The sequence below is a fragment of the Dermochelys coriacea genome, chromosome 1, assembly GCF_009764565.3.
Source record: "Dermochelys coriacea isolate rDerCor1 chromosome 1, rDerCor1.pri.v4, whole genome shotgun sequence".
In the NCBI taxonomy this organism is placed as follows: Eukaryota; Metazoa; Chordata; order Testudines; family Dermochelyidae; genus Dermochelys; species Dermochelys coriacea.
The window spans coordinates 210,528,073-210,649,968 of record NC_050068.2 but is presented as its reverse complement, the minus strand read 5'-3'; the positions used below and the strand labels follow the sequence as shown (position 1 = coordinate 210,649,968).

Genomic DNA, 121,896 nt, shown 5'->3' with positions numbered 1-121,896 from the left:
GCATTGCTCCCCTTGCCTCCCGCTGGGAAGACCTGCCATCTGGGGCAATCTATCTAGCTCCATGGAAGTAGATCCCTTCCCCCATCAGCACTTAGTTCAAGTCATGTGCAAAGGCACAGATTCTGGAAGCCTCAAAGTGGAAATCTGTCCCCTTAAGACTCAAGGCCCTGGGGGAATAGTGAATGCTAGTAAGGAAAACCTGGGACTTTTACTGCCAAAGCAAAGCCTTTTCCTGGGAGAGCAATGTCCCAAGTACCCTAAAACGTGGTATGAAGCAGACCATTCCTTCAGATTTCACCAGCTGGTCCCTACTCTTCCTTCCTAGGTTCCATTATCCTGAATGGGGTGGCATCCATATCATCTCAGTCCCCTTCTCAGACTGGGCTTGGCATGAAGACAGTGTCAGGGGTGCTGATAAACAGCCTCCTAAGAGCCTCTGGTGTAGATGTACTACCCTCTTGCCTATGTGACTGAGCAGGGCTAGATTGATGGGAAACTGCTCTTTCTACCCAGGGATTCCCCTTGTCCACTGAGTCCTGCAAGGCTTAGTCTGGTTACTTTTCCTGTTTACCACGTCAGACTGCTGAGGTCAATGGTGAGATGTCAGACTACAGTGCCATCAACGTGCTGGTGGTGCTGTACTCTGCATCTACTTCTCAGCGAGGGCTGAACATTAATATAGTTATTCAGGCTAAGTTCTCTTCCATCCTAGTACCTGAGGAAAATAGACTCAAGATCCTAGGCAAACTAGAGAGGATGCTGCTCAGCTGGGTTGAACAGTCAGAGAAGCCAGCAGGAATTGTGACCCTCCAAAGAAGACAGGATCAGACATGCCAAACCCATGGAAAAAAATGCAGAAATTGGGCTTGTTTTTGGCTTAATTGGCTTGTGAGTTGCTTGTTGGCTATTTTTTTGGCTTGTAGCTTGTTGCTTCTTTTTTTTTTGATTGGCTCCTAGTGATCCGATGAAGTGAGCTGTAGCTCATGAAAGCTTATACTCAAATAAAAGCAGTAATGTTACAGCTTCAGGAATTAGGCTTGCTTTCTGGAAAGAAGTTTATTAAATGAAATTCTGACCATTTTGGAGCTTACACAGGCAGAATCTTCCGGTCTCTGGACGCAGAGTTAAAATCTCACACTACTCTGTCTTCACCAAACACACTTTACAATTATGTGTTCCTTCAATCATGTGTCTTAAAGGAGCTGCTCCCATTAATCAAAATGCAAACAGTAAAAATACAACAATAAAACAAATCTTAATGCAATATCAAGAATAACTTTTAAATACATTGATTTACAATATAAAATAACTTCAACAATTATTCCAGGGTCCTCAACCTACTTTTAAGAGCCTTATGTTCATCCTGTGCACGGAATGAGGAAGGGATCAGATAGAAAAAATAGCATGTGATCATGTAATTAAAGACTGTATCATAAAGCATATGTATAAAGGGACCCACACAACCTTTATTCTGGCATTTTCTAACTGAGAATGCTTGACTTTGCAATTTCTATGTTCTTTTAACATAGTTTTTTGTGTGTAATTTCCTAGATATCTTTTTAAGCAAACTGAAAAATGGAATTTCTATCACGTGGCATCATATTGACACCCACATGATTCACTGGCAAGGTCAGAACCTTTAGATCCACCATACAAACCTCTGCCACATGAGCTAATGATAGCGGTAGGTTGTCATCCTCTATATGGACCACACTAGAGAGGGATCAGACACACACTTTACTGGTAGGTTTCACAGATATTTGCTGACAGCAGAGGAATGGTGAGACTTGGGAATTTTCCAGGCTTGAGAGTGGAATGTGTGCTTGTGATCACAGATACTTCTGCCTGTCCTACCAAATCTTGAGCCTTTTTGCCTTGTCCCCTTCAACCTGTCCCTGTCTCTTTCTTATCCTAGTCCCAGTTCCTTGCCTACCCAGTCCCAGTCTCCAGGCTTCTCCTTGAATCCCAGTTTCCCCCCTTGCAGCTCCTAGTGGGTGCCACTACTCTCTCTCCCTTCTCTGTTGCCCCAGTAGTCTCCTCTCATGCCCCCACTTCCCCATTCTGCAGCACCTTCTACCAGCCTCCTTCCTGCCCCACTCCTTGTCACAGTCTTTGTCCAGCTCATCCCAGTTCTCCCACTGAACCCTAGCTCCTCACTAACTCTGTCTGCCCTCTACACCCTGTTACCCCTCTTGCTGGTTTCTAGTCCCAATCTCTCTAAGGGAGGTGGAGTACCCACGCCCATGGGAGAGGTTCTGCCGTCGGTGTAGACAGCATAGTCACTAAAGTGGGTGCCACTACAGTGCTGTAAGTGTAGACATGCCCTCAGACTCACAGACTTTAAGGCCATGTCTACGCTACAAAATTAAGTTGACCTAACTTACTTTGACATACAGCTGCCGTAGAATTATATTGCTTGTGCATGTCCACACTATGCTCCTTGTGTCTGTGATGCATGTCCTCACTAAGAGTGCTTGTGTCAATGTAGAGTGCAGTGCACCATGGATAGCTATCCCACTGTGCAACTCGTCCCGATCCAGTGCAGGGTGTTTGACTGGGAGTATGGGTTCAAATTCCCATAATGCAGTTTTCTGCACCCCATAATTGCAGCTGCACCCCATAATATTTCACACCTCTTTTCAAAATCCCACAAACCTCCATGTCCCTTTTCACTGTCCGCCATCTCTAACAGAAGCATGGAGTCCACAGAGTTCTGCTCCTTTGTGATGAGTATTACGAGCATGGGCAGCCTGATCCTGCAGTATTTGTAGAGCTGCAAGAAGAGCCTTGGGGACATGATGATTCCTTGGAGTCTTAGATTGCTGTGGCACATAGAAAGAAACAATTCAAGGTTGTTGGCAGCATTCATGGAGCAGCTACAGATGGTGAAGCACCAGTTCGAGGCACAAGAAACAAGCACTGACTGGGGAGACCATATTGTCATCCAGGTTTGGGATGATGAGCAGTTGCTGCAGAACTCTTGGATGTTCAAAGCCACATTCCTGGTTCTGTGTGCAGAGCTCACCCCAGTCTTCCAGCACAGACACACCAAAATGCAATCCACATGGACAATGGAGAAGCAAGTGGGAATCACTCTGTGGAAACTTGCAATGCCCGATTGCTACCGATCAGTCAGGAATCAATTTGGAGTTGGGAAATCCACCGCAGGGGCTGTTGTAATTCCTGTGTACAGGGCCATTAATCACCTCCTGCTGTGCAGTACTGTAACTCTGGGAAATGTGCAGGACATAGCAGATGGTTTTGCAGCAATGGGGTTCCCAAACTGGAGTGGGGCAAAAAATGGGACGCATATCCCCATTTTGGCACCAGACCACCTTGCCAGAGACAGGGCAAGTGCTGGTGGATCACCAAGGGCAGGGCCGGCTCCAGGCACCAGCAAAGGAAGCAGGTGCCTGGGGCAGCCAATAGAAAGGGGCAGCACTCCATCCTTGATTGGGGCGGCACGTCCGGGTCTTCGGCAGCAATCTGGCAGCGAGCCTTTCATTTCCTCCTTTCCTCTTTGGAGACACTTTGGCGGCAGCTCAGTTGGGTGTTTCTTTTTTTTTTCTTTTTTTCTTCGCCGCTTGGGGCGGTAAAAAAGCTGGAGCTGGTCCTGACCAAGGGACACTTTACTGACATCAGTGTGGGCTGGTCTGGGAAGGTGAATGACGAGCGCATCTTTAAGAACACAGGATGGTACAGAAAGCTGCAACCAGTGATTTTCTTTCCCAACCAGCAGATTATTTGGCTCAGGGAGACTGTGAAAGATCATTTTTATAGTGAGTCAGAGTAGTGTATGTTGCTGTAGTGTGCTCTATCTGGCCTTGCTCTTTTGCTGCCCTGTGTGAACCCTTTGGTGAGTGCTCTGTGTGTGTGTAGTAATATAACATTGCCAATGCACGTATTAATACTGTTTGTGAACGATGTCATCACCACCCAGCATATGTTGTGATATAATAAAGATGAATTATGTTTCCAAAACCAGTCCTTTATTCCATAACAATGCAAACAGTAAAACATTTACAACTTAATAAATTAAGGGAAAAGAACTTACAAAGGGGAAAGAACAGTTATTTCCATTTCAGATACACATATACCTTTCAAGTCTTTCAGGTCAATGTATGTGTGTCTGTGAAGGTTTTTAATGTCCCTAAGGGTAGAGTGGTAGGGGTAGTGCAGTGGCCTCTGATGCCACATGGAATGTTGATGGCAGGAGGTAAGGAGATCCTGATACACAGCTCTCAATGGGCTTCAGAGGGTGGTGAGCATGGGATTGTTGAACCTGCAGGTCCACCAGAATCTGCAGCATGTTTGTCTGTTTCCTTGTCCTGCGCCTTTCTCCTCTCTGCTCTATCTCCGTCCATGTTGTCTGCCAGAGTGATCCTCCAGGCCCTGTGCCCATTATTTGAAGCACTGAAGCCTTTCAGGATCTATAGGAACATGTCGTCCTCAGTCCTCTTCCTTCTTCTCCTTATCTGGCTCAGCTGTTCCAATGGTTTGGATGGAGAGACCCTCAAGGCCACATTTGCAGCTGCTGAAGATACAATACACAGAGGTACCATTGTCAGTGTATTATTGAGATAAATTGAAACTTAAGGATACTGAACTAACGCCCCTTGATCCACACAAGTTGTAAGCACGACATTCTCACTTCTTCTTGGGATCTATACAGCATGGCAGCAGTCATAGCACTAGCCATGGTGTGTATGGCTCTAGCGTGGAGGAAAATTGGGTAAATGAGGGGTGATAGTTTACGGGCATGAGTATATGTGCCTAGGGCAACTGAACTGAACACTGGCACCGTTTTCTAGAGGCCATGGTGATTTTAGCCAATATCTCACTTCTGAGGTTAACAGCAACTGAAAGGGAACAGCTCCTGCAGGCATCTGGCTGATGCCTGGAACCATAAGTTGCTAGGCTGTGTGCTGCAATGGTTCCTGCTGAAGTAATCACTGAGTGGTGTGGGAAACTGTCCTACACCATAGGCACTGACTCCGTGGGTGCTCCAGGGCTGGAAAAAACATAGTGGTTGCTTAGCACCCATCAGCAGCTCCCCTGACCCCCAGTCAGTGCCTCCTCCTCCCACACAGCGCCTCCAGCCTGCTGACAGCCCTGCCAATCAGCTCCTCCCCCTTCCTCTCAGCACTTCCCACCTGCTGCAATCAGCTGTTCCGCAGCATGCAGGAGGAGCGAGGGCAGGGTGTGCTCAGGTGAGGGGGCGGGAAGAAGCAGGGCAGGGGTGGAGCAGGGATGGGAAGAGGTGGGGCAGTGGTGGGGACTTGGGGAAAGGGGTGGAGTGGGAGCGGGGCCTGGGGCTGAGCAGGGGTCGATCACCCCCTAGCAACTAAGAAAGATGGCACCTATGGCTAGCACAGCCGAAGACATAAGGCAACCCTCCCCAGACACCGTCGGCAGAGGGCTGCAGACTACCTGCAGGAAAGTTTCATCGAGATTTCTACAAAGGATTCACGGGACATCCTGGTGCACATAAACAGAGTATTCTGCGGGGACCTGAGTTGCGAACCGAGTGAGCTGCAAACAGAGGAGAAGCAAACAGAGGGAGTTTGAGGAGCTACACTGAGTGCTGCATTAGCGGGGCTGTGACGTGAGCTGGTGGGTTGAATATCTGAGTGTCTGTCTGCTGCGATCATTTGTCTGACTGGTGCTAGTTGCAGGGACTGTTTGTTTGTTTGAAAAGTGTGAATTGGGAGTGCTTTGTTCCAGGTGGGTCTTGAGTGGTTGATTGGAGAGAAAGCTTGGAGCCGGGGCAACTGCTTCGAGCCAGCAGCCTTATAAAAAAGCAACCAGTTGCGAACTGAGTGATCTGCGAACAGAGGAGAAGCAAACAGAGGGCTTTGCCTGAAGGGAGTTCCCACAGAGTTTTTGCCTTTCAGGCTTCTGTGATCAGTAAATACAACATCTGAAGAGGCTCTTAGAAGGAAGACAATATGGAGAGTGAGCGACCAGCTGTTGTGACTTGCACAGGATGTGCCATGTTTGTCTTTCTCCCAGAGGATAAAAGCGACTTTGTCTGTACAAAGTGGAAGCTGGTCTCCATATTGGAAGAGAAGGTTATAGGACTAGAGACCCAAGTATCAAACCTGCGTTGCATTAGAGAAAATGACTTTCTGGATAGAAGTCAGTATTTGATACTGAAGGCAAAGCATGCTGAAGAACCAGAGAGGGCAGTGCAGAATGGGGAAGAAAATTGGCAGCATATGACCTCCAGAAGAAGAAAGAGGAGAACCTATGTACCCCCAGTGCAGATAGAGGTAAGAAACAGTTTTCAGGCTCTCTGCACAGGTACTACGACAGAGAATGGTTTGGAAGAGTCATCTGAGGGAAGGGATCAGAAGGAGACCCCATCGACCGGAAGGCATGGGATGCATTGTCCTGGGTGGGGAAGTCCATGACCACCACTCCCAAGAGGAGAAGATAGGAGGTGGTGGTCGGGGACTCCCTCCTAAGGGGGACAGAGTCATCCATCTGCCATCCAGACCAGGAAACTTGAGTGTGCTGCTTGCCTGGAGCTAGAATTCAGGATGTGACCGAGTGTCTGCCTAGACTGATCAAGCCCTTGGACCACCCCCTTCCTACTTCTCCATGTGGGCAGCAATGATATTGCCAAGAATGACCTTGAGCCCGTCACTGCAGACTATGTGGCTCTGGGAAGAAGGATAAAGGAGTCTGAGGCACAAGTCGTGTTCTCATCCATCATTCCTGTTGAAGGAAAAGGCCCAGGTAGGCACAGGCACCGACTCCATGGTGATCCAGGGCTGGAGCACCCACGGGGAAAACTTAGCAGGTACACCACACCCACTGGCAGCCAAGCTCCCCCTGCCTCAGTCTGCAGGTGCTGTCCCCCACAGCTCTCATTTGCCACAGTTCCCAGCCAATGGACTGGGAGCCATGAGTCAGCGCTCAGGGAGGGAGAGGGGATGCAGAGCTGCCTGGCTGCGCCTCCACCAGCAACAGCAGGGACAGGGAGCAGCTTGCGGAGAGCCACCCGTGATCACCCCCCATGGACCTCAAAATTTTTACTGTAGACACTTGTGTCTGTGTATGGACATGTTGCCGACCCCTGTGGAGGAGTATAAAAATATTGCTCGAGCATGCACGGATGCAATCAGGAAGGCCAAAGCACAATTGGAGTTGCAGCTAGCAAGGGATGGGAAGGGTAACAAGAAGGGTTTCTACAGATATGTTAGCAACAAGAAGGAGGTCAGGGAAAGTGGGACCCTTACTGAATGGGAGAGGCAACCTAGTGACAGATGATGTGGAAAAAGCTGAAGTGCTCAATGCTTTTTTTGCCTCAGTCTTCACAGACAAGGTCAGTTCCCAGACTGCTGAACTGAGCAGCACGGTATGGGGAGGAGTTGAGCAACCCTCAAAGAGCAGGTTAAGACTATTTAGAAAAGTTGAACATGCACAAGTCCATGGTGCCAGATGCAATGCAATCACATCAGCCAACTCCCTCAGTACCCTCGGATGTGAGTCACTGGCCGTTATCTTTGAAAACTCATGGTGATCAGGGAAGTCCCAGACGACTGGGAAAAGGAAAATATAGTGCCCAGCTTTAAAAAAGGGAAGAAGGAGAATCTGGGGAACTACAGACTGGTCAGCCTTACCTCTGTCCCCGGAAAAATCATGGAGCTGGTCCTCAAGGAAACCATTTTGAAGCACTTGGAGAAGATGAAGGTAGTCAGGAACAGTCAACATGGATTCACCAAGGGCAAGTCATGCCTGACCAACCTGATTGCCTTCTATGGTGAGATAACTAGCTCTGTGGATATGGGGAAATATATATGATATACCTTGACTTTAGCAAAGTTTTTGATGTGGTCTTCCACATTATTCTTGCCAGCAAATTAAAGAAGTATGGATTGATTGAATGAATGGACTATAAGGTGGACAGAAAGTTGTCTAGATCTTGGGGCTCAATGGATAGTAATCAACGGCTCAATGTCTAGTTGGCAGCTGGTATCAAGCAGTGTGCCCTAGGGGTCGGTCCTGGGACCTGTTTTGTTCAGCATCTTCATTAATGATCTGGATGATGGGATGGATTGCACCCTCAGCAAGTTCGCGGATGACACTAAGCTGGGGGGAGAGGTAGATACACTGGAGGGTAGGGATAGGGTCCAGAGTGACCTAGACAAATTGGAGGATTGGGCCAAAAGAAATCTGATGAGGTTCAACAAGGACAAGTGCAGAGTTCTGCACTTAGGAAGGAAGAATCCCATGCACTGCTACAGGCTGGGAACCAACTGGCTAAGTGGCAGTTCTGCAGAAAAGGACCTGGGGATTACAGTGGATGAGAAGCTGGATATAAGACAACAGTGTCCCCTTGTTGCTAAGAAGGCTAACAGCATATTGGGCTGCATTAGTAGGAGCATTGACAGCAGATCGAAGGAAGTGATTATTCCCCTCTATTTGGCACTGGTGAGGCCACATCTGGAGTATTGCATCCAGTTTTGCCCTCCCCTTCCCCCACCCCCCAAAAAAGGATGTGGACAAATGGGAGAGAGTCCAGGGGAGGGTAATGAAAATGATTAGGGGGCTGGGGCACATGACTTGTGAGGAAACGCTGAGGGAACTGGGCTTATTTATTCTTCAGAAGAGAAGAGTGAGAGGGGATTTGATAGCAGCCTTCAACTACCTGAAGGGGGTTCCAAAGAGGATGGAGCTAGGCTGTTCTCAGTAGTGGCAGATGACAGAACAAGGAGCAATGGTCTCAAGTTGCAGTGGGGGAGGTCTAGGTTGGATATTGGGAAACACTATTTCACTAGGAGGGTGGTGAAGCACTGGAATGGGTTACCTAGGGAGGTGGTGGAATCTCCATCCTTAGAGGTTTTTAAGGCTCAGCTTGACAAAGCCTTGGCTGGGATGATTTAGTTGGTGTTTGTCCTGCTTTGAGCCGGGGGTCGGACTAGATGACCTCCTGAGGTTTCTTCCAACCCTAATCTTACACAATTCTATGACCTCTGCCTAAATCTAGTGGGCAATGAGAAACAGATAGCAACTCCACCTCTGTTGGTTGTTTCACTGCCTCTTCTAGCATAAGTAAAAAAGAGTAAATAAATAGATGTGTCCTGCTACTTTGGCGGTTCCATCTCTGTAATATCAAAGCAAACAACGTACTTACCAGACGTTCCTTCCCCTGCATCAGGCTCACCCGTGCTGGACTGTAGGGATTGGTTGCACTGCCCTGGAGTCAAAAACATGTCCTGGCTTGCTGCACAGCTGGATCCCATGGTCACCTGTCCCCCATACTCCTCCTTCTCCTCTTCCTCGGCCTACACCTTCTCCTGGCTTTTCACAGCAGAGGCCTCCAACTCGGGATCCTCCATGGGGCTCTTAAGAGTGGTGGGATCTCAGCCGAGGATGGCATGCAGCCCTTTGTATAAGCAGCATGTCTGGGGATACACACCAGATTGTTAGTGTCCCTTACCTTCTGGTACGCCTACTGCAGCTCCTTGGCTTTCATGAGGTGCTGCTGCTGGTTTCTCTTGTAGTCCTTCTCCTCCATGTCCTGAGCAATCTGCTCGTAGATAACAAAAGGTATGTCTACACTACAAAATTAGGTTAGTATTATAGAAGTTGATTTTAGAAATTGATTTTATACAGTCGATTGCATATGTCCACACTAAGCGCATTAAGTTGGCAGAATGCGTCCTCACTAGCATCATCTTACGGAGCATTGCACTGTGAGTAGCTATCCCACAGTTCCCGCAGTCTCCGCCGCCCATTGGAATTCTGGGTTAAGCTCCCAATGCCTGATGGGGCAAAAACATTGTCGCAGGTGGTTTTGGGTACATGTCGTCAGTTGCCCCTACCTCTGTGAAAGCAACAGCAGACAATTGTTTCCCACCTTTTTTCCGTGCAGTTGCCATACTGCTTTCAGCAGACAGTGCAATAGGACTGCTAACCGTCATCATCCACCACTTCTGCTGCAACTTTGCTCTGCTGCTATTGTCTCAATAGTGAATTTCTCCATGTTGTCTGTCATGGGCTCCTGGGTACGTGTGTTCTTCCTCGGGAAATGTGCACGGTGCTAACCATTGTCCTCCACCGCTTCTGCTGCAACTTTGCTCTCCTACTCTCATGAATCCACTTCACAGGTCCTCTCATCATTCTCTATAAATATCTATTCTGGTGGCATCAGTCATCAGCCACCGCTTCCACTGCAACTCTGCTCTCCTGCAGACACCATACCATGGCAAGCATGGAGTCCGCTCAGATCAGCACGGCAGTTATGAGCATTGTAAACACCTTGCGCATTATCCTGCAGTATGTGCAGAACCAGATCCTGCAAAAGCAAGTAAGGAGGTGACAGCAGCACGGTGACAAGAGTGATGAGGACATGGACACAGACTTCTCTCAAAGTACGGGCCCCAGCAATTTGGACATCCACGGCATGAGAGGGATAAATACAGGAGAGGGAGAGGAATTATTTCAGCTCAGCACCAATGTGGACACAAGAACAAATGGGTATAAACTGGCCACCAGGAAGTTTAGACTTGAAATCAGACAAAGGTTTTTAACCATCAGAGGAGTGAAGTTTTGGAATAGCCTTCCAAGGGAAGCAGTGGGGGCAAAAGATCTATCTGGTTTTAAGATTCTACTCGATAAGTTTATGGAAGAGATAGTATGATGGGATAATGGGATTTTGGTAAGTAATTGATCTTTAAATATTCAGGGTAAATAGGCCAAATCCCCTGAGATGGGATATTAGATGGATGGGATCTGAGTTACCCAGGAAAGAATTTTCTGTAGTATCTGGCTGGTGAATCTTGCCCATATGCTCAGGGTTTAGCTGATTGCCATATTTGGGGTAGGGAAGGAATTTTCCTCCAGGGCAGATTGGAGAGGCCCTGGAGGTTTTTCGCCTTCCTCTGTAGCATGGGGCATGGTTGACTTGAGGGAGGCTTCTCTGCTCCTTGAAGTCTTTGAACCATGATTTAAGGACTTCAATAGCTCAGACATGGGTGAGGTTTTTCATAGGAGTGGGTGGGTGAGATTCTGTGGCCTGCGTTGTGCAGGAGGTCGGACTAGATAATCAGAATGGTCCCTTCTGACCTTAGTATCTATGAATCTATGAATCTATGAGCCTTCCCCATTGCCACCAGGAACACCGATTCTGGGCCCGGGAAAAAAGCACTGGTGGGACCACATAGTGTTGCAGGTCTGGGATGATTCCCAGTGTTTGCAAAACTTTCGCATGCGTAAGGGCACTTTCTTGGAACTTTGTGATTTGCTTTCCCCTGCCATGAAGCGCAAGAATACCAAGATGAGAGCAGCCCTCACAGTTCACAGGAGAGTGGCGATAGCCCTATGGAAGCTTGCAACTCCAGACAGCTACCAGTCAGTCGGGAATCAATTTGGAGTGGGCTAATCTACTGTGGGGGCTGCTGTGATCCAAGTAGCCAACGCAATCACTGAGCTGCTGCTATCAAGGGTAGTGACTCTGATTTGTGCAGGTCATAGTGGATGGCGTTGTTGCAATGGGATTCCCTAACTGTGGTGGGGCGATAGACAGAACGCATATCCCTATCTTGGGACCAGACCACCTTGGCAGCCAGTACGTAAACTGCAAGGGGTACTTTTCAATGATGCTGCAAGCACTGGTGGATCACAAGAGAAGTTTCACTGACATCAACGTGGGATGGCCAGGAAAGGTACATGACGCTCGCATCTTCAGGAACTCTGGTCTGTTTGAACACCTGCAGGAAGAGACTTACTTCCCAGACCAGAAAATAGCTGTTGGGGATGTTGAAATGCCTATAGTTATCCTTGGGGACCCAGCTTACTCCTTAATGCCATGGCTCATGAAGCCATACACAGGCACCCTGGACAGTAGTAAGGAGCTGTTCAACTTTACGCTCAGCAAATGCAGAATGGTGGTAGAATGTGCCTTTGGACATTTAAAAGTGCGCTGGCGCAGTTTACTGACTTGGTTAGACCTCAGCAAAACCAATATTCCCATTGTTATTGCTGCTTTCTGTGTGCTCCACAATATCTGTGAGAGTAAGGGGGAGATGTTTACAGCAGGGTGGGAGGTTGAGGCAAATCGTCTGGCTGCTGATTACGTGCAGCCAGACACCAGGGCAATTAGAAGAGTACATCAGGGCGCACTGCGCATCAGAGAAGCTTTGAAAAAAAGTTTCAGGACTGGCCAGGCTACAGTGTGACATTTCTGTTTTTCTCCTTGATGAAAACCCGCCCCCTTGGTTCACTCTACTGCCCCGTAAGACAACCACCCTCCCCCCTTCGATCACCGCTTGCAGAGGCAATAAATCATTGTTGTTTCAAAATCATGCATTCTTTATTAATTCATCACACAAGTAGGGGGATAACTGCCAAAATAGCCCGGGAGAGGTGGGGGAGGAGGGAAGCACTGGGTGGGGTGGTGGATCGGGGGGGAGGGAAGGACAAGGCCACGCTGCACTTCAGAACATATTGAATGCCAGGCTTCTGTTGCTTGGGCAGTCCCCTGGGGTGGAGTGGTTGGGTGCCCAGAGCACTCCCTCCCTCCCTGCATTCTTGGGTGTCTGGGTGAGGAGGCTATGGAACTTGGGGAGGAGGGTGGGCGGTTACATAGGGGCTGCAGTGACGGTCTCTGCTTCTGCTGCCTTTCTTGCAGCTCCACCAGACGCTGGAACTTATCAGTTTGATCCCCCAGTACCCTCAGCATTGCTTCCTGCCCCTCTCATCATGCTGCCACCACCTCTCCTCTTGCTCCCGCAACCTCTCATTTTGCTCATCCCTCCTGTCCTCGCGTTCATTTTCTGCTTTCCTGGACTCTGCCATTGTTTGCCTCCACACATTCTGCTGAGCTCTTTCAGTGAGGGAGGAATGCATGAGCTCAGAGAACATTTCATCACGAGTGCATTTTTTTCACCTTCTTATCTGCCCTATCCTCTGGGACAGAGATGATAGGGGGAGCGTTAGTAGCTGTGGGAGGAAAAAAAGGGAGAGTAGTATTTAAAAAGACACATTTTAGAGAACAATGGGTAGACTCTTTCATGGTGAATCAAGCTGTTAACATTACAGAGCACATGTGCTTTCTGTACAAGGTTGCATTTTGCCTCTTATATTGATGGCCCTTGCATGTGTCCACGGACAGGGGTGGGGTAGTGGTAGGGGCACCCCCTAGAATTGCATGCAGCTCATCATAGAATCGGCATATCTGGGGCTCTGACCTAGAGTGGCCATTTGCCTCTTTGGTTTTTTCGTAGGCTTGCCTGAGCTCTTTAATTTTCACCCGGCACTGCTGCAGATCCCTGTTATAGCCTCTGTCCATCATGCCCTTGGAGATTTTTTCAAATATTTTGGCATTTTGTCTTTTGGAATGGAGTTCTGATAGCACGGATTCGCCTCCCCATACAGCGATCAGATCCAGTACCTCCAGTTTGGTCCATGCTGGAGCTCTTTTGCAATTCTGGGACTGCATGGTGACCTCTGCTGATGAGCTTGCCACACTGGACAAACAGGAAATGAAATTCAAAAGTTCACGGGGCTTTTCCTATGTACCTGGCTAGTGCATCTGAGTTGAAAGTGCTATCCAGAGTGGTCACAATGGAGCACTCTGGGATAGCTCCTGGAGGCCAATACTGTAGAATTGCATCCACACTACCCCAAATTCGACCCAGCAATGTTGATTTCAGCGCTAATCCCCTCATCAGGGCGGAGTACAGAAATTTATTTTAAGAGCCCTTTAATTCAACAAAAATGGCTTAGTCTTGTGGACGGGTGCAGGGTTAAATCGATCTAACGCTGCTAAATTCGACCTCAACTCATAGTGTAGACCAGGGCAAAGTTTCTACAGCTGGATTGGAACTGAGCCTGCACAGCCTTTTCTCCCTACAGGCCCAGGCAATCCAACACTTCCTATGTATTTCAGGCAGGAGCACTTCTGCAGTGTTTAGCTGTTGTGGTCAGCTGGACAGCTGAGTGTGCTCTCGAGGTACTAGGTGTGCTCTCCAAGCCCAGCAACCAAGAAATGGAATTTCAAAAATTGGCAGGGCTTTAAAGGGGAGGGACGGTTCCCTGCCCAGATGGCTGCTGTGCCCCAGAGTTCACGATGGTGACCAGAACGGTCTGGGTGGGGCATTGTGAGACATCTCCTGGAGGCCAATAACAGTTGATGTAAGTAAGGTAATGTCTACACTGACGCTGCACTGACCTTCACTGTACGCTGCTCGTGGAGGTGGAGTTATTAAGTCATCATAGCAGGGCAGTTATGTCAAGGGGAATGAAATTTAAGTGTGTCGACACTTCCATAGTTAGGTTGACATAAGCTGCCTTGCGTCAACATAACTCTGTAGTGTAGACCAGACATAAGGCCAAAGGGCACGATCAAGATCATCAAGCCTGACCTGCACATCCAAGGCTACCGAACCTAAGGAAAGAAGGAAAGAAAATGTTTAGAAGCAGAGACATACTGACATGAATGGATAGTAAAGCTATATAGAAGCCAAGAAAGCAGATAGCAAGCATCTGAAAGGACTACAGTAACCCTGTAAAGAAGCACAAAAGCACTGACATGAGCAGAGACTAAATCTAAAGCAAAAACCCTATACAGAAATACAAGAATACTTATGTGAGCAGATAGTAAGACTGGAGTAATCTTTTCTAGCAGAAGCACAGTAATAAAGATGTGAGCAGATAGTAAACTTCTACTAAAGCTATAGTGACCCAGCAGACAGTACTTTCAACTATGCTGATGTGAGAAGACAAAATACTACAAGTAATAGCTAAATATAAGGGTTGCAGACCTTTTGTAAGAGGGCAGGGGTGCTGAGCAAGTTATCGATGTATTGCAGTCAGAACAAAGTGCACCCAATTATCAGTGGTAAGAAATGGGGTCTGTATCACACCTATGCAGGAGGAATGTATGGAATTTGTAGAAGATAAGCATATGATAAAGTGCTAGTAAGTCTAAACTATAACTTAGAGCTATCTAGAGCTTTTTTTGTGAAGAACATCACAATAAATTGAAATAAATTAATTAATCCATCCCAAAATCTTAGTGCCTTATAGAACTGATAAGGTTGAAATGTTATGGAGAAGGTGTGTATCAAATAAGCCATATCCCATCACTAAAAGGACAGAACCAAAAGGAAAGTCAGAGAGAAAGAAAAGGAGACAGAGAGCACAGAAAAAGAGAGACAGAGTGTGAAAGGGAGAGAGAGAGGGGAAAGGCAGAAAGAAAAGATATGAAGACAGAGGGAAAAGGGGATATAAACAGATGGATGATGAACAGTGATGTAGCCTGGCCAGTATCGGAGGGTTTAGTGCTTGGAGTCAGACTCAGCCACTTAGGAAATATCTGAGCTAAGCTGACAAGGGTTCGGCCCACGGGGTCAGGCCTCTGCTGCTGTTATTATGGGATAGCAAGACCTTCTGGGGGGAGGGGAAGGAGAGAGTATTATGGGATGGTGAGGCCTTCTGTGATGGGGGGAGGGACAGCAATGACTATTATGGGATAGCAAGGCCTTATGTGACCAGAGGGGGGCAGGTGGGTGGCAGGGAGTATCATGGGATGGCAAGTCCTTCTACAGCAGGGAGAGTATTATGGGATGATGATGCCCCGTAAGAAGGGGAAGTATTATGGGATGGCAAGGCCTTCTGCAGCTAATGAGGTATATGTGTGCGAGAGGGAGTAATATTATGGGATGGCACAATTCTCAATGCATGTGACACATGGGAGATTATTATGGGATGTCTCTCTGTACCTACTGCGGGTTGTCTCCCTTTGAAATATTATGGGATGTTGTGGACCGGAGGAGGGAAAGAATTATTATGGGATGTCAATGCAGATGGGCAGGCTATAGCCAGAGCCATGCTCCCTGGCTGTGCCTGTTGGGACCCTCTCTGAGCTGCTGCTGCCTGTCTCTCTCTTCCTGGTTTCATCCTTTCCCTGCCTCACCACTGTCCCTTTATTACAGCTGCCTGCTCCCATCCACCACAGGGCCCCTCTCCCCTGCTCTCCCTCCCGTTTCTCAACAGTCATAACCAATACAGCAGGCATGATATTACGGGATGGCTGCTCCACAGTGTGGGGGTGGGGGTGGTTGCTAAGGAACGTTTCCTGTGGGTGGCTATTATGGGATGCACTTGCCTTTGTGGACTATTATGGGATGTGCTTGGCTCTGCAGGGTGGAACTGCCCAGGAGAGTTGTTCAGGGACCTTAACAGTGCTTCTGGTAAGGGGGAGGGGAGAGAAATGGGAAAGAGAGGGAGACGTACATGCAAACACACTGACATATATTTGAGACACACACAGACAAGCAGATAGGCATAGAGAAAGAGACGGACAGTGTTGCCAGCTCAGCTGTTCAAAAATCACAGGTCAGGCCCCAAAAAGTCTGGAAACTAAAAAAAAAAAGATAATTTTTGAGAGGGGAGAGGGGTATTTGTCTTTTGTTTTTGAGGCTTTAGGATGCACTGGGGTTGTGTTTTCAAGCTTTTCTCCACAACCATGAGGGCTAGAAACTTACCTAACCAAAAAAACCCCAAACAAACAAAAAACTGAGATTCTCACAATTTGTACCTATTTCGATTATTCCAGAAGCTGAGGCTTTAAGAAAAATGTCAAATATAACAAGACTTGCGATAAAATTGAGAGATCTGGAAACACCGAAAGGCAGAACTCTGTGTGTGTGTGTGTGTGTGTGTGTGTGTGTGTGTGTATACACACACAAAGAGAGAGAGAGAAATATACACCCAAGGAGACACACAGGCAGGCTGTCTTTCCCCAAGTCTCATTTAGCAGCAGGACAAGTTCAGTTGCTTCAGTTTATGCCATGGAGCATGAGAGCTTTTTGATAGTAGCCAGTTCCTTACGTTTCAGTGAAGGGTGTTACCCCGCCATGTACCTGGTTTGTTATCACCGAAGGTGGGGCATGAGAAAACACCCTCCAGACACCACTGTCTGTTGGAAGCACTTACAAAACTCTGGCAGTTAGTGCCCTGACCTGTGATCTGGGGCTGGCTCATCAGGAACAGCAGAAATCACTCAGAGTGGGAATGTGTAACCAGCATGCTGGGATTAACCAAAATGACAGGGGACCTTTAGTGCCCGTGAGAGGTCAGGACTTCAGATTTACATCTCATCTAACAGACAGCACAGAGAAGTACTGGGGTCTGCAGCTCTGACTCTAATGGGAGCATACCCCCTACTGAGTCATCCACACCACTCCATGCAACAAACTGTCCCTATAGTTCAAGCTGGATGTAGATTTCTTCATTTCTTGTCTTAATTTGTTGTGTATTGTTATCGATTATTTGTATTATTGTAGCACCTAGTAGATCCAGTCATGAACCGGGATCCTATTGTGCTAGGCGCTGTATAACCACAAACTAAAAGACAGTGTCACTGTTAATCAGCTGTAAGAGGGGCTGCATTTCAATGTATGACCTCAGTTTAGTACAGGACACAGAGGCAGGTAACACAGAGGCACCATCCAAGTGGTTCAGACAAACAGGCAGCCTCTCTAACTCTGAGGTCACACTGCCTATACCACAACCAGATCCAACTGGTTCACGTCCTGGTGTGCATAACTGCTAGGTCTGCTAATGACATATTTCACTATTTGAAAATAGGACCTCATAATGGAAAGTGTTAAACAACCTTCACTATTGATCTTGCTGACAGCTTTGCTGATGATTACATACAATAAATTATGATAAAAAAATGTTAAGGTTGCAAAGTAGAGCGTTTTAAAGTTAGGAAAAAACAGAATTAAGCTTGCCTGTACAACTTTAATTCAGCCCCCTTGTGTATATACATTATGATGTAGTCTTAATTACATGATCAGGTACTATTTTTTCCACAGGACCCCAGCCTCATTCAATGCAGAATGGATAGTACTCACTGAACAGGTAGCTATTTGACAGATCCATATCATTCAATGTATGGCCCTCTGCGTTATTTATTGCCTACCATCCAAAACTTGAACTGAATACAGAATTAATTTCCTCAGTGGCTTTTTTATGGTGCTTATCACCGTAGTTTGAGAGTTCTTTACAAAATTAATGAATTTCTCTTCATAGCACCCATGTGAGGTAAAGTAGTAGTATAAAAAAATTCCATTTTACAGCTGAGGGAACAGGTACAGAGAGATTAAGGCCAAAATGGTCAAAAGCTTCTGTCAATGTTGGGTGTGGTAAATAAGATATAGGGCTACATATTTGTTTGGATTTTCACAAGGATGGCAAAAGATACCTCTGTGACCCCAAGGCAAGCTCCTTGCCAAATTTCAAATCTCTAGCTGCTAAAGCTTCCCAATGAAATGGTTGCAAGAATTTTTTAACTGGCAAAAAAAACATACTTTTCCTTAATCACATTTTCTGAAATGGCTGAATGGTGTTTGCTGAACTTTTCATATATACAAAAAGCTTAGCCTGAGATAGACACCAGGCATACAAAATTTCAGCCCACGTGGTCAAAGTTTGGCAAAGTTATAAGCAACTGAAAACAGTCTTATAAAGGAAAGTGTCTACCAATCTTAACTACAGGAGTTACTGCCAGCCATGCCTGTAATATATTTTATAATTATCAGTTAAACATATAACTCAACAAATAATTCATATGGAGTCAGAGGTTACCACTTCATTACCCACCAAGGGGTACAGTCTTTACCACTGTCCTTTTACTGCATATTAGCCCCATAGTCGTGCTGGCAAATAGTTTCACAGGGGATATTGTTTGAGTCACAGGATTCTCTGCTTTAACTAGCACATTCTTCCCAGCAATCTCTCCCTCCAAGGCACTCTCTGGTCCACAAGGTGGTTCTTGATTGTACCCTTCTATATTATGTACATGTCTCACTAGAGGTCTTAAGTATCTCTTGTTCTAATGGCATCTGTTTCCTGCAGGAAAAACCACTTGATATGACCTGAGGTGTTCACATCTTTTCTCCACAAGAGTAGGGAATTGTGTTAGTTGCCTCCATGCCCAATGTGAAACAAGGACATTACATAGTGTCAGAAATGCCTCCCTGAGAAAAGAAAGGGGAGGGGGCGGGGGGAGGGAGGAGAAGGGACAGGAAGACAGCCACAGAGAAACAAAGAAAATGGGTAATTTCAAATCCCTAGAACCCCTAGCCTAAGGTGGAAACATTGCAGAAAAATAGAAGAGGTGGTAGTAATGCTTCAAACTGTACTTGGCAGCATCTGGAGCAGAGGCAAAGCCCCAGAAAAAAGCAAGTAGCAATCCTTTTGCATAGTATTAGAGAAGGTGCCTTTGAGATATTGGGTATTTTTGTTTTCACTAGTGGTGAGGCCTAGAGAGCATAGCAAAATTTATAGAATACTGTAAAAATGTAGCAATGTTGTGTTCAAGAGAACACATGTTGTGTTCTGGGATTATAAACAAACAAAGGGAAAATTATAGAACATTTTCTTATTGATTTTAAAGTAAAAGAAAGAATCTGTGAGTTTGGCCCATAATGAGTTAAATGATCTAAGACAAAATTATCTTCTGTGTTACAAATGAAAGATGAAAAAAGACTCTGACCTCACATTTCAAAAAGAGGTGCTGCACAGCAGAAGCAACAAGAGTTTAACTCTAGGTCGTGACAAGAGCCAGTACAATAGTGAAGGAATTGCATGGTTACTGAGAAAATGCTCTGCAAAGGAGCAACCCAAGAAAGTTAGAAATCAAAACAGGCTTAGAAAGATTAAATTGGCTTGTGCAAATTTGTTCTATGGTGTGTCTGTGTGGACATCCCAGGAAGCTGCCCAGCATATTAAAAGGTTTTTCACAAGCATGGTAGTAAAAACCACTGTGCCAGATTAAGTGTAGGTTGAACCCAGTGCTAACAAAGGGGACAGAAAATACCTAGCCTGTGAACTGGATATGAGCAGTATATTCACAGGGATGGAGACCTGTTCCAACTCCAAGCAGGCCTGAACCTACCATGATGGATGATTTGTTACCTAATAATAAAGGATCTTCCTCTCAAGTCAAAATGGACACAGGAGCACAGGCCAATTAGTCCATTTAAGGAAATACCAGGGAACAAACAATTTGCTAAACCAAAGTATGGGTTTTGCATGGTGTCACTACAGGCCAGAGTTAAAGTTTCTGCTGAATGAGAAACTTTGATTTATGAAGAATAATGGGGGGAGAGAGAGAGGATTACCATTAATCATGAAAAATATATTCAAACAATGTCGGTGACAGAGCCTCCCTATCTGTTGCATAACTGGTTGGCCTGTGTTACACCATGGTGGTATATAGCCCTCCCGAGATCATAATCCTAAATGGGAAAGTAGAATACAGTATACAGAGACAGAACTTTGGTAATTGGCCTTCTAGAGATTCTGCGTGTGTTACCTTTAATCACTTGACCACATCTGTAAAGATGAGATTTTTATGGGATATATCTAGAATTTATACAGTAATAACAAACTGTATGTACGGTTTCAGAGTAGCAGCTGTGTTAGTCTGTATCCGCAAAAAGAAGAGGAGTACTTGTGGCACCTTAGAGACTAACTGTATGTAGACAGTTGACCTGTCTGTTTACCATAGAGCTTCACAGTTCTCCCCAACCAACCACAACCCTAACAGCATTATGGGATATCAGTGTGTAAAGAGGGAATGGAAAACTTTCTGGGATGTTTACATGTATAGTATGTGGGAGAGGGAGATTGGATATACATGTCTATAATGGGTGATAGAGAGTATTACAGTATATTCATGGATAGAATGGGGCTAGTATTAGTAGTAATAGTAAACATCACTTACTTCTTATGCAGCATTTTTAATCTATAAATCTCACATAAAGGAAGGACAGTATCATAAACCCCACTTTACAGAGGGGAAACTGAAGCAATGAGGTGAAGAAATATATTGTGAGTGTATGTACAGGTGGTGGAAAGTGATGGTGAGTAGTAAAATAGTATTTTAGGGTGGACAGTCTGGTTTGTATAGTAATGTAAATATTTGCATTGAATGTGGAGTATGGATAGTGTGTGTCCTGTAGATGGATAGTATTTTGGGATGCTGATGTGTACAATGAGAGAGTGAGTAGTATTATGGGATGTCCTCTCATATAGTGGAGAGAAATAGATAGCATTATGGGATGACTGTATTTAACAGGAGGAGGGGGAGTAGACAGTATTATAGGATGACTGTATAACAAAGACAAGATCATATTATGGGGTGGCTGTGTGTAATAAAGAGGCCTCAGTAGTATCATGAGATATCTGTTTGTAACAAGGGATGGATACTGTTGTGGGACGTTTGTGTATGTAATGAGAGGGGATGGATAACATTATAGGATGTCTATATATAATGGAAAATTGGTAGTATTATGTGATGTCCATGTGTCTACTGAGAGGGATGGACAGTGTAGGATGTCTGTCTTTATAACAGCGTGTTATAAAGTGATAGTGTTATGGAATGTCATGGTAAATTGGGATAGATGACATTATGAGTTGTCAATAAGTATGAGGATTGGAATATGTTATGGGCTGTCACTTTGTATAATGTGAGACTAAGTATTACTGGATGTGCGTATTATAATTGTGAATATGTATAATTGGGGTGTTTGTATTTTTATGAAATGCCCATGGTCAGTATAAAGTGATGATGAGTGTCACGAGATGCCTTGGTCATAATGAGGGATGTATAGTGCTATAAGATGACAATGTCTATAATGAAAAGAATGGATAGTAAGATGGGGAGTTTGTGTATAATTGGGGTATGGATAGTTTTATGGGTACCTGTAATGGAAGGGTGGATTCTGTTATGGTCTGTGTTTGCATATATAGGGATAGATACTATTTTGGGATTTACATGTTTATAGTAAGGGATTATTAGTTATTGTATTATGGGATGTCTGTATTTACAGCAAAGGGGAAGGACAATACTATGGGATATCCATGTGTATAAAGGGAGGGTTAAATACTATACTAATGTGTGTAATGGGATAGTATGGATATTATTATGGCATGCCCCTGTGCATAATAGAGGGGAAAGGATTGTAATATGGGATGTCTGTATATATAATGGTTTGAATAGTATTATGGGATATCCACATATACATACACACACAATGAGAAGGACATAATCATAGAATATCTGTGTATATAAGGAAGGATAAATACTATTGAGGGAAGTCCATGCATATAATGGAGGGGAAATAGATACTATTAAATTTATATCATGAAGATGTATAGCATTAAGGGATGGTCATGTCTATGATCTGGGTGAGGGGGTGGATAATATGTTTGACCTTGATAGGGATGTTTGAGTATCAAAGTTGTTCACATTGATTGCTCTTCTGTATTGTAAGATGCCATTCCTTAATGAGGGGTGTAACTGTATTATTGGATGTTTGATTCTCTTTTAAAAGCAGGGTGAGCATGGGATGTCTGTCTAGAGGTAGATTCTAGTGAATATTATGGGCTAACTGCCCGAGTGTGTGTTTGGGGGGGTGTTGATTTTTATGGGATACATTGAATCTGTATCATCTGGAGGAACAAAGAATCCTGGCAGTCTGTGCCAGAGTATTATGGGATGTGTCGCTGGCCCTGTGCCCCCAGTGATTATTATGGTCTGTGTAGATGGGATGTGGGGGTGGGGTGAATGGTGAGTGTGGATCATGAGTATTATTATGAGATTTTCTTAGGAGCGATTGGTAGGTAGTACTACAGGATGCTTGTCTCCATTCTTCAGTATTGTGGGCTATTCAGATGGCACCCTGTTCCTTCTGGTCTGTCTGGGTGGAGGGGGGGAAATACATGCATGTGATTATTATGGGCTGCCTGGCTGGAGTGGGGGAGCAGGCAGTCAGTGCAAGTATTGTGGGTTGTGGCTAAGAATTGCTGAGTATTATGGGATGCCTGACTGGACAGTGGCTCCTGGCAACTATTATGGGATGCCTGGCTGAGAGGGGAGGATGAGAAGGGTGACTATTATTATGGGATATATGTCTGGGGTACGACTATTATGGGATATTATGGGGGCTGTTATGGAATGTCTCAGTGGGGGAGTTGAAGAGGGAGTAGTGCTTATTATGGGATGCCAGATTGGGCAGTGAGTGTGTGGTATTATGGGATATTTTAACAAGGAAGGGGGATTATTGTAGGATGTCTGGGTGAGGGAGGGGGAATGGGGTGGGGAGGAGGGAGTATTATGGGATGCTTGGGGCTGAGAGTGGATGTCAGTGTGTGTGGGAGAATGCAATTATGGGATGTCTCAGTGAGGGAGGGTGATGGTGAGGGACTATTATGGCATGTTTTAGCAAAGGATTAGTATTATGGGATGTTTGAGTGAGGGGTGAGTGTGTGGGGAATATTATGGGATGTTTCTTAGAGGGAAGATTGTATTATGGGATGTTCCTGAAGGGAGGGGTGATTATTATGGGATGCTGGGCCGGCCAGTGAGTAGGGAGTTCTGAAGGGAGGGCAAGTATTATGGGATGTCTCAGTTGGGGGGTTGCCAGGGTGACGGGGGCGGACCCATTGCCGAGGTGTCGGGACATATTATGGGCTGGAAGCGGGAGTGGGGAGGGGCCTGGCCGGGTTTTTTCCCCTTTAAGAGGTGGTGCCGGAGCCGGGGCCATTTTCCCTTCAGCGGCGGCAGCGAGAGCGAGGAGCCGGGGGGCGAGCTGGGTGAGGAGAGGGGCAGGGACCGGGCACGACCCGCAAATTGCTTCAAAGGGCAGGACGCGGGGGCCGCAACCACTCATGGCGCCGCCCCCCACCCCCGTCCTGTCGTCTCCGCCGCCGAGCCGCCCCCGACCCCGGGAGCTGTCCTGTCCCGGGGGCGCCGACCTCGGCCCGGCCGCCGTGTGTCCCCGCTGGGCACGGGGCAGCCGCGGCGCTCGGGACCCTCCTGCCTCGGGGCCAGCGAGCGAGGGCCTCGCGTCCCCTCCCCCTGCCGCCCCCGAGGAACGGCCCCGCTCCTGGGGCCGCCCCGCCCGCCGGGACTGGCCGCGCGCCCCGAGCCGCAGCTGCGCCCGCCCCCAGCGAGGGGCACGGGTGGCCGCGTGCTACTGCTTGCCCCCCCCCCCCCGAGCGCGTGTGTGCGCGCGCGCGCGTGTGTGTGTGTGTGTGAGCGCGCGCGGGGGGGGGGGGCAGGCTCGCCGGGAGCCCGCGCGGTGCCTGCCACGGGCTCGCCGTGCCTTTGTTTTCTCTGCGTGAAATCGGGGGGCCTCTGTCAGCCTCCCGGGGGCGTGGTGGGGTTCCTTGAACGGGCATCTCTGTACATTGTCCCGTCCTGGCCTGCTGGCTCCGTGAGGGGAGTGGGACGTGAATCCTCCGGGTACAAAAAAGGCTTTTTTTTTGGTGGTGGTCCTAAAAGCACGTCTTGACTATGGGAAATGTGGGGGGGGGGGGCTGCGATGCGGGTCTCTCGCACCGCTAGGGGCTTGTCTTCGCTGGAGTTTTTACCTCATGAATTGGTCGGCAGCTCGAGGCAGCGAACACTTTCTTTGTAAAGGCGAGTTGGGCTGTTCCCCAAACACTTGTTCCATGCTGCACCCACTTGTCGCTCAGCCGCGGCTGGCTCCCTGGATGTAAACCACCAAAGTTTGGGGACCATCAAGAGTAGCTTTGACACAAGTGTTAACTACCTCGAATTAAATTGCGACCGACTGGCCGAAAGTCGCGAAACTCCACTGAGCCGTTCCCTACAGCACTGGTACCAGTCTGGCATCGTATTGCAAGGGGTTGGACGCTGTTACCATCAGACTGCCATTTGGTGGCCCTTTGCATGAAACGAATTCATGGCACAGTTTAATTCCCAGTAGCTACAAAACCACCTTCATCAGGACCCGGAACTAGTGCCCAGTCTCAGCCTTTCCACGCTTCCCCACTCAGCCCTTATGTTGGGGGCTGCACATTTCCAAGTTCGCTACAGATGTACATTGGGCAGGATTATTGCATGGGGATGTGGGTTCATGCTGATTATCATAGCTAACTTTTTTTTTTTTTTTTTTTTTGGCGTTTTTTATTAACCTACTGGCCTGACCGGCAGAAAGGAGACAAGGCTGCAGAAGCTGTCTGAGCCCAAGTACCCCAATTCAGAGGACATGGCATCGGGCATTGGATCTCCATCACCTTGTTCTGCTGGCAGTGATGATGAGGAGATGGAAATCCTGCTGAATAACAGCATCCCTCAGCACCCAGGTATAGATGGCATTATAGGATGTAAAAGGGAGTGGTAGTGGGTCTGTTTTATCTATTTTATTGAATGGGTGATGCATGTAAAATATGATGTGCAGGGAGGAGTTTTGTTTTAGGCGCACAGGTGATTAGAATATATGGGTCTCTTTACTGTTTCCTTTTTAAAACCTGTGGTCTGCACACTATAGTGAGGTAGAACTTGTTTTATTCCAAACTAGTGCAGGCTGTTGGAGGTCCCTAGGGCAGGGAGTCTGGTTTTAATGGGGCATCTGAGTGCCTCCAAGGTATATGTACCATGGCTGGGAGCAGGAAAAGTATGTGAGAGGGCAAGGTGTCTGGCTTCCTCTTATCCATCTGGGAGCTCAGACCTGCTGACAGTCCAGAGGAAACTGCCTTGGGCTATTGCATGACCCACTTTCTGTCTTCACCACACCCTACTCTCCAGGCTTCCCATGGATCATTCTACACTGTTCACCTTAGTCCTATTCTTGTGTTTTGTGTCAGTAGCTTTATCACCTGTGCAGTTCCCTTAGTACAGCAGTTCTCAACTAGGAGTCCGAAGCACCTGGGGGGCTGTGAGCAGGTTTCAGGGGATCTGCCAAGCAAGGCTGGCATTAGACTTGCCAGGGCAGAAAGTTGAAGCCCCCCTGTGTGGGGCAGAAGCCCTGGGGCACTCAGCCCCACCACCCGAAGCTGAAGCCTGACTAACTTAACTTTGCGGGGCCCCTTGTGGCATGGGGCCTCAGCAATTGTCCTGCTTGCTACCCCCCTAGTGCTGGCCCTGACTTTTGTATGCAGACAAATGGTGGTTGTGGCATGGGTGGGCCATGGAGTTTTTATAGCATGTGGTGGGGGGAGCCTCGGAAAGAAAAAGGTTGAGAATCCCTGCCTTAGTATTTGCCTCTTCAGGCCGCATACCTGGTTTTCACTATAACTGTAATCTCTGTGTGGAGAATGGGGATGAAGTTACAGCTCTGGAGACTAAGCCCTGGGCTACACTTTTGGGGGAGGGGGAAGAGAGTCGATGTAAGGTATGCAACTTCAGTTATGAATATAGCGTAGCTGAAGTTGATGTACCTAGATCGACTTACTGCAGCGTCTTCAGGGCAGTGAGTCGACTCCCCGCTTGTGCCTCTCGCGGCACTGGAGTTCTGGAGTCGATGGGAGAGTGCTCAGGGATCGATTTATTGCATCTAGACTAGACACGATAAAACGACCCCTGATATATCGATAGCTACCTGCCGATCCGGCGGGTAGTGTATACCTTCCCTGAGAGTCAGCTCTCAGGTTCTCTTCCCAATTCTATTGCTGACTTGTATGGATGTACAACTCGTTTTACCACCCTGTAAAATAGGAGTTCTAGAAAGGAGCTCTAGAATCATCCCCCACGCTTAGCCATTTGTGAGTCTGGGGCAGGGAGTCTTTCCAAGGGAAGTCACTTAAGTCAGTGGTTCTCAACCATGGGAGTGTGTACCCCCAGGGGTACACAGAGGTCTTCCATGGGGTATGTCAGTTCACCTAGATATTTGTCTAGTTTTACAGCAGGCTACATAAAAAGCACAAGCAAAATCAGTTATGAACTAAAATTTTATACAGACAAAGACTTGTTTGTGCTGCTCTATATACTATACACTGAAATGTAAGTACAATATTTATACACCAGCTGACTTATTTTATAGGTATATGGTAAAATGAGAGAGTCAGCAATTTTTCAGTACTAGTGTGCTATGACATTTTTGTATGTTCATGTCTGATTTTGTAAGCATGTAGTTTTTCAAGTGAGGTGAAACTAGGGGTCCGACTTGTCTTGTGCACCCCTGAAAGGGGTACAGTAGTCTGGAAAGGTTGAGAGCCACTTAAGTCACTGGGAATTTAAGAGGTTCAGGGAATGTACTGGGTGAAATCGGGGGTGGGGGGGCCTGACAGAGCTCTAAATCAGAACTGGTTGGAAGGGAAGGATATGGGGCCTGTCCTGGTAGATAAGATGCAAGCAAATATTGCTTGAAAGGGATATATTTGTGTCCATTGTGAATATGGACCCCATGCTGAGCACATTCTCCTGTGCCCCTTGTTCTCCGATGGCTGTATCTGCTGTGAGCTGTGGCTTCTCCCATCCTGCCTCACTTCTGTGGTCAGGAGGCCATTTTCCCTTGGAGGGAGAATGAGTAACTTTCACTCTGTAATGGGTGGGGTGGCTGGGGAGGGAGAGAGGGTGAGTGGTTGGGCTGCTGTGGATCCGGTCACAAAGGAAAGGACTGTCTGGCTGTCCATTCCCTCTCTGGGCTTTGTGTGGGAAAGAGGGGGAGAGAAAACACAGATGGGAGTGTGTTTTTGTGGGTGGGGGAGAGTTGGCATGCATTACAACAGTGAGGGACTGAGCGTGCTGGCTGTGGTGCTGGGAAAGCAATGCTTGTGGGCTGGCAGTTGAGGCAGGGATCTGGTGAGTGAGTTGCCCTGAACAGAAGCTGCCCAGGTGGGAGGGGAAGAACCAGTTGCAGCTGACTGTTTTGTTCCTTGCTTGCCATTGTAGGGCCCCTGTGCTGTAGGGGTTTCTCCAGGGGACTCTGGGATAGAGCCCATGCCCTCATCCCTGATCAGTGACCCCTGGTTCTCTTGAGCTTTCTGCTACACTCATGCTGCCTATCCCAAAGATCAGTTGGGGGCTTCCTGTCTTGCTTTTTTCCTCCTTTACCAATTGGGGCTGCTCACATCTATCTGACTGAGTCCTCTGCATGTGGCCAGTATCTCCTAACTCCATTTTTGTTATGCTTGCTGGGCTAAGGAAATTCCTAACCTGTTAAATAACATGTGTGGCTTTGCTTGGAGAAGGAGCAGTGGGCTAACTGGGGTAGATGGTGATGTAGGCAGTATGGGGGTCTAAAGGCTTTTGATTTCGCCTGCTTCGGTACGGTATGATCAATCTGTTACTGGACACTCTTAGACAGGGCTAAGACGAATGCGTGGATTTGCACGTGTGCACCAAGGAGTTGAAGTAGTTGAGCTGTATGGGGAATGGGGTGTGTTGTGATGCAGCACTCTTGGATTGTGTAGCATGGTCCAAAGGGCATGATGGTGGGGCTTGGATATATATCTGTGCTTCCTAATTTTTCTGCTCTTCCCTACCTACACATCCCCCTCCAGAGCCTGAAGAAGAGCCAGAGGAAGAGCTGCTATCAGAGGCTGAAACTCCCAAAATCAAGAAGAAAAAGAAGCCGAAGAAGCTGAAGGAACCAAAAGTGCCCAAACTTAGCAAGCGCCAGAAAAAGGAGGTGAGGAATGGAGGGCTGAGTGTGAGGGGATATTCTCCCATGGAACAGGCCCTGAAGACTGGGCACATAGGCAGTCATTCCTGTTGCTGTACAGCCTTAGGCAGTGACTCCTGGTTTGAGAAGTGTGCGGGAGGGTGTAGTGAGTACTCCTCTTGGGTCTCTTCTCACAGCTGCCTGATCTTCTCTCTTCCCAATTTCCCCCAGCTAGGGGACAGCTCTGGTGAGGGGAATGAGTTTGTGGAGGAAGAAGAGGAGGTGCTGCACTCAGACAGTGAGGGCAGTGACTACACCCCTGGGAGGAAGAAGAAGAAGAAATTAGGGCCCAAGAAAGAAAAGAAAAACAAAGCCAAGCGCAAGGAGGAGGAGGAGGAAGAAGAAGAAGATGATGACTCAAAGGTGAGAGAGTGGGGCGATAGGGCAGCCTATCTCCTAGATCTGACCTGGCGAGACCATCACATTGCCCCCTTACAATGGCACATGGGGGCTGTCTTGCTTGTTCTTCCCTCAGTCCTCTAGACTTGGCCCATATAAGCCATATTCCCAAATTACTTTCCCCTCACCCCTAGACCTTGAGGGGGAATCCCCTGACCCAGAGTTGTCATTTCTCCCGCACACCCCCCAGACTGATGGGCTTGCCTGCAGCATATAGAGGCTAAACCCCTTTCCATTGTGTCTGGTCACCCTGGGACTTGCTTGTCATCTTTTGCACAGGAACCCAAATCATCTGCTCAGCTCCTGGAAGACTGGGGTATGGAGGACATTGATCATATCTTCACAGAGGAGGATTACCGCACTCTCACCAACTACAAGGCTTTCAGCCAGTTTGTCAGGTAAGTTTTGAGCCAATGGGGCTTTTTGGCCTCTGGAGCAGAAGGGAAACAGGACAAAATATCCTTGTTCCCAGGACCTCAAAGCATTTTAGACACTAAATGCCCACCTTTTGGTGACTGTTACCACCAGGGAAGGGGGAATGGAGACAGCAGTAAAGCAGGGACACAAGTCCGTATTTTCAGGCCTCCTTCTGCTCTAATGTAGACATCATTCTTCTCCCTGAGCCAGAAATATTTCCCTCCTCAGGAGGGTGGCAGCAGCTAGTATCCCTGGGGTTATGCTGGATTGTAGTTCCTTTGGGGGGGATCCAGTATCCATGTCTGTTCAGTAACACTCCTTTGCCCCCACACAGGCCACTCATAGCTGCCAAGAACCCTAAGATTGCTGTCTCAAAGATGATGATGGTGCTGGGGGCCAAATGGCGGGAGTTCAGCACTAACAACCCCTTCAAAGGCAGTTCAGGGGCCTCTGTGGCGGCTGCAGCAGCTGCGGCTGTGGCTGTGGTAGAGAGCATGGTGGCCAATGTGGATGCTGTCCTGCCCCAGCCCCCTGCTGATGTGCCACTACGTAAGGCCAAGACCAAGGAGGGCAAAGGTGAGATGAAAAACCAGGATGAGAGGTGGAATTTTGTAGCTAGAGATGTGTCTCACAATCTCTCTCACTCCTAGGGCCTAATGCCCGGCGGAAGCCCAAGGCCAGTCCTCGTGTTCCTGACATCAAGAAACCCAAAACCAAGAAGGTGGCTCCTCTGAAAATCAAACTGGGAGGATTTAGCTCCAAGCGTAAGAGATCATCTGTGAGTGACTCTTCTTCCCTTTTCTCCCCATTAGGGGGTACTGATGATGGCAGGTTTCAGAGTAGCAGCCATGTTAGTCTGTATTCGCAAAAAGAAAAGGAGTGCTTGTGGCACCTTAGAGACTAACAAATTTATCTGAGCATAAGCTCACTTCATGATGGCAGGAACTTGCAGTTGACCAGCTCCATGCTTCCCAACATGCAATGCATGAGGATGGTTCAAGGATACAGGAGGCTGATAAACTATAGCTGCTGACTCACCATTCTTTCTTCCTGCATTCCCCAGAGTGAAGATGAGGATCTGGATGTGGAATCAGATTTTGATGATGCTAGCATCAATAGCTACTCTGTTTCAGATGGATCCACTAGCCGCAGCAGCCGCAGCCGCAAGAAACTCAAGGCTGGGAAAAGGAAAAAGAAAGGTATCCAAGTACAGTGCTCCTCTTGGGATGGAGCACAACTAAGGAGATGAAGGGGGAGATACGAGAATTGTCTGCTGTTAGTGTCTTAGGACTCTAAAGCCCTGGACAAGAGAATTGTTTAGAGAGCTCAGGGTGGATGAACTATTGGAATGGGGTAAGACTGCTGAAAGGGAAGGAAACTTGAGTCTCCCCACAGTTAGCACTGAAGAGTTTAATCCTTGAGGAAGGGACTGTGAGAAGCAATCCTGCCTTGGGTCCCAAAGGTAGAATAAGACATGAAGGGACTTATGCAATTATTGCAGTTGGCAACAGCTGCTTTGCTGCCCTATCCTGGGTTTCTGTTTCCGCTCACCTTGGCTATTGTGGAGCAAGAGCTGCCTGCCCCTGCCTTTTTTGTCTGGATCTGGTGCAATGTGTCTCTCCCTATGTAGCCTTCTGGTGTGGCAGGGTATCCCCACTGCTGCAGGAAGGAATTCTGCCAGTGCCGATGACTTCCAATGATGTGTAACTGTCACCACCACCCTCTCCAGGTGAGGATGACTCCACAGTTCCTGTGGATGGCTATGAGACAGATCACCAGGACTATTGTGAGGTGTGTCAGCAGGGAGGAGAAATCATCCTATGTGACACCTGTCCCCGTGCCTACCACATGGTCTGTCTGGACCCAGACATGGAGAAAGCCCCAGAGGGCAAATGGAGCTGCCCACACTGTGTAAGTACCAGATTTTATACACCCAAGGGAAGAACCATGGAGTAAGGGGGTTCTTTACTCCCTCTTTCTGCAGAAGGCTAAATTGAAGAGATGGTGGGAGGCTAGGGGCACCAGGAGGGTGGGAGGTTTTGTATACCCTGGGCTAATTTTCTTCTCTGCTGTAGGAGAAGGAGGGGATCCAGTGGGAGGCAAAGGAGGATAACTCTGAAGGCGAGGAGATCCTGGAGGATGTTGTGGGAGACCCTGAGGAGGAGGATGATCACCACATGGAGTTCTGCCGGGTCTGCAAGGATGGAGGGGAGCTGCTCTGCTGTGATGCCTGTCCCTCTTCCTACCACATTCACTGTCTAAATCCCCCACTGCCAGAGATTCCTAATGGGGAGTGGCTGTGCCCTCGCTGCACTGTGAGTCTCTGCTACCTCTATTTGCCCCACCTCCACATGGTGTGGTATCCCTCTCTGTCTCAGGGCTCTGTAGTTCCCTCAGGGATGTAACTGCTCTTCTAGCTTGCCCATTTCTTTCTGTCTTTATTTGTTTGGGGCCTCTCTCTCCTCCAGCCTTACAGTGCCTCATAGCTTGGTTACCTTATTTAGACTTCAGAAAGGGGCTCTATGGTCATGGATCCCAGTGTTGGGCAGACTTGTGCTACCATGTGCAAAATGGTTCCATCGACATGGCTCCAGGGACCTGAGGCTCCAACTTTCCTGGACCCCTGAACACATCTGAGAACAAAGGCCATGGTTAAAACTATTCAATCTTAAAGTGGTGTTCATTATCAATAGGGCATAGGTGCTGGAGCTAGGGGTGCTGGAGCTAGGGATGCTGGGGGTGCTACAGCACCCCCTGGCTTGAAGTAGTTTCCATTATATACAGGGTTTACAGTTTGGTTCAATGGTTCTCAGCACCCCCACTATACAAATTGTTCCAGCGTCCCTGCAATGGGATATGAATTGCCTGTGTGGGCTGCAGATTTGGTGTCATATGCAGAGGCCTCACATCCCAGAACAGAGCGGGCATAGATGCTTACTGCACAAGATATCACTAAGAAAAGAATTTAAAATGGCGTTGAATGTATATGTGGCTATTGAGGAGATCCACAGTGAAAAGTATACAAGTTCTCCTGCTTTAGTGCATATTCCAACCTCTGACCAGTTAGGAAGAAACTTCTTTTATGGGTAGGTTTTTCCATAATTGTCCTCTATCCATCAAGCAGGATACTGGACTAAGTGGACCCTGGCCTGATCCAGTCTAGTAGCTTCTTTTCCGTATAGAATCTATATGGGTTTACATGGCTCTAAGACATCTCCTGCAAGGATCAGCAGGAGGGCCGGACCTGTCCCCCACCACCTGCCCCAGGAACATAGCACTCTGCTAAGGGCTCCTCCATCCTGGAAGAATGACAAACTAGCAAAAGTTCAGCAAAAAGCCACAGATACTCAAGCACCAGAGGCTTTGAGGAGTTTGAGAGCAAAATCCATCTGGCTCAGTGAAGCCATGACTTAAGGGGATGTGTAAATTATTGGCATGTGTCTCATGGGCACAAATGCTGGTGGGGAGTGGGGGTTATTTGTATTAAATTCTGACATAACCACTTCTGTCTCCCTTCTCCAGTGCCCATCTCTGAAGGGGAAGGTGCAGAAGATCCTGATCTGGAAGTGGGGCCAGCCCCCCCTGCCCACACCAGTACCCCGACCAACTGATGCAGACCCTAACACTCCCTCCCCCAAGCCCCTGGAGGGCCGGCCTGAGCGGCAGTTTTTCGTCAAATGGCAGGGCATGTCCTATTGGCACTGTTCGTGGGTGTCTGAGCTGCAGGTTAGTGGGCTCTTGGCTTGCCTAAGGGGTGGACCATTACCTTTGTGTGGTGGGAGGGATGCGTGATGCCACTCTAACCATATGTCTGTCCTGGCTTCAGCTGGAGCTGCATTGCCAAGTGATGTTCCGAAATTACCAACGCAAGAATGATATGGATGAGCCACCCTCAGGGGACTTTGGGGGTGAGGAGGAGAAGAGCCGCAAGCGAAAGAACAAGGACCCCAAGTTCGCTGAGATGGAGGAGCGCTTCTATCGCTATGGGATCAAGCCTGAGTGGATGATGATCCACCGGATCCTCAACCACAGGTGAGGGAAGGAGCAAGGATTTGTCACAGCAAGATCCAGTGGATTCCAGCCTACAGAGATGGGGGGGGCTTTCTCAAGAGTCAAGCATGACTAAGGGAACGGAATAGGATCCACTGAATTCTCAGTCATGGGAGGGGAAGACCCATTGTGATAAGATCCATTGAGACCCAAACCACAGATATCAGTCACACTTGGCAGAAAGAAGGTTGATCATGCACTACAGGTAAAGGCAGGGTTCCTATTATGATGGGATCAACTGGATCCCCTTCTGTGGGAAAGGGGATTGGTGATTTTGATTTCAATTATGCTGGGGATTATGGTCGTGGCTGCTTTCTTATCCCATCCCCTTCTGTTTCTGTTTCCTTCTTCCTTCCCCTCTGTACAAGGGGTGGGCTGGCTGAAGGCTGGTTCCCACACTTGAGATTTATTGTTCTCTCTGCAGTGTGGATAAGAAGGGGAATGTCCACTATCTGATTAAATGGAGGGACCTACCCTACGACCAGGCTTCCTGGGAGAGTGAGGATGTGGAGGTGCAGGACTATGACCTCTACAAACAGGCCTACTGGAATCACAGGTAAGAGGGTGGTGGTGGGGATCTACCTGAACTTCAGGATTGGTGGGATGAAGTGGATCAAGGAATCATTCTGCCCCTACTGACTCCTTTTTCGATAAAGCAGAGGCCCTGTACCTGCCTTGCAGTGTGTTTCGGGGTTGACTCGTGTCTTGGCCACTTTGGATGATTTCTTTGTCCTCCTTGCTATTTGCAGCCCCTCCCTATCCTGCAAATTCCATTTCACTCACATAGCCCCACCTACACCCAGAGAATATTTTTGTACAGGGAGCTGATGAGAGGTGAAGAAGGTCGGCCTGGCAAGAAGATAAAGAAAGTGAAGATGCGGAAGCTGGAAAGGCCCCCAGACACACCCACAGTGGATGTAAGTTGTTACTTCCTGTTGGGGGGGGGCGGGTGGGTTCTGGGATGTGTGGGATACCTGCATCTTCAGGGGTAGAGTGTGAAGCATGTTTTTCACTCCCACTAGTGATGCCAGCTGGTGCATCTGACTCTTACACATCAGTAAATTACTAAGCTGAAGGCAGAAGGATATTGTCTCCAGAGAGCCCCTGCCCCCCATTGGGTTAAAGAGGAAGGGAAGAGAATACAGAACCTTTAAACTCAGTTTTACCTTGCCATTTGGGGAGGGGACTGGCTGGCTTGTCATAGGAAGGGTTTGGTTTCCAAAGTTGAGCTCTTGAGATGGGATGCCATTCAGGCACAGTTGAGACACATGGAATGGGGGATTGAGAGCTTGTCCTGCCACTGTCTCAACAGTGCCTGAACTATGGAGGCACAAGCTGGAGTCTGATGCATAGGAAATAGAAGTCTTGGTGGCTGTGTGGTTTTGTTTGTTTTGTGTGGCTTTTGTTTTGTTTTGTTCTTGTCTGATTGGTGCAAAGGGACTCAACATTTTTCTCCTCCTACTATAGCCAACGGTGAAGTATGACCGGCAGCCAGAGTACCTTGATGTAACAGGAGGGACACTGCACCCCTATCAGCTGGAGGGGCTGAACTGGTTGCGCTTTTCCTGGGCTCAGGGCACAGACACCATCTTGGCTGATGAAATGGGGCTGGGCAAGACAGTGCAGACAGCTGTGTTCCTGTACTCTCTGTACAAAGAGGTGAGGAGCAAAAGTGGCTGAGGATACCCACATATCTATGGGAATGCTCTCCTGCACTGGTGGGATGCAGTTCTGTAACACTCCTGATGACTCTGTCCCCAGGGCCACTCAAAGGGACCCTTTCTGGTGAGTGCCCCACTCTCCACAATTATCAACTGGGAGCGGGAGTTTGAGATGTGGGCTCCAGACATGTATGTGGTGACTTACGTTGGGGACAAGGACAGCCGGGCCATCATCCGGGAGAATGAGTTCTCCTTCGAGGACAATGCCATACGTGGGGGAAAGAAGGCATCCAGGATGAAGGTAAAGAGCCTTAAATTGATTCCAATTAAGCCCCAGTTACAGCACACTGGCTCGCTTCTAAGAGTTGAGAATTCAGGGATATGAGGACTTTGGTCTCTAGAAACCTGGTTCTGATCTGGGCCTTACTAAGTGAAAGGTTGCTAATTGAGGGCTAGTGGGCAATCCTCTGTGAAATAAATTCTCTGTCAGATTCCTGGTAGGACAGGTGCAGCTCATGTTGTAGACGTTTCCACTCAAAGTTCAGTAGTAAATAAGGGAGGCTGCAACTACGGCTTCCTGGATCTGTCACTGACTCACTGTGTGACCTTAAGCAAATCTTTTCTTTTTGCCTCCATTTCCCCATCTGTAAAGTGGATGACACTGACCTTACTTTGTAAAGGAATTTGCAATCTATAGCGCTAGATAAGAGCAAAGTAGTAAACTCAGACTGCAGTTCTGACTCCATGTAGAGTCTTGAAAGGGCCAGTTCCTCATAGTTCCTCTTGATATTCGTGCTATCTGACTAGGGGGCTGAATTTCCCCCCTCCCCCCACTTGCCCCCTTTCACTGATAAAGAACCTTCCTTCCCACAGCTGTTAGTTTCTGTAGCATTCCAGCTTTCCCAATAAATAACTTTGTGAACATTCTAATTGAAAAGAGCCTTTAAACTGACGGCTTGCTTTGCCAAACCTACAGACAGGCAGCCTGGTCGGGGTGATGCTGCTGCTCAAAGCTTCCATGGCAGTATAGGGAAGCTCAGATTCCTCTGCTTTCACGGAGTGACAGTGAAATGGGAACCATGTTGACAATTACTTCCACTCCTTGAAGCTCCAGGCAGCGCTAAAACAATTTCAACTAATCAGAGTTGTATGGCGTGGATTTAGTTCTCTAGCCGTACCATTCTCACCCCTGCCCCACCAAGTTGTTCTTCGGTAACTGTCCATTTCCCTAGCATTCTCCTTCCCTCACCATCCACTTTTAAACAGTAGACTCTTCTAGAATGAGGCTTGGCAAGTATTCAGCAGCCTCCTTAAACAGTAACTTGTGGAATCTTATATCTAACTGAACATGGCTGCTAAGGAGGTAAAATCTATTTGTCCAAGTTGGAACTACCTCAGTACCTGATATTAACACCTTGACTCCTTGAAGCCTTGAATGATAGTGAATGGTCAGGGCAGCCTGATGCGAGGGCAGGACCTGCCCTTGCTGCTTAGGCCTGGGGCTGTACCTATACTTCACTGTTCCCTTATGACTAATCTCTCATTTTTCCTTGCAGAAGGAAGCATCTGTGAAGTTCCATGTGCTGCTCACCTCCTATGAACTGATCACAATTGACATGGCCATTCTGGGTTCCATTGACTGGGCCTGTCTTATCGTGGATGAAGCTCACCGGCTCAAGAACAATCAATCTAAGGTACAGAAGGAGTTCTGGAATGATGGTAGAAGGTTGAAAGTGGTGGAATTTATAAGGGTTTTTTAAAGGCCAGGCCAGTGTTTTTAGCCTAATCTTCTGCATAATACAAGCCAGAGAATGTCACCCAGTAATTCCTGATCAAGCCCATAATTCTCAGATGAGCTCCGTAATGTCTTAGAAATCCAATCTTGATTTAAGGACTTCATGTGATAAAAGAATCTAACACGGGATGGGCAAACTCTGGCCTGTGGGCCGAGCAGTTTTAAGCTAGCTCTCGAGCTGCACCATGTGGCTCAGCCCTGCTCTGGTCGGGGCTGCACCACGTCACTCTGCCCCACTCCAGCCAGGGCGCTGGGTCAGGGCTACACCAGGCGGCTCAGTTCTGCCGAAGCCATAGCATGGTCCTGCTCTGGCTCCTACGCGCTCCAATGGGAGCTGCAGGGGCAGTGCCTGTGGATGGGGCAGCATGTATAACTGCCTGGCCATGCCTCCTTGTAGAAGCTGGAGAAGGAACATGACACTGCTTCCAGGAGCCGCTTCAAGTAAGTGCCGCTCAGACCTTGCATCCCCAGCCTCCACCCCAGCCCTGATCCCCCTCCTGCCCTCTGAACCCCTTGGTTCCAGCCCAGAGCATCCTCCTACACCCCAGAGCCCACACCCCAATTTTGAGCATTTGTGGCCTGCCATACAATTTCTATTCCCCGATGTGGCCCTCGAGCCAAAAAGTTTGCCCACTCTTGATCTAACACATCCCTTGTAAGCTGTTCTTATGGACTCATTGTTTAAAAACAAGCAAGCCAGGTTGTTCTGTATGAATGATAATCCCATGATTTCCACCCCACCAAACTTGTCTACAAACTTAATCAGCAATTTCATTTTTTCTCCCAGATGATGAAGCTATTAAATAATTCAAAAGAAATCCCCATCAGAATGACCCCCTACTATCTACATTTAGAGATCTATTTTAGACCATTTCTAATCCATTTCAGATGGACTACATTGACTTGTTATACTTCTAACATTTTAATCGGTGCTATGTAGCACTAAGTAAAAGTGTGTTGTCAACAGTAACCTTTGTCAGCTAAACTTAATTTCAAAGTATCAAGTCTGTCTGACAACTTTATTTTTCATAGAACCAGGTTGACTGGCATAAATACTTGTTTAATTTGGAGTACCATATCAGCATTCCCATGTTTTTTGCCTGGGACTGCTTGTTGGGTTAACCAGCCTCGTTTACTGCTTATACATACTTGCACAACCTTAACTTTCCTTCCCCCCCCCCCCCCAGTTCTCTGGAACTTCCCTAGTATTCACAGTTCATTAAAAATTGCCAGTAATAGTTAGATCTACTTGGCCAGGTCTCTCTTAAACTCTTTGAGAGGGAGGGAGACTGAAGGAATGTATGACTCCAGTTCAGGAGGAGGTAAAGGGGACAATATGTCAATCTGGAGAAGGCTGGTTGGCTGGAAGAGTATGTAGTTCAGATGCTGCACATTTCCTTTATGCCTCTTGATTTGTGGGAATTTGCTGCAGCAGGGTCTCACCCAAGTGGGTCTGAGGAGTGAGTATTAGACAATGTGTGAATGAGATTAGCTTCTGTAAAGACGCTAGCCAGGATGTGCAGTATGTAGGACTCTTGCACAAACTGTCCCTGTAATCTAAGATGAACCCTGGCTTGAAGGGTTAATTCTGGAAGGAATTTTCCTCTATGGAGGAGTATCTTGTGTTGGAAAGGGGGACCAGCAGACTACCTGGATGAGTCCATTGACTCCCTTCCTTTCTTTCTTCCCCAGTTTTTCCGGGTGCTGAATGGATATTCCCTCCAGCACAAGCTACTGCTCACAGGAACCCCTCTGCAGAACAACCTGGAGGAACTGTTCCACCTGCTCAACTTCCTGACGCCTGAGAGATTCCAGTATGTCTTGTAATGCAGGCCCAGACTGAGTCTGCTTCCTTGTCCCCCACTCCATTCTATTTGTCTCCCCATGGACCTGCATCTCCTTCTCTTGTGGCTCCTGCCCTGAGTGCTTGTTTCTCCTGCAGTAACTTGGAAGGCTTCCTGGAAGAGTTTGCAGACATTGCCAAGGAGGATCAGATCAAGAAGCTGCATGACATGCTCGGCCCACATATGCTGAGGCGCCTCAAGGCTGATGTTTTCAAGAACATGCCCTCCAAGACTGAACTCATTGTCCGGGTGGAGCTGAGCCCCATGCAGAAGTGAGCATAGGAGGGTAGAGGAGCTACTTAAGACCAACTTATGTCTTACCTAGGTCCATATGCTTTGGACATACTGGGTGGGATCAAGAATTCTTGCTGCTGCTGCCAGGGAGAAATAATATTACACTCGTGTAATAATGACTGACTTGGCAGAGTATAGGTAGCACTAGCAGGGAAGAATTGCCTAGGTAGTGCCAGGAGCTGGACTGATGCTAGCTGGGGTGTGCGTGTGGGTGTTATCCACCCTTTTGTGATGGGGGCTTAGTGACTCAGATTCTCTCTTCACAGGAAATACTATAAATACATTTTGACAAGGAACTTTGAGGCACTGAATGCACGAGGTGGTGGCAACCAGGTCTCCCTGCTCAATGTGGTCATGGATTTGAAGAAATGTTGTAACCACCCCTACCTCTTTCCCGTTGCTGCTATGGTATGTTCTAGCCCTTCAGTCCTCCTCTGAGCAAGGCCCCTTACTATTCACATGGGGTGAGCCTGAACTTCCTTCCCCTTAATTTGGGCTTGAGACATTTGTAGGCCCTTCCTTTATTTCCCTCTGCAGTCCCTACCAAGTGACAAGCAGAGGGAGTCTCGCTGCAAGGGCCACAAGAGGTAGGGAGGGGAAGATTCAATAAGAGAAAGGAGTGGGAAGAAAGAGAAATGGAATGGGAGTGTAGGAGCCAAACTACAAGATGCCAGTTGAACAAAGGATGATGCTGCTGAGTACCATCATAGTGTGAGAGTCAGAAATTTAAGAGAAAATATACCTCCTCTTCAATTCCTCCCACAGGAAGCTCCAAAGATGCCAAATGGGATGTATGATGGTAGTGCCCTGATCCGGGCATCTGGGAAATTGCTGCTGCTCCAGAAGATGTTGAAGAACCTCAAGGAAGGAGGCCACAGGGTGCTCATTTTCTCACAGGTAATGGGGCAGTGCCTCCCAGAGGCTGGGGACCCTGTATGTGAGAGGGGTAGCAATCCAATTTGGTATCTTCCTGCTCAGCTTTATCTCCTTGTTCCCAGATGACTAAAATGTTGGATCTTTTGGAGGATTTTCTGGAACATGAAGGGTACAAATATGAGCGGATTGATGGTGGGATCACAGGAAACATGCGCCAGGAGGCCATTGATCGCTTCAATGGTATGGAACCCTATACACCCAACAGAAAATGAGAACCCTCCCTCACTTCACAAATTCTTGGGGCCCCACATCTGCTGCTAACCCTTAGTGCTGATCTGCAGCACATCCTCTATGCTATTTTTAGACCTTTGGGATGACACTGCCTCCATGCATAAGGGGCTGGATGTGATGAGTCTGTGGAGTTGAATCTAATGCGCATGCTCTCCCTCTCCCCCTGAAGCTCCTGGTGCTCAGCAGTTCTGCTTCCTGCTTTCCACTCGAGCTGGGGGGCTCGGTATCAACCTGGCCACAGCAGATACAGTGATTATCTATGATTCAGACTGGAACCCACACAATGACATCCAGGTAAGGCTATAGGATGGTATTAGTCACTAATGGTAATAGGTGACCCTTAAGAATGAGGGGTGGTGAAAGAGAAGGTGGAGGGAGGGGAGAGAAGGAAGTATATATGTAGTCAGGCAGGGGAGGGGGAGACTCCACTGTGGAGAAATAAAGCACTAAGTGGGGAGGGGGTGGCTGGAAGGGATTTGGCGGGGAAGGCTGCTCCCAAAGGGTAACCTGCAGGAAATGGAAGGGGAGAGCGAAAGATCCTAGGAAGGTCAGGGTTATGTAAACACAGTCAGATGGGTGAAGCGGTGTAGTATTTGGTTTTGGAGTTGTTTTGAACACATCATCTTCCCCCTCAGGCTTTCAGCCGTGCACACAGGATTGGACAGAACAAGAAAGTGATGATTTACCGTTTTGTGACACGGGCTTCAGTAGAAGAGCGTATTACTCAAGTGGCCAAGAAGAAGATGATGCTAACTCATCTGGTGGTGAGGCCAGGGTTGGGCTCCAAGACAGGCTCCATGTCCAAGCAGGAGCTTGATGACATCCTGAAGTTCGGGACTGAGGAGCTCTTCAAGGATGAGGCCACTGAGGGTGGTGAGTGCCTGGGTGTTGTCTAGGGCAGTGATTTTTCAAACTCTCCCCCCCCCCCCCCCCCCCGATCCAGTTGGAGAAAATTGTTGATGCGTAACTGGGAATGAGCAATTTGGGGTGTGGGAGATGCTCAGGGGTGGGGCCAGGAATGAGGGGTTCAGGAGGTGGGAGGAGGCTCTGGGCTGGGGCAGGGGGTTGGGGTGCAGGAGGGGCTCTGGGCTGGGGCCAGGGATGAGGTTGAGGGGTTTGGGGTGCAGGAAGGACTCTGGGTTTTGGGGGGACGCAGGGCTGGGGCAGGAGGTTAGGGTATGGACTTACCTCTGGTGGTTCCCGGTCAATGGTGCAGCCAGCAGCAGATCCAGCTCCTAGGCAGAGGCACACAAGCAGCTCCAAGAGGCTCTTGCCTGCAGGCACCGCTCTCCCTCCTCCTCCCCTCCAGCTCCCGTTGGTTGGTGCTCGGGGCCAGGGCAGTGTGCAGCATCCCGTGGCCTCCTTGCCTAGAAGCTGGACCTGCTGCTGGCCGCTTCTGGGGCAAAACGCAGTGTCAGAACAGGTAGGCACTAGCCTGCCTTAGCTGGGCAGCACTGCTGACACGACTTTTAACATGCTGGTGCTGAGCAAGGTGACCCACTGCCTTACATGTTGTGACACAATGCTGGGTCGTGACCTGAACTTTGATACCCACTGGTTATGGGGATGCTGCCCAATGGGTGGGGATGCTTTGTCCTCCACTGAATGGCAAGAGGGCTGAATGCTGCCTCATGGAGAGGCCTTCTGTGGCACACTCCCAAAAGGCCCTTGAGTCTCAACACCAACTGACTGTGCTCCTCTCCTTCAGGTGATAGCAAAGAGGGTGAGGACAGTAGTGTCATCCACTATGATGACAAGGCAATCGAGCGACTACTGGACCGAAATCAAGATGAGACTGAAGACACAGAGCTGCAGGGCATGAATGAGTATCTCAGCTCCTTCAAGGTGGCCCAGTATGTGGTACGGGAAGAAGAGATGGGGGTGAGTGTCTTGCCCCTCCTGTTCCAGGTTGCAGGAATTAAACAGGAACAGATGTGACTAGGATGCAGACATGCATAGGGTTCCTCTGGAAAGTGGTGGGGAGGGATGAGCAGCAGGTATCTGCCCCGGTGGGGGTTTTGAATGCATGGCTATTATTGTATCCCTCTCTCCCTGGAGCAGGAGGAGGAGGAGGTGGAGCGGGAGATCATTAAGCAAGAAGAGTCAGTGGATCCCGATTACTGGGAGAAATTGCTGCGTCACCACTATGAACAGCAGCAGGAGGACCTGGCTAGGAACCTGGGCAAGGGTAAACGTATCCGCAAGCAGGTCAACTACAATGACGGCTCCCAGGAGGACAGAGGTACAAAAGGGACACCCACAGGATTTTTTTTTTTGTGGGTCTGGGGAGAACAGGACCTGCAAGGATAGGGTCTGTCAGGTTCTCACTTTTTTTTTTCTCCTCCAGATTGGCAGGATGACCAGTCAGATAACCAGTCGGATTATTCAGTGGCTTCTGAGGAAGGTGATGAGGATTTTGATGAGAGATCTGAAGGTAGGTGCCCCAGGAACCTGGGCAATATCTCTGGGAGATGGCAATTGGGACATCTTGGCTTGGGAGCTTGGTGCTCCAGTCCATCTCCATGTAGCATAGGATGCCATGAGTGAGCATTCTTACTGTGGTAGGTTGTGTACCTCTTACCTGCTTGTCTTTTTCTTCCAGCTGCTCGCCGGCCCAGTCGCAAAGGCCTGAGAAACGACAAAGACAAGCCCCTGCCTCCCCTTCTTGCCCGTGTGGGAGGGAACATTGAAGTAAGAAGTACCCTGGAAAGGGCCTTTGAGTCCATGTGTTTGTGTGCCTAGGGTTCTCACTATACCTGTCCTTCCTTTTTCCAGGTGCTGGGCTTCAATGCCCGCCAGCGCAAGGCCTTCCTTAATGCCATCATGCGCTATGGGATGCCACCCCAGGATGCCTTCACCACCCAGTGGCTTGTCCGGGACCTGCGTGGCAAGTCTGAGAAGGAGTTCAAGTGAGTCTCTGCATTGGGCAAGGGAAGGGAGGAGGCAGCATCTGTGAACCCACTGGGAAAGGGTGAGAATGGTAACAGGGCTCGAGGGGTAAAGGGGGCTGCATGCTGCAGGAGCAAGAAGCCTGTTTGGGGAGGCTGAGGAGGAATAACCAAGGGAAGGGAGCTCAGGAACTGTCTTGGAGTACTTACAGGTCTGAGCCAGGAGCCTGTTGCTTGGGTCACTGGGGACTAGGAGCCGCAGGGCAACTTTTCCCATATATGTTGGGCCTTAAGGCTGATCTAATACTGCTACAGGGCCTATGTCTCGCTGTTCATGCGTCACCTATGTGAGCCGGGAGCAGATGGTGCAGAGACCTTCGCAGACGGGGTCCCACGGGAGGGGCTGTCCCGCCAGCATGTCCTCACCCGCATTGGGGTCATGTCACTCATACGCAAAAAGGTGGGTGCTTAGTGGAGCAATGCTGAACTTTCCCTCCACCCCACATCATCCCTTTCTCCTCTTATCACAGAAGCCCTGAGCTCTTGTATGCAGTGGACAAACAAGTGGCTGCTCTCTTCCTCTCCCACCGATCTTTGGGGACTCCCCAGCCTGTGGTGTCTTGAGATCCCCATCTACCCTGCTTAGAGAGGCAGCTTAGTGTGATCTCTGCCATGATGTGTCTTTCTCTGCTTCCCCCACCAGGTGCAGGAATTTGAGCATGTGAATGGGCGCTGGAGTATGCCAGAACTGGCAGAGATAGAGGAGAATAAGAAGCTTTTGCAGCCGGGCTCACCCTCCCCCAAAACCCCCACACCCTCCACGCCAGGGGACACACAGCCTAACACACCTGCCCCTGCCCTTCCACCTGGTGAGACTCTTCCCCTTGCATAGCCCCGCGTCCTGCCCCTACCAGTGCTGTTCCCCTCACCTGAGCTGTGGTGGGGAGGACCTTAGGGTGGACGCAGATCAACCTGCCTCTCAGGTTAGGAGGGCTGCCCCCAAGAGATGTGCATGCCCTTAAAGGCACGAGAGAACATTGCCTTTCCCTGGGTGGGTTGTGGACAACAGGCAACTCCTGCATCTGTCCTGTGGGATCTGAGGACTTTGGTCCCATTGTGGTTCAGGTTAGGGTGGAGGTCCATTTTGTGGGTGCTAAGGGAAAGGTGCACCAAGTTGCAATGAGGGTCAGCTTACTGATGGCTCTTTTTTTTTTCTTTTTTTTTTTTTTTTAAATAAAAATATGCTGGTCTTGGGTGGGGGAGGCACAGAAGAGGGTGTGAAGGTGGAAGAAGGAGCCTGTACTAGGGAGCAAGGGGAGCCCATGGAGTCTGAGAAGGAATCCAGCCTAGCTGCTGCTGAAGCAGAGGTCCCAGTGGAGGTGAGTTAGTTGCCGTTTTTGTTGTCATACTGTTATAGGCATCTCTCCTTCTGCTGTGCCCATTGTTGTTGCCCTGTCCCCTTCTCCTCTCCTTTCTTCCCCCCCACACCACCCCCCGCCTGGGACAGAGCTAGACTCTGGGGATTCTTAGGAAGAATGCATCTTCTTGTTAACACTCTGTAGAGGTGTGAAGCAGCCCTATTTTGTTCTCTCCAGCACTCTGTTCTCCCACAGCTACTCTTTGTGGCGCATTCAGATGTCTTTCACCCTGCCTTCAGCTTCCGGTGATTGGGTGGGTTTTCATAGGCTTTGTCCATATGCTGCTCCTCCTTGAGTTAATAGGCTTTCTCTCATCAGCAGTGTGCTCAGCCTGTGGAGACACCCCCACAAGAGGCAAAGTCCCCAGTGAACCCCCCAGAAGCAGAGGAGAAAAAGCCAGAGGAACAAGAGGTGAAGGAGGAGCCAATGGAAATGGAAAGCAAAGGTATTAGTTGCAGGTTGTTAGAAGCCCAAAACTATGTGCAGGGCCCCAGTTGTCTGTCCAGCTCTGGAAACATGCTACTATCCTCTTTTGGTCAGGGTGAGGCTTTAAACATAAATGTGAATGGGGATCACATGGCTATGATTGCAGAAACAGACCAGGTTTTAGACTGAACAGTTAAACCCTCTGTAGCTACCAGACTTGATTTCATGGCTTCTATTACTCTTTTCTCATGCAGCTGATGTGGAGAAGATTGAAGATAGAGTGTCTGCTGAGCCCTCTGCTGAACCTCCGACCATCAACCTGGATGAGAAGGGTGAGTGTGGCAGGGTACTGCCAGCCTTCATTCTCCACCTTCTAGAGGGGTACCTCATGAGTACACTGTGGTACTCTATTTTCTCTAATGGGTCCCTGTGTCTGCAGAGGAGAAGAAGGAAGATGACAAGAGAGATGTGGTGATGCTGCAGAATGGGGAGATGCTGAAGGACTCTCTTGATGAGAGGCACAAGAAGGCAGTGAAGCAGCGCTTCATGTTCAACATAGCTGATGGTGGCTTCACTGGTAGGGGTCTGAGTGCAGCTACACTTACTCTGCTTCTGCTCATCTAAGTGAAATTCCTTTTGACTTTCTTTTTTCCCATTCTCAGAGTTGCATTCTCTATGGCAAAATGAAGAACGAGCAGCAACTGTCACCAAGAAAACCTACGAGATCTGGCACCGGCGCCATGACTACTGGCTACTGGCTGGGATCATCAAGTATCCTTCCTCTGACAGAACACCCTTTTCCTTTCTGGGAATCTGACCCATCCCCATAAAGGGATCTTATCAAGTGGTGGCTGGAATATAGTTAATGGGATAGCCTCATATTTACCCACCCCAACCAAGATCACAGCTCCATTTGGGGATCTTAACAGGAGTTGCTACGATATAGTGAGCAAGATGGTCTCGTCTCTTGTATCACGTTGGGTGTGAGGAAGATGGAATCCTCTTTGCCTGGAATATGTCTTCCCTTGTTTTCATTACCTTTGTTTGCCTGAGCTCCTCTATCTCAGTCATGGCTATGCCCGCTGGCAGGACATTCAGAATGATCCACGTTATGCCATCCTCAATGAACCCTTCAAGGGTGAGATGAACAGGGGCAACTTCCTGGAGATCAAGAATAAGTTCCTGGCCAGGAGGTTCAAGGTGGGAGCTGCAGAAAGAAAATTGAGGGCGTCTGCCTATCTGAGACTATTTCTGATGGATAAAGAGAGCATTGCTATCTTTCATGCTTCTCCACTGTTAGGTTCTCTTGTAATCAGGGAATATATGAAGTGGATTGGGAGTGCTTTGGCATCAAAGGGGTGGGGTTTGTTTTTTGTTTTTCCCCCTCTTCTTTCTCCACCCTCAAGCTCCTTGGTGTTACAGCCCACTTAGGGTATGTCTAGACTAGGTTAAAATAATTTTAACATGTTTGACATATTATAGAATCCTAGCATAGATGGTGCATGTTGTAGTCACACTGCTACAGTAGGGTTCTAAAACAAGTTAACCCATGCTTCAATAAACCATTTTTCTTCTAGTCTAGCCATGCCCTTGGAGACTACACAAGAACTGGGTTATTTTGGTTTTGTTAGCATGTTTGTTTTTCTCATTGAATTACTATGAAAATTGTCCCAGACTGCTCTGCCTATTGAAGACTAGTGGCCATTTGCCTGCTTAAGAGTACTTGTTCCTGGGATTTAGGGGGGGAAGAGGGAAGAAATGGCCTGAAGGAACACTCACTGTGAATGTGTTCTTGTGGTCTGTTTGCTCCTTAAAGGGATAAAAAGGGTAAAACCATGAATGTACCTGAGGGAACAGTCCCTGAAAAAGTGAGCTATAGTTGCATGGAGGAGAGGATGCTTAGGAGATGATTTTGTTCTGGGACAGGACTAGTTCTTTTGTGTGTAGTGTCTAGCACAGTGGGGACCTGATCCTTGACTGGCATTTCTAAGCACTACCCCAATATAAATAAGAGCCTGGGAAATGGAGCTAAGGGAAGGAGCTGCAGTAGCTCAGCCCTGAGAAGATGGGGTGGGGATGTTGGCAGAAGGTAAGTCTTAGAATCTGGGGGAGTAGGAAGGTGTGTGTGTTCGGCTGCTCTGCAGGAAATAACTAGAGGAGGTGTGGCAAGGCTCTCATGCGTATCCTGTCTCTCTCAGCTGCTGGAGCAGGCACTGGTGATTGAGGAGCAGCTGCGGCGAGCTGCCTATCTGAACATGTCAGAAGATCCATCGCACCCATCTATGGCCCTCAATACACGTTTTGCTGAGGTGGAGTGTCTGGCAGAGAGCCACCAGCACCTGTCCAAGGAGTCAATGGCTGGGAACAAGCCAGCCAATGCTGTTCTTCACAAAGGTGAGGCAGTAGATTATGCTGAGAAAAGGTGGGCTTGTCTCGTACTGCTATTCCCCCCCCCCCCCCCCCAACTGTTTCCCCCAGTGCAGGTGCTCCTTCCCCCTCTAAATACACACCCCTTTCTGTTCCAGTTTTGAAGCAGCTGGAGGAGCTTCTGAGTGACATGAAGGCAGATGTGACTCGGCTGCCTGCCACCATTGCCCGTATCCCACCTGTGGCTGTGCGCCTCCAGATGTCTGAGCGTAACATCCTCAGTCGATTGGCCAACCGCAGCAGTGAACCTCCTCCCCCACCACCTCCTCAACAAGTAAGCATCCTCCCCTCCCCCAGCCAGTAGAGATCCCCATCCCTCTTGGAGCTTAATCCACCCCACTCCAATCCGGTCATTTATCAGGAGGGAGTGGGACCCATGGGGAGTGTCCCAGCTGGACAGGTGCTGTCAGTAAGAGCTCCTAATGCATGTTTTCACCCCACAGGTGGCCCAGCAGCAGTGAGTCCTTGGCTTGGTACTGTTGACTTCTCGACCAAGCTGAAATGATCCTTCACACTCTACCGTTCCTCTGCCTGACGTTCCTGATCGGGTGCTGTTCCCCTTGTTGGACATTGCTGCACAGGCCTCCCTGGGGGCAAGGAGACTCCTCCCTCTGCCGCCAGCCTGCACAAGCAAGGAGCGTGCCAGGGCTAGAGGGGGACATGATGGACTCTGTACATAGTGACTGGAGGCCACAGCGCCATGTCCTGTTACACAGAATCCAGGCTGCACTGCTTGCTGCCGCAGCCTGGAGTTCCACGTTTTTTGTTTTAATCTTATTTTGAGTTTGTTTACTGAGACGAGTGTACAGATGAGACCAAGCAAAAGCCAGGACAGAGACACAGCTACCTCCATCAAGATCATTTTTAATGCAAAAACTGACTGGACTTGTCCACTAATAAACAGCTAAAAAAGATGAAAAAAATCTTGATAAAACTGAAAAATAAAGGCTTCCTTGTATTTTATTCTGCTGTCTTTCGTAGCTGTGCCAAGAAGTTGTAGGGAGGAAATAGTAGGAGCTAAACAAGCAATCTCTGGTGGAGTGCTGTTGCTGCTTTGCCCTTCTGGGGCATGGCACAGGGTGGGTCCCTGGTATCCTGTAGCATAAGCCTTATTCTGTGCTTCACAAAGACAGAAATATTGTCAGATCCTCATTTGCATGCTGAGATGCTGCTACCTCCTTTCCAGCCCAATCTGTGATCAGTGCAGATCTGTGTCATTTACATTACTGCTCAGGTAACGAGTTGTCAAAGGCTTGCTGCTGACTTGGGGCCCTCATGTCCCTGACTTCTGTATCTTTACACTACTCGGCGTTTGTATGTCTACACTACAATTTAAAAACCTGCAGCTGTCCTGTGTCAGCTGACTCAGGTTAAGGGGCTGTTTCATTGCAGGCTTGGTACCATTGACTTCCTGACCAAGCTGAAATGATCCTTCACATTCTAACCTTCCTCTGCCTGACATTCCTGATTGGGTACTGTTCCCCTTATAGATGATTGGGCTCTAGGGTACCCCCTGAGCCCTAGGAGCCTGAGTCAGGTGTCTATCATAGTGTAGATATACCCAAGGTGATAGTAAAAGGAAACATACGGAGAAAGCTATACCCAGTTTCTGATCTCTGTGGCTACTGTCTTCTCCCCCATAGCAGCAGCCCTAGCAGCACTGACTCAGTTATCAGCACAGGCCAGGCCAGAGCTGCCTGCCTGCTTCTGCTTTTAGCAGGGCCAGACTTTTGGGCTTGATAGCTCCCCACCTTGCCATTTTTGGAGCGGAAGGTGGTAACTGCTCTGATCTGGCACATACATAAGTGTGCACATTTACCCCCTCTCCCCCAAAATTCTGGAGCAGCTGTTGGGACAAATCCAGTGTTGCTATTTCTAACTCTTTGTTATTTCATTGTCTGTGATGTTTGGACAGAAGTGAATACAGCACCATCTCTGCTGTCTAATATTAAACATTTTTAATTCTACAGCCTGTGACGAAAAATCTGAGATGTACTCAAAGTTTCAGAAGGCAACTTTCAGAGTAGCAGCTGTGTTAGTCTGTATTTGCAAAAAGAAAAGGAATACTTGTGGCACCTTAGACTAACAAATTTATTAGAGCATAAGCTTTCGTGAGCTACAGCTCACTTCATCGGATGCATTTGGTGGAAAAAACAGAGGAGAGATTTATATACACACACACACACACACACACACACACAGAGAACATGAAACAATGGGTTTATCATACACACTGTAAGGAGAGTGATCACTTAAGATAAGCCATCACCAACAGCAGGGGGGGGAAAGGAGGAAAACCTTTCATGGTGACAAGCAAGGTAGGCTAATTCCAGCAGTTAACAAGAATATCAGAGGAACAGTGGGGGGTGGGAGGGAGAAATAGCATGGGGAAATAGTTTTACTTTGTGTAATGACTGACTCATCCATTCCCAGTCTCTATTCAAGCCTAAATTAATTGTATCCAGTTTGCAAATTAATTCCAATTCAGCAGTCTCTCGTTGGAGTCTGTTTTTGAAGCTTTTTTGTTGAAGTATAGCCACTCTTAGGTCTGTGATCGAGTGACCAGAGAGATTGAAGTGTTCTCCAACTGGTTTTTGAATGTTATAATTCTTGACGTCTGATTTGTGTCCATTCATTCTTTTATGTAGAGACTGTCCAGTTTGGCCAATGTACATGGCAGAGGGGCATTGCTGGCACATATCACATTGGTAGATGTGCAGGTGAATGAGCCTCTGATAGTGTGGCTGATGTGATTAGGCCCTATGATGGTATCCCCTGAATAGATATGTGGACAGAGTTGGCAACGGGCTTTGTTGCAAGAATAGGTTCCTGGGTTAGTGGTTCTGTTGTGTGGTTGCTGGTGAGTATTTGCTTCAGATTGGGGGGCTGTCTGTAAGCAAGGACTGGTCTGTCTCCCAAGATCTGTGAGAGCGATGGCTCGTCCTTCAGGATAGGTTGTAGATCCTTGATGATGCGTTGGAGAGGTTTTAGTTGGGGGCTGAAGGTGATGGCTAGTGGCGTTCTGTTGTTTTCTTTGTTGGGCCTGTCCTGTAGTAGTGACTTCTGGGTACTCTTCTGGCTCTGTCAATCTGTTTCTTCACTTCAGCAGGTGGGTATTATAGTTGTAGGAATGCATGATAGAGATCTTGTAGGTGTTTGTCTCTGTCTGAGGGGTTATATCGTAGCGCTTGGCTGTAGACAATGGATCGAGTGGTATGATCTGGATGAAAGTTAGAGGCATGTAGGTAGGAATAGCGGTCAGTAGGTTTCCGATATAGGGTGGTGTTTATGTGACCATCGCTTATTAGCACCGTAGTGTCCAGGAAGTGGATCTCTTGTGTGGACTGGTCCAGGCTGAGGTTGATGGTGGGATGGAAATTGTTGAAATCATGGTGGAATTCCTCAAGAGCTTCTTTTCCATGGGTCCAGATGATGAAGATGTCATCAATGTAGCGCAAGTAGAGTAGGGGCATTAGGGGACGAGAGCTGAGGAAGCGTTGTTCTAAGTCAGCCATAAAAATGTTGGCATACTGTGGGGCTATGCGGGTACCCATCGCAGTGCAACTAAGTTCCTTTACATTTACAATTTGATACAGGCTCCTGCAGTAGCAGCCTAAGGCATGTTTGAACAAACACAGGGTAAATCTCTGCTATAGAACCTCTGCCAGCATAGCTAGAGTATCTTAGCTGTGTCATGGAACTATAGCCGATGCTGCCATAACTCTGTGGATATAAGCACATCACCTCCCCAAGCACGTGCCTAGGTCGATAAACCCTCTTCCCTTGACACGGCGGGGGTTAGCCTAGCTAGGTCAGCAGTAGGGGTTCTCTAGAGCCCTGCCTGACCCCTTAACTGCAGGGTCGACCAAGCCTGCAGCTTTTACGGCTGTCTGGCCCGATACCCTATTCTGGAATCGCTGTTGCACTCCAGATTCACACCTACCTTACTCCGAAACGAGTCAAACAACCCCCACTGCGCCAAGGGGCTTGGCTTGAGCCTCCCTTCTCGGCTGGGGGAAGAAGAGGGGAGGGGGAGACAAATCAGCCAATGGCGGGGTGGCAGGAGGAGAAGCTCCCGCCCAATCCCAGGGCGAGGGAGGAGCCAGGCTGAGCCTGCGTAGAGACACCGCTTCGCTGGGACCTTCCCAGGAAGTAGCCGCTGCGCACGTGGGTCCGGGAGGTGGGTGGCGGGGTTGCGGCTGCTGCTCTTGCCCTTGCCCGTGTCCACGCTCCCGGAGCCGGGGTTCGTGCAGGCGTCCCGGGCGTGGTAACTGGGGGTGAAAGCTCTAGCGGTGCTGGGGCCTTTGGGGGGGGGGGGGTGAAGCGGGGGAGCCACCCACAGGCTCCTTGTGCCTGAACTGGGAAAAACTCTGAGGCCGCTCGGGGTGAGGGTTTGGGGAAGTCCCTGAGCTAAGTGGTTTCTGGGAAGGCAGACTTGAGATCCCAGGACAGGGGGATGGGGTTTAACCGGAGACACCTTGGAACGGGGAGCGCGTTAGATCAGTGGATCTCAACCTTTGCAGACTACCCTGTCAGGAGGCTGGTTTGTCTTGCATACCCCCAAGTTTCACCTCTGGTTGAGAACCACCGTGTTAGAGAGACCGAGACGAGCAGTTGGAATAACTGCTGTCCTAAAAGAATCTCCCCCTGAGGTTGCCATGCCATATGACTAAATGTGTGTACGTGGGGTCTGTTCTGTTTTCTTTCATCTCATTCTCCTTCCTTCTCTTAACCTACAGGGTGAACAGTACTATGGGACGCAAACTTGATGTACTTAGGAAGCAGAAACGTGGTCCAGGGCGCAAAGCCCGCAAACAGAAGGGAGCAGAGGTAGAATTAGCCAAATTTCTTCCCCCAGGTAAGCGTCTTTGTTTCTGTATCCTTTTCTACGTTTTCTGCACACCCTTCCCCCACACAACCATATCTGTAAGGGCTTCTAAATAAGGACATCATCCTATTGTTTGTTCTCCTTCTGTTACCAGTTTCTTAATTTTCTGTCATCTTTATTTGTTTCTAGCTACTGATAACAGTGGAAACAAATTATCCAGTCATGCACGGAAAAGGTGAGTGTACAAATGCACAGATTAATTTCTCCTCTAGGGAGGGTAGAATCCAAGGCACTAGTTGCAATCTGGCACACCCAAGTCAGAGTGAGTTGTTAGGCTCTCTGATGTAAGAGGGTTTATATGTTCATTCATTCTTTGTTCGCTTTTCCATGTGTTTTCAGGGCTGCAAAGAGGCGAATGGGGTCAGGAAAAACCCAAGCTAGGAAAAATCTGCTTCAGCTAAAGAAGCAAACAGATGAGGGGAGGATGGATGGCACCAGTGCAGGTATGTGTTTAATGAGTTGACTTCAATCGTTTAAAAGCATTTTCCTAATGAAGACTTCCAGATGTAAGTTCTTAGCTCTGATTCTTCCCAGTATGTTTTAATGCCATTCTCCTCACTTTTATCCCCAGCTGTGAGCAGAGTAGAGTCTCGCATAGCTTAAGTCCTTTCAAGGAGTGGACATCTCTTTCTGCTGCCCCAGGCTGACCTCCAGGATGTTGTGTTTAAAACCCTAGCTACTAAAGATGCCCACATGAATTACACAGGACTAAGAAGTGCCTTGTAACCACCTCAACTTAATTTGGCTCAAATTAAGTTTTGTAAAACCTGGATTTTTAAAACTGCATCTCCTCAGTAACACTGGGAGCACATCAGACTTGTTTTCTGCTTTCTATGCTGGATCCCCGTAAAATACAGCTTCAAATGCAAAGGTCTCAGTCCTTGACCTCAGGGTGCACTATAAACCTGGGGTACGCTGAAGGATCTGGGAATTTTTGGGGACTAATCCAAAAGTGTAGAGAGGGATTTTCTCAGAATCCAAGAACCACATAATAATGAGGAGAATGAAGAGTTTGTATTTACGGCTGTGCCTAAGAGTATGTCTACGCTGCAGCTGCGAGTGAACCTCCCAGCCCAGGTAGACGGAGTAGTGCTAGCTTTGCTCACTCTTGCTTGCTAAAAATAGCAGTGTAAACATTGCAGCACAGGTGGTGGCTCAGGTTAGCCCCCCAAGTCGGAGCCTGCCCACCCTCCTGGGTCCGAGCTTGGGTGGTGGGTCTGAGTCGTTCTCCATGCTGCAGTGTGTACACTGCTATTTTTACTTGGGCCTAGGCTGGCAGGCACACTCCCAGCTGAAGTGTAGACATACCCTAAATGTTCCAACCAATATCACAACCTCATTGTGCTAAACGCTGTACAAACATAGTGAAAGGCACTCCCTGATTCAGAGATTACAATCTAAACAGATGAGATGAACAAAAAAATACTGTGACCCCCATTTTAAATCTTGAAAATTGAGACAGGTTAAGAGACAGACGGTCTATGGTGATGTCAGGAACTGAACCCAGACCTGCAGAGTCCCAATCCAGTGCTGCCTTCTACAAGACGATCCTTTCTTTAACCACTGTAAACCTCCCTATTTTCCACTACAAGTATAGGACCCGCTTCTGTGACCTGCCTTCCCTAATACAAACTCATACCACAACGTACATTTAAAAAAAAAAAGTTTTTTTCCCCCTTGGAGAAAGGAAGGAAGGGTTACTACATGTAACCAATGTTAGCTGCTCCACATAATGCATTCTGAAAGGTGCTCTCGTGTTATGCTGGGAGGTGTAGCATAAGAATCTAACTTGGAAATAAGCAAGAGAAATATCATAACAAATAGAATTTTTTAAAAATTCAGTATTAGACCTGCGAAAAAGGAGTGGGTATGATAAATCCCCATTGACTGTATGTGAGGAAACTGAAGTACAGAGAATTAACTGGCCCTTCTAGCTAGACATTAGAATGCAGAATTCCCAGCCCTCTTATTTTGCATTGAACAGGACAAGATGGTTTTGGGGGTGGCTACAAATCATTAACCTTTTCTTCTGCCTGCAGCTGCAGAGCAGCCATCACTACAGAAGGGAGGAAAACACAGGGGGCCAGGGGAAGGAGCCTCTCGGCACCCTCAGCTTGGGTGCAGTGATAGCCACTCACTTTCACTAACTCCAGCCAAGAGATCGCAGCCTGCTGCGGATAATGAAGAGGAGCATTTGGAGTCCAGTGAAAGTGAGGGAGATGGGGATGAAGATGCCTGGGAGAGCATGGAGGATGATGAGAGCAATGAGGAGATGATGGATGATTATGGAGCCTCATCTTCTGATGAAGAGGAGGTAGGAACTCCTGACTTTCATGTCACAGTAAACACTTGAGACTTCCCCAGCTGGGGGTATTGTGGGGTTCAGACACCAGGATCTTATCCCTGCAGATGGAGGAGGCCTGGGGTGGGTGGGGGGAATTGAAAGGCTTTATCCCCATGGGAGAGAAACCTCAAGAGTGGAGATGGGTCCAGGCATAGAATACTTCCTCCTGCCTTCACCTGCTGCTGGTCTTATGTGCTCTTGCATAGAGAGAGTGGGTTTTACAGGGGCAGGAATGGGGGTGGCAGGGAGTTGCCATCTGATGCCATAGTCTCATTAACTCTCCCATGACTCTCTTAGCTGCTGCCCATCGAACAAGCTGCCCGGAAGCAGAAGTCTGGCAGGTGAGGGTTTCAGGAGCTGAAGGCCAGCAGGTTCTCTCCTGGGCTGGGGTGAGGCTGTGCCTTCTATCTCCCCTCATTTCTAGCATGCCTAGATTCCAAAGCCAGAAGGGACCACTGTGGTCATCTAGTCTGACCCCATGTTAACACAGGCCATAAAACTTCTCCAAAATAATTCCGAGTGCATGTTTCTTAGACAAACATCCAGTCTTAATTTAAAAATTGCAAGTGGTGGAGAATCCACCATGACCCTTTCTAAATTGTTCCAGTGACTAATTATTCTCATCATTAAAATGTACTCCTTATTTCCAATCTAGATTTGTCTAGCTTCAACTTCTGGCCATTGGATTGTGTTATGCCTTTCTCTGCTGGGTTGAAGAACCCATTATTACATATTTGTTCCCCCTGTAGGTATTTATAGACTGTAATCAAGTCACCCCTTAACTGTCTCTTTGAGCCTATGTATTTAGCTTTAACAATCACTAGAAGGCAGGTTTTCTAATCCTTGCATCATCCTCATGGCTCTTCTCTGAACCATCTCCAATATATCACCATCCTTCTGGAAATGTGGACACCAGAACTGGACACTTCTCTGTGGTACTTCTCACGTTGCATGGAGGGAGGGAGAGGATGGGAGGTTCCCATGCTTAAATGCAAGCCCTTCCCTCTCTTGTGCTCAGGGAGGGTCTCGGTGAGGATGACAGTGAAGAAGAAGAAGAAGAGGAGCGGGTGAGCAGCCGAAGCAAGGAGCAGGAGGATGAGGAGGACACAGACCTGCAGCTCAATATGGAGATAGATGAGCAATTTGTGTTGCCCAGTGGTGAGGAGATCGAGAGAGAGAATATCCTTCCCTCTAATGTGTGTGTGGCGCACATAAGCTGAGCATCCACACTCTTGGCCAGAACCATGTTGGGTTGTACATGTGTGTTGCATAGCAGAGGTGTATTAGTTATGATAGGCTGCACTAGTGTATCATGGGAGCCATACCACCTGCATGTGTTAGATCATGCTTGTGTTATTTGGGGGAGGGGAGAATCTAGCACACTCCAACATAACAGCAGAGGCATTTGTGACACCATATGTGTAGCTTAAAACTCATGCACTAGAGGCATCTGTGCATTGCATGTCATGGTATGCACACAGTATTCACATTTGAGCAATGTCCAGGGTCATGTGACTCTCTTTTCTTGATTCCTTAACTGCCTCATTACCTGCTGAGCCGCCTGACCTGCACCTCATTCATCAGCGTATCAAGGACAACGTGGAGGTGCTGCAGGACTTCAGGGTGAAGCGGGAGGCAGGGCGCGCCAGACAGGAGTACCTCGCATTGCTACGCCAGGACCTTGCTGCCTACTATTCCTACAGTGACTTCTTGCTTAAGAAGCTCATGGAGCTCTTCCCTCTCGCTGAGGTATGAACCCCGCACAGGTCCAGGTATGCTTCTGGATTCACCCAGCCTACATCCGCACTGACTGGTGTTCATCTGTCTGCCCACTCAGTTCCCAGATATGGGCCTGAGTTCCTTGCCACCTTCCCCTGTTCTTTCTCTCCTTCCTCCCCTGGAGAATAGCTACAATACCTGTATTTAAGAAAGGGGGAAGAAAGTGACCTGTGCGATTACAGACCTTGTAGTCTGACCTCAGAAGCATGCAGGGCTTCCGAGCAAATTGTGAAGAAAAGAATAATTTAAACTTATGGTGGTAAATGGTCAAAAGGCTATAATGCAACATGGGTTTTGCAAAGGCCAGACTAACCCGATTTTCCTTCTTTGAAAAGGTAACTGATTGTTTCCTTTTTTAAGATAAGGAAAGTGCAGTAGATCTAATATACCTGGGCTTCAGTAAAGCATTTGACATGGGACATTGTTAATTAAATTAGGAAAGATGAGGATCGGTCCAGGCATTGTTAGGTGGATAAGGAACTGGCTAAAGCGGAGAAGGCAACAAGTTGTGCTGAAAGGTGAACTATCAGACTGGAGGGGGGTTTCTGGTGGAGTTCCTCAAGGATTGGTTTTGGGACCTCTCATATTTTAATATTTTTATTAATGACTTTGGCACAAAAAAATAAAGTAATGAAATTTGCTTCTGATAAAGTTGGGAGACATGGTCAATACAGGGGCATGGGCAATATTATACAGAAACAGGATGATCTTAAAAACCGGAGTAACAGAAATGGGATGAAATTTAATTGTACAAAGTGCAAGTTCACCTGCGCATCTACCAATGTGATATATGCCATCATGTGCCTGCAATGCCCCACTGGTCAAACTGGATAGTCTTTACGTAAAAGAATAAACTGACACAAATCGGACGTCAAGAATTATAACATTCAAAAACCAGTCGGAGAACACTTCAGTCTCTCTGGTCACTCGATTACAGACCTAAGAGTGGCTATTCTTAAACAAAAAAAACTTCAAAAACAGACTCTCTAACGAGAAACTGCTGAATTGGAATTAATGTGCAAACTGGACACAATTGACTTAGGCTTGAATAGAGACTGGGAGTGGATGGGTCATTACACAAAGTAAAACTATTTCCCCATATTATTCCCCCACCCCCCACTGTTCCTCAGACGTTCTTGTCAACTGCTGGAAATGGCCCACCTTGATTATCACTACAAAAGGTTTTCTTCCCACCCTCCCCCCTCCTTGCTGGTAATAGCTCATCTTAAGTGATCACTCTCCTTACAGTGTGTATGATAACACCCATTGTTTCATGTTCTCTGTTTATAAATCTCCCCACTGTATTTTCCACTGAATGCATCCGATGAAGTGAGCTGTAGCTCACGAAAGCTTGTGCTCAAATAAATTTGTTAGTCTCCAAGGTGCCACAGGTACTCCTTTTCTTCATGCACATAGGGTCTAATAAGAATTTCTGCTATAAACTGGGTGCTCATCAGTTGGAAGCAACAGAGGAGAGAGACTGGGTGTGTGGGTTGATCACAGGTAACTGAGCCACCAACATGATGTGGCTGTGAAAAAGGCAAGGATGTGAGGCGAGGCATTTCCAGTAAAGATAGAGAAGTATTAATGCTATTATACAAGGCACTAGTGAGACCTCATTTGGAATGTTGTGTACAGTTCTGGTCACCCATGTTCAAAAACGATGAATTTAAACAGGGAATGGAGGGCCTATCTTATGAGAGGAAACTGGAAGAGTTTGGCTTGTTAGCAAAACAAAGGCTGAGGGGATGTGATTGTGCTATACACATACATAGAGGGTAGACACCAGGGAGGGTGAAGAGCTATTTAAGTTAAAGGACAATGTTGGTACAAAAACAAGTGAATATAAACTGGCTATGAACAAATTCAAGCTGGAGATTAGAAGGAGGTTTCTAACTATCAACGGAGTGAGGTTCTGAAACAGATTCTAGAAGTTATGGGGGAAAACGAGAGTTTGACAAATTTATCAATGGAATTATATGGCGGGGTGCAGGTCTCAACAGTCCTGGGGTTCCTTCTGGTTCATGTGAGACGTTTCTAAAATCTCACGCTTCAGGATTTCAGCTGGTCACCTGCAGGGGTCAGGAAGCGACACCCTCCCTGGCAACGTATTCTGTTTTGTTTAGTTTTTTTTTTCCTCCTCCCTCTGATGCATAAGAGATGGCCACAGCTGGAGAAGGGGCAGTGGAGAAGGTGGGCCAAGGCTCGGAAGTGGCATTGATCATTGTCTCTCTGGTGCTTGGCTGGCTGGTTCTTGCTACATGCTTAGGGTCTAACTGATCACCTTATGTGAGTTTGGGAAGGAATTTTTCCCCAGGTCAGATTAGCAGTGACTTAGGGGGAGGGAGGGTGGGTTTGTCGTCTTCTGCAGCATGTGAATGCGGGTCATTTGCCAGAATTATCTGGGTATATCTCCTTTAATTGCTTCTCTGCCACTGCACAGGCCTTGGGCAGTGGTGCATCTTGGTTCATCCTGTTCTCTGCCTGTAGCACACAAGTCTAGTCTCCTGACAGCTGTAATACTTTGCTGTAGTTTTGGTTGTTGGGCGTAGCATGCAAGTAGTGGGAGGGATTGGTGGCCTGTGATGTACAGAAAGACAGACTAGGTGATTTGGTGGTGCCTTCTGGCCCTAAACTCTGACTCTATCTCTAGCTGGTCAACTTCTTAGAATCTAATGAGGTTCCTCGCCCCATGACGCTTCGTACCAATACACTGAAAACACGGCGACGAGACCTGGCACAGGTGAGCAAAGGATCATGCTCCCTCAACTTCTGTCCCAGTTATGGAGCAAAGATCTCACCCCTCTGTCTTCATCCTTCAGGCTCTAATTAATCGTGGTGTGAATCTAGACCCCTTGGGGAAGTGGTCGAAAACTGGGCTTGTTGTCTACGACTCCTCTGTGCCCATCGGTGAGAAACTGACCCTCCCTTCACAGGGCTGAGCTGACTGACTCATTTTTTTGGCTGCTTCTCCTGTTCTCATGTCTCTGTTCTTCAACCCCCACCCCAAGGTGCCACCCCTGAGTATCTGGCTGGACACTACATGCTACAAGGAGCTTCTAGCCTTCTCCCTGTCATGGCTCTGGCCCCCCAAGAGAATGAACGTATCCTGGACATGTGCTGTGCCCCAGGAGGCAAGACCAGCTACATAGGTACCTGACTGGAGAGGTGCGGGGGATGAGGGAGAGACCAAAACTACGGAGTTTGGGAGGAGAGCCTGGGGAAAAGAGGTCTATGGGGACACCTGGGGGCAGGGAAATAGGGGGAGCTGGGGGATGGGTTGCCTGGTAGGAGGGAGAGGCAATGTGGGATCCACTGGGGAAGGAGGGGATTTTACTTCTGCTGCTGATTGGGAGGGGCGGGGGCTGCACATTAGCTCTGGGTCTTGATGTAACCTTCATCCCCTGGCAGCTCAGCTGATGAAGAACACAGGCGTGATCCTGGCCAATGACAGCAGTGCTGAACGGCTGCGCAGTGTGGTGGGGAACCTGCACCGTCTGGGAGTCACCAATGCTGTCTTGAGCCACTGCGATGGACGCCAGTTCCCCAAGGTACGTAGCTGCTGGGTAGTTTCATGCTTGCTGTGTCCGTCACAAGGCTTCATGGAATCCAGCTGTGCTCTCCTTGACTGTGTGCAGCGGGTGGGTGATTCTCACAAGAAAGGAATGCACATGGGGTGGGGGAGAAGGCAATGGGACATCTCTCTGCCCCCCATTTCTCCTTTTCTGTTGTCTTGTTGTCCTGTCAACGGAATTGAGGCCAAGACCTCTGTCTCTCCATCCACCTCTAGGTGCTGGGTGGGTTTGACCGTGTCCTCCTTGATGCTCCCTGCAGTGGCACAGGTGTCATCTCCAAGGACCCTGCTGTCAAAACCAACAAGGTGAGCAGCCTGGGCAGAGGCAGCTCAGGAAAAGGTGGGAAGGAGCTTGGGTGATTTGTGGTGCAGTGCAGGGGTTCTCAATCTTTTTCCTTCTGAGGCCCCCCGCAACATGCTATAAAAAATTCCATTGCCCACCTGTGCAACAACAATTCTGTCAGTAGATTAAAAGCCAGAAGCAGGCTGGTGTTAGGGGGTAGCAAGGAGAACTATTGCCCAGAGCCCCACACCACAAGGGACCCCCCACCAAACTAAGCTGGTTGGGCTTTTGCTTCTGCCCGAGGAGGAAGGGCTCAGGCTTCGGCTTTCTGCCCTGGGCCCCAGTGAATTTAACACTGGCCCTGATCTCTTGTTTATTTTGGCGGACCCCCTGAAACCTGCTTGTGCCCCCGCCCAAGGGCCCCTGGTTGAGAACTGCTGGCATAGGGTACAGAGTGAGATGTGAACTTGCCTGCAGGCCATGAAAGAGCAGGGCTTCTGGACTCTTGTCTTTGCACCAAGATGTCTGGACCAGAGAAACCTGAAGAAATTGACCTGTCTCCCTCACACACACTGTTCTGGGACCAGATTTAGGGGTAGAAGCCCAGCTGAGTCGTGCTACCTCACAGCCGGTGGCTCTTGCTCTCATCACATCTCCATTCACAGCAGGCACAGAGGGTGCAGTGTGCTAGGCCAGGGGAAAGCGTGGATCAGCATGGCTCAAGTGTTCTAACCCCCTCTGTGTCTCTCAGGATGAGAGGGATGTCCTTCGTTGTGCTCATCTGCAGAAGGAGCTGATTCTCAGTGCTATTGACTCAGTCAATGCTGCCTCGGAGACGGGGGGCTACATAGTGTACTGTACGTGCTCCATCATGGTGAGTTCCCTTTGGGTGCCAGGCAGTTGGCCCATGTGCTGGGGGAGCTCTCATTTGAAGAGTCTTCACGGAGTCTGTCTCTAATTCTTGGTCTCTGGCAGGTGGAAGAGAATGAGTGGGTTGTGGATTATGCCCTGAAGAAACGCAATGTTCGCTTGGTGCCCACAGGGCTGGACTTTGGCAAGGAAGGATTCACCAGGTGTGTTAAGTCTCTGGGGCTGTGGGGAGGAGGGAAGCTTGCTCTGTTTTTAACCCTCAGACTTCAATGGGGAAACTAATATTTCCTCTCTTCTCTCTCCCCTCAGGTTCAAGGACCGTCGCTTCCACCCATCCCTCAAATCCACGCGGCGTTTCTACCCTCACACCCACAACATGGATGGGTTCTTCATCGCCAAGCTCAAGAAATTTTCTAATGTCATCCCCAAAATGCAGAAAGGTAACTGAACTCCAGAGCTGCACTATGCTACCTTGCTCATGTACCATGCTGGCTGGTTTGGAGCAGCAGAGAGCTTGCCATCCAGGCAGCACTGTTTGCTCACCACAGCATCTTCTGTGCCTTCCTCTCTGACTCGTTTCCTCTTCTAGATGAGTCTACTGTGGAAACAGCAAGTCCAGCGTCTGCTCCAGAAGTAGCTACAGAGCCACAGCTTAAAAGGAAGAAACTTGAGAGATTGAAAGTCACCACAGGGCAGAAGAAGCAGCAGCAGCCCCCTTCAAAGGGAGGTTCTGTGCAAAGGTATAAGAGGCCCTCTCTCCAGCGTCTAGGAGCTCAGCCACCTGCCAGGAAGCAGCACAGAGTGCACCGGAATGGACAATAAAAGGGACTGCCTCTCTGGGCTTTGGTCTCTGATTCCATGAGAGTTGCAGGGATGAGGCATTCTCCTTGAAGGCTGAAGGTCAGGGACTCTCCAGATTCCACCCATGTAGGGTTGTTTTTCATCATCTTGTGCAGATGATTGCTTTAGCAGTGAGTGTCTGGGACAACTATTGCCCCTATAAAGGAAGCATTTTTTGGACTGTCTTCCCTTTATTCTTGCAGCCCAGTGTACTTCCCCCAGCATGGAGTTGGGGTGCTGGATTGATGGATCCTAATTCATTAAAGATTTTATACTTTGATCAAATTCTCTCTCTCTCTTCTCCCCCCCTCCCCTCCCCTGCATGTCTAAGGCAGGAATTTATTTTAGTGCATTGTAACTGGACCCTACAGTAAATGTTCAGCTGTAGCCACTTGTTCTTGTGCTGCACTGTGGCCTCTCCCTCTGAACTTGGCTTTCATTGTTCTGTCCTCCCATCACTCTTCCTCACTGCCTCTTTGCTTTCTGTCCTGCCCTTATTCTGACCTTCCCGTTTCCCAGTCTTCTGTTGCCCACTCCAGTCACTTCACCCCTCCTTTCCCAAACCCTTTCCTTGCGCCCCTTTCTTTCTCTCCTGGGCTAGTAATGGGGACTGCCGTACAACTTGGTTCATTTGCCTCTTCACCCACCCTCTGGCTGTTGTGGCCCAGTAAGTGGGGCTAGTAAAGGATGGAAGGGAATTGCTTCTTCTGGAAGGCTACTAACCTTCGTACAAATCCCGGCAACTGCCCTATGCCTAGTACATATCAGCCCAGCTTCCTGTGCTCTGGAATCCCTTTCTGCGAGTAGCCCTGCAAATGAGCTCATGCCTGAAGAGGGGAAAGTAGCCAGTTTTTCCCAGTCACAGTAGTGAGCAGGTCTTGTGTTGGAGGCAATTTTACTAGTAAACTTTCTTCCTCTGCATAGATAAGGCTGCCCAGCCCCCTCTCCTAAATATCTGATGTAAAGTCTTCTTCCTGCATGAGCCTAGTGTACAGGAGCCCTAAGCTTAATTCTCATTGCCACTGTTGCCTTGCTGTGCAGCTTTCGGTGAGTTCCTGCCCTGATTCTCCTTCTCTAACCTTTGGTCAGTCCCTCCCACTAGCCTAACGGTGGGTGATGAAATCAAATTGATCCATGTCTGAAGTGTCCCCCTCCCCTTCCCCACATACTGAGCTTTAAACTTTAAGTCTTCCTTTAGTGCCCTGTGGGATCATCCTCTAGGGCTCCTAATCCCTAGCACCTTAAGCAGGGGGGTTCCAGGACCTTCCTTTGGGGAGATGACCCATTCCCCAAAATAATACACCCCCTCAACAGTGGTAATTGGGTCATGAGTTCCAGCTTGAGCTCTCCTGGGTTAGGTCCTAGCTACAGTCAGGCCTGTCTGGATGGCAGGTTTCTGCTGAAGTAGAACAAGATTTTTAGCTCAAACCTTGGCTCTCGCCTTTTGGTTCCTGAATCTTTCTATGTCATAGAGTTGCCTTGGGGGATTCAGTGCCACTGCAGTGAGGAATTCAGCTAAATGTCTAAATCCTGGTCTACACTACACACTCATGTTGGTATAACTATGTCACTGATGGGAGGTGAAAAATCCACATCTCTGAGTGATGAAGTTATACCCTCCTGGCGTAGGGGACCTAACTCCCAGTTTCTCCTATCGACATAGGTACTGCCTCTTGGAGGTGGAGTCCTATGCCAAGGGGAGAAGCTCTCCCACCCATGTGGGTAGCATCTTTGCTAAGCACTATACTTGTGCACCTGCAGTGCTGTATGTGTAGACAAGCCCTCAGCACCAGGGCCTGTGAATCGCCTCACCTGGTTTAGGTGCAGAAATCTCCTCCAGGATACTCCTCTTTATCCTTCAGGTGGGCACTTCCCTCCCCCCACCCCCATAAAGGTCTGAGTTACAAGTTTACAAGTGATTCTAAGCATTTGCCTGCTTGTGTCCTTTTCATGTGTGAGGTTCCTAAAGGATCTTCTGTGCACTGATGGAGCCTCAGACTCTCCTGGCAAGATTAGAGAGGGCGATGGTCTTGCCCAAGGTCACAGTTCAGTATAGGATCCAACATTTCTGAGGCCCAGCCTGCTCTGAATTAACCCAGTAGAACTCTATTCCCTTAAAGAGCTGGGAGTAAAATGCAGATGTCCTGACTCCACCATGTAACTGAGCTTCTGCCTGCCCAGCTAATTACTGAATTATCTCCCCTCCCAGACTCAAATGTGTGCATGCATTTGCCAGCAGTTTGTGCTATTGTCACACATATGATTAAACCTGACAGTTATGAATCCCTTGGCTGTGACTCTGGTTCCTCTTAGAATGTTCAACAACAGAATGAGGTGAGATTGAGTGAAGGGAAAAGGAGCTGAGGAGACCAAAATAGCCACTAAATCTAGTAGAGGATGACTTCCAGATCTCTTGTATAAACTGCTTGAAGGCCAAGATTGGTTTAGGGAAGCAATTTCTTGACACCTTAATTATTTCTTGGAACAGCTAGTGCTCAAACATTCGAGGGACGACGCAGTTAAAATTTAAGTGACATACAGGGGTTTGTTCAAGGAGTAGCTATAGTTGAACCACTAAGTAATAGTGACCGCATTATCGATGAGATTTAACATTCCCAGGGGAGGAAAGATCCCAAAGTGAGGCATGGTGATATGGCACTGTAGAAAGGGAGATTTTAATAAAATGAAGCTAGTCAAAAAGGCTCTACCATCAAATGTACAAATGAAATCCTTAGGTTAAGCAGAGAGGCTACCTAAGCAGCTACCATAAATAGGGCCATCCCTAAATAAGGCAGGATGGCTAAAGAGCAAGGGTCAAAGGTTTATTGAGCCAACCAGGCATCCTTCCAAAAATGGAAATCCAAGCCCTGGAAACCAGCAGAAAGCTGGAACTGCAGCAGGTAGAAGGAAAGTACAAATAGCCCAACCCCTCACCAGTGGAGAACATTTTTCAGTGTACATTAAGCAGGGAGACAGCCAGGGAATGGGGGGATATGCTGGCCTATCAAGAAATACACAGATTAAGGATTCACAGTAGCAGCCGTGTTAGTCTGTATTCGCAAAAAGAAAAGGAGTACTTGTGGCACCTTACAAACTAACTGATTTACAGACTAACAAATTTATTAGAGCATAAGCTTTCGTGAGCTACAGCTCACTTCATCGGATGCATTTGGTGGAAAAAACAGGAGAGATTTATATACACACACACACACAGAGAACATGAAACAATGGGTTTATCATACACACTGTAAGGAGAGTGATCACTTAAGATAAGCCATCACCAACAGCAGGGGGGGGAAGGAGGAAAACCTTTCATGGTGACAAGCAGGTAGGCTAATTCCAGCAGTTAACAAGAATATCAGAGGAACAGTGGGGGGTGGGGTGGGAGGGAGAAATACCATGGGGAAATAGTTTTACTTTGTGTAATGACTCATCCATTCCCAGTCTCTATTCAAGCCCAAGTTAATTGTATCTAGTTTGCAAATTAATTCCAATTCAGCAGTCTCTCGTTGGAGTCTGTTTTTGAAGCTTTTTTGTTGAAGTATAGCCACTCTTAGGTCTGTGATCGAGTGACCAGAGAGATTGAAGTGTTCTCCAACTGGTTTTTGAATGTTATAATTCTTGACGTCTGATTTGTGTCCATTTATTCTTTTACGTAGAGACTGTCCAGTTTGGCCAATGTACATGGCAGAGGGGCATTGCTGGCACATGATGGCATATATCACATTGGTAGATGCGCAGGTGAACGAGCCTCTGATAGTGTGGCTGATGTGATTAGGCCCTATGATGGTATCCCCTGAATAGATATGTGGACAGAGTTGGCAACGGGCTTTGTTGCAAGGATAGGTTCCTGGGTTAGTGGTTCTGTTGTGTGGTGTGTGGTTGCTGGTGAGTATTTGCTTCAGATTGGGGGGCTGTCTGTAAGCAAGGACTGGTCTGTCTCCCAAGATCTGAGAGAGCGATGGCTCGTCCTTCAGGATAGGTTGTAGATCCTTGATGATGCGTTGGAGAGGTTTTAGTTGGGGGCTGAAGGTGATGGCTAGTGGCGTTCTGTTGTTTTCTTTGTTGGGCCTGTCCTGTAGTAGGTGACTTCTGGGTACTCTTCTGGCTCTGTCAATCCGTTTCTTCACTTCAGCAGGTGGGTATTGTAGTTGTAGGAATGCATGATAGAGATCTTGTAGGTGTTTGTCTCTGTCTGAGAGGTTGGAGCAAATGCGGTTATATCGTAGCGCTTGGCTGTAGACAATGGATCGAGTGGTATGATCTGGATGAAAGCTAGAGGCATGTAGGTAGGAATAGCGGTCAGTAGGTTTCCGATATAGGGTGGTGTTTATGTGACCATCGCTTATTAGCACCGTAGTGTCCAGGAAGTGGATCTCTTGTGTGGACTGGTCCAGGCTGAGGTTGATGGTGGGATGGAAATTGTTGAAATCATGGTGGAATTCCTCAAGAGCTTCTTTTCCATGGGTCCAGATGATGAAGATGTCATCAATGTAGCGCAAGTAGAGTAGGGGCATTAGGGAACGAGAGCTGAGGAAGCGTTGTTCTAAGTCAGCCATAAAAATGTTGGCATACTGTGGGGCCATGCGGGTACCCATCGCAGTGCCGCTGATTTGAAGGTATACATTGTCACCAAATGTGAAATAGTTATGGGTCAGGACAAAGTCACAAAGTTCTGCCACCACGTTAGCCGTGACAGTATCGGGGATACTGTTCCTGACGGCTGTAGTCCATCTTTGTGTGGAATGTTGGTGTAGAGGGCTTCTACATCCATAGTGGCTAGGATGGTGTTTTTAGGAAGATCACCAATGGACTGTAGTTTCCTCAGGAAATCGGTGGTGTCTCGAAGATAGCTGGGAGTGCTCCTTCCCCCCCCTGCTGTTGGTGATGGCTTATCTTAAGTGATCACCCTCCTTACAGTGTGTATGATAAACCCATTGTTTCATGTTCTCTGTGTGTGTGTATATAAATCTCTCCTCTGTTTTTTCCACCAAATGCATCCGATGAAGTGAGCTGTAGCTCACGAAAGCTTATGCTCTAATAAATTTGTTAGTCTCTAAGGTGCCACAAGTACTCCTTTTCTTTTTACAGATTAAGGAATGTCAAGATGGCCCTGCCTGGAGTGCCCTCCTGCAGTAGACCACAGCACTCTGTTTCCTTCAGAGTCCCCAGGAATAGTCCAAACATTCTTTCTGAGTACAAATAGTCCTGAGGAGTTATTACAACAGCCACCCCCATGCATGTAAACCATAGCCCAAGTCTCATAGCTGTAGTTCAGAGAACACATTGCATAGAGTCCCAGCATGCCCCTGCTCTCTAGTGCAGCTTGTGTCCCTCCCTATACCTCAGCCCCAGGCTTCCGCCCTCTTTGGCTCAAATAGCCTGCAAGCATGTCCCTCTGCTGCTCTTCACCTTTAGCCATCTTGCATGTTCTCTGGCCATGACTCTCAGCTGAGGAAGGCCAGCCAGCCCTTTCACTGGCTTCCTAAGCTTCAGCCCTTTTCAGCCTCCCGCCACTGATTTTCACTCTTGAAAGGCAGCAGGCTAGCCCCTCTCCTGGCTTCCTGAGAAATCCCCCCTTTCCCTAGGAGGGCTTGTAGAGAACTCTGCAGCTTTCCACAGAGACTGCCAGCCCTAGTTCACCAGGTCTCCCTCCTCCTAGGTTCTCCCTGCTCTTTTAATTGTACCTGTTCTGCCTGGCACAGGGGCGGTGGACCTGCGTCATTTACAGGGGCCAGCCATGCTATGACGAGGACACTGTGGAGATGCATATAATTTCTTTGGCTCAGTCTTTACCACAGAGGAAGTTGCGAGATCTGCTGTTTTGCGGTAATAACCCTGAGGCTCTGTCAAAAATTAAAGTTGCAAAAGAAAAGATGCTGGAGCAAACTGAAAAATTAACAAGCAACTAGTTAACTGGAGTGGATGATAGGGTAAAAGAATATTGTTCAGGCTGCAAAGTCAGGAATACATAAGTTAGGAAGTGCCATAATTAAGGTTGCCTGCTTGATTTTAATTCGCATGCCCCCTCTTGCCCCCCCCCCCACTTAGGCAGATGCATTATGGTGCATTAATTATGTGATCACATGCTATTATTTCTATAGGATCCCTTGCCTCATTCAGTGCACGTGATGGACCTGTTCAGTGTGGTGAAGGAGACTGCTGTTTGTAGGACCCCATGTCTTATTTGTTGCAGAAATTAGGTGTGTGAAGAAGGCAAAGGATTGCAGGAAGAGAAAGGATGGTCTCATGGCAGCTGAATACTGCCCTGGAGAATTCTATTCTTGCCTCTGTGTGATGCTGGGCAAGTCACAGCAACCAGACTTTTCACAGCTGGCTACTAATTGTGTGCTCCTCACTTTCTGGGTCTCATTTGCAGAAGTGCTGGACTTTGAACAGTGTAGCCCTAAGTACTCTGAAAAATCAGGTTCTAGGTGTCTCAAATTGGGTACCTAAACTTAGTGGGCATTTCTGATCTTAAACTCTGTGCCTTAGTCTCCTGTCTGTAAAAGGGGGATAAAACCCCTTCATTTCACAGGGCTGTTGTAAAGTTTGCGAAGCCTTTGGATATTATAGTGATGAGAGCTGCAGAAAAGCCCATGAGGAAATAAATAATTTTTGTCTTCAGAGCAGGGTTTGAACAGTGTGCAGTGAATGAGGCCTGGGCCTGTACATTGAGTAACATGGAGTAAAATAAAATATATAATAGCTGCTCATTTAGCGAGCACCCTCCATGCTGTGCACTGAATGAGACGGGGGTCCTGTGGGGGGAAAAAAAAGCATGTGATCATGTCATTGAAGACTGAATCTCCAGTTTTCAGGTGGGGAAACTGAGGCACGGGGATTAAGTGACTTGCCCAAGGTCACCCAGCAAGTCAGTGGCAGAGCTGGGTATAGACCCCCCCCCCCAGTTCCTCTGAGTCCCAGTATAGTAAAGGGAGTAGTCATAAAGGTAAGACTCAACAGGGGAGTTAAACAGCCGTTTTGGGGTGGGAGGTGAAAAGCCGCGGTAACAGCACATCTGACGGAGAGGGTTCTAGCCCACGAAAGCTTATGCCCAAATAAATATTAGTCTCTAAGGTGCCACAAGGACTCCTCGTTGGTTTTGCTGATACGGACTAACAGGGCTGCCCCTCTGAAACCCAGCCCCAGCACGTCGTTGCCTAGACAAAACCGCAGCTCATCATCTGCCGAGCCATCATGAGCTGGCGACTCTCGGTAGGCAGCATGGGCGGGCGAGCCACGTCCAGAGGGATTTGAAAGTGGATAAGCTTTGAGGGGGAGGTCCCCCTATATTTCAGGGGCAGCAGAGGAGAAAGCACCCAGGGCTTGTAGGAGAATCAAGGCTTTGGCGGGCGAGAAGGCAGGGGCCGGACGTCTCCATAAGGGGGTTTCAAAGAGGATGGCTCTAGACTGTTCTCAATGGTAGCAGATGACAGAACGAGGAGTAATGGTCTCAAGTTGCAATGGGGGAGGTTTAGATTGGATATTAGGAAAAACTTTTTCACTAAGAGGGTGGTGAAACACTGGAATGCGTTACCTAGGGAGGTGGTAGAATCTCCTTCCTTAGAGGTTTTTAAGATCAGGCTCGACAAAGCCCTGGCTGGGATGATTTAACTGGGACTTGGTCCTGCTTTGAGCAGGGGGTTGGACTAGATGACCTTCTGGGGTCCCTTCCAACCCTGATATTCTATGATTCTATGATAATTCATAGGCCAGCGCGGTAGGGCGGGACTAAACTGCGGAGAGCCTTGGAGGTAAAGGCAGATTATGAAGTGGGCTGTAGCTCACGAAAGCTTATGCTCGAATCCATGTGTTCGTCTCTAAGGTGCCACAAGTCCTCCTTTTCTTTTTACCTAGCTTAGCTCGTCGCTGCCTCCTGCAGGGCTTCGGGCATGTGCTGCTGGCCGCGGCCAGAGCCAGGATACGAGGCTGGAGGGAAGCCCGCTAGGCTGCCCCAGTCTGAAAAGCAGGGTGGGCCCGCGGGCCGTAGAGCCCCTCGCCCAAGGGAAAAGCCTGGACCGCTCTCCGGTGGGGCACGCGAATGCGGCGCCCCCTCCCCGGAGGATTTTCTCTTCACCCCGCGCTCCTGCTTCGGGCCTTGCTCCCACCCCGACCCCCTCCCCCTGCCCGGCTCCCTACGTGCAGGCAGCAGCCGACCCCAGCAGCGCTTCTGCTGCATTCCCGGACCCCTCCCATCCGCAGCGGAAGCGGCTACCCTGTCGCCTCCCCGCCTCGGCAGCCGGCTCCCTCCGCGCCGCCTGCGATTGCTCCCCGCGCAGCCCCCGCCCCGCCTCGCCCCGCCTCTGCCGGACAGCGGCCCTGCAGCAGCCAGGGCCCTGATTGGCCCCTCGGCCCGCTCCCCCCTCCCTCGCCCCGCTGCGCTGCGCTGCGCTCGCCGTCCGCCCGGACCAGCCGCAGCCATGAACCCGTTATTCGGCCCCAACCTCTTCCTCCTGCAGCAAGAGCAGCAGGGCCTGGCTGAGCCAGAGCCGCTTCCCCCAGCGCCCCTGGGGGACTTTCTCGGCGGAGAGCTGGGCCCCGCTTCAGCAGTGTCCCCGTTCCCGGCCCCCCCGGCTGCCATGGCCCTCCGCAATGACCTGGGCTCCAACATCAACGTGCTGAAGACCCTGAACCTGCGGTTCCGCTGCTTCCTGGCCAAGGTGCACGAGCTGGAGCGCAGGAACCGGCAGCTGGAAAAACAGCTGCAGCAGGCGCTGGAGGAGGGGGGCAGCCGTCTGCGGGCTGTGCAGCGCCGGGATCAGGCTGTGCAGACCAGCTTCATCAGCCCCATTCGCCCACTGGGGCTTGCCCTGGGCAGCTCCCGGCCAGCTGGGCTCTGTGCCCCCTCTAGGGTTTTGGGCTCTGCCAGCTGCCACCTTGGGGTACCATTCGCGTCTTCTTCCCAGCCTCCACCCTTGTCTGGCAGCCCCTTTTCATCCTCCTCCTGCTTCATGCCAGGCACCATCTGGTCCTTCTCGCAGGCCCGTCGGCTGGGCCCAGGACCTGAGACCACCCTGGTTCAGGGGCCGGGGGTCTCGTGGGTTCACCCTGACGGGGTTGGCGTGCAGATCGACACCATCACCCCTGAGATCCGAGCCCTCTACAATGTGTTGGCCAAGGTGAAGAGGGAGCGCGACGAGTACAAACGCAGGTGAGAAAGGGAGCAGGGTGAGTCCAGCACAGGCAGGAGACTGAAGGGAGAATGGGGGCAGGGAGTGAGTGGCAGCCCCAGGGCAACAGGGAGATGTGTCAATGTAGGCAAGAGAAGGGGGCAGAGAATGGAGTGGTAGGGAGCAGCGGGGTGAATACAGCTAAATGTGAAAAAGTGGAGGGGCTGCAGGGGAATGTAAGGAAGGGAGGAGGGTGGTGAGTAGGTGGCTACTAGCACAGGTGAGAGGGCAGAGGCAGAGAGGTGGGGCAGCGGGACATGGGTGAATGCAGACTGCAAACTCCAAGCACTCAAAATCATGACTCGTCCCAAAAAATCACGAGATCAGGATACAAACCACAAAAACTTTAAAAATGATAAATGCTGGGCTCTTTTCGTTTATCTTCTGGTTTTTGAGCATTCATGGTGCATTTAGGTCACATGCTCCAGGTTTTCACCCCAACCATGAGGGCCTGAAACTTTTTTAATGAAAGTTGAGATTCTTCTGAACTAACATAACTCCAGGAGCTGGGACTTTAAGAAAAAAATTGAGAGTTAGCAACAGTGAGTGAGATGATACAGCATTTAAGGAGACTGGGCTTGCAAGGCAAATAGGGAGCAGGGAGGGGGGCTGAGTTGGAGTCGGGGAGTAGATGAAGTTTGGAGGTGAGGGCAAAGTCTCCAAGACTGTGGTAGTTCAGTTTCAAAGACCAAGGGACCTTGCTGTGTAGTGGGAATGCTCTGGAGAAATTCTTGATAGGACTGTCTGTTCACCACCCTTTCTCCCTGTCCTTCGTCTCCAAATCTCATATAAGAACATAGTCCTGTAGCATATCTAGTCCAGTATCCTAGCACCAGCTGTTTCAGAGGCAGGTTCAGGAAACCCTGTAGGGGGTAGTGATGGGATAACCTGTCCCAGAGAAAGTTTCCTCATGACCCTCAAGGGCTAGTGGTTGGCTTGTGCTGAAAGTTCTTGCATAGTCTTTCGATATCACTGGGAAGTCCTTGTTTTACTATAGTTAAGATGACAACCACACTTCTGTTTAATGTCAAGTTTTAAATTGCTCTAAAATTTACATGTTTAATAAGATCAGCCTGAAAACAAGCAGGTCCCAGTTCAGGGCCTAGGGTGGAGTTAGGTGCAAATTTGGGGTAACTTGGCTAAGGGATCCTGGAAACATTAAGTTCTTTCCCCACCTCTCCCACAGCCAAATGACATGTAAATTTAAAAAAACCCAATGTTCTTGTGTTGCTTTTGGAGGATGTTTTAAGCAATGAAAAGGGCAAAACTATGGGCAGTATCCACATAAAACATACAGTTCTGCTAACCCCTAGCTGTCAGGTGCCAAGATCCAAATAATTCAAAAATAATCAGGCTTTCTTTTTGTCTCTGTGGAGGGGGAAGCTGAAGTGCTGTGAGCTACATTTGGAATAGGAAGGGGTTGGGGGGGACCAGACTGTTCTATGAAATACCTGATACTCAGAGGAAAGTGCACTTGACTAGGAAACAGAAGCTCAAGAGTTCAAGTCTTCTCTTCTATGGACTGCTAATGTTACTCTTCTGTGTGTGTCATACATGTTGTTATTATTATTATTATGAAGTGTATGCTTAGAGCCCTTTCCTAGGGGCAGGCAGCCACCATTGCCTCTTTTTTGCAGATCAATGTCACTGCTATCGGAACTAGGAATAGAACCCAGGTCTCTAATATGGAAAACTCAAGCATCATCCATTCAACCCTTTTCCTTTTGAAATTAGTATGCTAAAACTGAATTGCCCGTGGCTTTAGTCACACAAGCTGGAATGTCAGTGTAATAGGTGTGGTAATGAAGGACAGATTGTAGGAAGAAACAAGATGGTCTTGTGGTTAAGGCAATGAAGAGTAGGACCCAGGAGAACTGGTTTCTGTTCTTGAAGCCCCTCCACAGACTGGCTATGTGGTGGTTAGCAGTCACTTAAATTGTACATCTGGAGCTGGCCATCCTTCTGAGGTATTTTGGAGAACTAGCCCACCCCTGAGGCACTAATGGGGACTCAGGAGACCCAGCGTTCAATTCTGAACTTTGCTACAGACTTCCTGAATTTCCCAAGCCTAGTAACTTTGGCCCAGATCCTCAAAGGTATTTAGGGGCCAATTATTTCAATAGGCGTTAGGTGTATGAAAACCTTTGAGGATCTGGGCTTTAATCTCTGTCTGGTGGTTTCCAAATCTGTAAACTATTTGGGCTCTTCAGGAGTATGACCAGCCTGTTTTGGCTTGTTCACAGTTCAAGAGTTTGTTTTAGCTGGTTTGATGCTGAAAAACTTCAAAGGCTTTGGAGGGGTCCCATATTCACCCCAGCACTGGGAGGGGCATTGTGTAGGTGATCCTGTGTCCTCCCAAATGTATCCGCAGAGAGGTGGTTAGAGATGCTGCAGGTCTGGGGGCCAGTGATGTGCTTGGTGTAACATATTTTTACATTGTTTTGCCAGGAATAGCAGGAACGGGAGAAAGAGAAGTCCCACAACCCCTTCCCCACATCGAGAACCTTCTGAGATGCGCAGCTGCAGCTGTGAACCTCCTATGGTCCTGACTGGGAGTAGGAGGCTGTGGGGCTCCCCTTTTCCACACACTTTTCCCACATCAATGGAAGGGCTTCTGAGATTCCCCATCTCCCATTCCTGGCTGATATTGATTTTTAAAGACAGATTTTTTTTTTTTATGCTGTTTTTCTCATGGTGTCATGAGGCTTGGATGGGGAGGGCTGGGTGTTATCCTTGGCCTGGGAGGGGAGGGGTTGGAAATGCTGGCCTAGTGTTGCCTGGTGGATGGCCGGATGGGGCAGAGGATCTCTCGGGTTTTCTGTCTTCCTTCCCTCACATTTTCTGGTCCTCGAGCAGATTAAACTGGGATATTGCAGCGCAGGAGTGATGTGTGTGTTACATTGGATACAAGGGAAGGATCTGTGGGTCCCCGTGGGGACTTGGGATGATGAGAAGGGGTTACAGGAGGGAGCTTTGCTCACAATCTGCAGGAACATCCAGAATGCTGGCTGGAGCCTCTTGGCTGGTCTGGGCTGTGTGGGGGAAGTGGTTCAGGGAGGTTATTATTAGGAATGGTGCATTGCAGATGGGAATGATAGAGTATCTGAGAGGAGGAGAGAAACAGAGAGAGCCAGGGAAAGAGTAAGCAGGGGGTGAAGGATGGAGAGGCCATACAGAAGTTTTGCTTCCACAAAGTATCACTGTCATTTTCTGACCCAGTGTTGAAATCCCTGTCTGTTCTACACCATAATGATTTAGGGGAATCACTACTTAAAGGCAGTTTCAGTAATGGGTCATTTTCCTAGTGTAGACAGGGCTAGAGAGACAGGTTGAGTGACGGGAAGAGAGGCAGAAAGCACTGCAAGCCAGATCTGGAGAGAGAAGGAGGGAGAGGAAGAGATACTGAAGTATTTTGTGACAGAGAAACACATTTTCTCCTCAGAGATGGAAACCTTGTTTGATCAGTTCCTATGGAAGGTACATCCTGCTTGTATCTCTGTCCTTCCCTCTGTTGTGTATCTCTTTCTTCTTCCCTCTTTCCTGTTCTTTCCTATCAAGGTAAGAGGAACCCCCATGGACTCTTTTCCTGCAGATGGAGGATGGGCTGCCTGCATATTCAGGGCAGTGGTCTGGGGTATATAAAAAAGGCCAGCATGCAGCTTTAGGGTGGGTCATATTCTAAGAGTGAGCAATATTGCCAATCCCAGGTATTCCAAAGTCATGAGCCAGACACCAGAAATCAGGAGACTGGCTTAAAAATCATGAGATAATAAATGTGGGGTTCTTTCTATTTGCCTTCTGATTTCTGAGCTTTTAGGATTCACGTTTTCAAACTTTTCTGCCCAGCCACGAGCACTAGAAGCTGAGATTTTCATGTTATTATACAATTCCAGGGGCTGAGGCTTTAAGAAAAACACCAACTATTGTAAGAATCATGATAAAATTGCAAGAGTTGGCAACTCATAATGAGTGCCCAGCCCAATGAGAAAATTCCACTCACCCAAAGGAAATGGAAGTGGAATAGCAACCACCTCGTGCTGCACTGTTCAACACAATAGAGCAGGGGCCAATACAGTGCACCACCAACCAATATGAACTAAATATGGGAGAGGATACAGTTAATTAGCAAAGTGAAATACAACCCAGCCCAACATAACAAAACATGGATCAACACATTGCAATACAGCACAACATAAAACTGTACCACACAAGCTAATATAGCACAGAATGGCACAACACATAGTGATGAAATATAGCTTAGAGTATTGTAGCCCATTGCAGCACAACACAACCAGCATAAAACTGCCAGTCATCTTGCAATAATTGCAGCATAGCCAGCATGCTGCAGAGAAATATAGCTTAATATAGCAGTCTTTTGCAACATAATACAGCCTAAGTATAGTGCAACCAATTGAAACCCAACATAACCAGGGCAGAACAACTCTTTGCAGCCCAGCTGCAGTGCAGTACAACCCGGTGTAACATAATCCCTGAATAACCAATACAACCTAACATAAAATAGGCCAGTTCAACACAGCCCATCGCAGTGCAATACACAGGATGATAGCATAGCCCAGGGGTGGGCAAACTTTTTGGTGGAAGGGCCATGAATGATCATGAAATTGGGGGTTGGAGGGCAGGAGGGCTCCCACTGGAGGTGCGGGCTCTGGGGTGGGGCTGGCAAGGGGTTGGAGGTGTAGGAGGGTGCTCCATGCTGTGACCGAGGGGTTCGGAGGGCAGGAGGGGGATCTGGGTTGGGGCAGGGGGTTGAGGTGTGGGAAGGGTTCAGGGGGGCAGGCTCAGGGCAGTGCTTACCTCATGCAGCTCCCAGAAACAGCAGCATGTCACCCCTCTGGCTCCTACGTGAAGGTGCGGCCAGACAGCTCTGCACACTACCCTGTCCACAGGCGCTGCCCCTGCAGCTCCCATTATTTGCGGTTCCCGGCCAATAGGAGCTGCGAGGGCAGCGGTTGGGGCTGTGGCAGCAGGTGGAACCCTCTGGCTGCCCCTACATGTAGGAGCCAGAGAGGGGACATGCTCCTGCTTCCAGGAACCATGCAGAGTGGGGCAAGACCTCGACTCCGCTCCCCAGCTGGAGCACCACAGCAGGGCAAGCCCCAGACCCCACTTCCTGGCAGGAGCTCAGGGGCCAGATTAAAACATTTGGAGGGCCAGATGTGGACCCCGGGCTGTACTTTGCCCACCACTGGCATAGCCGGTTATACCACATTGCATAGCCCATCACAACACAGTACAGCCCTGTATAGTGGAGCCCTTTGCAGAGTTCTATCCACTGTCTATCCACTGTCCCAGTACAGCCCCATTTAATAAAACAGCATATCTCTATATAAATATAACACTAACACAAGCACAGCACAGATTGTGACAGCCCCTCAGTGCCCAATACAGCCCAACGCCTGTTACTGCCTGTACAGCAAAACCCAGTATAGCCCAGGCTGGAGGCCACTCGCCTGAACTGGTATGGTGGGGAGGGGCAGAGAGGACAATGGGCTAGATCTGCCAATTGATCTAATCTGGTCCTGGGGAGTGTGTTTCAGCTGCTAAATACAGCTTGTGGTTGGTGTCCTGAGGGCCCCGCACTGTGACGTGAAAGGCAGTTGGTGAATTCTGAGTGAGATCAGTAGAGTCTGTGGCAGGGACCAGCTCATGGTTGGAAGGCGTGACATGCATCCAACAGCTGTAGCTGTTTGGAAAGGAAGGGCAGCAAATTCCAGAGCAAATTCTCTCCCCCACTCCCAATACTCCTTGTATGACTAGAGAGGATCCCGTAGTGCGCAGTTCAGCAGTGAGGAAGGCAACCTGCAGCTGCCAGCTCTGCCCTCCCCAGCAGAGGGTGCTGTGGGATAGGCAGAGTGTAATTGGCACATTTGTCTCACTAGGTGGGAAGAGGAGTATACTGTGCGTGTCCAGCTGCAGGACCAAGTGACTGAGCTGCATGAGGTGAGGGGCCCATCCCCACTCCCCCTGCACCCTAGACTCATTTCCCTGGCACTGATTCCAGTGTTTCCCTTTCCCCCCCGAGCAGGAGGCCCAGGAGGCTGAAGCATGCCAGGAGGAGCTGGCCCTGAAGGTGGAGCAGCTCAAGGCAGAGTTGGTTGTCTTCAAGGGACTGATGAGCAATGTGAGTGCCCTGTCCACCCAGCATACACACTCAGCCATTAGCCAAGACATTGTGAACCCATCCCATGGCTCGGCAGACGGATGTGTGTTTTCTCATAGTAATGCCAAACAAGGAATGTCTGCAGAGTGATGCAGTGCCCAACCTGAGTGCATGGGGAAAGCCTCCAGCGTGAGCTCCCTCAGCAATGCCCTGACAGTGCCTGGCCCTGATTATAATGCCTCTAGCATGATGATCTCCCTCACCATGCCCAGGAGAATTCTGTCAGAACTCTGTGTTAGAGGGTTCCGTGTGCCTTGTCTAACTATCCTTTTCCTCTGTCCCCTTGCACCATGTGCTGGGCTGGTTCTCACTGGGTCAGAACCTCACAGAGCTGGATACCAAGATCCAAGAGAAGGCCATGAAAGTGGACATGGATATCTGTCGGCGCATTGACATCACAGCCAAGCTGTGTGATGTGGCACAGCAGCGTAACTGTGAGGACATGATCAAAATGTTTCAGGTGAGATGCACCTGCTGCTGTCCCAAGCGAAACAGCTACCACTGGGGGAAGGAGCTTCCAGCCAAGGGGGAGAGACAAAAGCACTTGCATGACTCTTGCAGAGGAGGGGCTCAGTCACTATAAGTCTTGTTCCATGAGTTCACCTGCTCTCCATATTGGGTTACATGCATTGGAGTGGGGAGCAACAGGCAGAGAGGCAAGAGGAGGAGGCTGAGAACTGCAGACTTTACTCGAGGCATTAGGAGTACCCATCCAACTCATTATTCAGAGATATTAGGCACTGGGACTCCTGAGTAATAGGGGAGCAGCTGCAGAAGAGGGAGACATGGTGCGAAGTGTCTGTCTCTAACCCCTTCTCTCTCCACCCCCTCTTCTCTCTCTGCCTTTCTCTCTGTCCCTGTCCCTGTCTCTCTTTCTCACTCGCTTGCTCTGTCCCTGTCTCACTCTCTCTCCCTTCCCCCTACAGAAGCAGCTGGTTAGTTTCATTCAGTTAAGAATATGTACAATTTAGACACTTTCTGTAAACTAAGGTTTGACTGTAAATATTGACATATTTCACTTAGACTGTCTCTTCTTCCTCTCTCTGCCTTTCCCTTTCCCTCTGTCTCTGGATCTGGGGGCGGGGAGAGTTGAGTTCTTCAATTAAACCACATTCTTCCCATCAGGTTCACAGATTCCATCTTTAGTTGCATAATTTTTAATTTTAAAATATTCTAAAATCACATTTTATCCATTGCACCATCTTTAACCTGATCATAATAAGCCCCTCTCTCTCGCTCTCTCTTCTTCCTTCTTTCTTTCTTACTTTCCCTATCTTCCTACCCCTATGCCATTCCTTTCCCCTCCATCTCCTCTCAACAACCCGACCTTGGACCCGGCCTTGTTTCTGTAGTCTCTGCACTTGTCTCCCATTAAGGTCCCAGCCGCGGCGGGGCGGAAGCGGGAGCGGAAGCTGATCAGTGATGAGGACGCTTCACTGTCTGAGAACGATGCCGCCAAAAAGCCTGAAGAGGAGGAAGATGAAGAGACCACAGCCATGAGCATCAATGAGGAGATGCAGAGGATGCTGAACCAGCTGTGAGTGTAACCCAGCCTTTACTTCTGCCCCACACCTGCTGCTGAGACAGGCTGGGACTGGAGTCGCTGTGAGTTCTGTTACAGCCAGCTCTCCTGCCCTGTTCCCTACAGCTCTTCCCCATGCTGGGAGAGGCTGGGATTGGTGTAGCTGAAAGCTCTCCCACAGCCAATGGCTCTTCTGTATTCATTACAGCAGTGGTTTTCAAACTTTTTTTTCTGGCGACCCAGTAGAAGAAAATTGTTGATGCCCATGACCCAATGGAGCTGGGGATGAGGGGTTTAGGGTGTGGGAGGGGCTCTGGGCTGGGGCAGAGGGTTGGGGTGCAGGAGGGGGTCAGGGCTTTGGGCTGGGAGTGCAGGCTTTGGGATGGGGCCAGGAATGAGGGGTTTGGAGTGCAGGAGGGGGCTCTGGGTTTGGGGACAGGAGGGGAGGCTCAGGGCTGGGGCAGGGAGTTGGGGCACCTGCTTACCTCTGGTGGTTCCCAGTCAACGGCGCAGCCGGGGTACAGAGGCAGGCTTCCCGCCTACCCTGGCACTGCGGACTGCGCTGTGCCCCAGAAGTGGCCAGCAGCAGGTCTGGCTCCTAGGCGGAGGCGCGCAAGCAGCTCCACAGAGCTCTCGCCCTCAGGCACCCCCCGACCCCCATCTCCCATTGGCCGGGAACTGGCCAATGGGAGTGCAGAGCTGGTGCTTGAGGTGGGGGCAGTGCGCAGAGCCCTGTGGTCCCCCCGCCTAGAAGCCGGACCTGCTGCTGGCCACTTCCAGGGCGCAGCGCGGTGTCAGAACAGGTAGGGACTAGACTGCCTTAGCTGGGCAGCACTGCTGACGGGACTTTTAATGGCCCAGTCAGCAATGCTGACCAGAGCTGCCACGACCCAGTACCTTCTATCCCAGTACTGGGTCACAACCCACAGTTTCAAAACCACTGCATTACAGCACCTTCCTGCGGGGAAAGGCCAGGATTGGGAATTCCCCCACAATTAGTTTTGAAGCCTCACACTTTGTAGCTCTTCCTACTGGGAGAGTTCTCCTCTCTTTGCTGACATGCGGTTTCCTTGTCCCCAGGAGGGAGTATGATTTTGAGGATGACTGTGACAGTCTCACATGGGAGGAGACAGAGGAAACGCTGCTGCTCTGGGAGGATTTCTCCGGATATGCCATAGCAGCTGCAGAGGTGCAAGGGGAGGTAACACCAGCTTCATGCTCCAGTCATACCCCCATCTCCAGCTACCCTTCTCTCTCTCTCTCTCTCTGGTACGGTGTGGATCCCTCATTCCTGTTTATGCTAATTCCTACACAAATACTCGCCCATTTCTAATGGATTGGATAGTTCTCTGCTGCAGTGCAGCCTTGAATGTTTGTTACCCCAAAGCTCTCATTCAAATATAGAATATTCAAACACCCCTATCTAGGCCCTACATGGCCTGCCCCCCACCAGTTATCTACACCACCCTGGCCCTGTAAAATGTGCCCAGATCTCTTTTTTCAGACTGGCCTAAGGCCTCTTGTCAGAGGTGCTTGCCAAAACCAGCAAGCATAGAAAAATCCTACCCAGCTGGGAAGGTGCCATCTTTAGCTGCTCTCATTCTGTCCCTTAAACCCGCCATTGAGACTATCAGCCCCTTGAGTGAGAAGGAAACTTATTCTGCACCACCTAAGATGAGACCTGAAAGTCCAGTTGGCCAAGGCCCCTGCATAGCCAGAACTCCAGCTGCTCCCCTTGACCCTTGTGGATTAACAGTTATGGGGTCTCGGGGGGGCTGTTGGCAATGGGGGGCTGCCTGTCTGCCACAATCCTCAATGTCTCAGGGCAATGCTGTGCTTTTTCAGGACAAAACTTCCCACTGTCAATGGTCCCAGGCTGTCTGTCCCATCCCTGCTGCTAGATGGGAGAGCCCTGGCTGATCAAGTGTCTACAGATGTAGCTGTACCAGTGAATGCAAACACGGGGTCAGGCTGTAGTTGTGGCCTGTTAAATGTGATTTGTATGAACTGGGAACACACCCACCCTTATCCTGTGTCACTGTCTGTCTGTCTCTGTTCTCTACCCTGTCCTTGCTCCCTCTGATGCTGCCTGGTCTTTCTCTGATCTCTCACTCTGTGCTTTCTGATGTCTGGCAACTGCACTGTCTCCAAACATCATGGCACCCTCTTCTCCCCCAGCAACAGGATGACTGTCTGGAGAAGGTGATTAAGGACACAGAGTCGCTCTTCAAGAGCCGCGAGAAGGAATATCAGGAAACCATCGACCAAATAGAGGTAGGAGAAGGACATAGTGGAGAAGATGGGGGCGGGCAAGGAGATGGAAGATGTAGGGATAGAGCCAAGGATGGACAAGAAAGTTGGTAATTGTGGATGTCGCCCTATGACTGGCTGGTGAAGCTGGGCAGTGTCCCCTGGTTGGAGGAGAAGATAGTCAGTGTCCTCTGGCGGGCTGGCTGGGACAGTATGCAATGGTCCCATGTGGCACGGATAGTGCCACACCAGCAGGTTCAGCTCCTCATTGCTCCCCCTTGTGCAGCTGGAGCTTGCAACAGCAAAGAATGACATGAATCGGCACCTGCATGAATACATGGAAATGTGCAGCATGAAGCGTGGGCTGGATGTGCAGATGGAGACCTGCCGCCGGCTCATCACCCAGTCTGGAGACAGGTGAGCTCCAGGATAGGGAGGGCCAGGATTCCTGGGTTCCAATCCCAGCTCTGGGAGGGGCATTGGATCTAGTGGCTCAGAGTCAGGAGATGGAGTTAGAACTCTTGGGTTCAATTCAGTTCTGTGCTTTATAGATTTGTGTACTGCACTCCTCTCTGTAGTATCTGAATGCCTTCCAGATTAAGTATCGTGACCACATATTTGTCATGTGGTGTTTGTTCACTCATCCTCTCCCCAGGGAGCAAAGTGTGCACAGTGCAGTGCTTTGGGGGAGGAGGGGGTGGCATTGTTTGTTTTGAATTTACATGTTGCTCTATATCTTAAGTTAGAGAAGGCAAAGTCAAAGAAATGCGCCTTGTACTTGGAGAGGGAAGGCACTGAGGTTTGTTCCATCTCCCACACAGACAAGGTTCTACTCCCAGCGCTGGGAGAAGAGTGGGAGCTACTGGGGGACTGGGAATTGAGGCTCCTGGAGTTTGTTCCCAGTCCTCACAAGGGAAATGGGAGCTAGTGCATTGATGGGTGAGGGGCCGGGCTGGCTGTCACAACTGGATTGGACTCTGAATGATCAGCTGTAACCGCCTTGCAGACTCCTCACAGGAGTTGAATTTGGTGCCAGGTGCCTATGGCAGATGAATCATGTTCAGCTGTCAGCTTTGACACATGATGTCACTGTCTAAAGAGAACCTGCAATAGAGCATCACTGATCTGCTGGGACATTCTGCTGGCCTGTGGGAGTATGAAATCAGTGCAGCTCTGGGCTGAGCCCTGCTGGAATGAGTTCACAGTGTCACTTCCCTCCTCCATATCCCCCTCTGCTGGGTACTGCCAGGATATTGTTCTGAGCAAAGCTCCCCATCATTGGCACCAGCATTTATTTAGGCTCCATATAACCCCCTTACCCTCTCAGTGGTGCTCTACAGGACCCATCTAATGTCACATGTTTACTTCCCAGTGTTAACTGCACCCCTTCCACTGCCTGAGGAATCCATCTGGTTATACAGCACCCCCTAGGTATCAGTTATAATTAGGGCTGTCAAGCAATTAAAAAAATTAATCGCAATTAATTGCACTGTTAAACAATAACAGAATACCATTTATTTAAATATTTTTGGATGTTTTCTACCTTTTCAAATATACTGATTTCAATTACAACACACAATATAGAGTATACAGTGCTTATTTTATTTTTATTACAATTATTTGCACTGTAAAAAACCAAAAGAAATAGTATTTTTTCAATTCACCTAATACAAGTACTGTGGTGCAATCTCTTATCATGCAAGTTGAACTTACAAATGTAGATTTTTTTTTTTACATAACTGCACTCAAAAATAAAACAATTTAAAACTTTAGAGCCTACAAGTCCACTCAGTCTTACTTCTTGTTCAGCCAATGCTGAACAAGATAATGCTGTCTGCTTCTTGTTTACAATGTCACCTGAAAGTGAGAATAGGCATTCTTATGGTATTGTTGTAGCAGGCGTTGCAAGATATTTACATGCCAGATGCGCTAAATATTCATATGTCCCTTCATGCTTCAACCACCATTCCAGGTGACATGCATCCATGCTGATGACGGGTTCTGCTTGATAACAGTCCAAAGCAGTGCAGACCAATACATGTTCATTTTCATTATCTGTCAGATGCCGCCAGCAGAAGGTTGATTTTCTTTTTTGGTGGTTCAGGTTCTGTACTTTTCGCATCAGAGTGTTGCTCTTTTAAGACTTCTGAAAACATGCTCCACATCTCGTCCCTCTTGGATTTTGGAAGGCACTTCAGATTCTTAAACCTTGGGTTGAGTGCTGTAGCTATCTTTAGAAATCTCACATTGATACCTTCTTTGCCTTTTGTGAATTCTGCGGTGAAAGTGTTCTTTAAATTAACAACGTGCTGGGTCATCATCCGAGACTGCTATAATGTGAAATATATGGCAGAATGCAGGTAAAACAGAGCAGGGAATATACAATGCTCCCCCAAGGAGTTTGGTCACAAATTTAATTAACGCATTATTTTTTTTACGAGCGTCATCAGCGTGGAAGCATGTCCTCTGGAATGTGGCCGAAGCACGAAGGGGCATACAGATGTTTAGCATATCTAGCATGTGAATACCTTGCAATGCCGGCTACAAAAGTCCCATGCGAATGCCTGTTCTCACTTTCTGGTGACGTTATAAACAAGAAGAGGGCAGCACTTTCTCCCATAAATGTAAACAAACTTGTTTGTCTTAGCAATTGGCTGAACAAGAAGTAGGACTGAGTGGACTTGTAGGCTCTGAAGATTTACATTGTTTTGTTTTTGAGTGCAGTTATGTAACAAAAAAAAATCTACATTTGTAAGTTGCATTTTCACGACAAAGAGATTGCACTACAGTATTTATATGAGGTGAATTGAAAAATACTATTTCTTTTATCATTTTTACAGTGCAAATATTTGTAATAAATAATATACACTTTGATTTCAGTTACAACACTGAGTACAATATATATGAAAAAAATCCAAAATATTTAATACATTTTAATTGGTATTCTATTGTTTAACAGTATGATTAAAACTGCGATTAATCGAGATTAATTTTTTTAAGTTAATCACATGAGTTAACTGTGATTAATCGACAGCCCTAGTTATAATAGCTCTGCTTCTCTCCCTCCTCCTTCCTTCCCCAAATCTGGTGCCCACGTGACCCCTGCCCTTTGTTCTCTTTCAGAAAGTCTCCTGCTTTCACACCACTCTCTAACAGTGAACCGGCCCTGAATGAGGATACCGAGGAGTCAAATCACGACCTCCCAACAGATGCTTCTATCAGATAATTTGAGAGGCCCTTCACCCTCCTGGCAAGGCAGAGAGCAGGGGTGTCTGAACTGTGGCTGGGAGAGACTGACAGGGACAGGGAGCCACCATCAGAACTCTGTTATCAAATTTCTCCTCATTCGGGTCAGGGGTGGGAAATTTACCCCAAAAGGACATGTTGTAAATGAGAACAACTAGTTAGAACTGAGGCCCTCACATAGGGTCCCCTTCTCTCTCCCCACCTCTGTCTTCCCCTCCCCCACATGGATCTTACTGGGGTTCAGACAGGGAGGAGCCAACTTTATTATAGCAGCATCCCCTGGGACCTGTCTCCTGGGGACCTCCCAGACCCACTGCATCCGTCCCCTGTCCTGGTATACTTGACCTGTCTCCCTCTGCACCCCTTGTGCTGCTCAGAAGTAGAACTGGAGCTGTGCCCGTCTGCAAACATTGGTGCCAACTGGGCCGAGTGCTGGGCTCTCTCTGTCCTCAGTGCTCAATGAACACTCACGTGGTCCCTGTGCCACAGTGCACAAGGTACCGAGAGCTTCTTCTCTCCTTGAGGATGGGGAAAGGGCCATTGGCTCCTGCCCCTTCCATGCACTTTGCTTTGCTGCGCATCTCTGGTGTGATGACACGTGTATGTGTTTGTGCTGGAAATGAGGACTCATTAAATGGGACAATAATGCCCTTTTCTACAGCTGTGTGGGGTTTTATTTATCTTGTGTGGGAGTTGAAGGACACTGCTGAGAGGAAGCTTCCTGTAAGTAGTCCAGATTGGGCACTGCCTGGGCACTGCTGCAGGGAAGAGTCTGTTGTTGCAGCTTCTGCTGGAACATGGTGGGGAAGAGAAGAGGGCTCCATTGTTGGGGTCACACTGCCCTCCAGGGACTGCACTTAGTATTTTGATTGTGGTAGCACTCAAATGTGCTAGGCTCTGTTTTAAAAACAACCAAAAAGTAGACACGGTCCCTGCTCCGCTGAGCTTCCATTCTAAGCAAGGACGGGGCTTATGCTGCTCTGACCCTTGCTCAAGGACCCTACTGGAACCTGCGTTACCCTCCCATTTGTCACCCTTCCCCACACACTCAGTACATACTGATGCACTGTTGGCAATGGGAGTTCCTGTAACACTACGCACAGGGGTGATGTCTGCTCTCATCACATACCTGGCATTAACCTGTATGTCCAGTACACTTTAACTGAGAATTCACTCCCTATCTCCTTGCCAACAAACACAAAGTGACATTTGACAGCAGGATTGACAACTCACTACAGGATAATGGAAAATACTCTCTCTCTCTCACCTGTCATGGGATGGGATGGTAGGACTCTTCCAGAGGAAGTAAGACTGGTCTCTCAAGTTCACTATATGTTGCAGAACATTCTCATTTTGGCTGAATCAGGCTGCACTGAATGATTCACCAATTCAAACCATGATTTAAATTGGCAATCTAGAAACCTTCATTTCAATCATCCATTTTAATCTTGTTTGTTGTTGAGTTATTTTCCTAAAAAAAGATTGATTCTCATTGATTGGTAACCATTAAAACATTGATTTGCAACTAATTATAGCCTTTACACTAAATTCGGTGCTTCTGTTTGCTAACCAAGAGGACACACTATATCTATATTTATTTAAGCAATTACAGTGATTAACAAAATTTAAAAATTAAGAATCTGAATAACTATGTTATGCTAGAAAATGGTGAATGACTTATTTCTTGTTTACTAGAAGATAGTTAATTTTATTACTCATGATTAGAATTGAATTGGAATTCAAAAAAATACACAAAAATAGCATTTTTTAGAAGTCTGATTTTTACATGTAAAAAAAGAATTGATTTTTCCCCCACCCTCTTTTTAGAAAATTGAACTGGGTGAGGTTGTGTGTTTGGTCCATTTGTTTGTCTCTGTGAGGACCATGTGACTGGGACACTTGGGTTTTTGTTCAGCCCCAGTGTTTGAAGTCTCCAAGTGGTTAATCCCTCCCTATCAGTGAAGGGTAGAGCTGAGTATAACAGATATGTCAATTTCCTGCAGTATCCTGGATAAACCTTATTGAATTATTTTTAAGCATTTTAGGAGTTAATTGTATTAAAAATTAAAATATTTGTGTTATTGTGGATTGTGTATAGGGGGCAAACATGCCTAATATAAACTTTGGGAAGTGTTATGCGTGTCAGAGGACAATCTGAAACTATGTCCTTCCTTTCCCAGGAAGTCTGTAGCAGGAGATCTATGCAAATGTGTACCCCCTCCAGTTATGCAAGAACTCAGCCTTTTGAAGCTTTGCCTTTGTCTGCTGATCACCTGTTACATGAGGACAAGATCAGAGGCCCAGCTGTCTAAAGGAGTGTCTCTCAGATTCATGGAGGTGCTTATTCTGAGCCAGAGGGCTTATAAACTTGTAACCACACAAAAAAACCCTTGTGGGGTTTGAAGGGCTCTTCACATGCCCTTCCTGGGATGATTTCTGGTAAGCTCATTAGTATGCGTGTATGTTCATTTATTGTTTTTAATATATTTCTTCTGTAATGCTTTCACCTTAAGACTAAATATGCTTGCTTAGGAAACGCTGTGTGGTACCTTATAACTGGTCAATTACCCTGTTTATAGCCGTAGAGAAGAAAAGCAAAGCAGGCCAACAGAGACAATCTGCCTGGCTAGGGAATTCACGGTGTAGGCAGTGAACTGTGCAGCCTGGAAAATCCCCGGTCAGGAGGGAGAGAAATGCTTCTCTAAATCCAAGAGAGGTGATGGCTGACAACCAGAATCTTAAGAGTGGGTGCCTTTGCTGGACCATAGAGGGGGGAATACAGGTCCAGTTGTCCTGAACAGTGACTCTGAGCAGCAAGACTTTGTAAATAAATCAATTGTCAAGGGAGCCTTTGATCAGGAGTGGCAAATGGGAGTTTCAGAGGCACTGTGGGTCCTTCTGTTTAGTTATAGTTGTGCACCCACCTGCTGTGACTTGCCCTTTTATGTGCTATGTTTTCCTTTCTGCTAGAAGATAGAAGAGAGATCTAGGGTATGACATGCAAGTTGGTAGCCATGTTGGAAGAGAGGATATGTTGTCTGGAAGTGCGAGTTTCAATGGTGCGTAGCAGCTGAGAAAATGGAGATCTCTTGGACAATCAGATTCAGAAATCATTGCCATGGACACCACAAGGGAAAGGATCACAGTGAGAAACTGAAGAGAATATAAAAACTGAGAAGTAGAATGGTGATTTGTGACTAAGAAAGGAAACAGACTGAGAAGCCATTCAACCTGGCTAGAAGGATCCAATTACTTGCAGATAATCAGTGAGTAAACTACTTAGAAACCTGTTTCTGGAGGAACAAAATGGGACACACTTAAAGGGTGTCCTTGTGGTATGAAGTAAGCAGCTACCAAGAGAGATTCTTCAACCATCCTGCGAAAGCAAGCGTCGGTGATTCCGTATTAAGAAGGCAATGGACAGAGAATTCAGCCAGGGACACAAGGACATCAAGACGGCGTTCTGTCTCCCTGGATACAAGGTGTAACTACAAGATTGGATGAATTATGAAGTTCTCTGCAAGTCTCCATTGATGATTATAGCCACAGTTCAGGGCAACTGCATCTGCATTCCCCTTCTATGGTCCACCAAGGGCACTCACAATTAGGCTTTAGGCTCCCCAGCCATAACATCGTATGGGCAGAGACACATGTCCCTCTCTCCCTCCTGATTGGGGTATTTCCAGGCTGCACAGCTCTCTGCCTCCACCATGATTTTCCCAGCAAGGCCAGACTTTCTAAGCAGGTCTGCTTTACTTTTCTCCTCCGGTATGGTAAACTGTAATTGACACAGTCAAGTTACCACACTGCTCCTTCTAAGCAAGCACATTTATTAATTAGGTAAAAGTATTACAGAGAAAATGTATTAAAACAATAAAAGAACTTACACACATGCTAACAAGCTTACTAGAGACCACCCCCTAACTCCAGCAAGGGCTCTGGTCAGTGAATAGCCCTTCAAATCCCACCAAGGGATTTTTTAGTGACTACCATTCATAACTGTTTTGGTTCAGAACCACTACACCCATGACTCTGTGAGTTGTTATTTGGGCCTTTTAATTCTGGGACTAGGAAATACATAGATAAAAGGTTCCCCCCCTCCACCGCCTGAAGGAAGCTTCAAAAGATCAGGTGTGGAGGTGGGCATTTGTATTCCCCTCTTCACAGGTATTTCCTAGGAAACCTCAGCTAACAATTCGTTCTTGTCTTTGCCCATTGTTTAAGTGTCCTTTGAATCTCATAACACTTCCCAACGTTTACATTAGTCATTTCTCCTAGACAAGTTACCTACAATCCCACAAGAATGCATAAATCTTTGCATTTTTAATACAATGAGCACCTAAGATACTTCAACTTAATTCAGTAGGGTTTGTCCAGGATAATGCCTTTCAAAATTATAACATTTTATAATCAATTATAATCAATGATATGGCATCACATGGAACGACACAGATTATAGAAGACATCAGAGATCTTGAAGGGAACTGAAGAAGAGAAAAGATGAAGTGGAGATCCTTTCAATCCCGTGAGTGAGAGGAGGCAGAAACTGTTGGAGGTGAACCACTGGCTAAACAACAGCTGTGAATCTGAAGATTTTGGTTGGGTAGAGCATTGGTCAATGCTCCAGTGGGAAAGAAGGCTGTACTAATGGCACAACCTGCATCTCATGGATAGGGGAGACTTGCTGGAGTAGCCAGGAAAATGTTAAACTAGAAATGCAAGAGAAAGGTACTAAGAAGGCAAATACAATTCAAACGCAAACTCCGTGTGTCATGAACAAATTGAACCAAAATAGCAAAGAATGTGAAGAGAAGACATTTTTTCAATTGCTTGTTTCAGAGTAGCAGCCGTGTTAGTCTGTATTTGCAAAAAGAAAAGGAGTACTTGTGGCACCTTAGAGACTAACAAATTTGTTAGTCTCTACAGTGCCACAAGTACTCCTTTTCTTTTTTCAATTGCTTGTAAACCAATGCTATGAGTCTGTGTAACAAGCAAGAGGACTTGAAAATTTTCATGGATAAAAGGAATTGTGATATATAATTGGCATTACTGAAACCTGGGAGATGATTTGCATGATTAGAATGTTAAAAATGTTGGTTGCAAACTATTTAGGAAGGACAGAGAGGGGGAAAGGTAGTGGGATGGAGGTTGAACTCTATATAAAAGTTTTAGTTTTCGAGTTATTGATAATTCAGAACCACAGGATCTTGAATACATGTGGATCAATGTTCTAACAAACAAACCCCAAGAAAAGGATACTGGTGGATACAAACCACCAACTTAAACCAGAGAACAAGATGAGTTTATCTTCAATCACCTGTCTATAGTGTGGGAGGGGGGAGTGTGTTATAGGGGACTTCAATTTGTGACACACATGCTGGAGTTCTCATGCAACCAGTAGTAAAACATCCATTAGAGTCTCTAAAAACTATAGATGATACTTTTCTAATGCAAAATTTTATAATGCGCACAACACAGGATCCACCTCATTTTAGACTTCTATGACAACTAAAGATGAATTAATCACTGGACTGAAAGTTGGTGGTTGCCTAGGGTACAATGATCATGACATGATTAATTCAATATGAACAAACAGAGGACAGTCCTAACCAATAATATATATTCTTGGTGCTTCAAAAGGACTAATTTCTCAAAGATGAAGAAAATTATGAGAGATATTATGGAGATAAAATCCTGGGTATTAAATAGCCCTATAATCTAACAGAAAAAGGCATAACAAAAACCAATGGATGGGAAGCTGAAACCAGATAAATTCAAACTAGAAATAAAACAAAAAATATTAGCCATTGGAACAAAGTACCAAGGGCAGAGGTGGTTTCTCCATCTTCAATTCAAGATTGGATCCTTTGCTGGAAGATTTGGTTTAGTCAGATACGAGTATTGGGTTCAATACAGGGGTAAGATAATAAAATTTAATGGCCTCTGATGTGCAGGTCAGACTAGATAATCTAATTGTCCCTTCTGTCCCTTAAACTGTATGAATCAACACATGTTGTCCATTCAATCTTATTATATATACAGCTTAGAAACAACAACAGTCACCAAGGTAACAGCCAAATGCTCTTAACCCTCCCCTCCATTGAATGTTAATGTTCCCGAGGAATTAATCTTTGTTTTCCACTGTTTGTGATCTTAATCTTGGGCAAAACAATGAAATGGCTGATGCAAGATTTGATTAATAAAGAATTAAGGGAGGGTAATATATGTAATACCAATTAACATGGGTTTATAGAAAATAGATCCTGTCAAACTAACTTAATATCTTTTTGATGAGATTACAAGTTTAGTTAATAAAAGTAATAGTGCTGATGTAATATCCTTACACTTCTATAAGGCGTTTGACTTGGTACAGCATAATATTTTGATTAAGAAACTAGAATGATACAAAATTAACATAGTACAAGTATCAGAGTAGCAGCCGTGTTAGTCTGTATTTGCAAAAAGAAAAGGAGTACTTGTGGCACCTTAGAGACTAATAAATTTATTTGAGCATAAGCTTTCGTGAGCTACAGCTCACTTCATCGGATGCATTCAGTGGAAAATACAGTGCGGAGATTTATGTACATAGAGAACATGGAACAATGGGTGTTATCATACGCACTGAAATGAGGGTACAAGTAAATGCACTAAAAACTGACTAACTCATAGGTCTCACGGGGAAAGCATCATCAAATGGGTTTGTGTGGGACCCAAGAACCCATTAATGCCAACTGGCAAGGGAGTTGCACATTCTGGTATGTCCAGGCAAGGGAGTCCTGATTCTGGTATGTCCATTCTGGTTCACCAAAGAACATCATGTGAGGTAGTAAATGAAAGCTGGGATCACACTAATCATTAATATTTTTATGAAATATATGTACAAATACTACGAAAGGAGTTTTTAAAATATATATTAGGGCTGTCAAGCAATTAAAATAATTAAAATTAATTGTTAAACAACAATAGAATACATTTATTTTAAATATTTTTTGATGTTTACTACATTTTCAAATATATATTTCAATTACAACACAGAATACAAAGTGTATAGTGTTCACTTAATATTTATTTTTTATTACAAATGTTTGCACTGTAAAAAACAAAATGTATTTTTCAATTCACCTCATACAAGTACTGTCGTACAATCGCTTTAATGATAAAAGTTGAATTTACAAATGTAGAATTATGTACAAAAATAACTGCATTCAAAAATAAAACAATGTAAAACTTTAGAACCTACAAGTCTACTCAGTCCTACTTCAGCCAGTCACTCAGACAAACAAGTTTGATTAAATTTGCAGGAGATAATGCTGCCTATGTCTTGTTTACGTCACCTGAAGTGAGAACAGGCATTCACATGGCACTGTTGTAGTTATTTATGTGCCAGATGCACTAAAGATTCGTATGTCCCTTCATGCTTCAACCACCATTCCAGAGGACATGCATCCATGCTGATGACAGGTTCTGCTTGATAACAATCCAAAGCAGTGCAGACTGATGCTTGTTCATTTTCATCATCTGAGTCAGCTGCCACCAGCAAAAGGTTGATTTTCTTTTTTGGTGGTTTGGGTTCTGTAGTTTCCACATCAGAGTGTTGCTCTTTTAAAACTTCTAAAAGCATGCGCCACACATTGTCCCTCTCAGATTTTGGAAGGCACTTCAGGTTCTTAAATCTTGAGTCGAGTGAGGTAGCTATTTTTTGAAATCTCACATTGGCATTTTCTTTGCGTTTTGTCAAATCTGCAGTGAAAGTGTTCTTAAAATGAACATGTGCTGGGTCATCATCCAAGACTTCTATAACATGAAATAGATGCAGAATGCAGGTAAAACAGAGCAGGAGACATACCATTCTCCCCTCAAGGATTACAGTCACAAATTCAATTGATGCATTATTTTTTTAACGAGCATCATCAGCATGGACACATGTCCTCCGGAATGGTGGCCGAAGCATGAAAAGGCATATGAATGTTTAGCATATCTGGCGAGCAAAAGGGCCATGCGAATACCTGTTCTCACTTTCAGGTGACATTGTGAATAAGAAGCAGGCAGCAGAATCTCCTGCAATTTGTAACCAACCTTGTTTGTCTGAGTGACTGGCTGACCAAGAAGTAGGTCTCAGTGGACTTGTAGGCTCTAAAGTTTTACATCGTTTTGTTTTTGAGTGCAGTTGAGTGCAGAAAAATCTACATTTGTAAGTTACACTTTCATAATGAAGAGATTGCACCACAGTACTTGTATGAGGTGAATTGAAAAATGCTATTTCTTTTGTTTATCATTTTTACAGTACATATATTTGAACTAAAATAATAATATAAAGTGAACACTGTTCACTTTGTATTCTGTGCTGTAATTTAAATCAATATTGAAAATGTAGGAAAACATCCAAAAATATTTAATAAATTTCAATTGGTAATCTATTGTTATAAGTGTGATTAATTGCGATAAATTTTTTTAATCATGATTTTTTTTAGTTAATCGCATGAATTAACTGTGATTAATTGACAGCCTTCATATATATATATATATATATATATATATATATTTTAAAGTCTATACCAAGGTTAGGCTGAAAAGCAGGTTTTCCTCCCAACAGGAGGTAAGAAATGTATCTCTCTCGGATATTAGGTTTCAGACTAGCAGCCATGTTAGTCTGTATTCGCAAAAAGAAAAGGAGTACGTGTGGCACCTTAGAGACTAACACATTTATTTGAGCATAAGCTTTCGTGAGCTACAGCTCACTTCATCAGATGCATTCAATGAAGTGAGCTGTAGCTCATGAAAGCTTATGCTAAAATAAATGTGTTAGTCTCTAAGGTGCCACAAGTACTCCTTTTCTTTTTGCGGATATAAATTAAGCTAACACAATGGATGCCCATTCATATACAAAATCAGAAGTTAGCAAAGAGATAGTGAAGTTAACAGGGAAGGAGTACCAAGGAAAAATAAACCACAGGTGGTTACCTGGCTGTAGGCAAAGACAATTAACTTTGGGGAGTACACATAGAAAGCAAAGACGACATCCCCTTATCCTGCACCAAGAAAGTAAACGGACAGCACTATTATTCATGAAAATGGGATCACAACTAGCCATTGTTGAAACACTACAGAGGGCTTTGGGGTGAGATTAACCTGTTGGCTTAGTCTCCAGAAAGCATGTTATGATTTTATTTTATATGTAGCAATTTGTTTCCCATATTCTTACTGACTATCTCTTGTGTCTTCGAAAATAAACTTATCCTTGTTTTCACTATAAATATAGCTAAGTGCTGTGATATTAAGCAAGGTGCTGATCCTTGTGTTGAATCAGACAAGCTGGTGAGTACACTCTCTTTGTGAACAGCAGACCTGGTGTATCTGAGTGTTCAGTGGATAAGGGACTGGACACTATGAGGGAATGCTTCATAGGGACCCGGGGACTGGAGTGCACCTATTGTTAACCTGCAAGGCAATGTAAGGGCTGGCATAGCCCAGAGGGGAGTTCTTGGGTGGCCAACAGGCTGGTGATGTTATAGAAGATTAGGGTTGGAAGAGATCTCAGGAGGTCATCTAGTCCAACCCCCTGCTCAAAACAGGACCAACACCAACTAAATCATCCCAGCCAGGGCTTTGTCAAGCCAGGTCTTAAAAACCTCTAAGGATAGAGATTCCACCACATCCCTAGGTAACCCATTCCAGTGCTTAACCACCCTCTTTGTGAAGTAGTTTTTCCTAATATCCAACCTAGACCTCTCTCACTGCAACTTGAGACCACTGCTCCTTGTTCTGTCATCTGCCACCACTGAGAACAGCCTAGCTCCATCCTCTTTGGAACCCCCTTCAGGTAGTTGAAGGCTGCTATCAAATTCCCCCTCACTCTTCTCTTCTACAGAGTAAATAAGGCCAGTTCCCTCAGCCTCTCCTCATAAGTCATGTGCCCCAGCCCACTGATCATTTTTGTTGCCCTCCGTTGGACTCTCTCCAATTTGTCCACATCCTTTCTGTAGTGGGGGACCCAAAACTGGATGCAATACTCCAGATGTGGCCTCACCAGTGCTGAATAGAGGGGAGTAATCACTTCCTTCAGTCTGTTGGCAATGCTCCTACTAATGCAGCCCAATATGCCATTAGCCTTCTTGGCAACAAGGGGACACTGTTGACTCATATCCAGCTTCTTGTCCACTGTAATCCCCAGGTCCTTTTCTGCAGAACTGTCACTTAACCAGTCAGTCCCCAGACTGTAGCAGTGCATGGGATTCTTCCTTCCTAAGTGCAGGACTCTGGTTGAACCATATCAGATTTCTTTTGGCCCAATCCTCCAATTTGTCTAGGTCACTCTGGACCCTATCCCTACTCTCTAGCATATCTACCTCTCCCCATAGCTTAGTGTCATCCACGAATTTGCTGAGGGTGCAATCTATCCCATCATCCAGATCATTAATGAAGATGTTGAACAAAACAGGCCCCAGGACCAACCCCTGGGGCACTCCACTTGATACTGGCTGCCAACTAGACATCGAGCCGTTGATCACTACCTGTTGAGTCCAACGATCTAGCCAGCTTTCTGTCCACTTTATAGTCCATTCATCCAATCCATACTTCTTTAACTTGCTGGCAAGAATACTGTGGGAGACTGTATCAAAAGCTTTGCTAAAGTCAAGGTATATCACATCCACCACTATCCACAGAGCCAGTTATCTCAATCAGGTTGGTCAGGCATGACTTGCCTTTGGTGAATCCATGTTGACTGTTCCTGATCACTTTCCTCTCCTCCAAGTGCTTCAAAATGAATTCCTTGAGGACCTGCTCCATGATTTTTCCAGGGTCTAATGTGAGGCTAACTGGTCTGTAGTTCCCCAGATTCTCCTCCTTCGCTTTTTTAAAGATGGGCACTATATTTGCCTTTTTCCAATCATCTGGAACCTCCCTCAATCACCATGAGTTTTCAAAGATAATGGCCAGTGGCTCTGTAATCACATCAGCCAACTTCCACAGCACCCTCGGATGCATTGCATCTGGCTCCATGGATTTCTGCATGTCCAACTTTTCTAAATAATCTTAACCTGTTTTTTGAGGGCTGCTCACCAGTGCAGCAGTCTGGGAACTGACCTTGTCTGTGAAGACTGAGGCAAAAAAAGCATTGAGTACTTCAGCTTTTTCCATGTCATTTGTCACTAGGTTGCCTCCCCCATACAGTAAGGATCCCACACTTTCCCTGACCTCCTTCTTGTTGCTAACATACCTTTAGAAACCCTTCTTGTTACCCTTCACATCTCTTGCTAGCTGCAACTCCAGTTGTGCTTTGGCCTTCCTGATTACATCCCCGCATGTTCAAGCAATATTTTTATACTTCTCCCTGGTCATTAGTCCAATCTTCCACTTCTTGTAAACTTCCTTTTTGTGTTTAAGCTCACCGAAGATTTCTCTGTTAAGCCAAGCTGGTCGCCTGCTATATTTACTGTTCTTTCTGCACATTGGGATGGTTTGTTCCTGCGCACTGAATAAGGCTTCTTTAAAATACAGCCAGCTCTCCTGGACTCCTTTTCCCCTGATCCTGCCCATCAGTTCCCTGAGGGAGTCAAAGTCTGCTTTTCTGAAATCCAGTGTCTATATTCTGCTGCTCTCCTTTCTTCCTTTTGTCAGGATCCTTAACTCAACCATCTCATGGTCACTGCTGCCCAGGTTGCCACCCACTTCTGCTTCCCCTACCAATTCTTCCCTGTTTGTGAGCAGAAGGTCAAGAGAGCATGGCCCCTAGTTGGTTCCTCCAGCACTTGCACCAGGAAGTTGCACCAACACTCTCCAAAAACTTCCTGGATTGTCTGTACAATGCTGTATTGCTCTCCCAGTAGATGTCAGGGTGATTGAAGTCCCCCATGAGCACTAGGGCCTGTGATCTGGAAACTTCTGTGAGTTGTCAGAAGAAAGCCTTGTCTATCTCATCCTCCTGGTCTGGTGGTCTATAGCAGACATCCACCATGACATCACCCATGTCAGAGTAATGTTACCCAGTTAAGTATAAGCAAGTCTCCATCACAATGGAGGCATGGGGGTAACAAGGTGACTCCCAGTCCTGGGTACCCTGAGGACCATCAGAGTGTGTTGCTAGTGGGATCTGGCAGGGATCAGTCTTTGACCCTGCACTATTAACTTGCTTATCAATGACCTGGAAGAAAACATACAACCATCACTGATAAAAGTTTGCAGATGACAAAAATAGGGGGAGTGGTAAATACTGAAGAGAACAGGTTATTTATGCAAAGTGATCTGGATGGCTTGGTAACCAGGGGGCAAGCAAACAATAAGTGTTTTAAAAAGGGTAAATCTATACATCTAGGAGAAAAGAATGTAGGCCATACTTACAGGATGGGGGACTCTATCTTGAGAAGCAGATATGCTAAAAAAATTTTTGGGGTCACGGTGGATAATCAGCTGAACACGAGCTCCCATTTTGATTCTGTGGCCAAAAAGGCTAAGGCAGCGATATGCAGGCTATGTACACAGTACAGCTTATGTTGGTATAAATTGTGTCACTCATAAGTCTCCCCCCAAGTTAAACTAACCTAAGTGCCGATATAGCTAGTGCCGTTAACAGGGGCTGTAGTAATTAAGCTGACGGGAGAATTCTCTCCCATCAGCTTAGAGCCTCTGCACTAGCAGCACTAACAGTGATGCAGCTGTGCCGTTGTAAGCACCATAGTTAGGGCCCTACCAAATTCATGGCCATGAAAAACACATCATAGACCATGAAATCTGGTCTCCTCCCATGACATCTGGTCTTTTGTGTGCTTTTTACCCTATACTATACAGATTTCACAGGGAAAATCAACGTTTCTCAAATTGGGGGTCCTGCCCAAAAAGGAGTTGCGGGAGGGTCACGGTTATTTTGCGGGGGGGGGGAGGGGGTTACAGTACTGCTACCTTTACTTCTGTGATGCCTTCAGAATTGTGCGACTGGAGAGTGGCGGTTGCTGACTGAGGGCCCAGCTCTGCAGGCAGGAATACTGAAGTAAATGTGGCAACATTATACCATGCCATCCTTACTTCTGCACTGCTGCTGGTGACAGCTCTGCCTTCAGAGCTGGGCTCCTGGCCAGCAGCTGCCGTTCTCGAGCTGCCCAGGTCTGAAGGCAGTGCTGCCACCAGCAGTGGTGCAGAAGTAAGAGCAGCAGTAACGCAACCCCCCCCACAATAACCTTGTGACCCCCTCATGATTCCTTTTTGGGTCAGGACCCCTACAATTACAACACTGTGAAATTTCAGATTTAAATAGCTGAAATCATGAAATTTATTATTTTAAAAATCCTATGACCATGAAATTGGCCAAAATGGACTGTGAATTTGATAGGGCCCTATCCATATGTAGCCAGAGCCTCAGACTGAGGCTCCTTTAATGTGTCTCCTGATACTCTTTGTAGCACATGACAGTAAAACACTGTGTGATTTAATTATTAACCAATCAGGATGCTTTTACTAGGTTATTAACCAATTGTAGTTAATTATAGTAATAAAATAATACTGGCTCAGTCATTTTGCTGTGAGAATTATATATATATATATATAAAATAAAATTGTAAACGAAACAATGAAGTCACACTACTGTGGCTCTTTTAATGTTGAGGGCTAGTTTAGCTCCTGAACCACTGAGGTCTGAGTATCACTGGACTAATGCAAAGCTTGGAGGCATAAAAAGGGGAATCTCAAGTAGGAATATTTGGCACTAGTGCACCTTCTCACTGAGTTCATGAAGCCTATTGATAAATTGGACAAAGTTCATAGAATATCAGGGTTGGAAGGGACCTCAGGAGGTCATCTAGTCCAACCCCCTACTCAAAGCAGGACCAATCCCTAATTTTTGCCCAGATCCCTAAATGGTCCCCTGAAGGATTGAACTCACAATCCTGGGTTCAGCAGGCCAATACTCAAACCACTGAGCTATCCCTCCCCCAGAGGTTCAGAGAAAAGCCTCAAGAATGAATAAAGGATTAGAAAACGTGTCTTATAGTGATAAACTCAAGGACTTCAATCTCTGGATTTTAAGGAAGAGACAGTTACAGGGTGGCTTGATTACAATCTATAAGTCGCTACATGGGGAACAAATATTTAATAATGGGCTCTTTAGTCTAGCAAAGACAGGTATAATATGTGGCTGGAAGTTGAACTAGACAAAATTCAGACTAGAAAAAAAGCTGTAAATGTTTAACAGTGAGGTTAATTAACCATTGGAATAATTTACCAAGGGTCATGCTGGATTTTCCATCACTGGAAATTTTTAAATCAAGACTGGATATTTTTCTAAAAGATCTGCTCTAGTTAAAACAAAATAGTTCAGGGAAGTCCTATGGCCTGTGTTATACAGGAGGTTAAAATATGTGATCATAGTGGTTCCTTCAGGTCCTATACTCTATCTATTATTCCTGTTTAGGAACCTTCACCAGCTACAACAAATGTGTTTGTAACATTAATATTTATTTCTGACAGCTGTGTTGTATAACAAGCTCATTATAAACAATTATTTTTATGTGTGCAGTAAAAGTGTAAGATGAAGAATCTGTGTACAATAAGATTACATATGGAAATAGATTAGTTGTGAATGTTATGCTATTTTTGGAGACATTGTTATATTAAGACCGTATGTATATATCCAGCTCACAAATATAGGCTACAAGCTCATTTTAATTTTCTAGTTTATGGTGTATATATAATTCCATAGTGTATTCATGTGTGGTGGGTTTATTTTTGGCATTTTTTTTTGAGTTCTGCATGTTCTGTAAAAATTACACAAAAACTAATATTTGCATACTATGACTCTGTAAATGATGGCAGGTCATGAACACTGTGCACTGTACACACTGTCTGTTATACAGAACTATTTTGATGTATAAAGATTAGTTTTAGACAAATACTTCTGAGGCTCATTTGTCCGAGCAGTTTTAGCAGAATAGCTGTGTTGATCTCTTGGGTGTCTAATACTTTGAGTTTTTTTCTATCTGAAAGACACATACATTCTTTCTCACATCATTTCATGGGGAACAGAGTGTGACATTGCACCCTCATATTCATCATAGTGGTATGCTTATGATATGATTATGACATAATTATGATGCATTTTTACAAGATATATCATGTGAAGTCTCATTGGAAAAGTTATGATCTGCTGAATATGATTATCCTGTTTGTGTGCATGTATCATTTTTGTATCTGAAGTTATGAACATTGACTATATATCTGTATTCCAAATGTGCTTACTCTGGGTAACACCCACAACCAGACTTTCAGGTACAACAATGAAGAAGCTAGACAGTGCTAAAGGCTCATCAACAAAGACAATGGAGCATGAAAGAGCTTAGCCTTCCTGTGAATGTTTCAGCCAGCCTATGAGTAATGGCTGCTATGACCCAGCAAGGCATGCAAGGACATGTGACCAGACCACATGACACTAAACTCCATTTTAGTATCTATATTTTTACACAAACTGGACTGGGAATTTAGCTTGGAACAAAGGGTTCCCACCATATGGAAAACTATATAAGGTGGGGAGTGGCATCATCTCTGAGCCTCACTCCCCACACAAGAGAACTCCTGGAAACATCTGAGGAACAAAGACTAAACTGGAGGAAGTGCTGGTCCCAGGCTAAAAGGATTTCTAGCCTCTGTATCATCAGTCAGGGTGATAAATTGCTAATTCAAATCCTATCTATCTAGTATGTTAGGCTTAGTTTGCGTTTTTGTTTATTTGCTATATAATCTGCTTTGATCTGTTTGTTATCATTTATAATCACTTAAAATCTATCTTTCTATAGTTAATAAATTTGTTTTATGTTTTATCTTAACCAGTGTGCTTTGAGTGAAGTGTCTGGGAAAAATCTCAGCTCTGTAAACAAAGGCTGTTGCATATCTTTCCAACATCAAGGGAAAAGCTTACTATATTAATGAGCTTGTATTGTAAACTGTGCAGTGCAAGACAGTATAATACTGGGTTTATATTCCAACAAGTGTGCAAGGCTGGAAAGCTGGGAAATTGGCTGTTGTCTTTTGTCTGTCCTTGAGTGGCTGAGGTAAAGCACTCAGCAAGCTCAGTTGGATGTGTGGCACCACCTGCTGTCATTTTGGGTGATAACAGGGCCTTGAGAGGCTGGCTGAATCACCAGCAGAACAGTGTGAGAGAGACTAGCCCAGCTGTATAGTTAGGGGGCAAAGTGGTTCCCACGGCTCCCAGATTGCTCCCTGGGGGTGACAACCTGTCACACAGAATTCAGGTTGTCTGGGTGTGAACTTTGTGGTTGAGAAAGGTAGATTTGTTATGGCAATGGAAAGTGACTATTGTCTAGAGCTAGGCAGAACATTTTTGACTAAATGAACTTTTATGAAGCAGAAACATTTAACAGCAAGGTACTTTGTTGGGAAGGAGTTTGGGGTCCAGAGATTGCTGGTCACTTCTGACATACATAGGAGAGCGAGTTGATGCCAATGTGGAACAAAACCTAGAAATTTGTCACAAAATGGAGTTATCATCTGCCAGCCTGTTTCACACAAAATTGTTGTTTATTTGAGTTTCCCTGATTAAAATAAATAAAAATTATAGTTTCAGTAGGGTTCACACATCATCTCCATATTGATGCACATAACAAAATTCCTTCCGCATATGGGTGGGAAAAATTAGAGGGAACACTGATCATAGGCCATTACATTTCACCCAGAGACCCTTTTATCAAGCTCAAAGATTTTGATTAGGCCAAAGAATTACAAACCTCAGAAGACTAAACTGTTGTATGCCACAGGCATTGAACTAGAGAGCCTGAAGTGCCACCAAGGCCCTGCAATGGCAGGGAATTGACTGGATGAGATATGCCCAGATTGTGGGAAATGCTGAGTATCAGATGTTTTAGAAATGTGTGCCAAGTAATGGAAAATAACAGTACAAGAGATAAAGGACAAGGCCAGAAGATTTTGGCTGGACTGAGGACTAAACTTTGGCTGAACTAAGGACTAATGATATAAGCAGCACCTGAGAGTCTTTACTACCACAAGATAATGGAACCCAAAGATAAGAATGATGAGAACATTGGGTGATAAACAACAGAAAAGGAATAAACAAGTGCTGTATATATATTGCTGTGGGAAGGGAAATAAAGTGCTTTTTACCAGCAACTGTGTCAGTTGTCCTGTAAGCCAGCCTGCTAGCAGCAACAAATGGTGACCCCGACGTGATAGAATTCTGTGAATTTGATACCACAGACAGAGGAAGAAATAGCAGGGACCGCTGCTGCCAGTGTCCTCCATTCGGGTGAGGAACCGGGACGCCCAAGAGGCGGGGGAGCTCCCACTGAAAGGTGAGCGGGGGGGGAATATCTCTCATAATGGGAGCGGCAGCATCAGCAGATGAGCAGGCCGTGTTTAAGGTCTTAAGCAATCTGCTTAATAACCAGGGAGAAAAATTTTCCCCAGAAGCTCTGCAAAAATTGCTTCGGTGGGGAAAGCGACGGGGTTTCCTGGTTAATGCAAAGAATGTGTTTGACTCCTTGGTGTGGAAAACAGTGGGGAAAGACCTGTGGGACTTTGTGGGGGTCGGAAATAAAGAAGCTGCTGCCTTGAGCCCTATCTGGCGGACTGTTCATCGAGCCGTTACCAACGCAGCGGCTCAGGCAGGGGCGCGTATTGCATTACGCGAGGCATTAGAATCATCAGCGAAAGGGGCCTTCACGGTAGGAGCGAAAGACTTTTTTGGTAAAACAACGCCTATGATTCCTTTGGCGTCGTTGGACCCCAGTGAGGTACCGTTGCCCTTGAAGGATGACGACTCAGATCGGGGCGAACCGATGGCCGTGGATCAGCCTGTGTCGGGGGAATCATCATCGGGCAATCCAGAGAACCCGTTACAAGGGGGGTCAGGATTGCCGCCCGTGGTTGTGCCACCAGCCCCTCCCCAACATGTTCGGATTACTGACTTGCCTAAAACTGGAGAGTTTGATAACTTGACGCAGGACCAGATAATTCGGTGGTTATATAAGGAAGGTATTGCAGCTCAACAGATGATGGATGAGCTGGATAGAAAGGAAAACAGACCGCAAGGATCGTCACGATCGCATCTGCTACAACAGCTTCAAGAGCACGGCATACCTGACCCCTCATGTTTGCCCCATATTTGTAGGTTATGTGGGTATTATGGTTGTACGGAGCACCTCACTCCCGAGGGATAGTTGCGACCGACAGCAGAGGAAGAATATCGCAAAATTTATGCCCTCGCTACGCAACCGGTTCAACCAAAAGTGAAACCTCCGCCACCTACGTGTTCTTCAATTGGACGAGGGCAAGAAGAACGGGGGACAGGGGTGATTTGGAGGGATGGGGAGGAGGAGTGGGATCTCCTGACCCAATTAAGCGCTGGCATGGATTGATAAAGGATGCTATAATTGAAGGGGAATTTTTGGATGCCATGCCGGCTACTTTCCCAGTATCAGTATCAAGGGAAGGGGTTAAATCTTGGGTGCCGTTAGACTGGAAATTGATGAGGGAGGCTCAGAAAGCTATTGTGGCGTATGGCTTGAAAAATCCGTATGTACAAGCGTTATTAGAACAAATATTCTCGGGGAAAGTGATGTGTCCCTTTGACGCCCAGAAATTTGCAGACATGTTGTTAACACCCACACAGAGATTATTATGGAAGGATTCATGGAGAAAAAAGGCTGAGCACGCGGCAGTGCTTAATTTAGATAGACCCCGGGATGACCCTCTCCAGGTAGCATCAATAGACATGTTGTTGGGACAGGGGCGATTTGAAGAGCCTCAGCTACAGGCGCGATTGGTACCCCAAATATTACAACAGTCTCATCTTCTAGCATTGGAGGCATTCAAAGAGCTCCCTGATTTGGGCACCCCTTCACCCCCTTATTTAAAGGTCACGCAGGGCGTGGGCGAATCTTTTGCCCTCTTTTTGGACCGCCTAAGGATGGCATTGGATAGGGCCCTAATTTAACACCAGAGGCCAGATCGGCATTGGGGGTAGATTTAGCCTTTCAAAATGCTAACCCCACGTGTAAGAAGATTTTGGTGACTTTAGCAAAATCGGCCTCTCTAGTCGACATGATTGAAGCCTGCACTCGTGCCCCCTTGGTGGAGGAGGAGGATAAGGCAAAGATTCATGCACGCGCCTTGGCGGTAGCCTTAAATACCTCCAAGTCAAATTGGCGTAGAGAAAGGGAGGGGGCGTGTTATTAGTGTGGAAAGATGGGTCGTTTAAAACGGGATTGCCCCAAGAAAAAAAGTTCAGACTAAAGCCCCTTTTTTGTATTTGGGACTTCGGATCACTGACTGCACCGTACGCCCCCAGCAGTTGAAAATCTCTCCTCATGTTCGCACACTGTATGATGCACAGAAACTGCTAGGTGAACTGCGATGGCTTCGCCCCCTTTGTGGCATCACAAATCAGGATATAACTCCTCTTCTTCCTTTATTAGAAGGGGGGAGGGCGCCTGGAGAACAAGATCCCGCGCTTGGAGGGGAAGCATCAGAGGAGGTTGTGCTTGTGGCCATATCCTGCTTATTTCCAGAATGAGGATGTGGGTTATCGATATTGTTATAGTGGTATTGCTTGGGTTACAGGGGGGACTCCTTGTACCCCTACGTGTGCGAATGATGTATAACCTATGGGAACGTCTAACATTGATAGCCAATGTCACACACTTTTGTTTGTCTGATTCTGTGGCAGCTGGGGAACTTACTGGGCACTTGTCTTGTGCCCATATGTCATCATCCCAAAGAAATTGGCAGTCACACCATGCTTGCAGCTCATGCCAATTTGTCTTCACAGTATTCGAATATGGCAAATTGGGGCCCCGCCAATTACTCCTTGCCCCCTGGGGCCCTATCTTTACATACCCCGTACCCAGCCGGGGCAGATAATGTAACGTGTGCACGAGTGGTTAATTGCACACGCGCAAAGGTACCCATGGGCTGCCAAACTGTAAGTGCCCCCCTTTTGAATTGTACTAATGCGGTTAATGTTTCTTTTAATTATGGACATATTATTTTGCCGTCTGGTTGGTTTTTTCCTGCGGCGAACAAACCTTTAGTTATATTCCTGCCAATCTAAGTCATAATACCTTGTGCTGTCTTAGCCGAATGACCCTTTTGTTGCCCGGAAAGAATCAGCAGCGAAATCGGCGAAGCACGGCCCTGCAAAATACGTGTTCCGCCGATGTTACCTTATATAGTCACTCAGAATATTTGGCTTTGCTGAATGCTGTTGCAGGCATTCCTGGCTTTGCAACTTATTACACGGTGCAAACTTTGAATGCATTAGCTTGTTTTGCTGTTAAAGCGCTTAATGCTATATTACAGGCAATTGCTCTTTTAAGTATGGAACAACAGGAATTAAGAGATGCCATTTTAGATAATCGAGCTGCAATTGATTTTCTATTGCTTAAGCATCCCTGGTGTTGCTATTATGGAAAATGCTTTTAATTTAGAGAAATTAGTGTGTTGGAGTATTAAACAGTTTAATCTAATTTTTGAAATATTAACTGAGTTATTAATTGATGTAGATAGCATTTGCCATGCAGTTTTATATAATAGTGCTGCAATTGAATTTTTTTATTAGCACATGGACACGGATGTGAAGATTTTGAGGGTATGTGTTGTGTTAATTTGTCAGATCATTCTCACTCTGTTCATGAGTTACTTGCAAAATTAGAATAAAATATGAATGACATCATTATAGCACACTCTTTTATTAATTGGTATCTGTATTGGTATAATTTGTTTGTGTGGTCCATATATAGTTCAATGTATGCGTTGGGGAATGTCACAGATGATTCAAGCTGCTTTTTAACAAAAAGGGGGAGATGTGGGAAATGCTGAGTATCAGATGTTTTAGAAATGTGTGCCAAGTAATGGAAAATAACAGTACAAGAGATAAAGGACAAGGCCAGAAGATTTTGGCTGGACTGAGGACTAAACTTTGGCTGAACTAAGGACTAATGATATAAGCAGCACCTGAGAGTCTTTACTACCACAAGATAATGGAACCCAAAGATAAGAATGATGAGAACATTGGGTGATAAACAACAGAAAAGGAATAAACAAGTGCTGTATATATATTGCTGTGGGAAGGGAAATAAAGTGCTTTTTACCAGCAACTGTGTCAGTTGTCCTGTAAGCCAGCCTGCTAGCAGCAACACCAGATGAGCCCAGTAAGGAAACCACGCCCCATATAGGAAGGCAAAAACTCCCCAAGGTCCCTACCAGTTTGATTCTTTCCTGACCCCCAAAAGAGACAGGACTGATAGTTTACCTCAGTGGTACATTCTTGGTTTACCTGATTGTATCCCTCATATATAGGGGAGGTCCTCTGTGGTCACTTTGCACCAAATGCCATGTGAATAGTTGTAAAGGCACCTAAAGTCTCTCCTCTGGTGAGTTGTCCCCGCACAACAACCTACGATAAGTGCAGGGCTGACAGGGCCAGGCACCTCTACAGCATTCCCTGTCACAGGTTCTGCTCAGGCAAAAGGAAGCATGGAAGAGGCATAGCCAAGGCAGTGCTGCACGTTAGTGGTGTCCCATTGCTATCACAGCCTGGGGTGATGGCAGCAGGAAGCACATGTTGAGGCAGCAGCCTTCAGCTTGTTGTCATCTGCTCTTGGGACCAGTCAGCAGCCCCCACAGAGCACAGGCACAAATTCTGATCAATTCCTGAGCTAATTTAGGAAGGCTGAAGTGCTGTTCTCTGCGTTAGCATTCCCATTGCTTTTCTCTGCACATAGTCACTAGAACAAAACCAGCGCTTCATGACTTTGGAAAAAGATCTGAAGGGCGGAAAAAGCAAGCAGCAAAGCTCACAGCTCTTCTCCAATGTCATCTCCAGCACTAGGGCTGGTTCTATGACAAACATGCTGTTTTTGACAGAGCACTGGAGCTAAGCTGAAACTGCTTTGCCCTTTGTTGACACGCCTCTGGTCCCTCAGCTCTGCTCCATTGCCATCTACAGGAACAATGCTGTCTCCATTTAAAACATGACAAAGGCTGTAAGACAGTAGCCAATGTTTTGGTTCAGATGTTGAGGTCGTAGTTTGTTAAAGTTGGGATTTTAATGTGATTGGTTAAAGTTGGAATGGGTGCCCCCCTGCGCCAGGTTCACAATGTCACTCACTGATATTTGGCCTGGCTTCCCTTCTGTGATTTTCTTACAGCCTTAAACATAATGGTCTAATCACAAAGCTGCATCTGCAGGGCTTCAGTGACAACAAGTTGAGTCAGCCAGTCCCTCTGTCTAAGGGATTCATATGATTCTTCTTGTCATTCAGTCCTCTTAATCGCTCTCGGTTTTAGCTCTGTGCTAAACTAATGTCTTTTGGTTTGAGTTACTGGTTTGGTTACCAGAGGTGTTGTATCATTTTCAAGGAATTGCAGGCAGAGAGTAAACTGCTTGAAACAGTGTGTCATATCGCTTGTGAAGAAAACTCTGTCACAGTAACGCCTGGTTCTGAAACGTTATGGAATAGTAATTCCAGGCTCAAAACCCACAGTCTGTCATCACACAATGATGCTAACTGAGTCGTCCCCTCGTGTCCCTCCCCCCGTTCCATTTTGTGTTGTTGCAATAGGCAATAGTTTTATTAACCAATGTGAATTCTTTCCTATGTATACATTTTCAGGGGGTCTTCTTGCCATGGTCTTAAAAAAATTTTTTTTTTGAGAATCCTTGTCTGAAAAAAGTGACTTATAAACACTATAATTTAAAAACAACATAATTTTTTCCAAAAGGGCCTTCAAAAATTCAAAATAATAAAGTGTCTAATGCCAAGTACTTTAAAAAAATAGTTAAGATTAGGGCTGTTAAATGATTTAAAAAATGAAACATCATTAATTGTGCAACTAATCTCACTGTTAAACAATAATAGAATACCATTTATTTAAATATTTTTAGATGTTTTCTACATTTTCAAATATATTGATTTCAATTACAATACAGATTATGTGTGCAGTGCTCACTTTATATTTATTTTTATTACAAATATTTGCACTGTAAAAAAACAAAAAAAATAGTATATTTCAATTCACCTCATACAAATACTGTAATACAATCTCTTTATCATGAAAGTTGAATTTACAAATGTAGAATTATGTACAAAAAATAACTGCATTCAAAAATAAAACAATGTAAAACTTTAGAACCTACAAATCCACTCAGTCCTACTTCAGCCAATTACTCAGACAAACAAGTTTGGTTACAATTTGCAGGAAATAATGCTGCCTACGTCTTGTTTACGTCACCTGAAAGTGAAAACAGGTGTTCGCATGGCACTGTTGTAGCCAGCATCGCATGATATTTACATGCCAGATGTGCTAGAGATTCATATGTCCCTTCATGCTTCAACCACCATTCCAGAGGACTTGCGTCCATGCTGATGATGGGTTCTGCTCAATAACGATCCAAAGCAGAGAGGACTGATGCATGTTTATTTTCATCATCTGAGTCAGATGCCACTAGCAGAAGGTTGATTTTCTTTTTTGGTGGTTTGGGTTCTGTAGTTTCTGAATCAGAGTGTTGCTCTTTTAAGACATCTGAAAGCATGCTCCCCACCTCCACCTTCTCAGATTTTGGAAGGCACTTCAGATTCTTAAATCTTGGGTCATGTGCTGTAGCTATTGTTAGTAATCTAATATTGGTACCTTCTTTGCGTTTTGTCAAATCTGCTGTGAATGTGTTTTTAAAATGAACATGTATTGGGGTCATCATCTGAGACTGCTATAACATTAAATATATGGCAGAATGTGGGTAAACCAGAACAGGAGACATACAATTCTTCCTCAAGGAGTTCAGTCACAAATTTAAGTTATGCAATATTTTTTTTAAAGAGCATCATCAGCATGGAAGCATGTCCTCTGGAATGGTGGCTGAAGCATGAAGGGGCATATGAATGTTTAGCATATCTGGCACATAAATACCTTGTAATGCCAGCTACAACAGTGGCATGTGAACTCCTATTCGGACTTTCAGATGACATTGTAAACAAGAAGTTGGCAGCAGTATCTCCCATAAATGTAAACAAACTTGTTTGTCTAGTAATTGGCTGAACAAGAAGTAGGACTGAGTAGACATGTAGGCTCTAAAGTTTTACATTGTTTTATTTTTGAGTGCAGTTATGTTACTTGTAAGTTACGCTTTCATGACAAAGAGATTGCATTATAGTACTTTTATGAGGTGAACTGAAAAATACTGGTTCTTTTGTTTATCATTTTTAAAGTGCAAATATTTGTTATAAAAATAATAATATGAAGTGAGCACTGTACACTTTGTATTCTATGTTGTAATAGAAATCAATATATTTGAAAATGTAGAAAAACCATCCAAAAATAGTGAATAAATTTCAGCTGGTATTCTAGTGTTTAACAGTGCAATAAATCGCAATTAATTTTTTTAATCACAGTTATTTTTTTTTAGTTAATCACGTGAGTTAACTGCAATTAATCAGTAGCCCTAGTTAAGACAGAACTAGGAGATTGCAAATGTCTCATTAAAAGGAAAATCCTGGTGCAATCTTCCCTATGGAGGCACCTTTGTACTACAGACAAGTTGAAGGCATTCAGAGAAGAGCCACAGAAACATTCAGAAAGCAAAGTACAGCAAAGCTGTTAAAAAATCCAAAATATGCCCAGCTCAGCAGCGGGAGGGGAACATCATGGAACTCATCTGCCAAAGGCTATGGGGCATGGGCTTGATCTGTGGGTTGTAGGTCAACCAGCCCTGCTGACTTCTGAGAATCCCTTTCTTAGATTTCCAACTCTCCCCATGTACTGTATGGGGAGCTTGGTGCCTAACGCCTCGGCACCCTGTTGCCTTATGGAAGGATTAGGCCATTTAGCCACCTAAATGACCAACAGAAAGTGCCTGGGAGTGGGGCAGAGATAGGGCCCAAATTCACAAAAGTAATGAAGCACCTAGGTCTCATTGATCTGGGCCTCGAGGCACCTGGCTCCGCTTTGGATGCTCAGCCATGAGCCTTCTCATGGAGTTGGGCACTTAAGCCAGGTCAGAGGAAGACAGCAGTTAGCACACTCACCTGGGAAGTGGGAGCCCCAGATTCATCTTCCTGTTCTGCCTGATTTGGGGTGGGGACTTGACCCACCATCTCACAGGAGAATGCCCTAACCACCAGACTATTGGGTTGAATCAGTTCGACATATATAAATAATGAAATATTCACTGGAGCAGGGATTTGAATCTGGGTCTTCCATATTTGTGTGTGTGTGAGGCAAAGCACATGCCGGGAGATGTTCGCAGTGCACACCTGGGGAGCTAGGTAGGGAAATGCCTAGTTTGAAAATCCTGCCAGGGTTTAGCCATGAGCAAGGGCTCCAAGCAGCCAATGAGCTGTGGGGTGGTATCAGGACACATGCGGCTTTGTGCATACCAACCAGCAAACATTTAAGTGCCTACAAGGTTAGGTGGCAGCTGAGCAGTAGTTTGGTGAATGGCAGTGGTGCCTAAATGCTGGCCTTAGTCCTGGTCCACACAACAAGTTTAGGTCAATGTAAGTCACCCTGCTTTGACCTACTTGTGCATGTGTCTACACACAAATTTGTCTCCAGCTGCCATAAGTGTTCCATTATGGTGATGCAGTAAAATCATCTCCCCAAATGGCCCAGAGCCAAGATTAACCAATTGAGGCCAACCAGTGCATGTGTAGGCACTGCAGCAGCTATCCCACAATGCCCCATTCTCTGCAACAGAGATGGCAGAATTGTGACCTCCACTAGCCAGGAGTCATAGAAACTGGAAGTCAAACCCACCCCCTCCTCCCCTGACATCTGTATATTTTAGAAATGCCTTTTCCTGACCGCCCAGCTTGGTGAGCACACCTAGCAAGCTCTCTCTTGTTATGTGCAACTGAACGTGCTGGCCCATGCACTTGACATACTTTTGTCTGGAGTAGCAGGAGGGATTAGAGCTCATGGGCATGTGGGGAGAAGAGCTGTGCAAGCTAAGATATGGACCTGCTGTAAAGTGTGGCCATCTATGACTAGCTTGCACAAGGAATGCAGGAAAAGGGATATAACAGGGCTCAGCTGTAATGCCATGTGAATATGAAGGGACTGCCCCAGGCATATCACAAGCCAGGAGGCCAACAATCAATCTGGTGCTGTGCCACTGACCTGTCGCTTTTACAATGAGCTGAATGCCTTGCTTAGCAGCTACCCCTCCCCCCCGCATTCCCTCCCCAGCACACTGTCGACAACTGTGGATGCCTCGGAGGTGCCCAAGACAGAAATCCTGCTGTGATTAGTGAGGTCGGGGGAGAGAAGCCGCATGGATGCTCCAGCCAGGGCACAAGCCAGGACCTGTTCAAGACCTCCCTATAATCTAGCTAGTCCTGCCAGCCAAGCACAGGTGAGCCTGATGAAGGGGAAGGCACCTCAGGCATGTGTGTGCACGAGTCTTTCCTTATAACATTTAAATGTAAAGATGGCACTCAACCCATCCTCTGGTAAACAAGACACAGGTATCGACTTCTCTTTTCTTTGTTTTACTCCTATAATAAGAGATTATAATAAACAGAGGCAGAGGTGTTATTGGCTTTTAGTAACTCAGACTATCTGTGTAATCTATTTTCAGTGGCTTATAAATTTGCCAGACTTTAACTGTTCAGACTGAAGTTGTCCATGCCTGAGGTTGAAGCATTTTGAATCATTCCAGCAAAAACAATTCCAACATTTTCAAGAACAAGTTTAGGGAAAAAAGAGATCATTTTTCCCATGGTAAAAAAAAAAAACGTGGCTGCTTCTTTTTATTTAAAGACATAAAAGTCCTGGGTTGCCAAAGAGTGCCTTGTGCTAGCCTCATGCAAATCCATAAAAAAAAGTGGCCAATATACACAGAAAAAAAAATCACCATTTACACCTGGTATCAGTAGAACTTGTTTCACTTGGTCCTTAATTTTCTGACCATTAAAAATATACTGCATATACCTGCAAGCCAGCTACCATCAAATTATCCTTTCAGAGACAGAAGTAGAATCCAGGAATCTTGATATCTCACCTGCCACTGCTGTTTAGAAAGCAGTTCTGTAACCCAATGGCAATGTGTGTCACAGCTCCACAGAGACAAACTCTGTACTACTATTAGTTAATAGATTCATGACTGCCAAAGCCAGAAGGGACCACTGTGATCATCTAGGCAGACTGCCTATATAACACAGACCATACATTTCCCCCACAATAATTCCTTTTGAGCTAAAACTTTTTTTTTATCTAACCTTGATTTAAAAATTGCCACATCCCTTGGTAAATTGTTCCAATGCTTAGTTACGTTAAACAAGTACACCTTATTTCTAGTCTGAATTTGTCTAGCTTCAACTGTCAGCCATTGAATCCTGTTATACCTTTGTTAGATTGAAGAGCCATATCAAATATTTGTTCCCCATTTAGCTACTTATAGCCTGTGATCAAGTCACCCCCCCAGCCTTCTCTTTGTTAAGCTAAATAGATTGAGCTCCTTCAGTCTATCACTATAAGGCTATACACTATAATCACTGTATTCTAACCCATTAATCATTCTCTCCAATTTATCAACATCCTTCTTGAATTGTGGGCACCAGAACTGGATACAATATTCCAGCAGCAAGTGCATCAGTGCCAAATTTAGAAATAAATGGTGTGAAACTAGAGTTGGTGGCAGCGGGGTTCAGGGTTTAAGGTTCAGGGTTTTGTTTTCCCTATGAAAAAAATCACTTGTGTTTGACCAAGTTCTAAGCTGCTGAAAAATCTGTTTGCACATGCTCAGAAGAGACTTATTTGGCAGCTAAATTTAACCAAAGATGCTCTCTGCTTTGGGCATGCTCCATCCCAGGGGACAAGCAGGACTTTCCCTGCAATTGCTCACCTAGTCCCCCAGGGCAGGCAGTTTTCTGAACCTGCACTGATCCTCCTACACTGGCACCCAGACATCCTGGAGAACAAAGGTAAGCCTTGGGACAAGGCGCCCAGAAGGTTGGGGTAGAGAGAATAGGGAAACTAGCTGGGTAAAGAGCAGGGGTAGAGAGTAAGGTGGGATAAGAAGCCGGAGGGGTTCGGGATAAAGATTGGGAGGAAGACCAAGGCTCAGGCAGGAAGCAGAGACTACCTAGCTAAGGAAAATGGGGCAAGGCTAAGGAGCTGGGGGTTAGAATCATAGAATATTAGGGTTGGAAGGGACCTCAGGAGGTCATCTAGTCCAACCGGCTGCTCAAAGCAGGACCAACACCAACTAAATCATCCTAGCCAGGGCTTTGTCAAGCCGGGCCTTAAAAACCTCTAAGGAAGGAGATTCCACCACTTCCCTAGGTAACCCTTTCCAGTGCTTCACCACCCTCCTAGTTTCCTAATAGCCAACCCAGACCTCCCCCACTGCAACTTGAGACCATTGCTTCTTGTTCTGTCACCTAGCTCCATCCTCTTTGGAACCCCCGCATCAGTTAGTTGAAGGCTGCTATCAAATCCCCCCTCACTCTTCTCTTCTGCAGACGAAATAAGCCCAGTTCCCTCAGCCGCTCCTCATAAGTCATGTGCCCCAGCCCCCTAATCATTTGCTTTGCCCTCTGCTGGACTCTCTCCAATTTGTCCACATCCCTTCTGTAGTGGTGGGGGGGACCAAAACTGGACACAATACTCCAGATGTGGCCTCACCAGTGCTGAATAGAGGGGAATAATCACTTCCCTGGATCTTCAAAATGGATTCCTTGAGGACCTGCTCCATGATTGTGCCAGGGACTGAAGTGAGGTTGATCGGTCTGTAGGTCCCCGGGTTCTCTTTCTTCTTTTTATAAATATGGGCACTATATTTGCCTTTTTCCAATCATCCGGGACCTCCCCCAGTCGCCACGGATTTTCAAAGATAATGGCCAATGGCTCTGCAATCACATCTGCCAACTCCCTCAGCCCCCTTGAATGCATTGGATCTGACCCATGGACTTGTGCATGTCCAGCTTTTCTAAATAGTCCTTAACCTGTTCTTTCACCACTGAGGGCTGCTCACCTCCTCCCCATGCTGTGTTGCCCAGCGCAGCAGTCTGGGAGCTGACCTTGTCTGTGAAGTCCAAGGCAAAAAAAGCATTGAGTACTTCAGCTTTTTCCACATCCTCTGTCACTATGTTGCCTCCCCCATTCAGTAAGGGGCCCACACTTTCCCTGACTACCTTCTTGTTGCTAAACTACCTGTAGAAACCCTTCTTGTTACCCTTCACATCCCTTGCTAGCTGCAACTCTGATTGTGCCTTGGCCTTCCTGATTACACTCCTGAATGCTCTAGCAATATTTTTATACTCCTCTCTAATCATCTGTCCAAATTTCCACTTCTTGTAAGCTTCCTTTTTGAGTTTAAGCTCACTGAAGATTTCACTGTTAAGCCAAGTTGGTCACCTGCCATATTTGCTATTCTTTCTGCTCTTCAGGCTGATTTGTTCCTGTGCCCTCAATAAGACTTCTTTAAAAGACAGTTGTAGGGAAGGAGTAGGACATGCTAGAAGAAATGAGCAAAAGGGACAACGACTGTTAGAGCATGCTCTCTTCCAAACATCTAGAGGGGAATCTAATATGCCAGAGTCTCTTTATTCCTCCACTGCCACAAACAGCTGTGAAACTTGCTGGCAAACTGTCTTATCCCCCTCCACTGCCAGATAACGGCTTGTTACTGGTATCAGTTACCTCACTACCTCAAGTGAAATAATTTTTCACACCACTCCACTGACCCTAATCCTGTTAATGAACCACATGGATAGTAATACTATATTACACAATTAAAGTTTTGTTTCCCTTCTTGCAAGCCTAGGAAAATTGCAACCCCTCTTTTCAGTATAGCTGAGTGTGTATCGTTATGCACTCAGATGGTATGAAATTCCAGAATTGAAGTTACATATGACACCCTTCCCTCCCCACAGCATTGAGTCTTTAATTACATGATTAGATACTAATTTTTCCACAGGACCCCTGCCTCGGTCAGTCAGACAATCATGGATATGTGAATTAGACTAGGCTGTAGAACACCTTCCTTTCACAGGGCAGGCAGTTCTTCCCCTCATATGCTTAATTTGAGATCTTGGGCTCTGATTTGCAGAAATGCTGAGCATTCACTTCTGAGGTCAATAGGCACTGTGCTGGGCACATAGAAAGTGAAAGATAATGCTAAGTACTCTGAAGATTCAAGACTCAGATGAATGAAATCAGGTACCCAAAATTAGTGGATATATTTTGTCTTAAGCTATGCCTCACTAGCCCTTCTTTGTAACATGAGCATAGTAAAATACCTCTTAGCTCACATGTGAACTGTGAAAATAAATTATATTTTCAGGGCATGGTTTGGATGGTGGATAGTATATGAGGCCAGGAGCTACTTGTGTAACTAAGATAAGAGAAATACTATCTAGCAGCTCTATATCTAGGTGATCATACAAATTTTAGACTACCCTAATACATATGAACAACAGGACCAAATATTACAAAGGCAACTTTTTCTAGTTGGGATGATTGACTTTGCAACGTATTAACCAAATAAAGCTACAATACCTAGTTACATGATATACTGTACTGTCCTCTCACCTCACTTCTTACACAGGATGGACAGTGATCAGGGACTGAGCATGAAATATTTAATAGCTACTTGTTTCCATTACAGAGGTAGTGCCACATCCTTAATCATACACCATCCAAACCTTACACTGAACAGGTTTTATTTTCATGATACCCACAATAGCCAAATGTGACATTGCATGCTATATGATTTTATAAAAATATGCTAATGAGTGTGAATATAATGTAACTGGAATATGCTTCATGCAAAAAGTCTCTTGTAAGATATCATTACAAAGCTTATAATCTACTGAGTGTGAAAAGAGGAGTACTTGTGGCACCTTAGAGACTAACAAATTTATTTGAGCATAAGCTTTTGTGAGCTACAGCGTGTGGTCATCCTATCTGTATAAATATATCACTCTTGTATCTGAAACTAGAAATATGAAGCATAACTCTGAGGTCCTATTGTAGTTATGCAATGTATGGGCCATTGATGGTGGTTTGGAATCTTAATGGCTTGTATTAACCAGGACAATTGACTGTAGGTGGCTGTTTTACTTGTAAATCTTCCTATATACCTGTGGGCTGGTAAGTAGGTAATGAAGTCTTACAGTGACATGTGACCTGAACAGTGGGCTGTAGCTCACCAAAGCTTATGCTCTAATAAATGTTAGTCTCTAAGGTGCCACAAGTACTCCTTTTCATCTTTAACCTGGTGCTTTTCCATTAAGGAGGGGTGGGAACCCAGAGGGACAAAGGATTCCTGCCTTATGTAAAAGTATATAAGTGGGTAGAACAGAACAAAGGGGTGGCCATCATGAAAAATCCCCTAGCTACCACCTGAGCTGGAAAAGGGCTGTACCAGGGGAAAGGATTGTGCCCAAACTAGGTAGGCATCCAGTATGTGAAAGAAACTTATTGAAACATCTGAGGATGAGATTATCTGTATTCAGTTTTATTACTGTACTAGACTTAGACTTGCATGTTCTATTTTATTTTGCTTGGTAATTCACTTTTTGTCTGTTATTACTTAGGACCACTTAAATCCTACTTTGATTTTAATAAAATCACTTTTTACTTATTAACCCAGAGTATGTATTAATACTGGGGGAGGGCAAACAGCTGTGCATCTCTCTCAATCAGTGTTCCAGAGGGCAAACAATTATACAGGGTAAAACAGATTTATTTGGGGGTTTGGCTCCCATTGGGAGTTGAGCATCTGAGTGTTAAAGACAGGAACACTTCTTAAGCTGCTTTCAGTTAAGGCTGCAGCTTTGAGGCATGTGGTTCAGACTCTGGGTCTTAGTTGGAGCAGTGAGCCTGGCTCAACAAGACAGGGTGCTGGAGTCTCAAGCTGGCAGGGAAAGCAGGGGCAGTAGTAGTCTTGGCACATCAGTTGGCAACCCCAAGGGGGTTTCTCAAAAAGAAAAGGAGTACTTGTGGCACCTTAGAGACTAACAAATTTATTAGAGCATAAGCTTTCGTGAGCTACAGCTCATCGAACCTGTCACACCAAGTACTTCACCCCATTAATGAATTTACTTCCCTGCTTTCTAGCAGTATTAAGGCAAGTATTTTAGAAGGCACCTGAGGAAAAGGATGAAGGCTAAATATCAGTATAAGTGCCCAACTTGGCAGACCCAGGGTCTGATATTTCCCAGAACTGCTAAACACCTGCCACTCTGACTTCAGTTAGTTGTTCAATCACTTCTGAAAGTCAGGCTTTAGTTGTCAATTGTGATACTGACAAAACACTATTGGCAGCCACCTCTGAAAGTGGAGGCCCAGCATCACACAAGAACTGTAGTAAAACTTCATTCGTATAACCCCACCTCATCTATTGTTCATGTGCTCTGAATGAATGAAACATAGGGCACTATATATGATCATGTAGCTTCACTGTATCATTAAAAGGCAGATTTAAGGTTCCCTGCATAGTAGGAAGGCCTGAAACATAAACCCTTGTATCAGAGGCCTGGTAGGAGGCAAGAACAGGGCTTGTATTGCAAAAATACACATTCTTAAGAAGTGCTAGTCACAAAGTACTCAAACACATCCTGATATTAAGGGGTACCAAAACATCCTGATATCAAGGATGGTACAGAACATTCCTCAAGAATAGCAGCACACTGACCCCTCCTAAAAGATAAGGTCAGGTGGACAGCATGCAATAGAAATGTTTTAATTAAACCAACACATTCAAGGTAGTGGGTAATAACTAGCCACATCGGGGGCAGTAACTATGTTAGAGGGGGAGTACTAACTTGTTTGCATCTGGATATAAAATGTATCTCAGAGGGAGTATCTTTGTCTGGCCTAGGGAGGAACGGAAAGTCCCACCATTCACTGAGGTGGTCCATTGTTACAGGCATACGTGCATTTGTGGTCTAGTGGTCTGTGGGACACTAGTACTGTGCTTCATCGACATACCTGGCTGGGTGCTTTTGTTGCTTAACAGACCTTGTGGTCATTGGGCAGTTTGCTCGAGGTCTGCCATGCCAGCTGTGTGTACAGGGCTGGGGCAGCCCACAGAGGGAACACTGTCCCACTGCCAAAAAAAAAAAATCTAAACACTCTGCACAACCTCTCTTCTGCCATTTCCCAACTTTTGACTGCTTGCATTAAACCTTAGTTTTAGTCTTGTATGAAATATTTTTAGTTTACAACAGCTGTATTTCCTAGCCAGTAGCTACTATTTGGGGTGGTGGAAGAGTCCCAGGCTATATTAGTGGCCACAGCAACACATGCTATGAGCCCTTTGTGGTCTCTCCTGACAGACAGAGACAGGAATATTTTAGGATAGCTATTAGTTTATTTAAGAAAATGTGGTATAGAAACAGGTCAGCTTCCATTAGCCTCTCCACCTCCCCCAAGCTTCAGATACAAAGTAGAGGAATGGGGAAGACAGATGGAATAGAACTGGCTTCTCACTGCAGGCTGCAGAGCTGAGTTGTGGTGAGGAGAGGGTGGGAGGAACAAGGGTCTCCAGTGATCCTTTTCCTCCATTCCTCCACACCTCATTCCCCAGGCACAGGCTGATCCATGCACCTGGTTTACTCCTTAGATGCCATGTGAACTAACAAGTCCACAACACGGTTGCTGTATCCAAACTCATTGTCATACCTGGTGACAGAAGCAGAGAAGCAGCAGTTAGGGGTGGGCAGACCCCTTGTGCATTCCCACAGGGAGTTGTCCTCCCCCCCCCCCCCAAGCCCCAGAACAACCTCCCTTCCCCCAGCTGGGAAAGATTGGAGACTTGTTTATATAGAGAGTGAAGTTGACCCCCTAGCATTTGAGGTCTTCCTAGGCAGATACTGCCTCTTTGCCAACCAAATTCTGCTGCCAGCCGCAAAGTGTTCTCCACCTAAAATTCCATCTGGAGGCAAGAGGGAGAGAATACAAAGCTTGCCATGATAGGATGCTTGCCAACCCCCTTAAGTGCCCCCAAAGTCTCCCCTGGACTCCCAACCTATCCCAGAGAAATAACCCTCCAAATCTGGCATCCCCAGAGCCTCTCTTCTCCATACCAGGAGACCAGTTTGACAAAGTGATCATTGAGAGCGATGCCAGCAGCTGCATCAAAGATGGATGAGTGGTTGTCACTGTTGAAGTCAGAGGAGACCACCTACAAGTGGGGAGGGAAGAGGGAAAGACTGAGACACACCCCTTTTGTTCTCTACTCCATCCCCCCTCATCCCACAATGATGTTATTGACATCAATATTCATTAATCTTCCCTCCCCCTGGGAGTGTTCATGGATCAGGATGTCCCAAAAGGTTGCTCCCCTTTTCCCATCATGTGAGGAAATATTCATTCCATTTCCCCTCCCCTCCCCTCCCCACCCCATCTGATGAAAGGATGGTGAGTGTTTACCTGGTCCTCTGTGTATCCCAGGATGCCCTTCATAGGCCCCTCAGAGGCACTTTTCACCACCTTCTTAATGTCATCATACTTGGCCTGAGAGAGAGTGACAAATGGAAGTCAGAGCATCCCAAGCCCCATGGAGTGGCAGCTGCTTCCGAGGGAAGGTTGCAGCCACGGTTTTGAGACTGCACAGCAGAGATGCATAGCTAGGACCTAGTTATGCCAGGTACTACACCAGACAGGGGCAGCCCCTTGCATAATCTCTTAGAGCCACAACAAGCAAGCAACAAGGGGCTAGTTCCAAATAGGATGGAGACTGCAAAGCAGCTGCTTCCTGCCCCAGAAGTTGAGGAGCTGACAGAAGCGTTGGGGGTACAGGGAAGTTGCTCCAGGGCCTGTCTGGTCCCCTTCCTGCAATACTCACTGGTTTTTCCAGGCGACAGGTCAGGTCCACGACAGAGACATTGGGAGTTGGAACACGGAAAGCCATTCCAGTGAGCTTCCTGAGAGAGAGAGAAATGGATCAGAACAGGCTCCTGCCCCCAACCAGGGCTTCCGCATATCCTACTGGGGAGAGGGCAAAGTGGGCCAGCTGCAGGTTCCTTGCCCCTTCTGATGTCCCTGTGCCCCCAAAACAAGGGATGCACGGAACTGACACTCACCCATTCAGCTCTGGAATGACCTTGCCCACAGCCTTAGCAGCCCCAGTAGATGCTGGGATGATGTTCTGGGCAGCACCTCTGCCATCACGCCACAGCTTTCCAGAGGGGCCATCCACAGTCTTCTGTGTGGCTGTGATGGCATGGACAGTGGTCTGGAAATTAAAGGGGAGGGGGGGTTAGAACAAAATCAACATCCACACAGAGCCTCACCGCACTGAAAGAAAGTATCCCCCCCCCCCACCCTCCCTTTTCCTCTATTCCGGGCAGCATAGGGAGGCTGTCTCTCCTGCTCTGTGGTTCACAGCCACCATCCCTCTCCACCCAAACCTGTGGACTGGGGAAAGTCTTGGGAGAGAGGCACCCTTCAGAGCTCTGTGGTTTGCCCTGCGGACAGAGCTGGTGTGGGGGGGTTTTCAGGAATAAGGGGTTCTGTGCCTCTAGATCACCTACCATGAGACCTTCTACTATGCCATAGTTGTCATTGATGATCTTGGCCAAAGGAGCCAGGCAGTTGGTGGTGCAGGAAGCATTGCTGGAAGAAAAAGACAAGAGGCACAGTCAGCCAGAGCAGTCAGGGCCCCCCCCCAGAAGGCAGTCCCTCTGCAGGATCACTCAGCTCCCCCACACACACTCACAGGAGAAGGTAATAGTCAGCTCTGCACCTCAGGTTCAACCCTGATCCCCCCCATCCTCACCTGACAATTTTCAGAGACTTGTCATATTTCTCATGGTTGACACCCATCACAAACATAGGTGCATCGGCTGAGGGGGCAGAGATGACGACACGCTTAGCGCCACCCTTCAGGTGAGCCTGAGGGAGACAGACCAACATTAACAGAGTCCTCTACAGCGCCAGTGAGGCAGCACATTTGGGAACCTTGCCCCCCCCGCCCCCCCAAATCCTACTGCAATACATCCTCAGGCAGGGATAAGTCTGTACATATCCACTTGCACCTTCAGGGGAGAGAGTGATCCCTACACCCTTTTCCTCCCACACCCAAGCCAGATGTGACTCATCACTCACGCCCGCCTTCTCTGTGGTGGTGAAGACTCCAGTGGATTCTACAACATACTCTGCTCCAGCATCTCCCCACTTAATGTTAGCAGGATCACGCCTAAAAGGAGACAGACAGTTTAAGAACTGCAGGGTTGTCAAATGCCCCCTCCCATAGCTCCAAAGGAAAGGGGAGGAAGAGTCATACTCACTCCTGGAAAATGGTAATTTGGTGTCCATTTATCACAAGTTTTCCATTTTCAGCTTTGACAGTGCCATGAAAACGACCATGAGTGGAGTCGTATTTGAACATGTAAGCCTAGGGATAAAAAGAGATGGAAGTCGAGTGCCGGCTGCATTCTCAAAGCTCCCCTATTTCAATCCTCAAAACCCAACCATAACTCTGGTGATGCCCCTCAATCCTGATTTATAGCCACAGGAGCCGGTGGGTATAGTTTGCTGCAACCTATAGTGATCTTGCTCATCTGAGCTTGGCACAATTGAGAATTCCCTGTCCTATTAATCTGATCTCTCATCCCCTGGGTTGTTCTCTAGCTTTCACCAGGAAAGGACAGAATCCATAGGGCAGGTAACTTGCATTCCTTCCCCACCCCTGGGGTGCTGTGGTAGAGGACCAGCACAGGCCGCACACAGCAAGCTCGAAGTTAGAGATAAGGGTGCCACTCACCATGTAGTGGAGGTCAATGAACGGGTCATTGATTGCTACAATCTCGATTTTGCCAGAGACGAAGGCAGCTCTGGTGACCAAGCGGCCGATACGGCCAAATCTAGGAGAGGAACAGAAGAGGTCGGTGCACACCCCCGCTCAGGAAGGGAACCCCTGTTCTGACGGGGAGCCCAGACTTGCCTTCATTCCAGCGGCTGCCCCAGATTCAGACCCCGGGATACAAAGGAGACCCCGGCGCTCTGCCGCTTCCCAGCCCGGAGGGGCAGAGCCCATGAGGCAGGAGGGGTCCCCAGGGCGCTGCAGCCCTGCAAGGGGCGAGCGGAGATTAACACAGAATCGCAGCGCGCGCCCCCCCCCCCCCCCGCGCCCCCAAAGGTCGGGCGCTAAATTTACCCCGGGCCCTGGATCCCGTTACTCCGCGGCGCGGCAGGAAAAGGTCACATTCCCCGGGCCCGGCGGGGACACGCGATACCCTGGCGCCCTTCCCGCGCGGAGCCCGGAGCCCGGCGTGCGTGCAGCTGCGCTTCCTGCTCGCGGTGACTCACAGCCCCCCTCCCCCAGCGACCGCAGGGAGACGTGAGTCACCCGGGCGAGGACCGCCCCGCCAAGGGCGCACAGCCGCTGTCCAGCCCGGGGCGGGCAGGCTAGCCACGGCCCAGGTGACCTTGCCACGCCCTTGGCGCAGGGGGTGGCCACGGCGGCTGCCGCCCACGGGCCCCCGGCGCTGCCACCGAAAGAGACCCGTCCCCCCTCCCCGGCCACACCCGGGCGCCCTTACACGGCCCCCAGCCGAGACTCACCCGTTAATTCCGACCTTCACCATCCTGTCTCTGCCGCGATGCTCCTGCGGAGAGGGCGGGGGTGAGACACCCTGGAAGGACAGCGGGACCCGCACCCCCCAGCTGCTGCGCCCGGCCCCATCCTGTGTCCCCCCAGCCAACTGGCCCTGAAGCCGCGGCGCCGGGCCGGAGAGCCCCTCCAGGCGGGC

The 121,896-nt window shown here is 47.1% G+C and overlaps 4 protein-coding genes, 1 long non-coding RNA gene and 1 other non-coding gene across 17 annotated transcripts in view; 4 read left to right on the top strand and 2 right to left on the bottom strand.

Moving 5' to 3' along the window:
- The first annotated feature begins 23,503 nt into the window (after positions 1-23,503).
- Positions 23,504-48,191, top strand: CHD4 (chromodomain helicase DNA binding protein 4). Of its 3 annotated transcripts, none has more exons than XM_043501077.1 (40): positions 23,504-23,625; positions 24,992-25,143; positions 28,282-28,409; positions 28,614-28,805; positions 29,121-29,239; positions 29,593-29,834; positions 29,909-30,036; positions 30,322-30,457; positions 30,988-31,169; positions 31,334-31,573; positions 32,781-32,984; positions 33,085-33,290; positions 33,733-33,864; positions 34,129-34,225; positions 34,776-34,967; positions 35,070-35,270; positions 36,526-36,663; positions 38,457-38,578; positions 38,707-38,880; positions 39,169-39,310; positions 39,668-39,799; positions 39,901-40,018; positions 40,239-40,363; positions 40,705-40,942; positions 41,778-41,950; positions 42,131-42,311; positions 42,417-42,503; positions 42,672-42,760; positions 42,845-42,978; positions 43,273-43,417; positions 43,661-43,826; positions 44,227-44,336; positions 44,706-44,820; positions 45,056-45,133; positions 45,241-45,378; positions 45,464-45,572; positions 45,869-46,001; positions 47,000-47,195; positions 47,327-47,502; positions 47,672-48,191. In XM_043501077.1, the coding sequence occupies exons 2-40, from the start codon at positions 25,047-25,049 to the stop codon at positions 47,687-47,689; spliced, it is 5,733 nt and encodes a 1,910-aa protein (XP_043357012.1). In that variant the 5' UTR covers positions 23,504-23,625; positions 24,992-25,046; the 3' UTR covers positions 47,690-48,191. The 3 variants fall into 3 exon arrangements, with proteins under 3 accessions (XP_043357012.1, XP_038264384.1, XP_038264375.1); XM_038408456.2 differs by having other exon boundaries at positions 44,697-44,820; XM_038408447.2 differs by having other exon boundaries at positions 44,694-44,820.
- LOC119850240 lies at positions 43,854-43,996 on the top strand. The gene has a single exon (XR_005290778.1).
- A 3,026-nt stretch (positions 48,192-51,217) lies between the features above and the next one.
- Positions 51,218-62,086, top strand: NOP2 (NOP2 nucleolar protein). 6 transcript variants are annotated; one of them, XM_038380232.2, is made up of 17 exons: positions 51,218-51,395; positions 51,968-52,086; positions 52,246-52,291; positions 52,456-52,559; positions 54,156-54,430; positions 54,758-54,801; positions 55,479-55,639; positions 56,010-56,209; positions 58,893-58,982; positions 59,062-59,149; positions 59,251-59,391; positions 59,651-59,790; positions 60,030-60,119; positions 60,848-60,970; positions 61,072-61,169; positions 61,276-61,406; positions 61,556-62,086. In XM_038380232.2, exons 2-17 carry the CDS (start codon positions 51,981-51,983, stop codon positions 61,786-61,788), a joined length of 2,070 nt encoding a protein of 689 aa, XP_038236160.1. In that variant the 5' UTR covers positions 51,218-51,395; positions 51,968-51,980; the 3' UTR covers positions 61,789-62,086. The 6 variants fall into 6 exon arrangements, with proteins under 6 accessions (XP_038236160.1, XP_038236150.1, XP_038236141.1 ...); XM_038380222.2 differs by having other exon boundaries at positions 51,285-51,408; XM_038380213.2 differs by having other exon boundaries at positions 51,329-51,471.
- On the bottom strand, positions 57,532-68,949 carry LOC122457297. The gene is made up of 3 exons (XR_006276783.1): positions 68,852-68,949; positions 61,513-61,517; positions 57,532-57,579 (listed from the first exon to the last, which is right to left on the bottom strand). It is a non-coding gene; the product is annotated as an uncharacterized LOC122457297 (long non-coding RNA).
- A 1,079-nt stretch (positions 68,950-70,028) lies between these two features.
- IFFO1 (intermediate filament family orphan 1) lies at positions 70,029-84,836 on the top strand. Of its 5 annotated transcripts, none has more exons than XM_043501134.1 (10): positions 70,080-70,960; positions 76,880-76,940; positions 77,026-77,121; positions 77,480-77,620; positions 78,087-78,095; positions 78,513-78,697; positions 79,763-79,883; positions 80,864-80,956; positions 81,219-81,349; positions 84,056-84,836. In XM_043501134.1, the coding sequence occupies exons 1-10, from the start codon at positions 70,230-70,232 to the stop codon at positions 84,156-84,158; spliced, it is 1,671 nt and encodes a 556-aa protein (XP_043357069.1). In that variant the 5' UTR covers positions 70,080-70,229; the 3' UTR covers positions 84,159-84,836. The 5 variants fall into 5 exon arrangements, with proteins under 5 accessions (XP_038242945.1, XP_043357069.1, XP_038242944.1 ...); XM_038387016.2 differs by having other exon boundaries at positions 70,083-70,960; positions 78,537-78,697; positions 80,861-80,956; XM_038387014.2 differs by having other exon boundaries at positions 70,083-70,960; positions 80,861-80,956.
- A 32,656-nt stretch (positions 84,837-117,492) lies between these two features.
- Positions 117,493-121,896, bottom strand: part of GAPDH (glyceraldehyde-3-phosphate dehydrogenase) — a 5,239-nt gene continuing 835 nt past the window's right edge. The window contains exons 2-12 of the mRNA XM_038382296.2: positions 121,709-121,752; positions 120,909-121,008; positions 120,433-120,539; positions 120,251-120,341; positions 119,922-120,037; positions 119,677-119,758; positions 119,227-119,378; positions 118,989-119,067; positions 118,574-118,657; positions 118,228-118,325; positions 117,493-117,823 (exon numbers count right to left, since the gene is read on the bottom strand). Coding sequence (XP_038238224.1) covers positions 117,754-117,823; positions 118,228-118,325; positions 118,574-118,657; positions 118,989-119,067; positions 119,227-119,378; positions 119,677-119,758; positions 119,922-120,037; positions 120,251-120,341; positions 120,433-120,539; positions 120,909-121,008; positions 121,709-121,731 — 1,002 coding nt within the window. The 5' untranslated portion in view covers positions 121,732-121,752 and the 3' untranslated portion in view covers positions 117,493-117,753. The remainder of the gene's footprint in view (positions 117,824-118,227; positions 118,326-118,573; positions 118,658-118,988; positions 119,068-119,226; positions 119,379-119,676; positions 119,759-119,921; positions 120,038-120,250; positions 120,342-120,432; positions 120,540-120,908; positions 121,009-121,708; positions 121,753-121,896) is intronic.

Coding starts and splice junctions, on each gene's coding strand:
- CHD4 (XM_038408447.2), top strand. CDS start 25,047: ATGGCATCGGGCATTGGATCTCCATCACCTTGTTCTGCTGGCAGTGAT. Junction 40,943..41,777: donor GGATGAGGCCACTGAGGGTG/GTGAGTGCCTGG, acceptor CCTCTCCTTCAG/GTGATAGCAAAGAGGGTGAG. Junction 45,134..45,240: donor CATCAACCTGGATGAGAAGG/GTGAGTGTGGCA, acceptor CTGTGTCTGCAG/AGGAGAAGAAGGAAGATGAC.
- NOP2 (XM_038380232.2), top strand. CDS start 51,981: ATGGGACGCAAACTTGATGTACTTAGGAAGCAGAAACGTGGTCCAGGG. Junction 52,087..52,245: donor AGCCAAATTTCTTCCCCCAG/GTAAGCGTCTTT, acceptor ATTTGTTTCTAG/CTACTGATAACAGTGGAAAC. Junction 52,560..54,155: donor GATGGATGGCACCAGTGCAG/GTATGTGTTTAA, acceptor TTCTGCCTGCAG/CTGCAGAGCAGCCATCACTA.
- IFFO1 (XM_038387014.2), top strand. CDS start 70,230: ATGAACCCGTTATTCGGCCCCAACCTCTTCCTCCTGCAGCAAGAGCAG. Junction 76,941..77,025: donor AAGTGACTGAGCTGCATGAG/GTGAGGGGCCCA, acceptor CCCCCCGAGCAG/GAGGCCCAGGAGGCTGAAGC. Junction 77,122..77,479: donor TCAAGGGACTGATGAGCAAT/GTGAGTGCCCTG, acceptor TCACTGGGTCAG/AACCTCACAGAGCTGGATAC.